The sequence below is a fragment of the Rhipicephalus sanguineus genome, chromosome 7 (assembly GCF_013339695.2).
Source record: "Rhipicephalus sanguineus isolate Rsan-2018 chromosome 7, BIME_Rsan_1.4, whole genome shotgun sequence".
NCBI lineage: Eukaryota > Metazoa > Arthropoda > Arachnida > Ixodida > Ixodidae > Rhipicephalus > Rhipicephalus sanguineus.
The window spans coordinates 78318762-78445188 of NC_051182.1; the positions used below are offsets into that span (position 1 = coordinate 78318762).

The 126427-nt window shown below is 48.1% G+C and overlaps 2 protein-coding genes across 2 annotated transcripts; both read right to left on the minus strand.

Annotated features, from left to right (window-relative positions):
• Window positions 1-17599: 17599 nt before the first annotated feature.
• LOC119399545 (glutathione hydrolase-like YwrD proenzyme) lies at window positions 17600-45239 on the minus strand. Its single transcript, XM_037666355.2, has 6 exons — window positions 43742-45239; window positions 34366-34534; window positions 31588-31750; window positions 29325-29495; window positions 24228-24322; window positions 17600-17864 (listed from the first exon to the last, which is right to left on the minus strand). The coding sequence occupies exons 1-6, from the start codon at window positions 43905-43907 to the stop codon at window positions 17612-17614; spliced, it is 1017 nt and encodes a 338-aa protein (XP_037522283.1). The 5' UTR covers window positions 43908-45239; the 3' UTR covers window positions 17600-17611.
• An 11220-nt stretch (window positions 45240-56459) lies between these two features.
• LOC119398798 (glutathione hydrolase-like YwrD proenzyme) lies at window positions 56460-95979 on the minus strand. Its single transcript, XM_037665613.1, has 4 exons — window positions 95803-95979; window positions 89731-89884; window positions 86568-86721; window positions 56460-56675 (listed from the first exon to the last, which is right to left on the minus strand). Exons 1-4 carry the CDS (start codon window positions 95912-95914, stop codon window positions 56460-56462), a joined length of 636 nt encoding a protein of 211 aa, XP_037521541.1. The 5' UTR covers window positions 95915-95979.
• Window positions 95980-126427: the final 30448 nt, after the last annotated feature.

Consider the following 126427-nt stretch of genomic DNA (forward strand, 5'->3'; position numbering starts at 1 on the left):
AGCTATTTACTACTTTCAAAAGACAAATGCGCTTGTTACGCTTGACCACAATACGCGCGTGTGTAAATGCGTGTACACACACAGATAGGAAACTATCCGTGTAGCTAATGAGCACACGTGCCACAGTCAGCGGCTGAAAGGATGTAAAGGATGTAGCGCTATAAATACGATGTCGGGTTCGGTTTATGCAGAGAATTAGTATTGACATAAAACGTCATCCGCTAAATGCTGTCGTGCGGCAACGTTTGGGTGAATGATAATGCTCGATATATTACTGAAGTCGGCCGACGAATGGTAAAATATTTACGAAGGAGAAGTACTTTGAATTTGGCCTATGAAGTTAATGATATGTGTTTTAAAGTTTCAACATTCAGATAACGTTGAACGACTGGTCAACGAACTGGCCATCTAATGTGAGTCAGTAATTCTTCTGAAAGCCACCTTTTTGGGGAGAAAAGTGATTGTGCTAGTGATCACTGTTAGTTATTTTCATAGCAGAAACTAACAAGCGAATGCAAGCTATATAGTTGGCGATACTTCGCGCCCCCATTCATGCGTTCGGCATTACCACGAAACGATACATGCACTTTTTAATTTCTGCTACCAATCCATGCAGCGGTTTTCTGCAGCTTAGGTGAAAGACATTCACGCGCCTAATGTTCTATTGCATTGCAGGTGTACCGCGTGCTTAAGAAAAAAGGCACGTGATCAAAACTACTCAAAAGCGCACACGCATGATGTTTCGCAATGGAACGCTTACGTAGGACGCTCGACGTCTGATTGATACATAAAATAAAGGAATGCGATTTCAGTAATGCTTATCTCGACCGGATCAATTATTAGGTTGAAAGCAGATGGGCGGCAAAAAGAGCCGAATATTCCCGGAAAAAAAGTGTAACTGAGCTCTAGACTGTGTGAACGACGGCAAGATGGGCCCAGTATTAGCCGCTGAAAGCCAACGGCTAAGCCAACGTCGGCGGAAGAACGCAAAAGTGGCCCAATATTCCCCGATGAAAGTCATTGGCTCAGCCGATATCAGTGGGACGGCGGCAAACCAGGCCGCATATTGCCGGTGAAAACCCAATATCGGATGACGAGCGGCAAACACGACCCAGTATAGCCGGCTAAATTCAACGGCCCAGCCAATAATGGCTTACTGCCGGCATCAATGGGCCGAGATTGGGCCTCGCAAAGCCGCCGTAATCAAATATCGGCCCGACATTGTGTCCTGCCTGCGTGCCTTATATTCTACGCGTCTTCCAAACGCAGTCGTACCAGAACGCAAATCGTACACATTCCCGTCTTGTCCAAGAGGAAGGAGTGCTTCCTCTCTTTCAGACTCTCAACCTTCGTCTACCTTCTGCATACATAGATTACGTAATCACTTTAATGCCTAAATAAAATCGTTTCTGGCTGACTGACCAACCGACCGACCGGCTGACACCGACTCACCGAGTGAATGACTGACGAACCGACCGACCAACCGACCGACCAACTGACCGACTCTCTCCCGAGCATAGTTTTGTAGCAGTTCCAGTTCAGGGAAAGCTTTTAAAGACGATAGTTTTTCTTGGGGAACTGAAACGCAGAAATTTCTGTCTGTCTGTCTGTCTGTCTGTCTGTCTGTCTGTCTGTCTGTCTGTCTGTCTGTCTGTCTGTCTGTCTGTCTGTCTGTCTGTCTGTCTGTCTGTCTGTCTGTCTGTCACCCGATTCATCCACCCGAGCAAAGTTTAACCACTTTCTGAACGCCCAGCCATCTTGAACTGGTACGGCCGTTCATACTTGTGTACATTTTCGATGAAAAAGAATATATTACGCATTACGCATATTTGAGGTGGAACATCAATGCGTAAGCATTAGGTGGTGCATTCCTTTACTAGAAAGTACATAGATACGTAATTCTAAAGACTGTTGTGTGTCTTAGGCTGCGCGGAAAATGCTAGTGTTTTCTGGGCTGCGCTGCAAATTCCATGCTATGAGCCAGATGCGGCGATTCAACATAGAGGAGGAGGACTCATGTAGTACGGCCAGCAGAAGACTATCGTCTTTCGACGACATTTGCAGCGAAGCACGCAGATACGCGGCCAATTTTTTTTAGCTATATTTTTAGGTCTCGTCTGGCTGCTTCTGTTGTTTTTGCTTTTGCCCGCTGCTCTGGCGTACAGTATTTTTGGGCATACATTTCTTGATTTACATAGAAAGAAACGAATTTACACCGCCAGGAAGGAATAACGCTGTTTCAAATGACGAAAACTTTTATTAGGTACAGAAGTGCTGTTTCAAAAATGCTGCAGTAATCGAGATAAAGGCAAAGAGCGTAATTCCAAATAAGCCGCTGATATAATCGCTGTTCTCAGGTTACCTGAGTGAGGACGCTTTTCTGTACGAAGCCAGCCACACTGCCCATGGTTCCAAGAAAATCTTGTGAGCGTAGATATGTTACCATAACGGGCATGAGCGAGTGATAGGGCTTCTTATGTGGCCCGAAACATTTTGGATGTCCGGGAACTCTGCTGAATGCTAGTTCCCTACTCTGAAAGAAATCGGACCACATCGACATATTTATTTAGAGACATATAAGCATGTGTAAATCTGTCAAAATTAACACACGTTGGAAGTTGTGTAAACTTCATTCCCAACCACGCTGAATTTTCAAACGTTATGACTGATTCATGCAGAGAATCGGTTAATAAATGCTTCGTTTTATGTAACACAACGACGACGTGATCATCAGGCACGCAGTTGTGTAAGGCTCCGCAACATTCTACCACACGGGGCACTTTACCATGCAGCTAATTGTAAGTACACGGGCCTCTAGAGCTTCGCCTTCATTGAAACGCGCCCGCCGGTGGTGGGATCGAGCTGGCACTTTTCGGGTCCTTAGCCAAGCTCCGTCAGCACTGTACCACTGTGGAAGCTTAAGTAAAAAAATGGAACAAAAAAGATTACCTCGGAACGAAAACTTGACTGGCAGCTATGACGTCTTTGGTAACTATGTGTTTGGGATATTTCAGGTATTCGTATACCATTTGTGTCTGAAACTATGCAAGTGACCAAACAAGACCTTCGCAGTATTGTTCAATATCATTGTTCCTTACAAACACACAAAATAGTTTAGCTAGGGCGCGTATGGTTGACAAAATGACCATACCATTGTTCCTTAAGTCTCCTTAAGTGCAAGATAAACAGACGATCATGCGTTGGAAGTGCCAAATTCATTGATGACTCACGTGATACTACTATTACCTGCACGGGAAATCCATGTTCTTCAACAACACCACATCCAAAATACTGCGAGATGCTCCCAGTCAATGCGCGCACGTTTCCGCTCTCGTCGGACGTCGCCAGAAATAATGTGCCAGGAGAGTCACGTGGAAGTGCAGCTTCCTGGTGCGCCGCTTCTGTTTTACAGCGAAAGCTGTTATGAGATCATTTCACCGGTCGTTTTTGGCGCCGTAGTTGTCCGCCGCCGCCGCCGGTGTCCGCAACCATGTATCGCCCGAAATAAGAAAAAAACGAACTAAGAAAAAAATTCCAGGATGGAACGAGGTTCGAACCTGTGCCCTCTGTGTGGTAGCTCAGTATTCAACCTCTGAGCCATGCCGGTGCTTGAAACTGCTTTGCAAAAAGGTTCTATACAGGCTTCATGTCGGGAAGGAACCACATTAGCATATGCAATATAGCGTGGTACAAGAGTAAAATAAGCACCAAGCGTTGCACAACGCGAATTCTGTAACCAGGCGTCACACAATACGAATTGCGCAACGAGTAGGTTGTTGAATGCTTCCAACCCATTACAAAGGGCTCTGCCATAATTCTTCATCGCCATCAGGCACGGCATCAATAAAGTGCGCATAATGCCTTACATGCGTTTAGCAGGTACCAACGCTCTCCGTAGAATGACGAAAAATGGCACAGTGCCTGCTGCCCTACTTCTCAAAAATTACAATGATTTATAGCGTAGTGGGTTCCTCGCAAGTGCACTTGTATTGGTTGCCAAGGAAGCCCATAAGCGCATGATCCATTTCCTCGGGGTCTCAGTAAAATTACAATGATTTATAGCGTCGTGGGTTCCTCGCAAGTGCACTTGTATTGGTTGCCAAGGAAGCCCATAAGCGCTTGATCCATTTCCTCGGGGTCTCAGAAAGTTCTTCACCCCCCCGTCTCTTTCCCACGTCAACGTATGTTATACAGCATGACGGGAGAGGGAAATAGCGAGTGTGCGTCACCCAATGCAAATTACGTAACTGGTGGGCCGTTTAAAGCTTCCAACCCATTACAAAGAGCTGAGCCATAATTCTTCATCGTCATTAGTCGTCGCGTGAACAAAGTTCACATAATGTCTTACAGACGTGTAGCTGGTGCCTCGCTTCTCCGCAGAATGACAAATAATGGCTTAGAAGGTACTTCCCAAATTCACAAAAATTGTGATTTATGGCGTAGTGGGTACTTTTCTAGTGTACTTGTATTGTAGCCCCAAGAGATCTTACAACGGGCTCTAGAAACGCCGCTCTTCCAGCTTTCGCTGTGACTGTGCTGCGGTTTCAGCGCAGGCCTGGCGTTTTTTCTGCAAGAAACATGTAACCTTACTGCTTCATTCATATTGCTACGATACTGGGAGAACGCATGGAAGAAGAGGAAAACGACGCAGGGGCACGAACTGTGAGCTGCTCGATCCCTGGACTCTCGCATCCATCATCTCTTGTAAATAAACGCATCACACCGTAACAGTATTGGTGGACGTGCTGGGTACAGCAGAGCAATCCCGGGTGAACGATCACGGAAGCGCTACATCTGGAGCTACGCCGAAGCCGCCGACTGGCCGGACTACCACCCCTCTCTATGGACCCGATTGCTGACGGCGACAACACGCGGTCTTCGTCTGCCGCTACGTGGCCCCAACACATGGTGCCACGAACCTTCTCTGGTAAGGTTGGAGAAGACGTCGACGAATGGCTGAAACACTACAATCGTGTGAGTAGGTACAACCATTGGGATTCGGCCTCCCGGCTGACCAACGTCGGATTGTTTCTTGAAGGAACGGCGTTGGTGTGGTTCGAAAACCACGAAGAAACAATAGCGACGTGGGAAGAGTTTCAGAAGGAAATAGCGAGCTGCTTCGGGGACCCTTCAATGAAGAAGAAGCGCGCTGAGCAAACTTTAATGCAGCGTGCTCAAGTGCCCGGCGAGACTTGCACAACTTACATTGAGGAGATTTTGAAATTGTGCAAGTCTGTAGACCCACGCATGAAAGAAGATGACAAGGTTGGGCATCTTCTCAAAGGTATTGCTGAAGATGTCTACAATTTCCTCATCGGAAAGGACACCTTGGAGTCTGTAGCGGACGTAATTCAACACTGCCGCACGTTTGAGACTCTGAAGGCTAGGCGCATCACTCCCAAGTTTGGTAGACTTGCCAACGTCACTACCGTTGCAAGTGTCGACGTCACTCCAACACCACCCTGTGATCTTGCCGCAACGATTAGACAAATTGTGCGCGAAGAACTTGGACGACGTGATGCTGTCACCACTACAAGGGCACGTGCCAGTGATGTCCCTCTGCCATACGACGCAATGTGTGCTGCCGTTGACGCCACGGTGTACGACGTGCCCCTATCAGGAGCACCGGAGCAACCAACCGACAACCTACATCGTCGCAGTGGTCTCCAGAACGCATTCATCCAACCACCTACAATGGTGTCCTCGTGGGACGATCACAGGTACACGGTGCCTCGTGGAAGGTTTGGTGACGTGCGTGAGGCCCCTGTGTGCTTCTACTGCGGTTTCCGTGGACATGTGGCTCGATTCTGCGCTCAAAGACGTCGCGCACCACAGCGCCACTACGAGGGACCACCGCCTTCTCCTCGACAAAACAGCTGGCGTGGTGGTATGCGCTCAATGCGGGACACGTACGTCGGCAACGGCTTCCAGCAAAATGCCCGCAGTGACACGCACGTCGGTCGCAATTTCAACCAGAACTTCCGCAGCGACTCGCCCTCCTCCGTACGAAGCTTGACGCCCCCTACTGCGCGCCGGCGCCGTTCCCCGTCTCCTGCTCGCCGCGTCACTTCCCCACCGCCGGGAAACTAGGTGGTGCGGCCGATGGAGGTGAGGTCGCCGAACATTTGTCACTACATCCACCTATGCCTCCCCCCGTTTCTATGACGCAAAATAAGGTCCCCGTTCTCGTTGATGGACTACCTACGATGGCTTTAATAGACACTGGAGCAGCTGTTTCGGTCATGAGTTTTAACTTTAAACTGCGGCTAGGACATAAAGTGATGTTTCGCTGGAACAGCAGTGCAACATTTCGTGCAGTGAGTGGGGAGACGCTAAGCCCTATCGGCGTGTGTGTTGTGAGTGTTACTTTGGGCGACAGGTGTTCAAGGTAGAATTTGCTGTCCTGGCTAGCTCCACACATGACATTATCTTGGGGATCGATTTTCTACGAGACTGTGGTGCCACCGTAGATTGTGGCGCCGGTGAAATTTTGCTGTCGGCATTTACTGACGATTCCAAGCGCTGCCAAGGGTCCATCACCGTCATTGAGGACGTCTTCTTGCCACCCAAATCGATGAAGAACGTACCCGTTGACACCTCTGCCTCAGACGCCGGCACGTTTGATGTTCTTGTGGAGCCGGTTCCTCTTAATTGCGCCAAGAAAAATGTGCTCGTGCCGCGTTGCGTTCTTTCCATCAGCAATGGGCGATCGGCTTTGTGGGTGTTAAATTATTCTACTGAACCTGTCATGCTGCCCAGTGGAATGCGGCTCGCCCTCTTCGAACAAAATGTGAACAGTTTGATTGCGTCTTTAAGCGACCAGAGTGTAGACCTTGTTCAGGCAACTCACTATACAGAAACCAACTTTCTAAGCATGATAAACAAGTCGCTGTCATCAGAAAAACGCCAAGCCTTGGTCAAAGTCCTTGCCAAGCATGCCACTGTTTTCGACTTTGCACAGAATGAAGAGCAAACAAGTGTACCCGATTCGCGGACTCGTCACGTGATCGACACAGGATCCGCTCACCCTATCCGGCAGAAACCGTACCGTGTGTCATCTGCAGAGCGCAAGATCATTGCTGAACAGGTAGAAGAGATGTTAAAAAAAAGGTCATCCAAGAATCATGTAGCCCTTGGGCTGCCCCTGTGATTCTTGTCCGGAAGAAAGACAGTACATGGCGATTCTGCGTGGACTACAGACGCCTCAACTCCGTTACTAAGAAGGATGTGTACCCGCTTCCCAGGATTGATGACGTCATTGATTGTTTGCATTCTGCGTCGTACTTCTCATCCGTGGATCTCAGGTCTGGATATTGGCAAATTCCCATGCATCCGAGTGACAAAGAGAAAACGGCATTCATAACCCCAGATGGTCTCTTTGAATTTAATGTAATGCCTTTTGGCCTGTGTAACGCTCCAGCCACGTTTGAGCGCTTCATGGACACTATTTTGCGTGGACTAAAGTGGGAAGTTTGTCTATGCTACCTTGACGACATTATAATTTTTGGCCGTACATTCGATGAGCACAACCGTCGTCTAGACATTGTTCTAACCTGCCTTGAGAAAGCTAAGCTCACCCTGAATTCTAAGAAGTGTCACTTTGGCAACCGTGAGACTCTGGTTCTCGGTCACCTGGTTGACAAGCATGGAGTTCGACCCGACCCTCAGAAGGTTGCTGCAGTTAGCAGCTTCAAACCACCTCAGTCTGTACGAGAGTTGCGAAGCTTTTTGGGCTTATGCTCGTACTTCCGTCGCTTCGTGCCTAAGTTCGCCGACCTCGCTTTCCCTTTGACGTGCCTACTCAATAAGGATGTGCCTTTTCGGTGGTCAGCAGAATGCGAGTCATCGTTTTCGCAACTCAAGTTTGTTCTTACCTCAGGGCCCGTGCTTCGCCACTATGACCCATCTGCTGCCACAGAAGTACATACCGACGCCAGTGGTGTAGGTCTCGGCGCCGTCTTGGTCCAACGCCATGGAGCTACTGAACACGTCGTTGCCTATGCCAGTCGTTGTTTAAGTAAACCGGAGCGCAACTACACTGTCACAGAGCAGGAATGCCTCGCGGTCGTATTCGCCGTCCACAAGTTTCGCCCGTATATCTACGGACGCCGGTTTTCCATTATCACAGACCATCATTCTTTATGTTGGCTCACTGGACTACGTGACCCATCCGGCCGTCTTGCTCGTTGGGCGTTACGACTGCAAGAACATGACTTTGAAGTTCGTTACAAGAGCGGTCGTCGTCATGCCGACGCCGATTGCCTCTCGCGGCTTCCCCTTCCGACAACCGAGTGTGACGCAGACAACTTCGATGAATATTTAGCAGTTGTCGATGCCCCATTTCCTGACCTGACCACTTTTCGCGCAGAGCAACGCAGTGACAACAGTCTCGCCCCTTTCTTTATCTCCGGAACGAACGGTCAACGCAGTTTCGTCGTACAGGACGACGTTCTTTACAAGAAGAATTATTCCGGCATAGGCGCCCGTTTACTTCTAGTTGTGCCAACAAGTCTGCGACAACGCGTCCTCCGAGCTATGCGCGACGACCCTACGTCTGGACATATGGGTTTTTCCAGGACATATCAGCGCACACAAGAACGCTTCTTCTGGCCGAAAATGCGTCAAAGTGTGACTGCATACGTTGCGAGCTGTGAGCAATGTCAACGCTACAAGCGTCCGACAACCGAGCCAGCAGGACTACTTCATCCCATAGCACCCCCTGGTTCTCCATTTGAGGTCGTTGGTGTTGACCTGCTCGGCCCTTTTCCGCGATCAACGAACGGCAACCGATGGATTATAGTGGGCGTCGACCACTTGACACGCTATGCCGAAACTGCGGCAATTCCTACAGCAACGGCCACTCAAGTTTCGCAGTTTGTGCTGTCTCACATTATATTACGCCATGGATCCCCACGTGTTATCATCAGTGATCGCGGGCGGCAATTTATTGCCGATGTAGTTGAAGACCTGCTTCGTCTCGCTAAGTCTCATTTTCGTCACACCACTCCGTATCACCCGCAGACGAACGGTTTAACCGAAAGAACCAACAGAACTCTCGTCAACATGATTTCCATGTATGTTGATTCCGGACACAAAACGTGGGATGCCGTCTTGCCCTTCATAACCTTTGCCTACAATACTGCACAGCACGAGACGACCAGATACAGTCCATTTTATCTGCTCTACGTACGCCAACCCCGCACAGCTCTTGACACTATTCTTCCGTTTTCTGAAATCGACCAACCTACTCTCGCCGAAACCCTTTGCCGTGCAGAAGAGGCCCGGCGTATCGCCCGCCTTCGTACTCTCGCTTCCCAGAAACGCTCTAAGAACCGTTACGACGGACGTCACCGACACGTATTGTACGAGAAAGGCGATTTGGTGTGGCTTTGGACGCCGCTTCGCAAGCGCGGCCTATGCCAAAAGTTCCTAGCCAACTACACTGGCCCCTTTGTTGTCATGGAACGTCTCAGCGATGTCACGTACGTGATATCGCGGCTCTTGTCTACTGGCCGCCGCTCAAGAAAGACCAACGTCGTGCATGTTGCCCGCCTCAAACGCTTTCATCGTCGCAACGAAACCTGACTCGCCCGGTGGGCATCGTCTGCAAAGGGGGAATTGCTACGATACTGGGAGAACGCATGGAAGAAGAGGAAAACGACGCAGGGGCACGAACTGTGAGCTGCTCGATCCCTGGACTCTCGCATCCATCATCTCTTGTAAATAAACGCATCTCACCGTAACAGTATTAATGCATCTCTGTGCGGCCAATGACGCAGTACAAATATTTAAAACCGCGCCAAGCAACACTGACAGCTGATGCGTAATTTGTTTCAGGGCCCTCTGGTTCACTGGGAAACTGAGGATGCATGCCTAGGCTCGTGCGCACGGTTACCGGGCCTTACAGTATATAACAGGACGAAGAGAGTTCGAAACCTCTACGAAAACAATTTTGCACAATAATTGAACACTACATCCTGCAGCGTGGGAAAGATCAGCCGCTACTCGAATCTCCAACGCACGTCGAACCGGTTTGGTGGAGGCAGCTGCACGTAAACATCTTTTCGCACCGCACGCTGTATAACTGCGCGTAACCCGCACAATACCGGCAGCAATGCTCGGATTTAAGTGTCCCGGCTGTGCTCTACTAAATTCCTAGGGCGTGTCGGCGTCTGAGCGCCAAACCGCCAATCCAGACTCAACCATACACCAGTGGGAAGCCTCGCTGTCTAGCATATACTACCGCGACCAGATCGGTCTGGTCGCGCGAGCGAGTAAGGCGGCCGCGGTTTAATTTATTAGAAGTCATTAGAGCTTTTTCGTTCTCCATCAGTTGCGAATGACTCTGCAATGGCTTTCCGGATTCTCGTATTACTAAAGAAAATGAAGTTCACAGAAATGCTTCCTGAATAAATTGAGTGTTCGACATCCTTTCATTTTTAGATGCGAAGTATCTCTTGCTCGGGGGCATGTAACGCGGCGTAGTAGTCCACACTCACACTACGCATGCGCCACTCTCCTCCTTCCCCTCTCCAACAGCTGCGCGTTACTCTCTCCACTTCTCTACCAGCACCTGCTTACGCTTCTCCTGCGTTCTCGCTTCTGCTCTCACAGCGCATACGCTGCTCTCCTCCTCTAGTCTCCTCTCCTTCAAGTGGTAGAGCGCTGCGTGCGTTCAGTCCAGCGCTTGCCTCGGTTGGCTCCTCTGAAATGAGGGCTCGACATGACGAAATTCTCTCCTGCGCAGCGCCGCGATGAGGGCCAGCGCATGCGCGTCCCCTCCCCCTCTCTCTCCTCTTCTACGCTGTCTCTCTCTCGCGCGCCTGTCGACCGCGTTCCCCGCACGCCCTGTGAGAATTAACAGCCAGGCTAGAGAGAAGACACGACGCGCGTAGCGTTCCTCTTCGCGTTCCACGACGCGAGGTCGGTAGTACGACCAACGAAAGCCAACGGAACGCGATCGTGCAAGTGCTCCGGGTTCGCATCGCGTCATGGTCCCATTAACGGGAGATGGTGTAATTTTTTTTATAATATCGCACAAGCGTCGACCGCAGGATACGCTAGTTTCTGATATAGGCAAGAAGCAGATAGTATGCGATACGACAACCAGCGTCACCCCGGCATTATGAACATTTGATCGCCCATATAAGGCTAATAGCGCTTATGTATCTGAAAGCAAATAGCGCAGCAGACGCCTCTCGCACAGGAGTGCGCTCTCCCGCATCTTGTAGAAAATCTCGTTACTTCTTGAATTTCCTGCGGTCTACAGTGTCCAGGGTTCAACTCTAGCGCTATATCATTAAAAAAATCGAAGGGCGTACGCATAAACAGTTCCACAATGAAAAGACACGTGATCTTTATGCAGCCAATCATTCCCAGAAATATTTGTGAGGCACATCACACGAGCAAGCACACTGCACTGCGGCATTTAGAGCATATACGGCCCAAGTCCTGCTGTACACCACTTCGCGCTGATGAGTGCGATTGAATAATTTGGAATAATTGCCAGGGAATAATTGCTAGCCTGAAATGGAGCATTTGCCACAAGGAAGATGACGAAACGCCGGTATGGAAGTCTATCGTGATGAAAGAAATCGTGCATTATAGCGTGAGCAGCGCACGGCAGTGGGATAAGATTGTTTGTACGCAGAAAGCAGGAACGTGTGCTCAGGAAGGCCAACAAAGGCCAACAAGCTTTGAGCGTTCCTTTTGGAGGATAAGAGTCACGTGGTGGCGCTCGCGTCGTCTCGACAGACAAGCGCGCGAACGTCTGCGCCCAACCGACCTTTCGTTTTCTCGTTTCTTTTTCGTTTCAGTCGTATCAGTGCCATAACACTTCGCTCTTAGCTACTGTCCTGTGCGACGCACTCCAATGCATGCGGCGTCTTTCGCGCAAATTCTGATGCCTCTGTAGTGTCGTTATCTAAGCTCCTGTTGCGTTGTGCTTCGTTAGAAAGTTTGAAGAATGCAAGAATGGGGATGCTTTGCGTCTCGTGGATTTCACATATTGGCGACTTGAAGAACCTCGTGGCTGCAAGTTTGACTTACATGCAGTGAGATTGATTATATGCAAATAAGGGTCTGACACCTATAGAACCACCGGCAAGGATGCTGCATCTAAGAGAAGAAACATTCTGCTAACAGAAGCTATCTTGGCATGCCTCTGTTTTTAGGGGCGAAGCTCCTTAAGGCGGCACCCGTTCGTCCCTCGTAGTCGTCGTGGTCGTAGTAGTGAGTAACAAGTCTTACGCTTTGACCTCCAAGGTGGTGCCGATGGGAGATTTCTCCTGTGCGTTGTTGAACAATAAAAAATTCGCAGCGTGCGCGTTAACTAAAAGCCGAATTCTTCTGTCTCTCATTCCCCATTAGCAGCCATTGGCATGTTCCAGTAGGAAACGTTAGTAGAAGTAGAAGTGTAAGTGTTAGCTAAAAGCCGACTTCTTCTGTCTCTCATTGCCATTAGCAGCCATTGTTTACCTCCAAGGTAGTGCCTGGTGAGATTTCTCCTGTGCGTGATTAAACAATACAAATTTTGTTCAAAACGCCGTTGATTGATGAAAATAAACCAACGAAAGACGCCAGATGTTTTGTAAAAGCAGAACGAAAGAACGCCAGATGTTTTTCTTAAAGTGTAGTAGTAGTAGTTGCATGTAGCCACCTCGCCCGATCGTCAACGGGCGAGGTGGACCGGCAACGGCGCGAGGACCCTGCCGTACGAGAGTTAAATCACACTAAAAGACATACTTTGCGGGCGATACACTCTAGTGAGCTTTCAACTTTTCGTCTTAATGTACATGATGAAGAAATTATTTCTACGAAAAACGCAAGGCACACCTTGAGCAACATGTTTGGTTTTGGGACGCTAAATGGAACCATGAGGCGATGCGAAGCCGGAGCACTTGCACGATCGCGTTCCGTTGGCTTTCGTTGGGCATGCTACCGACCTCGCGTCGTGGAACGCGCGTCCTGTCTTCCCTCTAGCCTTGCCTTTAATTCGCACAGGGCGAGCGGGGAATGCGGTCGCTCTTGGCGCTCTTTCGCTCGGGAGCGGACTTCTTCCTTGCATTTCACCGATCACAAGTGATAATGAAGGGACCACGTAAACCAACAGTACAATAAAGGTTTGATGTTTAATATATACACGATGTTTCACACTCTTTATATTATGTACTGGGCGCATTTCACGGAAGAGTTTCACGGTTTACAGATGATTCCCTCCGTAGCTTCGCCCCACTCATCATCATTCACCCCGTGGATATGCTGTGATTTTTTCTTTTCTTCAATGTGTCATTAAAATCATAATCTGATTCCTAGCACAAGATCTTTTTAAGGTGCCCTTTTATGCCATCCCATACATTATTTGTGTGTCTGTATTGTTTTCTTTTTTTCGTCTCCTTACTGCAATATATCTTTAACGTCCTGCCAAGGCAAGTTCTCTGCTTCATTCTTACTTTTGGCGTCATTTCTGCTACTGTTTCTGCTACCCTTGAGTTTACTGTTATGTCTAGGAGGTGTTGAGGACAAATAGATAATAATCTGCGCTTGCCCGGCGTGTACAGTAACAAAAATTCTGCTTACTACATAGTAAAAGCGTGACATTCAGTTCGCGCTATAATAACCTAAATTATTAGGACTGGACGAACATTAATCCACAAAATGGTCCATTCTTCTCATGAGCGTCCCAACGAGTGGTTTTGTGTTATTTTCCATTGGCACTGAATTTTCTATGGTCTTAACTTAAGTGCCTAATTGCCACAGCTATTACGGGTTACGCGCCGTGGTGGTGTAGTGGTTACGGTGCTTAACTGCTGACCCGATGGTTGCGGCGGCCGCATTTCGATGGAGCCAAACGCTAGAGGGCTGTGTGCTTATAGTTACGTTTTAGAACAGGTTGTCGAAATTTTCGGAGCCCTCCACTACGTCGTCTCTCATAATCATATCGTGGTTTTCGGACGCAAAACGCACCAATTATTACGGCTCAGCTCCACTAAATCGACCTCTTAAGGAACATAGCCATTCTCCATGAAATTCTCCTGATAATTCGCACCCTTTTTAGTATCCAATATTTATATGGGTGATATTTTGGACGGTTCGGGCACTTCTGATATTGTGCAGCGTCGCAGGAAACAGACAGAGAGACGGGTTAAAACATTTATACGCAAAACTGAAGAATATGAAAAGTCGATGAAGTGGGTGCCATCGCGACGTCCACCCAGCACACGAGGAGGGAGAACGGCCGGTAGTCCCGCGATCCCACGACTTTCGAGCAGCGGTGGCGGCGTCTACGAGATTCTTAGATCAGCACGAACTCGGACCTCATTTCCGAAGTCTTGATCTCCACCCAGACGTGGCGGTTCCACGTGACAGCACCGTCTGCACTGTGCTGGAATGCTGCTCGCCACAGCTGCGATGCGGCAGCTCAACCACCGGCGTTCCTCGCATTGGCCAGGGCACTACCAGGTAAAGCTCGGGTGCACAGCTCATGGGCTAGCGGCCCACGTCCGAGTCTGGCGCGTCGCTCGGTACCGCTCGGCACCACTCGGTGACCCTCGATTCAGCCAGCAACTCCACCCCTGGAACCTGGATCCTCGGCCACCCTGGACCTCGCCCGGCTCCGTGGTCATCCGTGCACACTCGTCTCGCCCGGCAGAACGCCTCGCTCATCCGAGCTCGTAACTGCACTTCCCTGGCCCGAACACTGCGAGCGCGTCTCTTGCCACCCTGCGACCGCACTCTTCTTTTTCGTCCCTACGTGCTCGGTGGTTCGCGCCGACGTTTTGGCGCTATTCAGACGTGACAATGTGTATATCTCTGTGTTTAGCAATACTACGAGACTTTGCCTTCGTTTATAGACCATAATCAAATGACGCGAAAACTTGACTGAGCGAACGGGTTTTATAATGTACCAAACGAATCTTGTTTGTTCATGGCAATGGGATCTTGTTAAATGTTCTCATGGAAGCTTGTTGGATCACGGCTTCGTCGCCCGATAAAGTGGACGGGAGGAGGACCGGCGCCGCATCTCAGTTAGTAGAGCATCGAACGCGTTATTGAAAGGTTAGAGGCTCGGTCCCTGCAGATTGTGTTTTCGTCCACTTTATTTCCTTCAGATTTATGCCACAATTACTACAAATAACGTCCCCTACGCTTTCCTTGGCTTGACTGTCTGTTGGTTCTGGTAAAGGTTGCGTCTAACAAAGAAAAATGAGCCCTCAAAATTCTGCTCCTTTCGTTAGGTCATGGAAAGTAGTTCAAGCCTGTGAATCGCAGAAAGGTCATTAGCAACCGTGCTCTCTCCTGAATGTCACGAGCAATCAGCGTCTATCACATGAAACCCCTGCCAAGATATTGATTCAGAAACTACGCTGCCGGGAACCTTATGAAAATAGAAATTTGACTCTAAGAACACAACTGCTAACATTGAATTGTTTAGAATTTCACTTATGAGTCACGAGATCAATACGTCAGTGTCATGTCGCAGAGTATAAAATATCGGCGAAAGTTCACTCGCTTGGACACTGTTGTGCAAGGCTTGCTCGGACAAAACTATCCTAAACCGGCTCTTATACTTCCAGGCCGAGCTTGCGAAGAGGCGGTACTAATATTTTTTTTTTCAATGTCGTGTAACGGCGATATGGTAGAAAGAAATGACCAATACTTTCCTCCTCATTACAAAAGACGCACAGAGGGGAAGTCACTAAACCTGCTATATGCAAGTAAACAACTGAGGTAGTTAACGCGGCAACTAAATTTCGTTATGGCCACTTCCATCAGTATTGACATGGATAAATGGCTGTGTCAGGAAAATAAGAGGTGCCTGCACTCCTGAGAAACAGTCGATACTGGGTCTGATCAACTTTTTTCTGAATGTTAGAGAACAAAATCTCGCCATCGCCGTGTGTGCTGTTAGCGGAAAAACACGAATGGTCGCCGCTAAAAGCGATGCCTCTGCTAGAGAATCAGCCATTTCACTTAACAACAAACCTTTCTGGCCAGGTATCCAGATCAAATAATATTTTGAATATACGCGGGAACTAGTACTTTAAAGAGCTTTAGTATAGGGGTATCACTAGATGCGGTAAGAGAGCAGCACACAGATAATGAGTCAGTTATAACTGTAACTACTGTAATTGAATCATGTGCAATTTGTTTCTGCGGTGACTGATGGCAATGAAGAATTATGGCTCAGGCCTTTGTAATGGGTTAGAAGCGCTCAACAGCCCACACGTTGCGCAATTCCCATTTTGTGACGCTTGGTTATTATTTTGCTCTTCTACCACGCTATATTACATATGTTAACGCGATTCCTTTTCCGAAATCACGCCTGTATCGGGTCTTTTTGGGCAAGAGTTTCAAGCACCGGCGTGTCTCTGTGGTAGAATACTCGACTGCCACGCAGAGGGCCCGTGTTCAAATGCCATGCGATCCTGAAGATTTTTTTTGTCATTTCATTTATTCTTGTTTCGCGCGAGAGCGGTTACGGACAGCGGCGGTGGTGGTGGCAGTGGCGGAAAACTACGGCACCAAAATCGGCTTTTCTTCTGATCTCATAAGAGCTTTCGCTGTAAAACCAGCGAAAAGCCAAGACAAAGAAGATGAAGAAGGCACACTCACTCACACACCATCGCCTGGTGTGTGAGTATGCTGCGAGTCCGGGGACGATGTGTGAGTGAGTAGGGCCTTCTTCTTTAGTCTTTTTGTCTTAAGTTCTCGCTTGTTTTACAGCGAAAGCTGTTATGAGGCCGCAACAACGGTGGCCTAGTTGTCGGCCGCCGCCGCTGTCCGTAACCGCTATTGCGCGAAATAAGACACATGAAATGAATAAAGATAACGTCCATGATCGGATGTAATTTGAACCAGGGCCCTCTGCGTGGAAGTTCAGTATTCTAACACAAAATGTTCTACCACAACGCCACATTGGTGCTGCCAACTCCTTCGCAAAAAGACGATATGAAGGCGTCATGTAGGGCAAGGTGTCGCGTTAAGATAAGTAATATAGTATGGCAGAAGAGTAGAATAAACCAGACGCCAAACAATTCGAATGGTGCAGTGAGTGGGTCGTTGAATTCTTCCACCCTTTTTTGAAACGCTCAGCCGTAATTCTTTATCGTCCTCAGCCACAGCATCAACAAAGTGCACAGGATGCCTCACCGATGTCTAGCAGGTACATCGCTTGTCTACAGAAAAACGAGGAGTGGCATAATGAGTGCTTCTCTACTTCACAAAAGTTTTGATTTATGGCGTAGTGGATGCCCTACATGTGTACTTGTATTTGATGCCCCAACAGAGTTTGGAACGGACTCCAGAAAGACCGCTGTTCGAGCTTTCGCTGGAACAGTGCTGTGGGTTGAGCGCAGGCCTGACGTTTTTTGGCGTATCTAAGCATGAAATAACCAGCCAAGCTCTTCATACTTCTTATGTACACACAAGGGCCATAGGAAGGATGCTTTCTATATCAGGATTATGGCGCAATCTCCCAGACGAGCTCCTAATTCTTCATGGTAATAGCGTGCCTTACAGTTCTGATTTGCGAACGCTTGTCTACTTGCACAGCACACACTCTTTAATGAATATTTACTCGCTGACAAACCTATTTTTACAAGGTCCTTCTTCAGTAGCCGAGGGCAGCTCCATTAATGCGAGGTTCTGTACCGCACCAGATGGAACCATTGCCACTTGAGCTCTTGCCGGCGGCCGCAGCTTCATTTTTCTTGGGGGACCAAAGGGACTCCCGAGCCAAAATGTTTGCGTGGCCTGCCTGGAGGAAGCTTCGCTTCTCAGTGTGTAGAATTATTTTGTGACCTCGCTGTTCGAGAGTAGCCTGCGCCTCCTCAGGATATCTCGGGGCCAAAGCGACAGGGGAGCTGCGGTTCAAAAGCATGGTCGGCTTTACTAGTCGCGCACGCACATTTGCCGTCGTGGTAAATTTATTTACCAAGACGGGAGACTCGTATACAAGTATTTTTTTTCAGTTTTTAATGTGATTTGTTGCTTTTTGAAAGAACGAACCACTAACAATTCTCAAGAAAAAAAATCCGGCAGGTCTTACGCATTATGAGAATCGATTTCGTGCGAAGCAGTCAGCGCGTAGAAGCTAATGCGGGATTTTTCACATTAAGCCAAGCGTTACGAAGTCTATCGATGTCGTTTGACAAATTTAGTTAGAGCGCATCTTGTGTGTTTAATAGGCATGCTGAGTACACTACCGTGTAAAGGGTAGCTCTTGGACCGACGGAACGTCGGCACTCAGGTTAGAGCGTATACGTCAGTTTCGTTGCCACGCAGTGCACGTTAAGGGGCGATGATATGCCCATAATACGCACCGATCGTAGGCGTATTCGCGCTACGCTTGACTATAGCATGAGGCAGGCCCGTAGCCAGGAATTTTTTTCGGGGGGGGCGACTTGCTGAAAACCTTGACTATTTGAGAAAAGCGCCTATTTTCATGATTTATTTTCAATAAAACACCATGTGTCATGAAAATTTCGGGGGGGGGGGGTCCTGCCCCCCCCCCTGGCTACGGGCCTGGCATGAGGAGTCACAGATATGCAATGTTTGTTGCAATGATCTCAAAGCGGATAGACGACACTGCCACCACAATCGGCATTGCCCCGACATGACGCTGGTACAGGTTATTACAGCGAAAGCTGTTATGAGATCATTTCAGAGGCCGTTTTTGGCGCCGTGGTTGTCCGCCGCCGCCGCCAGTGTCCGTAACCACTAACGGTCGAAATAAGAAAAAAAAATCGAAATAAGAAAAAAAATTCCAGGATAAAACGAAGTTCGAACCTGGGGCCTCTGCGTGGGAGCCCAGTATTCAACCTCTGAGCCACGGCGGTGCTTGAATCTGCTTTGCAAAAAGGTCCTATACAGGCTTCATATCGGGAAGGAACCAAATCAACATATGCAATATAGCCTGGTAGAAGAGTAAAAAAGTCACACTTTCGCCTCAAGGGCGAAGCAATGAATGCGATGCTATACGAAGAAACTAATGCTATACGAAGTGAGGCTCGCCAATGGATACTCTCAGTTTGAGCAGCGCTCCTGTTGCAAAGCCGCCCGAAGCAGCGAAGGAAACTAGCGTGCTTCAAGTGTCGAGCTGTGACACTTGATAGTTCGCACTCATCTTCTGTTTGTTCGTTTAGCGGCGTCCCTTGAGCTCGAGTTACTTTCGTTGCTCCGTAACGTGAGCGCGGACATCACGGGGAAAGCTTGAAACATTCCTCTTCCCCTCACCACGAGACAACCGCGCGAGCAGACAGAGGAAGGGCAAGGTTCTCCCTGCGGAAATATAAGAAGAAGCGAGCGAGTGAGCCAACGACATTTAAATGCGCCCGTCGCGCTCCTAGCGCCATCTCGCTGGTAATGAAGAAACGCTTAGAAGCGCCTGCCGTCTCTGAGTCCGTCCAGCGGTGAAGGGTGTGTATATAACGCTCGCCGTTAGCTAAGTGGAGGATCTGCGTATCGTGGCGTAGTGGTTAGCGCCACTCGCTGCGGAACAAGAGGTCCCTGGTTCGATTCCGCTCTTCGGAAGCATTTTTCTGAATTATTTTTCTTTACGGCTTTATATATGTATATATATATATATATATATATATATATATACACACACATACTTATAAATATACGGTGCATGACGGCGGCGACGGCCACGGCAAAATCCAGCCGAGACTGTCCATATAATTGCTATCGCAATAATAAGCACCCAGCGTCGCACAACGCGAATTCTGTAACCAGGCATAACACAATGCGAATTGTGCAACGAGTAGGTTGTTGAATGCTTCCAACCCATTACATGGGCTCCGCCATAATTCTTCATCGTCATCAGGCACAGCATCAACAAAGTGCGCATAATGCCTTACATGCGTTTAGCAGGTACCACGGCTCTCCGTAGGATGACGAAAAATGGCTTAGTGCCTGCTTACCTACTTCTCAAAAATTACATTGATTTATAGCGTAGTGGGTTCCTTGCAAGTGCACTTGTATTGGATGCCAAGGAAGCCCATAAGCGCATGATCCGTTTCCTCGGGATCTCAGTAAAGTTCTTAGCCCCCCCCCCCCTCTCTCCCACGTCAACGTATGTTATACAGCATGGCGGCAGAGGGAAATAGCGACCGGGCGTCACGCAATGCAAATTGCATAAGTGGTGGGCCGTTTAAAGCTTCCAACCCATTACAAAGGGCTGAACCATAATTCTTCATCGTAATCAGTCGTCGCGTCAACAAAGTGCACATAATGCCTTACAGACGTGTAGCTGGTGCCTCGCTTCTCCGCAGAATGACGAATAAAGGCTCAGTAGGTGCTTCCCAGCCTCACAAAAATTGTGATTTATGGCGTAGTGGGTACCTTGCTAGTGTACTTGTATTCGTAGCCCCAAGAGAGCTTACCTCCGGCTCTAGAAACGCCGCTGTTCCAGCTTTCGCTGTGACTGTGCTGCGGTTTCAGCGCAGGCCTGGCTTTTTTTTTCGGAACACTTTAATGCACTCGCGTGGCTCTGAGGTAGAAATTTCCCTCCCATGCAAATTGTCTGGGTTTTATTCCGCTGGAACAGTGCTTTTAAGAGAGAAGCTGTTCTTGTTCGATCCTTCCATTTCCGGGATCCTCGGTAACGTTTGTGGGCATCATAAACGGGTATGCGCCACAGACATTGGATAAATCCCACTGCCCACCACTGGTCCACTAAAATGAAACAGTTAGCCCAACAAACGGTTATGTTCGAAAGACACCCGTGCGGCCTATCGGAAAACTATCATCATCATAGACGCGCATGTGCCACAGAAATGGGCTAAACCCTAGAAATGCGCTAAACTTCCACCAAAAAGGAAGAAGGCAACCGTTAGCTCAACAAATGGCGTTACGCGTTACCAGAGTCACACCACTGTCATGTGATACTTTGGGGTTATAAAAGGTAGTGGCTGCACAACTACCTGGAATCTTAACAGAGAGTGTTTAATAAATAGCAGTGATACAACACATCGGAGCATCTTAAGCAAACGCTTCTTTGTAAACCTGTGAATAAGAGTGGCATTGTCCACACGCAATAAAACTATACCACCACCTCAAAGCTTAACAAAGAGTGTTGAATAGGGAGCAGTGCTACAATACATCTGAAAAACTTGCAAAACACAGAAATACGCTAGCCTGATGTTCAACGCCACAAGCTTCGCTGTTTAATTGGCGCTCGCGAAGCGGAGCTGGTTAAATTTTTTATCCTTGCTTCCGTCAGAATTTTTAACCCGTCGACAACGCAGCAGACCCCGGCGACGCATTTTCTGTGATACCGACTTCTTGACTCTTTGGAGTTACGATATACAAAGTCTGGGTTGGTATACATTGAAAATCACCTGTGGTGCAAAGGCACACCCCATGTGACGCAGTATGCTGGTTTTCGTTGCAGGGGACTGGTGGAAAAAATTTGATTACGTACGCAACACGCAATCGCGTTAATCATGTCATGGCCTGCGAATTGTGTTCTTCATACATTCCCGTCCTCCTAGGCCAATTTCAGTATGCACCAATTTAAGAGGACGACCACCTCAGAGCCGAGACATAGGCGTCTAGCTAGATAAATAGATTGATCGAAACGGTCAAAGTACCCTTGATTCGCTAAGTGCTTTGCATTCTAAAAAATCACTGTTTAGCCACAAGGGTGAAGCAGTGAATGCGATAGCAATAAATTGAAATATATGAATAAAGGCTAGCAGGTCACCTCCTATAGATAACGCGGCCGCTGCAGCGAGCGAAGTGACCTTTGTGCTGTCTGTGGTTTCAACGCAAAGGATCACAACACGTACAAAGCTATGAGCCATCTGTTTATCCTCTCTAGGGATAAGCGCGCGACCATAGGGGACCACTCCCTGCGGCAAGCAGCCCCCCTCCTACATCTCCACGCACCGCTATGAAAGACGCGATGACAGATGGGGGGGACGCCTTTTTACTGTTCTTCTGGTGACGCGCCATGTCGCGCGTTACTTAGCAGGTCTCGGCGACGCCGAGGCAGGCCAGAGACGCGCGCACCGGCAACTGTAAATGTTGTCTATAAAGAGTTCGTCCTCCGCATGCTGGAAGCTGTATTAGTTGGTGGTCAAACACGTACCGCCGCGGAGCGAAAGGTGTGCGGTTTGTTTCCACGCTGACCCTTTTTAGAAAACTCTTCATCAGGACGACTTGTCGTTCTGTGTTTTACATAGATCTGCGTGTTATGCAATTGTGGAACGTGGCGGCAACGGCAATAACCCGCCGAGAGTGTACTGTGTCCATATGACTCATATCGCAATAAAAGCATGGATCATGCTTACACTTCGCTTTAAGAGCGGCTAACTAAAGTGTTATCAGTCCTCGTTTGAATCACCTTCCCGTTAGCATGCCGTGCTTCACTTCTCGGTGGAAGCCTCAACCATGCTGTGACCGAAGGAATGTCTATGCGCATGAGATAAACTGTCATTTAATATCCTAGGGCGCCTACTGCAAATACATTTGCGAAGTACCGACTACGCGTCTCTAAGGGAATACGCGCACATATGATGAGACACACTTTGTTGATGTTGCGCTGATTGCGAATTATAGCTGGGTCTTTTGTGATGGATTAGCATCTTTGAACCATCGACTCGAAACGCAATTCCCATAGTGCGAGGCCTGCCGCGATTGCACACTTCTGCTACGCATCTATGCTACTGTTTACGTGACTCCTCGCCCAACATGACAACATCATAGAGTATTTTTGGAATCAACTTTATTCCCCTGCGTGGGTCAGTAGTAGAATACTTGGGTGCCGCGCAGAATGCCTGGCTTCGATCCCTAATTTTTATTGTTTGCATTCTCTGATATGGTATGAATAACTTTATTGATGTCCTGAGGATTCACTGAAATTTTTCGCTCACGGATAATTCGGCCGACGCTAAACTTTATTTCCAGTGAAACGGGTGCTTGCACAACCGGGCACAACCGGGAAAAAACCCAAGCACAAATTTTTGACAGGTTTTGTCACTATATTTATCATGAAATGTGACAGTTATGCTAACACGCTCTTTTCTGTTCAGTCTCTGTGCCAGACACTGAAGGATGACTCAGTCAATATACCTTTTAACTGTCCCAGCAGTAGTCAAAAGCTGTCTAATTTTTTTAACATGCAGCTAAAACTTATGCTTTCAGTGCCTTGGTCACTTAGTGCACCATTCTTGCTTTAGAGTCGCTTTTCTTAGGACTGACTCTCGAAATCCTCCCTTTCGCTTGATAAATGTTTCGGAAAATTGTGCTCACACCATATTAGTCAACAATGAGAGTGTGATACTGAGAGCATCAAGGAAAAAGCGTCATTCTCTTGAAAATCAGTACCTATTTCATCCTACAATTCATCTTAAGCGTAAGCACGTACTGTAATTCTGTAGTTGCTTAAGCCAGCCTGATATTATATTACTTTGACAAATGTGCCCGTTGTATACAAGGCGCTGAAGAAACACCGCGTTTCTTTTCCTTAAAAGCACTAGCTTAGCTTGTTCAAAGCGTATTGTCTCCATATTTTGTCATGCAGACCATATGGGTATATGAAGGCATTATGCAATGAAGTAGCGACACCACCCGGTTTTGTTTGTATGTATATATTTAGCGTGTACTAAGTTGCCATCAACAACATGTACTGTATGTTAGAGAAAAATATAATATCGATCTGACAGAAACGACTCATAACCCTGACCACCAAACCACCTATTTCGCCATTTGTAAAATTATTTTGAACGCATCACTTGCTACAAACTCTCATACAAGAGGAAATCAGATCTTTAGTTGAGTTCGCTCTGAATATGAGAATATTTACCTCAGATGACCATGGCTTTCATTGACGCAACACAACAAGCCTTATACAACGTAATGGGGTTTAGGTAATAATTTCTAAGAATTCTTATAAACACAGCCATGGTCACTACATGTATTCCAGTGTATTGAACTGTATTAAGTTGACAATTACGCCAAATTTTCTCTCTCGAACGCTACACACTGGGCACCACCACTTTCTGCTGCACAAGCTCTAGAGTGAATACGATTGAGCTGCCGCTACGTAATGAAACAATACTTCGTTTGTAGCATAATTTATGAAATTGTAGATGGCGGCATGCATTGCTCATTACAATAAGGAGTTTACATAAAACTCTTGTACAAAATTCATGTCAATATTTAGCGCTGAATTAACCAGAACATCAATTTACAGGCACGCCAAATGACCAAATACTTACTCTGGATTGGCAGTTAAAGCAGAACCAATTAGGAAGCGTGGTTTTGAAAGTGACTGCTGCGGGTCCAGACCGAGCTCGACGATGTTGAGGAGCAACTAAAATGTACATGAAACATTAAATAAACAAACTGACATCCATCCACACGTAAAATACATCCATATAAATTTACTTATCTAATTACACTTCGTAACCATACCACCTTCCCTCTATCCCGCGTTATCAGTCTAATTTTCAAGACCGGGTCATTTCCATTACAACTAAAAAGGCCAAAATCATTCCAGTGTCCAAGAAAGCTGACAGAACATGCATTCAAATTATCGCCCTATAGCTATTTTATCAGCTTTTAGTAAACTAATAGGGATGTGTACTGTGCAACGCATCCCTAATTACCCAATTATATGTTTGTATTTTCACTTCTCATCAGTTCGGCTTCCGACTACCTTTTTCTGCCAATCTTGCTTTGCTAACTGTTACTGATAAGATTTAAAAAAGCTGTTGATTCTGGTGAATTTCCTGGTCTATTGTTCATTCACTTAACCAAAGCATTTGACTCCCTTAATCACAGCATTTTGAAAACCAAACTTAAAGTCTATTAGTAATGTTGGACATGCACTAACAGTAATTAAAAGTTACTTTTGTGATCGACAAAGGCAGTTTATGTTCGCTCTGCAATATCAAACTTTTTGACTACTAATCTAGGTTTTCCTCAAGGATTCATTTTTGGCGGTCCTTAATACTAATAGTATCTGGGATTTAACGTCCCAAAACCAAGATATGATTATGAGAGACACCGTAGTTGAGGGCTCCGGAAATTTCGACCGCGTGGGGTTCTTTAACGTGCACCTAAATCTAAGTACACGGGCCTCAAACATTTTCGCCTCCATCCAAAATGCAGCCGCCGTGGCCGGGCGCTCCTTTACTTTTGATTTTTATAAACTACCTTGCTCAAACAGTAACTAACTCCGAGCCTTTTCGTTATGCTGATGAGACTGCCACCCTTGCCTCTGATAAATCCAGGCACTATTTGACGCTAAAATTACGGAAAGATCTGAATAGCACTTTAACCTCGGCTGTTGTAAATTCCTCAGTATTAAACCTGCGAAAATTTTCATTATATTCCTTTGAAATAACAAAGCTCTTCTATCGCAAGTCACTATCAAACTAAGTAACATGCTCATTGCTCCTGACAGTGAATGCTCTTCCTTAGGAGTGTTTCTTGACATCAACCTAAAATATTCTAACCATGTCACGCAATTAGGAAAGAACTAGCATTCGGTATTAGAATTTTAATCAGAGCACGTAACTATTTTACACTTTGACTTTACTCAAAATATATTACGCTTTCATTCACAGTCATATTACGTATTCTATCACTGCGTGGAGCAATACATACCTAACCCCTTTATCTCCAATTCAGCTCATTCAGAGACAAGCCATTAGAATAAGGACCTACAGTTCATATCGCAGTAGTGCATCATCACAACTTCACAACTTCGAAATACTTCCTATTGCTAGTTTATTTAAATATCACCTTACCATTACGCTATTCAACTCGTTCATTCATTTTGTACCATCAAGTGTTTTTGTCCTGATGCTCCATGTAATTATAATCAAACTAGATTTGCTTCAAATGGAAATTCTTTACTACCTTCTACCCGTACCAATTAGGCTCGTCACATTGCTTATTTTTTTAACTTACCTTTATGGAATTCATTACCACCACACATCAAACAATGTTCTCCGATCGATTTATTTAAAAAAAAACAATTGTATCCTTATTTACTTAAATACTTGATGTATTTTTTCCTTAAATAATATTGTTGTACCATTTTTGTTTACCTATATCTGATTTATTGTTGTTCTATCAAATCACACGTTTTCTTATTACATTGCTGTTAATGCTAATTAGGTAATTTTTTTTAACAATCCTGGGCAAGAGGTCCCCCTGTAGCCCAGTGCTTTCGAACCTCCCCCTGCACATTTATTGTGTACGATGTTCTGTTCCTGCACTAATATCTGAAATAAAACTTGAAACTTGAAACACTTTACGCGATAGAATGTCAACTGGTCTCTCTAAACAATTATTTCATGATGCGGAGGTACGTGAAGGTGGACTACTCATTTGTACTTTTTTATCTTGGAGATGTACTCTCCCCATTCTTCTGTTCCACAAAATGCGTTTTGTGCTCCCTTTGTCGGTGATGTGCACATAGGCTTGAAATATCATAACGTGGCAGTTTGCGAGCGACAGCTTCTTTTATAGCGAACATTATAGTGAAGTTATTGCGAACGAAGGTGTACTTAACCGAAATCCCATAAAAGCTCGTAGGACCTCATTTAAAAAAGGGAAGCCAACTTTCATATCCTGATGCCCATAGGCAAGAAGACCACATGTATGTGAACACAGAACATAACATACGTGTTACTCTCGATTCATGACTAAATTTCCTAGTCTACATATAATATATAAAACACAAGAGGATTAAGGCAATTATTTATTCAGCGCTTCATCAAATACAAATTTCGTATGGTTAGAATTTCTTCAAGATAACCTCAAGTGTACCACAGAGATCTTAGAGCCCCTTCTTTTCTCGGTTTGCGTAAATGGCGTTGCTTATGACATAGGCGACGACATAACCGTTAGGTTATTCGCAGATGGTTACCTAATATATCGTGAAATTAATAACCATAATAATCACGCGTCTCTTAAGCGAGCTCTTAAAGCTGTAGAAGGATGCGCTGCTAAATGGAAAATGAAAATTAATCAATCCAAGTCAGTCATGCTCTGAGTTACTAACCGAAAAAAGCATGTTATTAAATGCAACTATGAGATCAATTCCACTACTTATACCAAAGCTGACACGATCAAAGACCTAGGTTTCACAATTTGAAGAGACTTAAATGGAAACCGCACGTGGACAGGATTTGTGCAGCTGCAGAAAAATGTGATGGTTCCTTCGCCACAAACTAAAGCTAGCAACGTCATCCGTTAAGCTGCTTGCGTGTTTGACCTACGTAAGGCCTACGTTAGAATATGCCAGTGTAGTATGGGATCCTTTCCAATCAGGGTTAATATATCGCATTGGAAAAATTCAGAGAAAAGGCGCAAGGCCTATTTTATCGTGGTATTTTCGAAATGTCTGTTTCTGAAATCAGTCGGTTGTTTATATTGCCTACACTGACCCAACGTGGAATCCTTGTAGACTTAAATTTATTTTTTTGTTATCAAAAGGACATCTTACTATTTAAACTAAACCCTATCTTGTTCCCAGGCAAACTAGCAATGTCATATCTAGCAGTCAAATTGTGTTTTCACTTCAAAAATGACATCTTCATATATACGCCTATTGTTTCTTCACCGAACTATAAAAGAGTGGAGCCATTTTTTAGTGTCTCTTTGGAATTCGACGAACATTGGAAGCTTTTAAGAGGTGCGTTAAAAATTTTTCAGTGAACTGATTACATTGGCAGTGTTGTACGTAGATTGTCACCGTGTTCTACATCCTGCAGTTAATTTCTATTGCATACAATTCTACCGTCAGAATGTCTGCATGTGTGTATTTTTCTACAGCAATCTATTTTTTTTCATTTGTATTTTTCTACTGTCTTGTTTTCCTTATGCTACGTTGTACTTACATTGTTTCTGTACTAATCGCAATTAGCTGTACCCACGCTTTTACTGACATAACGGGCTACAGTACCTCGAAATCTGAAAAAAAAAGTGCCTCATAAACCTTCATGAGGGCCTGATACGATTTACGCGCATTCAATGTGGTGACATAGTTTACCAGTTCGCATTTTCAGCTGTGTTTAAGATGCTGGACAGTGTTCCTCATACATGTATTCACCTAGCTGCCGGTGTCTGCGATATGAACCACAGACAACCTATATGTGGAAAGAAATGAATAATCATTGTACCTTCAGAGGTCATATTCCCGTTTCATGTATTACCTGAGGGCACGTGTGAACAAAGGCCACCCATCCTATTCCATCATAAATTGTATGCCCAGTGACACCTTACTCCACTGTCCATTTCGATGAGCGAGGCCTTCTCTTAGCGTGTTAGAGATCTCATGGGCGAAATATGTGTTCCATTTGTGATGTCATTACAGCTGTAGAAGCGCGACCGCATGAACAGCGACGTGTCCTTCATAGAGGTAGGAAAGCCAAGCCACAGAACGCATATTCGCATGCACTTTTTCACAGCGGAGCTATTGATCTTTTTTTTGTGCCGCGTAGAGATCCCACAGCATTATCATCATCATGAACCACCCGCGCTCCCTTCGTCCTAGTCATCTTCTGATTTGCTCTGAGAACACGCGCGCCGATTGGTCCAGCCTGGGATGCAATAACTCTGGCGGGCGCAAGAACGAGCACAGATAGAGATATAGAGAATGAAAGAGATAGAAAGTGAACGAAAGAAACAGAGAGAAAGATAGAAAAGAAAGAATGAAAAAATGGAAAGACAAAGAACCACAGTGAGATAGAAAGAAAGAGACACAAAAAGATACATAGAAAAAGACTAAGAGCAAGCATAGGCACGTATTTTATATTATAGCGGGGGAAAGGTTAGTCAAGGTGAGGGGGAGGGAAAGGAGGTGCGGAGAGGGTAGAGCATGGCTTAGCCCTCTGTTGTATAGTTTAGACAGGAAATGGGAAAGAGAAAGCAAGGTGAGATGGACTGATGTAAGGGTGAGGAGGATAGATAGGGGGACGAATAAGAGTTGGTGAGAGGGTAAACCACAGCACAGCCATGTACAGTATAGCATCGCAAGTGGTGGGAAAGAGAAGTGAGGGTCAGGAGGAGTGACCGTGAGGGTTAGGAGGAGAGAAGGAAAGAGAGAGGGCAATATAGAAAGAGATAAAGAAAGAAAAACGATGACAAAGAAGGAGCACGAAGAAAGAACTCAATCTGCTTTCGCCAGGCGGTGGCACTTGGTTGCCAGCTTCGCTCTTTACTCAATTTCACGGCAGTGAAACATACAAAGAGTTTTTTGGGGACACAACAATTTCTTTAAAAACCAACGGTCAACACATGAGAAGCAAATAGGCGAGCTTATCCCGTTTTCACTCGGCTTTTCTCCTTCGCCAGCTCACCTGGGTGAGGACGCTTGTCTGTACGAAGCCACCCATACAGCCCATCGTACCTAGCCAGTCTTGCGAGTGTGCGTCGGTCACCATAACAGGCATGAGGGAATGGTAGGGTTTCTTGCGTCCCCCGAAGCAATTTGGGTGCCCCGGCACTGTGTTGAATCCCGCTCCTCTAACCTAGAAACAAGCGGACAGCAAGCGACAAATAGGTTACCAGATAGACGCGCCTGTGTATACTTGTCACAACTGCCTACTTTTATTCGCGCCAACGCTCCATTCCCACGGGGTAAGGGTGAGTGAAGTCGGAAAAGGAAGCCGAAATATATCCTCAGTAAAAGGACATTATTTATTGTCACGTGCTCAATGTTGACTGTGCGCTTCTGATATATCAGGCATTCCTGCAACTTTAATCATTGACTCCGCACAATTTTGTTTCGGCAACAATCACAATTGTACCTTAATCTTAAGATTTTTGTTTGGCACAATCTCTCATAACATCCCTAGTAGCACCAAATGTTGACATAACGTTGCTGCCACGCTGAGAAAGTTGCTTCAACGCTGTGATAACAGTGCGTGCTACTAGGGATATTGTCACTTAGCGGTGGCTATGAAGGGATGTGGACGACATTGGGCGAGAAAACAGGAAAGAACGTTAATATCATTCGGCTGATCGGGGCCCAGAAAAGAAGTCAACTTCCAGCAGGTTGTCCAAGAAGTGAATGGGCGTTCTCAACCGCTCTCACTTTTAGCCCACCTTTAGCCTGTGTACGTTCCTTTTAGTCCTCAGTCCGGGTCGCGCTGCCCATATCGCAATAAAAGTATGTTTAATATCCAACTCGCCCAGAGGGGGGGGGGGAGAATCGGAGATCTCTGTTCGTTCCGCGTTCGTTCTGGCGGTGTTCCGTCACAAAAGTGGGCGGTCCGCAGCCCTCTTCCGGCGAGAGGAAGAAGACAGGCAATCGTCATGCGGTGAGCGGCAAGCTTTCCGGAAGTAGACGCGCATCGTTTGTCCTCGGCAAGGGGACCGTATATTTCAAAACGAAGTGTTTCTCGCCTTCTAATAAATACAGTTGTTATACGAAAAGATATTGTTTTTCTTTTCAAGCTCAAACAGTTTCTGAAACAGCAATAGGTTTGAGCGCTGATATTTATTGGTGTTAGTTTTTCTAACTTGCTCGCTATGTGAAGTCGCGCACGCGAACAAAAAAGAGAAAAGTAGCGGTTGCCGCAGTTTTTCAAGATGTCCCACCGGAATGTCTGGCTTGGCTCCCGGGTGCCGAATCGTCAAAAGGAGCTCCTGCTGGCTTTTATAAAAGAGCACCCACAGATACCTACGCCGTCGTGCTCAATGGGGCCGTCGTTCACGAGTGAGGACCGGGACGACACGTGGCAGTAGTTGGTAGCGCTTTTGAACTAAGAAGTCCCTGCGCGTAAGACCACAGGCAGGCCCGTTCATTTTGTTCCCACTGTTCGTTTCGAGAACAGAAAGCGAGGCCGCACTCGCTCATGTCTTCAAACGCATGTCGCACCTCCAACCGCAAGAGAAGCACACGTCGCAAGCGCCATTTTATCAAAATCAGCTGTTGCGGCAGCCGCAACCGCCGCATCATGCCGTGCGGAGCCGTTTGTTCGCTCGAGATAACGCGTGCGAACGGTCTCGCGCTCCGTTCGTTTGTAGCAGACGACATGCTCGTTATGACGCGCTATGACGTCACGAAAAATAAAAGATCAAGCAAAAAGAAAACTGGCTACTCCCCTCAGAGACGTGGTTTTTTCCGGCTTCGGCCAATCGCGTACGCCGCCAGAATGGGTACAGAACGAACGGCGCAGAACAGAGATCTCCGATCACCCCACTCGTTATGCCACGATATGACGTCACCAAAAAAGAAAAGATCAAGCAAAAAAAAAGAAATGACGACACCCCCGGCCTTGAGTGGCATCTCCCGCTTCAGCCAATCAGCGCGCTTGTTCTTCCCCAGGAGAACGAACAAGCGGAACGAACAGATCTCCGATCGCCCCCCCAGTGCTTGCTGTTTCGATTTAGCGCACGAGCATCTCCGACAGAACGCGGCAAGCAGACAAGTCTGCACGCGCCGCGCGTTACAGGCAATGTGTTATGATTGGGGTAATATTTACGGTGGGTTGGTTCATAATAACCATGGTACTGTTTTTCCTCGCTAGCTATCAACGCTCTTGAGAACAGACTGAACAGAGGAGTGTGCATTGGAAGTGCCACTTTACTCGAAGAATCACTTATCGTATCCTTTACCTGAACGGGAAATCCGTGTTCTTCGACAACAGCACAACCGAAAAACTGCGAGAGGCTCCCAATCAATGCACACACGTTTCCAGTCTCGTCAGCTGCCGCCAGAAATGTGGTACTAGAAGAGTCACATGGGAGTGAAGCTTCTGGATACGCCACTTCTGCTCTTCTGTAAGTAATATATGATACAACTGCTTTGTTTATTTTAGGACAACTGCGTGTGCTGAGCGAGAGAGCAAATTTTTTAAACAGTGCTAAGCGACACAGGTAGCGGATAAACTGACGTTATATTTGTTAGCTCAGCAGGCTATATACAGCATATACAATACTCAAGGTGACATATAGCCTTTTCTGAAGGATCAGCCGAGCTCTAAAACTATCATAAAGTATGGATAGGTAATATCATATATTTGCATTCTTCCTAAACGTACTGGCAGAGCATCGTAGTGCCTTGTAGCACATATTACAGTAGACATGTGAACACATGAACACAATCAAACGCGTGCGATGAGTGCTAGTTACTGATGAACTATATTGATATTTCAGGTCACAGCAATATATTTCCTCGACTGAGGAAAATGATTCATATACTCGCAGGTTCGCAGTTAACATTATGCGCCGAACTTCAAAGTTCATTTCTTTATCCATCTTACATATCGCGATGCAGTACATTGTGCATATTCTCTGTTATCTTTTTATAGAAATCAAGGTCATGCCTCAAACGCTAAGCCGACTGAAGCCTCTTATTGGGAGGGTCTATTCCGAGATTTGGAAAAAGCATTGCAAAAGGAAAGAAAATCGGCACTCAGGTGTTTACGCCCCTTTACTCAAGGTCGTTTTTCGCCAGTAGTTCCTAGATAAAAAATATTTGAACAGGGAATGTAACTGGCGTCACTCTGTTTCGATCAGTGTACTTCTCTTCGTCAGACAGCAATTGCCTTTCTAGGCAGAGTGTTGGACAAAAACGTACATCGTTATCTATATCATCGAAAAATGAAAGCCTTAACCTTGAGCTAACTTCCTCGTTAAAAGGTTGCCGTGAATAAAGTATTGCGGTTTACATGTTGGGCAAAGGCTCCAGACTGCACTGCCAATCAATTGGTAATATTATTTAGTCATTTTTACATGCATATTGTTGCCTAATATTATCACCACAACCCCATTTGGTGAAGGAGGCTCCGGTACTGTCCCGGTGCATGTTGACCAGACCATGCATGGCCTAGCTCCTATGCATGTTCGGTTTTTATGCTATCACAAAATATTCCGACATTCCGAAAGGTATTAGGTACGAGCCCTTTGGACGACTTTTTCACAACGTTGCTGATCAAAGCTCTGGCAAAGAGTGGCGACGGCCGCGGCCGCGATAGAATTATGGTTTCGTTCAAGGTGCATCTGTATTGCGTCATCTTCAGTGACCTTCTGCAAATGCTAGACCTTGTCTTCTTCGCAAATGACGGCATTGACGTGGATACAGGTATGAACGAAATCATTTATGTATAATGAGCACATCTCGCCTGGATGTTGAGCGCACGGGCCTCGACGCTATTTTGCAGGGACTTTTCTGAAAGTAGGGCCACCGAAGAATTCCATACTTGCTATCTCGAAAGCGGACCAGGTTTGTAGTTCACGAAGATTGTTGACCGAAAGGTTGGCGACGTCAGAAAGATAGAAGGTGACAGTACGTAGGCTAATTTCGTCGGGCTATCCCACTTGGGCTCACTACCACACTCATAGAGAGAAAGCCAGTCTTCTGACCTCTCACATGCTCCGCCAAGGAGAGCAGGTTTCTGTTGTCAGCAAACCATCACCGATCTTCTCTGTGAATGTCCTTACTTCAGTGCTAGACGAAGAGAATGTTCAGGAGTTTTTGATGGACTGGAAAATCACTAATTGTCGGAGGAAAGGGGCTTGGGGCACTGGCTGAGACCGTCCTCAGCACAGAAGGCTTTGAGAGCGTTGTTGCGTTTCTAGCAGGCAATTGGTCTAAGAGATAGACTTCAAGTAGAGTGTCGTATACAGTATCCTACTATTTTTTTTTCGATTTGTTCTTCTTTTTATTTTTTTCTTATTTTACACCATTCTTTTCTTTATTGTGGCATCTCTGCTCTATCATATTTTACATCCCATAGCCCTTTCCCCAGCACAAGGTAGCCAGTCGGTCGTTGGACTCGCTAGCCTCCCTGTCATTCAGTGTATTTCCTCCTTATTCTCCTTCCCGCTTCCGTTCAATGGCACCGCAGATGAAGTTAGGTACGGCTGCGTCAGGCCGATTATTAGTTGCGTCGCTCGTTATCGCTGGCCCCGCCACGGTGATCTAGCGGTTATGGCGCTCGGCTGCTGACCCGGAAGTCGCGGGATCGAATCCCGGCCGCGGCGGCTGCATTTTCGATGGAGGCGAAAATGTTTGAGGCCCGTGTACTTAGATTTAGGTGCACGTTAAAGAACCCCAGGCGGTCAAAATTTCCGGAGTCCTCCACTACGGCGTCTCTCATAATCATATCGTGGTTTTGGGACGTTAAACCCCAGATACCATCATCATCATCTCGTTATCGCTGTTGAAGCAACAAGTTTGGATGCGAAGCATCAATGCGAGACAAGAGATTGACGGCACTCTCCACAAGATTCAATACGACAATCTATTATCAGACACTTATTTCTTACACAATCAATGCAGCATTGGTAGAACACGAACACTGATAGCGCTACACAGCAAGACGCAAGATCACGTCTCTTTTCTCCTCTTCGCCGGAATAATAATATCGCCAAGTTTCCGAATACTCACACCGATCGAGTTTCACCATATCAGCGCAATCTCGTGCACGTTTTTGCGACATCATCTCTTGGATCGAACCTCCTGTCGCGGGGTCAGCAATGTGTCGTAGCCCGTCACTCATAGCGTGGCGAAGTGCTTCAATGACGACATGCTCGAGTTGTCCTGGAATATGCTGCAGGCCTGCACAAAATAAAGACCCCGCAGTACAAACCAGTTATCTTTCACGGATATAGATAGATGCACTATGGAGTTTTACATTCCATGCGCCAATGTTAATGAGCAACACGTCCGCAGGAACACATCCAGTTTTCGTGCTGTGAAAGCAGTTTTGCTGCAGTTGAGCTAGTGAACGTGAGAGGTAAAGCTTTGACGTGACTGCCCTTGGTGGTCTGATGCGATCGATACGCACTACAGTATCGAAGCATATTACGTCAAATAATGCAGAATATACATCTAGCCAGACATATTCAATTAATAGAATCTAATACACGCAATAGTATTATTTTCTATAAAACATAACGGCTGCCTAAACAATCTTCCACGATATATTGGCCGATAGAGAAATGCAGATTACACAGGGACAACAGAAGCATAAACACCACTACACGGGGGCCATGTGGTGCTGTGTTTGGGTCTCCACCATCCACGCGTGGTGCGAGCTTTATGGTAGCTGTGAGGCTTCAGATAAGAGGAACAGGGTTGCATCTATTGACCGAGTCAGCAACTTGAACTAACATTTAAAAATACTTTACATGACCTGTCACTTTGCGCATTGGACCTAGCCAAAACAAGGAAGAAGGAATGTTCCATCTCAGGAACAGAAAAATATGCGCTTCCTCAAAGAAAAAACGCATGCTGTTTATACAGGTAATCCTTTGCAGCCTGATTCTGAGGCATGCCCAATGGAGCAGCATAGCGCTTTTGTGCGGCTACGTGAACACGGCGCCAACTTCACGGTGGACTCCACTTCGCGTTGATGGATGTGACAACGAACGTAGAAGAATACGGTGGAAAACCGTTCAACCATCAACAGAGCAGCTGAGGATGGTTGAACGCTTTTCAACTGCTCAATAAAGCAGTGAAGCTGCTCAACAAAGCAGTGAAGAACACAAGGCTGCGACAGAGCAAGACAAAAAACGCGACTGACAGCGAGAGTAAAAAGCACTCGAAGAAAATTGTTGGACCGACGCAGGATTGTGGGCTTAAAGTGGTCCACAAAGACAACCTAAACTGCACGTGGGCTAGATGTTCTCCGGAGCTTGTCCGCATCGGCAAGCCAGTGTGCGCGTTTGGGTCGTCGCGGACCGGGCCTACTGCCAACTTCTCTGAAGCGTCCTGTCGACCTTTAATATTTCGAATTTGGTATCGTGTGCCATGCCTGGTGTCATCGAATGTTTTAGTCATACTGCGTTAACTTTCCCTAGGGCACGAAGTTTCGAATATTGAACCAATTGCGAGCACACTTGCGGTTAAGTTTGTATTTTCCTGCCCTACACTGTTGAACTACGCCTGGTTCAGAACTCTCGTCAGGCTCAGTTATGCTTTTTCTTGTAATGCTTTCCGTTTTCTTTTGAGTTAAAAAAACGAAGAGATCGAATACGTGGGTGTTTTACCATATCGCCGCCTTCGAAATATGCCTGCCATGTCCGAGAACAAAAGGCGCGTAGAAGAATTCAATCACACAATAATTTAGGTTCTACGCTTTCATGACGGGTCACATATCACTGCGCTTACACAAGAAGGCAACTATCCTTGCCTAAGCCTCATTTCTTCAGCGCATAACATCCACCAAAATATTTCGTCCTGTCAATATTGGTCTACGCTGATTTAAAGACAGAGTTTAGTTCTGCAAGTTGATTTCCAGCATTCGTCCTGTTTATTTACATTGTATCTGCCATTAATAAAATAGATATGCCACAGGTTTCTTCAGGCAACTAGTACTTGGTACGACATTCTATTTCTAACGTCACTGACATCTTTAACACGTATAACGCCCGTGCAACCATAACAACGGGCATTCAACCCACTGCCTTGTAGCGTCGCTTGTGTGCCTTAAAAGGTGGTGCCACTAAATTCCGAGGCTATTAAAAACGTCTGATGTAGGCTTCCTTTGTGTGCAAGGACACTCAGCACGAAGTGTTGGACACAGCAAATGCTCAGAATGTATTTTCATTCTCTTCCAATGTCTGCCCAAATGTTCATTCTCGTGACCTAGACCCATCGCTAGCGCCACTGACACCGACGTCACTGTGTAGGAAGTGCAAGGAAATTTTTAGCGCCGTCAAACCACATTGAAGCGACGTGCATTAAGCGGCGAAGCTCCGCTGCCTCAGGCAAACCAAGAGAGCATTGGCTGTGAACTTACACTCACTTTTTCTCGGCATGTTGCTAAATCAACCAAACTTGCTCGCATTATGCAAATTGCTTCGCATCGTCCAGCGAACCTGCGAAGGCGGCTTTAGGAAATTTTAGCTTTTGCTTTACGTCTTTGCGTCTTTACGTCTTTACGTCTTACACGTCTTTGCTTTAGCATGCCGGGTTACCGCAGCCATAAACGCGAGACCGGATAGGCGGGGCCACCTGGCAGCTCTAAGATGAACCAGGCAAGCGCAGAATTGTTGTTGCAGAAATATAATGCATACTGCTTATCTGTTGGTGCAAATTCTTGGCAGCGGCATAGTTCCGAGTGCATTGCTTTTAGGAACATTTTTTAGCCATGGTGCATTCAGCGAATTCAGAGAAAGGCACCCATAATTGTTGTTGCACGAAGCGTCACAAGATGTCGATACCATCGTCCGGTAACTCGGTACTCCGCAAAGATCGCTGTGCATATCGGAATTCCATTACACGCCAATATTCTCTATTCGAGAATTTCAGCGAGTTTTGAATGTATCCGGACGGTTGCTCGCGTGTGTGTGCGAGAGCAGACGATGCAGCGCTGCCTGCGTCACAGCTTTGTGGGACCCCGTTCATGCTTCCTACACAGTGACGTCATGCCGGCAGCGGCGGCTGCATTTTCAGTGGAGGCGAAATTTTTTGAGGCCCGTGTTCTTAGATTTAGGTGCACGTTAAAGAACCCCAGGTGGTAGAAATTTCCGGAGCCCTTCACTACCGCGTCTCTCGTAATCATATTGTCACGTGGTCGTGACGTCGACGAAGACAGCAGTCGGCGTTTGCAGAATGAAACTGTTTATTTGGCCGAACTTGTGGCCGGAAAATGAGAACTAGAACTACAGCAATACACGCTGTACAATGATAGCGGCGAACAGGGCGTCGTCCGTCGATCAAGTGACAAGCGATCAAGCGCGTCGGCTTTTATACAGGCGCTATCGAACTTTCCAGCGATATCGCTGGTGGCGGCGTTATCTCTAGACAAAACTGCAACATTCGCGTGCGGGGCGCAATCTTAACAAACCGATCTACTACAATCGCGACGCTTCTAGAACACTACTTCGCGGACAGCGTCGAGCGTTGATAACCGTCCCTGCCGGTCAAACCCGAATACATCAAAACAAGACAAGAAGTGGGCGTGGCATTGCCCCCCTCTGAAAAAGCATCGTCCCGATGCTTATGAAAGAACACAGAAGAGAAAAAAAAAAGCAAGTGCATACACAAATAAATTACAATAACGAAGGAAAAAATAGAGTCCCCAGGCTCGCTAACGCGCAAAAAACGGCTTAAGGCGCACGACATGGACGACTTCAGGTCGCGCACGGCGCCGCTGAGAGTTCGTAATGCCGTCAGGGGCGACCTCATAGTCGAGTGCGCCGAGGCGTCGAAGTACCGTGTACGGTCCGAAGTATCGTCGAAGAAGCTTCTCACTAAGTCCTCGTCGGCGTATTGGCGTCCATACCCATACACGGTCACCGGGTTGGTATTCCATGTGGCGTCGTCGAAGGTTGTAGCGGCGGCTGTCAGTCGTCTGCTGGTTCTTTATCCGTAGGCGGGCGAGCTGTCGTGCTTCTTCGGCGCGCTGTAGGTAGGTGGTCACGTCGATGTTTTCCTCGTCGGTCACGTTTGGTAGCATGGCGTCGAGCGTCGTTGCCGGGCTCCGTCCGTAGACCAACTTGTATGGCGTCATCTGCGTCGTTTCCTGTACGGCCGTGTTGTACGCGAAGGTCACGTACGGAAGAATGGCGTCCCACGTCTTGTGTTCGACATCGACGTACATGGCCAGCATGTCGGCGATGGTCTTATTTAGACGCTCGGTGAGGCCGTTGGTCTGTGGGTGGTACGCGGTGGTGCGGCGATGGCTTGTGTGGCTGTATTCCAAGATCGCCTGAGTTAGGTCAGCCGTGAACGCCGTACCTCTATCGGTGATGAGAACCTCTGGGGCGCCGTGTCGAAGGACGATGCTCTCAACGAAGAACTTGGCTACCTCAGCGGCACTGCCTTTGGGCAAGGCTTTTGTTTCGGCGTAGCGGGTGAGGTAGTCGGTAGCCACGACGATCCATTTATTTCCGCAAGTCGACGTTGGGAACGGCCCCAGGAGGTCCATCCCGATCTGCTGGAATGGTCGCCGAGGAGGCTCGATCGGCTGAAGGAAGCCTGCTGGTCTTGTGGGCGGTGTCTTCCGTCGCTGACAGTCTCGGCACGTCCTTACGTAGCGAGTGACGTCGGCGGCAAGGCGCGGCCAGTAGTACTTTTCGTGTACTCGTGCGAGCGTTCGGGAAAGACCGAGGTGTCCAGCCGTCGGGTCGTCGTGCAGGGCATGCAAAATTTCTGGTCGCAGTCCCGAAGGTACAACGATAAGGTAGCTGGCTCGGGCCGGAGAGAAGTTCTTCTTTACGAGGACGTTGTTTTTCAAAGCAAATGATGCCAATCCTCGCCTGAATACTTTTGGGACAACGATGGTCCTGCCCTCCAGGTATTCCACTAGACCCTTCAGTTCAGGGTCGGCTCGCTGTCGTTCGGCGAAGTCTTCGGTACTTATGGCTCCCAAGAAGCTGTCATCATCCTGGTCGTCGGGCGTTGGTGGGTCGACGGGGGCACGAGACAAGCAGTCGGCGTCGGAGTGTTTCCTTCCGGACTTGTACACGACAGTAATGTCAAATTCTTGAAGTCTCAGGCTCCACCGTGCGAGGCGACCTGAAGGGTCCTTCAAGTTAGCTAGCCAACACAAGGCGTGATGGTCGCTCACAACTTTGAAGGGCCTGCCGTAGAGATAGGGGCGAAACTTTGACGTAGCCCAGATGATGGCGAGGCACTCCTTTTCTGTTGTGGAATAGTTGACCTCTGCTTTAGATAGCGACCGGCTAGCATAACTGATAACCCTTTCCAGTCCGCCCGCGCGCTGCACAAGGACGGCGCCGAGTCCTATGCTGCTTGCATCGGTGTGAATCTCCGTATCGGCGTATTCGTCGAAATGCGCAAGTATCGGAGGTGTCTGCAGGCTTCGTATCAGTTCATAAAATGCTTCGACTTGCGCTGTTTGCCACCTGAATTCGACGTCGGTCTTCGTGAGCTGCGTTAGTGGCTCGGCGATCCGTGAAAAGTCTTTGACAAAGCGTCTGTAATAGGCGCACAAGCCGAGAAATCGGCGCACGGCCTTCTTGTCGGTGGGTGGCGGGAAAGCGGCGATGGCAGCTGTTTTCTGCGGGTCTGGGAGCACTCCAGTCTTGCTGATCACGTGACCCAGAAACAAGAGCTCCTCGTACGCGAACCGGCACTTTTCTGGCTTCAGGGTGAGCCCGGAGTTCTTGATTGCTTGAAGTACGGATTGAAGTCGCTGGATGTGTTCGTCGAAGTTCGAGGAATACACAACGACGTCGTCCAAGTAAACAAGGCAAGTCTGCCACTTCAAGCCAGATAATACAGTATCCATGACTCGTTGGAAAGTCGCAGGTGCCGAGCGAATACCGAAGGGCATGACCTTGAACTCGAACAGGCCGTCCGGCGTTATAAAGGCGGTCTTTTCTCGGTCTCTCTCGTCGACTTCAATTTGCCAGTAGCCGGTCTTGAGGTCCATCGATGAAAAGTAATTCGCGTTGTGGAGTCGATCCAGGGTGTCGTCTATCCGTGGGAGAGGGTATACGTCCTTCTTTGTGATTTTGTTCAGGCGACGATAATCGACGCAGAAACGTAGGGTCCCATCCTTCTTCTTCACTAGCACCACGGGAGACGCCCACGGGCTGTTGGACGGCTGGATGATGTCGTCGCGTAGCATTTCATCGACTTGTTTCTTAACGGCCTCCCGTTCCCGCGTCGAAACCCGGTAGGGGCTCTGACGGAGTGGTCGAGCATTTTCTTCTGTTATGATGCGGTGCTTAGCAAGGGGCGTTTGTCGGACCCGCGACGACGACGAGAAACAGTCCCTGTATTCCTGCAGAAGGCGTCGAAGCTGTTGCTGTTGGCGAGCGGGAAGACTTGGGTTTACGTCGAAGGATGGCTCAGGGATCGTCGTGGTAGCTTCGTCAGAATCTGAAAAGGCAAACGCATCGCTGACGGCCAAGATTTCTTCGATGTATGCAATCGTCGTGCCCCTGCTCAGGTGTCTGTATTCCTGGCTGAAATTCGTTAGCATCACGCTTCCTTTCCCTTCATACAGCCGAGCAATGCCTCTTGCGACGCAAATGTCACGGTCTAGCAGCAAACCCTGATCGCTCTCGATGACACCTTCGATGCATTCAGCCGTTTCGGTGCCGACGGGAATTATGATGCTGGATCTAGGAGGAATGGTGACTTGATCCTCGAGCACGTTCAGGGCATGTTGACATGGGTTCGTATCCGGTGGTGTCGCTTTCTCCGACGATAGGGTTATCGACTTGGTTCTTAAGTCGATGACGGCGCCGTGGTCACTTAGGAAGTCCATTCCAAGTATCACATCCCTGGAGCAGTTTTGTAGGATTACAAAGCTCGCAGGATAAGTCCGGTTGTTGATAGTGACTCTCGCCGTGCAGACACCAATCGGCGTTATTAGATGGCCTCCAGCGGTACGGATCTCGGGGCCTTCCCAAGCAGTCCTAACTTTCTTCAACTTTGCTGCGAACGGCCCGCTGATGACGGAATAGTCGGCTCCAGTATCGACGAGAGCGGTGACGTTGTGGCCGTCGATCAGAACGTCGAGGTCGCTAGTCCGCCGTCTTGCGTTGAGGTTACGTCGTGGCGTCGGGTCACGGCTACGTCGGTTTGCACCGCTGCTTCCGCGTTGCGTCGTGAGGTCTGCTTCCGGTCGCAAAGTTTCGTCTTCGGGACGTCGACGTCGTTCGGCGTGCGGCGGGGGCTCGGAACTTCGTCGCGGTGTCGTCGTCGACGGCGGAGGATCTTCAGCATTTCGTCGTTCAGCAACCGCACCTCCATCGGTTGCTGCCCTTAGTTTTCCGGATACGGGCTAGGCGACCGGCCCCGGTTTGGGCCAGTGTACTGCCGGCGGTGCGGTGACATGTAGCGGCCGGGCGACGGTGAGCGGGAAGGTCGTCGTTCTTGCCACTGTGTGCCTGTGAGGTAGTCGTCGATGTCGCGAGGCCGTTCGCCTGGCTGCGGGCGCGGCGCGTTGACGGGGAATCCGCGTAGCCCCATCTGACGGTACTGGCAGCGGCGGTACGTGTGGCCGGCCTCCCCGCAGTGGTAGCAGAGCGGGCGGTTGTCAGGGGCACGCCAGACATCGGTCTTCCTCGGGGTGTAGCGCTGGCCGACAGGTGGGCGGTAGGGCGTCGGTGGCGGCGGCGGCGTCTGGCCGACAGGTGGACGGTAGGGCGTCGCTGGCGGCGTCTGGCGACGGTACTGCGGCGGTGTGTCGTCTTGGCGTGGGCGTGGAGGAGGAGCATGACGGCGGGCTGCAGCAGCATAGCTCATAGCTTGCGGCTGCGGCTCTGCTAGCTGAGGCGCACCGAGTGAATGCTGGATCTCCTGGCGCACGACGTCGGCGATGGACTCTACTTGAGGTTGCGACGGAGGTAGAATTTTCCGCAACTCCTCTTGCACGATTGCTCGAATCGTCTCACGCAGGTCGGCGGGTCCTAGGGCTTGAACGTCGGCGTAGCTTGTAGCCAAGAAGCTGCGGTTGTATTGCCGCGTTCGCATCTCAAGCGTTTTCTCGATCGTGGAAGCCTCAGATGCAAATTCAGCGACCGTCTTCGGCGGGTTCCTTATCAATCCAGCGAAGAGTTCCTGTTTGACACCCCGCATGAGGAACCTCACTTTCTTCTCTTCGGGCATACTTGGGTCGGCGTGTCGAAACAGGCGATTCATCTCTTCCGTGTAGATGGCAATATTTTCGTTGGGTAGCTGCACACGGGTCTCCAGCATAGCCGCGGCCCGTTCCTTGCGGACCACGCTCGTGAACGTGCTTAGGAACGTCGTCCGAAAGAGATCCCATGTTTGTAGGGCGGATTCTCGGTTCTCGAACCACGTCCTCGCGGCGTCTTCTAGGTAGAAGTATACGTGGCGCAGCTTGTCCTCGCAGTTCCAATTATTAAATGTTGAGACCCTTTCGAAGGTCTCGAGCCAAGTCTCGGGGTCTTCACCTGGCGAACCACGGAACGTCGGCGGCTCCCTGGGTGGCTGCATCACGATCGCCATAGGGGGCACTGCGTCAGTCATCGTCTCAGCGGTCGATGTGACGGTCTTCGGCTGCCTGGCGTTTTCGGGAAGGAGCCCGTACTCTGGTTGTAGTCCCTTCTGCCGGCGGCTGGTTCGAGGATCCGGTTTGTCCTTAGAGTCGTCTTCTTCGCGGCTTGGGCTTGGGTCAGCGCTCCGCGGTGGCGTCCGGATCATGAAGCAGCACCTCCACCAGATGTCACGTGGTCGTGACGTCGACGAAGACAGCAGTCGGCGTTTGCAGAATGAAACTGTTTATTTGGCCGAACTTGTGGCCGGAAAATGAGAACTAGAACTACAGCAATACACGCTGTACAATGATAGCGGCGAACAGGGCGTCGTCCGTCGATCAAGTGACAAGCGATCAAGCGCGTCGGCTTTTATACAGGCGCTATCGAACTTTCCAGCGATATCGCTGGTGGCGGCGTTATCTCTATACAAAACTGCAACATTCGCGTGCGGGGCGCAATCTTAACAAACCGATCTACTACAATCGCGACGCTTCTAGAACACTACTTCGCGGACAGCGTCGAGCGTTGATAACCGTCCCTGCCGGTCAAACCCGAATACATCAAAACAAGACAAGAAGTGGGCGTGGCAATATCGTGGTTTTGGGACGTTAAACTCCAGATATTATTTTTATTATTAGACTGTGAAATTACTGTACAACTCGACACCCAGAAACCAAAACCAAAAGTCGTTCATATAGATAAGGCGATCTGAAATTATTTAAGAAAATACGTGTATCATGGAGCGTGTATCATGCTTTCTAGACAACTAAGAAACGTTTGCAACGAGCAACCCACAAGCCACAAATCTGATGGTACCACTCCTTTAAACAAAGCGCACCTTTCATCCCAACTTCCTCTAGGACATTGAGGACCTGGAGTAGAACGGCGCCCTGTGTAGGAAGCGGCGTCGTGTGAACTGCGACATCTCGGTACGTGGTTGATATGGGCTCCATCTCGAGTGGCTCCGTGGAATTTATGTGGTCGGCAAGATCCTGGGGAGACATGATCCCACCGGCCCGATGCACGGCTTCCGCAATGCCTGCAGCCACGGAGCCCTCGTACACCACCCGTGGTCCATCCGTGCCCAGTTTCTGCGCATACTTGCAGTTTACTGTATTTTCTACCAACAACGCGAGATCAATTCACCCGGCGGTTCATTAGCATGTGATTACGGAATCGCAGTTTGATTACGAAGTCGCTCTCCTCTTGACCCATCCTAGGCTCTGACTATACGCTGTCTGGCTATACTTGTCAGACGACGTAGCCCATAGTACAGTTCTTTTTTTTTTTACTGCTGCTATAGATTATTTTCTGCAGCGGTACACGGGCGCAGTCGTGTTTGATCACATGGTCATGACTGGCTCGCTGGGCCTGGTGAAGCAAAACTACTTGGCTTGGCTTAATATGGGATAGATAAGATATTTGATGAGACCTTCAGCTAATAGAAGCCGCAGCAAGCCACGTCGAGCAGATCAACCAAGCAGTAGACGAAGATGGCTAAATCGGGGCATCATATGCCTTGTGCGGCTCTGTGGTGTTTTAACCCTGGGATTTCCAATTCCGAGAATGTTTACGTTTCCTAGTGACAACGGGTGAGCACAAGTATTTCATTCTATTATTTGAGCAGGTATTCATTTTGCATGAGCGCATGAGGAGCCCAAGCTCTCTGGAAGCCTGACGGGACTGACATAAGTTCAGTGTCGCTAGAAGAATTCGTTATGACTACAGCCGACCTGCTGATGGCGAAATACTTATAATGAAAGGCTTGAGTGCTTTGTGGTTCTGTTACACAATTTATACATCTTTTACTTTTCAGTGTAGTTCAAATGATGTGAAGCAACTACAGGCTCCTCCCACTTCGCAGAAATGCGTGTAACCAGTTTTAAACCTCGTGGGTCTTTACTTCTAATGCTGCCACGGAAATACTTGTATTGTACTCGATGTTTTGAGAAATCGTTTAACCGGAAATGTCGCTGAAGCCAACGTTTTTACAAGTGGACTTTTCTTCATCAAGGCAATGCTTCTGTCCTGACGAAGACAAGTCAACTAGTGCTGACATTGTCTCCAGAGATTCACGAATCAGCAATTTTCTTCACTTCAAGCATCCCTCTTCCCCTTAACTTCTTTCTTGTTTGGTACTCAAGTTCTCGAAGAAAAGTGTATGCGCCGTCATAACAGACGTGATTGAGTCAAGTACCGTGTGGTCAGCTCGTGACTGTTAATTTTTGGATTGTTTTGGATTTCCTTTAATCAGTTTTCGCTCATTATCTACATAATTCATTTGTGAATTAAAAGTATTTTTTGTAGATTGACCATCTCACACTAGGTATACGTGGGTGTTTTTGCGGTACTTGTGTTGATCTTGCGTTGAATTTTACTTGTGTTGACCGAGTTTTGTCTTCTTGAGAAGTCCGTCATCTTTATTTTGTCCGCTTCGCAATACACGAACAAAAAGTTTTAAAAATTGTTAACAACAATTAACGAATGGTCACGTCACCCGAGCGGCCAGCGGAACTTGAAGAGAGCACGAACACTATCCTCTTGCATGCTAAGTGGGAAAGGTGGTCTTCAGCGGCAACCGTCCTCCTCGTGGCTTCACCCCTTCTCCCTCTATTCGCTGACTTCCCGAGTGACGTCATGAAAAAACATTTTGTTTGTGATTATTGCTCGTTGGATACCCCGCAGCCGTCAGTGGTAGAAGCGGCGCTGCCGTAGCGTATCAGCACGCCACAGCACGTCCTGCGGGGCGTATAGAGAGTTTCCGCACCCTGCTGTCGTTTTCGTGAGCACCGATGCGATGAGGACTCCGAGCAGACGCCACAGCGTGGATGAAGGCATATTGAGCAGCTCTGCTTAAGGCCACGTTCAAGGGACTCAAAGACCATGGTACCAGTGACGCCATCTTCAGCTAGTGATCTGTCGTTTTCCGTAAGATGCGAGGAATGAAGTACGGCAGCAGGCAAGCGCTCGTCCTAGGTTGTTCCGCGCCTTCGTCTACGGGTGATTTACGTGAATTGTAGCCTGCACGATACCCTTACAAAGGCGTAGTTATTATAATCCCTATTGCAAAACCCAGCGCCACTGGGTACCAGCGTCCCGTGCCATGCCGGATCATGGGTCTAGCGTCGCGCTGGATACTGGGCCGCTGGAGCGGCGTTTTACTGGGAGGCGCTGGGTACTCAAGCGCAAAACGGCTCTACAGCGTTAAAACGGCGGTGGGTACATGCCCTACGTAAATATATTAGTAAAGAAAGTCATGTAGAAATCATTAGTGCAATAGAAAAGCCGTAGAAAAAAGAACTTCCACCACGAGGATTCGAACTCGCCACCTCTCAATCTCCAAGCAAGCACTCTACCACTGCGCCACGCTGAAACATGTCGACATCGTTGTAAAAGGGCTATAGTCAATGCAGTAAGACAGCGTTTCGTTTCATATTTTGATGTCGCGTATTCAGGGAAGACGCAATCTTCCTTTCCAAATCAAGCTTCCTACTTTATTAGACACAAAAAAAGCGTTGCCGGCAACGAATGAAATCCCTAAAATGGGAAGAGCGCCAAGTTTTTAAAGAATTCCCGTCTTAACTCTGAAAAATACGAAATGGATCGAGGAGCAGGGTACAGTTTGACGCCTGTTACTGTCGATTTTAATTAGCCGTTTCTCGCCCTTGCTAATGTTCAACATGTACGGAAGCTTTATGATGCCTCGTTCGATAAACACGCGCCTACATGAATTCATACGGAGTAGTTTTCTCGCGCGAGCGACGATATTACTGCGGGGCGGGCGTGCCTGTATTCTGATCGGCAGTTTTATCGATACCTACAACTATAAAACCGCTCAGCAAAAACAAACACAATTCGTTGAAAAAAGATACCAGTGTGTTAGTTCACTAACGCGTACCATTTGACAGGTATGTGTTCTGACGTATGAGTCAGAGACGTATACCGGTCAGTGCGTCCGTTGCTGAAAGCGCGTCGCATCGATGGTCATCGCTCCTTGTGCGGACAGCGTACACAAGAAAGAATGGTTAATTTAGGTTAACGGATGGCACAGACTGCACTTTACAGTAATCCTTACACGTCTGAATTGCCTGCACTTAAACCAAGAAGCGCCGGTGGCATGTAGACAGACTCGGCCGGTACGCTAGGCCTAACGCTCGCTGGGAGCCGCACTGGGTAGGACCGATCTCGGCGCAGATGAGTTGCGACGGTTGAAGTTTCTTCATTTCGGGCTCGGAACCTTTTTTCTGTTACCTAACGTATAGCTGAAGTAAGTGGAAGTGCAAGAATTGCCCGAGATGCGTTTACGGTGGGGCGATATTGAACGACGGCTGTTTTTCTAGCCTTCGGTGGGAGGGTTCGCGAAGCGAGAGCTCATTTACTTCTTGCCAACTGCACGACGGTGTAACGATTTGCTCTGTACGTTCAGACCGATGGCTCCAGACTTATAAACATTACAATATGAGGTCATTACCGCAACACATCACGGATGGAAAACTGATATGTATGTACGACATGCACAAAATGTGTATTCATTGCTGCTACGTGCTCCGCATATTCTTCTGTTTTAACATATTCTTCTCAACATTCGACAGGGAAACATTAAAAGTGACCCTGATTTCACATATCACGTATATATCATGAAAATAGTGCCCATCTCATCGTCTTTCTCTGTCAAGCTAGAACTTGTGACACGTGTTTGGGACCCTTTAGGATACACCTATCGGTAGCATCGAATCAAAAATTCTATATTCAACGATACCAAAGCATTCCACCGCGCACAATATTGAAAGCAGCGCGCGGCACTGGCAGAAACATGCAGGCTCCAGTATGTGCCAGTGCCAGCGTTACAGCGGTGAGCGCCAGCGTCACAGCGGCAAAGCCAGTGCCCCTACCAGTGCGACTCAGCTCTTTCCCAGTGCTTTCGCTGGAGTCCCAGTGAATTCGAGCGTATACCAGTGCTCCCAGTGCAATCCAGTGCCAAAAAACATACTGGTATCACTATGGGGCTACTGGAACGGCGCTGGTTTTTGCAATGGAGATGCCTGAGCATTTCACCACACAACTACGTCAGAACAGGGCGACGGGCATGTCGCTGACACGTGCAAAACAAAGGAGGCACTATTTGCCACTGAGAAGTTACAGGGTCAATTATTAGACGGGGACTGATCAACGAGTTTCCTTTATGAACTTGCATTCGACAGAAACATGTTTGCGCGCCAAAATCCAGAGACAGCAGCAAGAAAAGGTCACCATCACATGAACGAGTAGGCTGGGTCGACGAAGCGAAAGGGAACAATACAAGGAGCGCGCAGAAAATCACGGAAGCCGCGAAGAAAGACGATATGAACAAGGTGCGAGAAGCCAACGAGACCTTAAGGCAAGAAAACGCGGCGCTGCGAACAACTATTAACAACCTCTCGAGAGAGATTGCTGAGATCCGTAAGCTGCTGCTATGCAACAACGAGTCTCCACAGAGACCCACGCCAAGCTCAAGAGAGACAGAGGAAACAAGCACGAAGAACCAGGAGGCAGCCGTAGAGGAACCGGCACAGAAGAAGCGAGCCATCGAGGCCCCGCGTAAGCAAAAAGAAAACGACCGCAACGAGAACCTCGAAGCCAAATTCGAAGCGAGATTCACCAAACTCGAAGAGCTACTCACGGCGAACATCGCAGCAGTGACAGCAATGAAACAAACAGTGGATAACTACCAAGCTGAGAACATAAACAGATTCGCCTACATCGAAAGGACCCTACAGCCGATCGTGAGCCACCCGACGTTTGCGCCCATCTTCGCGCTACATCCACCCAACCAAGGAACCGCATACGCGCCAACGCAATTATGGCCGCCAACGCAGCAGCACCAACAGGCGTAACAGTGTGGCAGTGGAACTGTCGCGGCTTCGGAAGGAAGAAGGCAGTCATCCAGCAGCACATTGCACGCGCCGCGCGCAAGCCGGACGTGATACTACTACAAGAGACACTCACCGACGCACCGTCACTCCCCGGCTACAGAGTGCACAAGGGCCCACCCGACGGCAGAGGCCTGTGCACCCTGGTCAGGAAGGGACTCACGTTCGTCGAACACGAGCTCCACAACACTATCAAGATCGAGCACACACTCACCGAAATCATCCCGGGCAAGAAGAGAAAAGGAAGCATATTTCTGCTGAACGTCTACAGCAACCCATCGAAGAGAAAAGAGAGATTCAAGACACTACTGCACAGAGCCAGCACCGCGGCGGGCCGCAACACGCTGATCGCGTGCGGTGACTTCAACGCGATGAACCCAGCCTGGGGCTACAACAAGTACACAGCAAAGGGCCGCGACCTGTACCAAGACGCCACGGAACTCGAGTTCACCCTCATCACGGACCCGACGCATCCGACGAGAATCGGTAACTCCGTGTCCCGCGACACCACTCCGGACCTCACGTTCGTCAAGAACGACGTCCGGGGCGCGATCACCTGGAGAAACACGGGGGCCGACCTCGGCAGTGACCACACCATCGTGGAAATCGGCATACCAGAACACAACGACACCAGCAACAGAACACACAGATGGATAGACTGGGATGCCTTCCGACACACCAGAAACCAGAGGGAAGACGGTGACGACGAGATCGAAGACATCAACTCGTGGACGGCCGAAATCACCAAGAACGTACGCGACGCGACGAAAGAAATTAAAACGGACGCGGAGATAGACAAAGTAGACAGCCGGCTAGCGCATCTCCTCGAGGCCAAACAGTCGATACTCAATCGATGGAAGAAACAACGGCTCAACCGCAGACTCAGAAAGCAGGTGGCGGAGCTCAACCGAGCGATCGAAGATCACTGCCGCGTGCTATGCGCGCAACAGTGGAACGAGATCTGCAACGCAGCAGACGGGCAGATGCACAGCGGGAAGACGTGGAACCTGCTGCGGCATCTGCTCGACGAAACCAAGACCAAGTCACACCAAAGGGACAGACTCGCCAAGCTCATACATCGGGTGGTCTCGGTACACGGCGCCGATGAAGTCACCAGGCGTATCAACGACAAATACCTGCCAACTACACCCACCGAACAACACGCGCCGTACGGCGGCCAACCCAACGCGAACCTCGATCGCGATATTGACGTCGAGGAAGTCCGCGCGGCCCTGCACGGCCTCAACAGCCGGTCGGCGGCCGGCCCGGACCTCGTCACGAACAAGGCGCTGAAGAACCTCGACGACGGCTCCATTGAGAACCTAGCAAAGTACTTCAACAAGTGCTGGAAAGCGGGCGAGCTGCCGAAGCAGTGGAAGACAGCCAAGACCATTCTGATTCCCAAGCCGGGGAAGCCACCGGACACGGACAACCTCCGGCCCATCTCGCTCACGTCCTGCGTGGGCAAGGTGCTGGAGCACGTCCTGCTCAACAGGTGGCAAGATTACCTGGAACGAGAAGGGCTGTACCCGGCCACGGTAATCGGCTTCAGACAGCACCTGAGCACGCAGGACGCGATGCTGCAGCTCAAATACCAAATCATCGACGGCGATGGCAGCGCACGCGACAACAAGGCAATCCTGGGGCTCGACCTGCAGAGCGCCTTCGACAAGGTGAAACACTCGGCGATCCTGTCCCAAGTCTCAAATCTCAACATGGGTGAGAGATCCTACAACTACATTAAGGACTTCCTCACGGACAGGACCGCCGAGCTGCGAGCAGGCGACCTACAGACGCAAGAGAAGAAGCTCGGGAGCACTGGCACACCGCAGGGGTCGGTCATCTCGCCGATGCTGTTCAACCTGGTAATGATCGGAGTGGCAGAGAAGCTCGCGGATGTCGAACACGTCAGGCACACCATCTACGCGGACGATATCACGCTGTGGGTGACCGGTGGCAGCGACGCCCACATTGAGTGCGCGCTGCAAACCGCCGTCGACGCGATAGAAGACCGGTTGGAGGGCACCGGACTGATATGTTCGCCGAGCAAATCGGAGCTCCTAATACTCCCACCTACCAACAACGTCAGAGGCAAGACCAAAAAACGCGAATACGAAAAGATCCGAATCATAACCAAATCCGGCAACGTTATCCCCGAGGTCGGTAAAATCAGGATCCTAGGCATGGTCATCGAGAAGCACGGAAGAAACGGCGACATCATCGCCCGTCTTACAGCGAAGGCGGCCAACGCGACGCGACTCCTCAAACGAGTCACGTCCCGGAAAGCAGGCATGAGAGAGGAGAGCCTAATCAGGCTCGTACAATCCTTTATCATCAGCCACGTCACTTACGTCGCAGCCTACCACAGATGGCTGCAACACGAACGCAACAAAATCAATGCCATCATCAGAAGAGCGTACAAAACGGCGTTGGGCCTGTTTGAGTCCACGAGCACGACCCGCCTCTTACAACTCGGGATACACAACACGCTCGAAGAAATAGCCGAAGCACAACGGAGCGCTCAACTGGAGCGGCTGTCCACGACCAATGCCGGGAGGAAAATACTGGATGACCTGGGAATAGGACACTCGAACGAAGCGGAGACGAAGCTCCCCGTCCCCAAAGAGGTCCGACGCCAGACCAGAACCGACCCCATACCCAAGAACATGAATCCCGACTACAACAAGGGAAGAAGAGCGGCGAGGGCCAAGGCTCTCATCGACCTGCACGCCAACGACGAGCACGCGCGATATGTGGACGCGGCCGAATACCAACAGAACGCTTTCGCAGCGGTCGTCATCGAGGCGTCGACCGGCGCAACAAGGACGGCAGCGAGCGTGAAGAGCATTGGAGCGGAACAAGCGGAGGAGGTGGCCATCGCCCTGGCCATCATCGACCCAGACTGCCACACCGTGCTAAGTGACTCGAGACAGGCGGTGCGAAACTTCGCCAAAGGCCAAGTATGTAGATCGGCCGAACGAGTATTGCGTGCGGCCAAACTGCAAGACAGAAAAGTAAGAATTAAGTGGTTCCCGGCGCACGCGGGTGACGCGTCGGAACGCAATGCCAATCACAACGAGACGGCACACGCAGCGGCGCGAGCGCTAACTAACCGCGCCCCGGCGACAGACCGTCAGACGTGGTTCGGAGCCAAGGACCGCATGACGGACTATAACGACATCACAAAAGCCTACCGCATGGCTCGCAGGACTTTCCCACTCCCGCACCCGCGGTTGAATCGAGCGGAGGCGGTACTATTGAGACAGCTCCAGACCGGATCGCTACCGAGTCCGGGACTGATGCATCGCATGTACCCCGAGACATACCCGACCGACAAGTGCAAGGTCTGCCGGAGGGAGACGGCGGATCACACGCACATCTTGTGGGACTGCATCAAACACCCAGAGGAAGCGAGATCAAGAACGATCCCGTCGCGGCTCGAGGAAGCCGCGAAGAGCTACGACCTGGATCAACAGCTCTGGGCCGTCCAGCAGGTCCTCTGGGCGCTCGAAAGGCAGGGACCCAGCGAGCCGGCAACGGCGAGCGGAGACCCGCGCCGAGTAACGGCAACCCCGAAGACGACGTAGGCCCTCGTCGGGGCGCGCGAGCGCCCAACTGCAGGCACAAATAAAGTTTGTTCCAATCCAATCCAATCAGAAACATTGTTTATGGCAATATTAACCTGTCTCCTCATTGGCTCTGCTGCGCAAGCGCACAAGTCTCCCTTTTGTTGCGGATCCTGTGATTCGCCATATGGTTCTGTGGTGTTTCATTGTCTGTCTCTCCTGCATCCTCATTAGGCACCTTGCACCAAAAATAAGCATAGATAGTAAATGTTCAACGTATGCATGCCTTTACGTTCCTTCGCCCTATTTCTGTGGTGCTGCTCAGGATGTTTGCTGTTCATGTAGCAAGAAGAGTCCTTTTCGCGGATGCGTGTGGTATTAAAGCGACCGACAACTGATTTTTCTCGACCCATTTTTTTACGACGCGACAGAAAGCTCACCCTTCGCAGTGTTTGTAGCTGCAGTAGTTAATCCCAAAAGCACGTAGTTATTTTACAAGCAGTATTTTTCTATCTGAAAGGCTCTAAACACGGATACAGCCTTCCTCCAGCAACGCTGAGAATTGATAGCGATGCCGCCAGCCCTTTTCGCGATTTGTGAAAGCTATCGTTGTTCTGCTCTCGCAGGAGTTCCTATAACTATGCTTAACCACCTCTATTTATTGCTTTTCACCTATTTTTCAAACTAAGAAGCTGTTAGAATGAGATGATGTGGCCATATACACCTTCCCTGTATTTGTACCGCGCTGTGTGCTCATGCGTCCAAGGTTGCCTGCGCCTAAGTCATGGGTGGCTTATCCCGGCATCGTTACTCTCTCGATGCACGAGCCAAGCCAAGTCATCGAAAACGTCACTACTTCTAGGGACCGTATCACTACGCATATGCGCGGCCGCGCCGAGTAGCAGCGCGCGTCATTTCTGAGACGAGGTGTAGGTGGCAACACTATGTCGCTCCAAACTCTTAGCGGCCTGGAAACTGCGTGCACGGTTGCATGAGTCCGCTGAAAAGTTGCTCAAGACGCGCCGAAGAGCATGGGATCATCACGTCACGCGAAGGCAGCGCCACTTTAATGCATACTACTAAGGCAGGCCTATATGTACATTATTATGGAGTATTACCTTTTATTATAAAGAAACGAACAATATTTCAATACTAACAAAAAGCTCGTCGACCGCGTACATCAATCAACGGTCACGTGGCCGTCTTCATTGGATCATTCATGCTTTTGCCGTCAGAGGCGCCACAGGTCATTTTTCGCAACTTTCAATTAAGAAATAAAAATATAAATCCATCTCTCACGAAAAAAACAGGGTTGGTTTGAGTCAATGCGACGGACCATCTTTACATCAGTGTAGTCAGCTCATTTCATGTTCTGGGTAGTTGTCGGTCCCTTTAAGAGAATAACTTCCACATCACGTGGTCTTATGCTTGAAATCCCCATTACCCCATAAACGTGCAGTCTTTTTCTCACTTTCTTGCACATCTGTTCTTTGCTTGTGTTTTGTTTTGCCCGTAATAAACGCCAATTTTTTACAAATATAGTTTCGTAGTTGACGACGAATTCATCCAGGGGTGCTATGCAGGATGGCCCGAGCTTCTCGGGCACACGACTTTGCTCCGAGCTAGCATTACGGCGGTCATGACAGGAAGACAGTGCGGAGCACGCGATAGCAGCGTTGATAAAAACGGCTACAAGAACGAGAATGGCGTCACAAACGCATGTGCGATATTTGCGGCGGTTTTCAAAGGAACACCGGGTACAACGCGACAGCGCCGCCACTAAGTCAACACTTTGACAGTGCAGCGACGCCAGCGTGATTGTCGCGCTATCTTTTTGCCAACTGATCATCGCGCCTCACACGGACGTCTTTCGTGGGCGTTTGTCCTCTTTCGGAAAATTCTTTCATTCCATCTGCATCATAAAAATTTCCACTCTCGAAGGCAACAAGGGCGCACACCGCAGCACTCTGGTGCAGCCCGTTTCGCTTATCGGGAATATTACAGATAAATAAATGGACAGCTTACTGCTATACTTACATTACACGTCTGAAGGTTTTTCTGTAGTAGCGAATCGGTAGAAACAATGTCTCCACAAACATGTAAATAGTAACATTTCTCGCCGCAAATCACACCAGGAGCACTTGATTCATAGCTGTGAGTGGTACGTCGTGAGTGTGGTGAAATTGAGGGCGAGACATCGTAGCCACGTGATATAACCTTTAGTTTTTCGTGCGTGTGTGCATAGTCTGTGCGATTAAGCTCATAGATGAATCGTGCCGCTCGCTCCTCGGCAAAAGGAAACGCGGTCATAATTAGCGTTCGTGTTGATCAACAATAATTGATAATACCTTAATTACCACGGCCATAATTACTCAGGTTCAATTTGCAAGGTCCTGAGTAGTGCAGAGGTATTTAGCATAATCCTAATTAGCACGGTCCTAATTAACACGATCTTGGTGACTAAGGGCTTGATTATCTTGATTTTCATTACACGCTCCTAATTAGCGGCGTGTAAATTAGCATGATCTTAATTACCTTGTTCTTAGCTTTACACGACTTCATTAGCATGGTCTTAGTAAGATGTGGCTTAGTTAGCTCGGCCTTAGCATGATTTGGCCTAATCAGCTTCGTCATAGCACGTCCTGACTTAGCTAGGTATACCGCCCAGCCAATTAGCTAATCAGCCGGGCGCAGGTGCTCTGGGAGCGAGCAGACGAAAAAAGAAGGGAACGACGAGGGCGCGCGCCGGCCGAGCAACGCGCTAGAATGTACAGGCCGACCATGGTGATTATACACGTGGCCTCGGCGATCAGCTCTAGCCGCGGTGTTGTAAGTTCGGAACTAATCTCAGAGGCCACGGTGCTGATTATTCTAAAGGATACTTAGTGCAGACATTAAACGCTTGAAAATGAATTCAAACCCGCGCACACATAAAAAATATAGTTAGTCGAGCTATCTGCCACTTTTCTTGCATGGGTGCACTTCTGCACTCAGTGGAACGACAAACAAATGAAAGAAGGTGCCTCTAGTTTGACGACACCACCCAACCTCCTCGACCACCCTTGATATGACGCTGCCTTCCATCGTAAACAATGGAAACGGAGCGCGCGCTGAAGGATGGATTTCACCTTCTCGTACTATTAGCTCGTTCAAAAGGGGCTGTCGCCAGAGCTCGGAAAGACCCCGAGTTTCGCCAAACTCGGGCCATCCTGCATAGCACCCCTGGTCAGCAGATCGAACCCGCGACCAACACCTTCCTGGGGCGGTCGTTCTACCAACCGAGTTAACCAGAGGGCTAACGACTGGCAGCGCGAGGGTGAATGAACCAGCATCTCGAAGCAAATGAACGCTCTGTTCCGCAGAGGTGATGTTCAATATGCAGTGTCTCACACGTTTATGGTCCTATTTACTGAGGACGGGTCTATGGCAGTTAATTTAAGAGATGCAATTATGCGCCCTTACCACATCACATGTCCTGTCTTCTTTCAATCGCACAAAATATAAGGTCACATATCGTATTCTGCCTCTGCGCCAGCAGTAGGGTTGAATGACACACATTTTGTGCTGACGTTAAACAGCCGACAACGACACCAATAAACCAGGCAAACATATGCGGCCTGCACCACCCCATCATCGCTATAAAATTGCAATCATGATATGGCTCGTGCAATGTCGAATATATGGACGCGCGCACTACACCTTTCCTTGCTGATCGGTATTCACTGGCTACAACTATCGCATTTGGTAGCGCCCGATGCAAATAAGGCCTTCATGTAGGAGAACCTTGACGAATGATATCGCTCTCTCTAATCAGGTTGCATACACGTCTCAGATAGTGGTATACTTTGTGGACCATATGCGAGCAACAGTAATTGCACTGAACAGTACCGTAATACGTATATAGATAGCCGATGTGTTTGATCAGTTCGAGAGATTATTGGCTTGTCTACAACCATGCTTGGCGCTTTGGCTTATGCTCTTCGTATGTTATTCGATGCTGAGTGAGTATTTTGATCGTTATCGCTACGGCTGTCGCACTTTTCACCGTCAACTGCAGTGCTCCAGTATAACAGTGAAACACTTATGCACTTGCCTTCAAAAGTGCTGCCAGGGGCCGGTTCACCATCAAATTACCAATTGGCGGCTCATTGTTGTCTCCGCCCAAGAAGAAACGTCCACCGGGCATTCGCTGGAGAGCGTTGAGCATGTGCCGAAAGATGGCCTGCTTGACGTGGTCCATAGGGACGCCATCCTCAGCATAGCGGATTGCGGGCGCCAACAGATCTGACATGCTGAGCTGCGCAATAGATGTACAATGATAACGGAAGAGTGCCTGCCCATTAATACTGTTCATGCCACAGCCTCTCATCACTATCATTTGTGCTGTAGACATTACTGACACACACAAAAGCATGTGGCACTGCATGCTGTGGAACGTTTGATACACCCCAGCGCTTCACTTTTTGCTTATATATTATTTTTGGGACTTGAACACTTGACTTTTTTTTTAATTCCAAAAGCTAGAAGGCAATGTTCTTTCACGTTGGTGGTTTGAGAATGTTCTGAGAAATTTGAGGAAATTCATGAAACCTCTTCTGGTGTCGCGCTGTGAAGGATACCATAACAGTAGTGGAAGTCGTCCAGAAAAGCTATGCTTGTCTACGGAAGAAGCAACCTACAAACAAAAAAAAATTGGCCGCGTATCTGCGTGCTTCCTTGCAAATGTCGTCTAAAGACGATAGAAGAGGCGCTGCGTGAGATATGGATGCCATCTGGCAATACGTCAGGAAACGTGAGTGCTGTGTTGCGGGCTGGTAGTCCCGGCGCAGCAGCAGGCGAAGACCGGCTGTGACCAACGCGACCAGTGGGGACGCCAGCCAGCCCGTACACGCGGTTTGGCGCGAAGCGCTGAAGCATAAGAAACGTCCGCACTCAACGAGTACTCTCCACACACACCTGGGTAAAACAGGAATGCCAGAGCGGCGCCCCATGGCATTCGTACAGTGCAATACAGAACCGAAACCGAAACTTACAATGAGCTCGTGCAGAGGCCACGGACGAAGGCAAGTTTCAGCGCAGTCGCATTTTCAGCGCAGCTTAAGAAACTAGGGTCTTTAGAATTACGTATGTATGCACTATCTATTAAAAGTACACACCACCTAATAGTTACCTAGTGATGTTGCGCCTCAGATATGCGTGATATTTACTTTTTCATCGACAACGGTCACAAGTATGAACAGCCGCACCAGTTCATGATGGCTGGCCCTTGGGCAAGTGGTTCAACTTTGGCCTAGTGGCTGAATCGAGTGACGTGCCGACAAACAGAAAGACAGACAGACCAAAATTTCTCCGTTGAAGTATCCCAAGAAAGACTATCGTCTTTAACAGCATATCCGCGTGGTGAATGATGATGAGTGAGGCGAAGCTCCGGAGAGAATCATCGGTAAACCGTGAATGTTCTGTGTAACGCCCCATCAATCATCATATGAAGAGTGAGAAACACTGTGTGTATAGCACAAACATGAAACTTTTATTTTTCTTAATTAAATGATGCTTGGCTTGCGTTGTCCCTTCACTATCGCGGTTTCATGGTCCGTGAAGTGAAGGGACAGCAGTTCTTGTGCGGGTTGCAACTGAAAATTAGAAAATACCAGGTCTATACATGTCCCACGGATGGTCTTCTCGCCGCAGCCGTGCAGCTTGTCGAGCATCTTCGGCTTCGCGGGCTCGAACGGCGCAATCTGCTTCGCGGCGTCGACGTGCAGCATCGGCCTCGCGGGCTCTCACTTCAGGATTCTGTCTGCGAGCGCGTGCTGCCGCCGCCTTCCGTGCCCTCCGTTCCGCAGCCTTGTCTTCCATCTGGCGACTCCGAGCTAAAGAGAAAGCGTGCCAAGAGGGAGCCTCATGGCGCGTTGCTTCTGAAACGTTGTCTTCGGGTGTCGTTGAAAACACGAGACGTAGTAAAGAAGAACGCCACACAGACAAACACGCACGAGAGTGTCACTCGTCAACGCCATCTTCTTCTTCTACTGCATACCAGAACGCGCGCAGCAAATAAGAAAGAATGCCACACAGGCGAACACGCACGAGTGTCTCACTCGTCAACGTCGTCTTCTTCTTCTACTGCATACCAGAACGCGCGCTTCTCACGAACTAGAGGTGGCTACTACAAACAAACCTACAAACGGAGGATGGACAGACCCGCGACATAAGGAGCTTCGCCCCTAAAATATCAGGCAAATTATAACACATATAGGCACCCTGCAATGCAGTTTCCGAGATACGATGGTAGCGCCAGAAAACACAGCCTAGCGAGTAGACGCAGCAAAATCGAGTGTCTATCCTCCGCATCCTCTATGTTCAGAAACGCTCCTTGACTTGAACGTGACTTGCCATCGCCTGAATGCAGTGAGTTTGAAACGCGTTTGTAGCGTTTCTGCTGCCTTGGCACAGCCTGAAAAGCGCGCGTTCTAAACGCGTTTGTGCTGCATTGAAGGCGGTGGCAGCATCCCTGAGGTGATTACGAACGAACGTAGGAAGCGTTCGTTGAAAGAGGCGCCCAGAAGGGAGACACTTGAGCGCGTCGATGTGTCCAGCGAGCGTTTCATTTTCTTGGTATCCCTGGCGGCTGGTGCCCTCAACACTCAGGCGTTCGATAAGAGCTCCATCGCGCCCTCTGGACAGTGACGGGTGCCTATAGTATATGTGCTATGTTTGAAGGTTTAGAAAGGGCGCAAGCACTCAAGCAAACATTTCAGAGGTAGCCATATAATGGTGATGGCCACACTAATATGATGAAAGGTGTCAATGAGCAGCCACGAATGGAAGGATGGCACTACGATGAAGGCCGTGCGTAGGGTCGAAAAAAAGTGGCACGCAGTTATGGGCGCTGAAATAACTGTTCATCTGCCCAATAGTTCACAGTCGCGAGAGAAGCTGTGCTTGACACAAAATGAACCGTACTCCAGGCCACGGTAATTAAGAGGCTGAGCAGCTCATTGTTCCATCAGCCTGGCTTCAATGTCCAGGGCTCATAAAGATACTTTTTAGAGCAGCAATGCTACAGCCGCACAACATCCAGCGCTTTGGTAATCCTTTCGGCTCTGGTGTGCTATAAAAACGACACCAAAAATCGCTATAAATTGTGGAATAAATAACTAACACATTCATTCAAAGAAGTGTCTCAGGTATCCACATTATGCCTGTGCAAACATAGGTAGTTTTTTAAATGCGAAGCATTTCTGAGCGAACCTCAGGCGCTTTGGGCCTTTCTATCTACGTGTTACCGCAGCGGTGGCTACATGGTTGAGCGTCCGCTTCCAATGCGGGAGGTACCGGGTTCGATTCCCAGTGCCGACCGGGAACCCACCGGTTTTTCTAAAGGGGTAGAGGAGTACACCTACCTGACGCTCGGTTGTTAATGGGTACTCATCTCGAAAGGTGGCCCCATAAGGTTCTGCAAAGACCCCTGGGCGCACCTTAACCCACCACAGCTTTGGTGAAATAGTTGAGCATCCGCCTCTGCTGTGGGAGGCAGAGAATTGCTGCCGCCGGGTACCTACCGGTAAAATAGGGACACGCGCACTTCCGGCCCGGTGCTCGGCAGAACGAAGTTCAATGTCGCTTGGGAGGGCACCCACCCTGTGGGAAATTGGCGGCATGGGACCGCCAGACCTAAAAATAAGGTCACCCTCTTTTTTTTCTATCTATCTAGCCGCCTAGGTCTGGGCGCTCTCCCAGTCTTCTCCATAGGTTGCAATATACCAAAATTTGCATAGCCTAGGATGAGTGTATGACGAACACGATTCACTGGTGATGACATGAATAACGCAAAATACCTGTCGCGAATGTCATGAAACCCTTTCCCTCAGTCAGGTGTAGCACATAGCTGATAACAGTCTCAATCAGCACAGTAACCACAAACATAGACATGGACACGGAAGGAAAGTGATAATAGTATTTGTTGTGGTTTTACGTCCCAAAAGCACATGATTATGAGAAACGCCATAGTGAAGGGCTTCGGAAATTTTGACCATCTGGTATTCCTTAACCTGCGCTGACATCGCACAGGTCACGGGCCTCTGGCATTTCCCCTCCGTCGAAATGGGACCGCCGTGGCTGGGATCGAACCCGCGACCTTCGGGTCAGCAGCCGGGCACCGTAACCATTACACCACAGCGGCCGACGCAAGGAAAGTTAGGGTGCTGAAGACAGAGCGCCCCTAGAAGACGCTGGGCTACCATCCACTCGTCCACGTAGTCCACAACGTCGACCGCGTGGATTACACAAAAACCGAGGTCAAACTTCCTACAAATAACTCTGCAGACAAGACCATGTCCCCTATAATTACCGGTGACTGCAGCATTGACTTATCGAAACCCATCAACCCCTGGCTCTTAGACGGCATGAAAGACGGCTTGGATATTGACAAGGCATCACTAGACCTCGGCGCCACGTCCACGACAGAATGCATCACAGATCATTTCTTCGTAAACGCCATCCGCGGTTTCCACTAGCTCTACTATACCTCGAACGTCACTACACTTACACCGTTCGTAGCCACGATCCCGAACGGATCCGATAACAAGTCCTGTCCAGCTGCTGGTGCTCACTGATCACGTTGATGATAACCTTATTCAAGAATTGCCAACGACCCTCCCACGCATGCACACGGGTTCGTGAAACTTGCGTGCGTTCTGCGTCATAATGTATAAGGATAAGCATAACAACTGTAACGCAACTCTAACAGCTGCAGTTGTGACCGTAACGTACGCGCAGTGCGCCTGTGCGTGCCACTCTGCTGTGTACATATCTAAGGAAACTTTTCTGAATAAATCTTAGTTGCCAGTAGCGCGCGTCTTGTGCATCTGTGTTTCTTCATTGTCCTATTCGAATATACGCTATCTAGTATTGAAGAATAAAAGCACTACATATCAGTTTATTGCGTGTGGTGTTGGTAGCACCTATGTTGTTGTTGGTATCGTTAAGCAACTGTAAACAACAGGTGATATAATACATGGGCGACTCTGCACATGTGCCGTTTTTTTTCCAAAAAGAGCCATATGCAGAAACCGAAACTGTGCTAAATTTCACGGGAGCGTCAAGCGCGCCTAAGTATGTTTAACTTCTAAAACAGTTGGAAATAAAATGGGGAAATTCCTGATTGTAACGTGAACTCATAAAGGCAGTTTCTAATCAAAAATGAGCCAAATGCTGCATCTGTTTCAATCAAACTGAGCCACATTCATAAAACCAGCGCTGCGTTAACAATCGTGACCAAAACAACCAACATGATCTCATTCAATCTGTTTCATTTGTGCGCTCGTTGTTTCGCTATCGTGTTTACGTTCCACAATTTGTTTTGTTAGGGCGAGTTGGCACTTACTGAAGGACATGATGTTGCAGAGCAAGACTCAAATATAAAGAGTAAGAGGCCGAACCTACTGCTTTTTTTGCCTCTTAGTGTTTCTTTTCGAGTTTAGCGCTACTGTATCACGTCGTTCTTGACCTCCAAGACGGTATATTTGAAATAAAAGATTTGTGAAATGAAGATATTGGGCATCGATGTATTCCTTGTAGAAGAAGAAGAAGTGATCCGAAACGGCACGGCATAAGAATCTCTTGCTAAATTCCATGGGCATTAACTTTTGATTACTCATATTTGGCACTTTAATTCAATAATTAAAAACAAATAAGCGTAACAAGGAGTTACAGCATGCAGAAAATATAGGACGAATTCAGCATCTACTCGGCCGATTTCCTCCACTGGGTATGTGCCATGAGGAGAGGATAACAACAACAACAACAACAACAACATAAAACGATCTCGGAAGAAGAAGAGCTGGAGCCCTTTGAAGGCCTTAAATGGATGCCAAGAACAAGTAATCGATGCCGCCAGTACATAATAGGGCGCCTTTTGCCAAGAAGGACCAGTCGCTCTTCAAGTCTAGTCATCGCCATTACGCGCAGGCGACGAAGGACGACACCGACGGAAGCACAAGGAGGATGTTACGAGCTAATCCAAGCCCAAATGAAATGTTCCAATCTATGAGAGCCAAATGCAAAGTTTACTCCTGAATACCGGCGATAGTGGGCTATATAGATTTTAGCCGCAAGACAGATTTGACTTATGTAGGGGACAGGAACACACTGGCGAAAAATTTGTTGAAGCAGGCCCGACCATATCTGCAGTAGAAAAAAAGTGCGTTTTTCTCCGTTTCAGTTAAAGTACATTTGGCTCTTTTAGAAAAAAAACGCCACAATTATTTTTCTAGCATCATTTAGTAGCGTTTCGCTCGATGTGACAAATTGTCACACAGTCACCTCCCTGCGCATGCTTCGCATAACGTCGATTCCCACAGTACGTTGGATCTGCCAAATTTTCGTCGTCGTCCTCCTCGGAACTTTCAAAAGATGAAATGTAAATGGCGGTTTACTGATGAACTATTCTCTTGGTAGCTATCGTAAATTTACGTGCTGTTTCTAAGATGGTAAACGGCTTATTCAAAAGTGACTCTTCCCTAGCATTTACCTGTCTCCAGTAGCCATGCATAATCTTCACGTCATAAATATGTGACGTCGGAGCGCTGAATGTATTGCATACTGATCCACAGTCAGCTTCCAATTCTTTGTCATTCTCTTCGGAAAACAGGCAGGATTTCTTTGCTAACTTGCAAGGGGAATTCAATAGCGAGATTGCACGTAATGGTTCTGGATACGTTTGCTGCACTAAATAAATGGTTTGTGAGGGAGCTAGACGATAATGACAATGAAGTGCATTTCCGTCAGCTTACCTTTTCAGGCATGGGCGAAAATAATTCACGCGCAGTGATGGAGGCTTCGGCCTATCAAAAAAGAGTTCAGCGCTGAATGGCTTCGTATTGAAAATTTGTCCGCCATCGGCGACGGTCGCGCCGAATTCTCGTGGATGTGCGCTTTCCGTGTAGCGCCGGTGTATAACTGTAGCATGTCGGCCTCTTAAATTTACATTCATACGACCACGCGTACTACCACCAAACGTTTTACCATGTGCTTGCCATACCTTTTTGGAATAACGGCATGCGCCTTGAGCGAAGTGAGGTCATCGCTGTTTCACGATACCAGACGCCGAAGAAATATTAAACGGGGGATTATTCATCTCATTTTGCAGATTGCCCGTAGTTACAGTATGTTTTATTATCAAAATGTTGGAAACACTCAAAAGTGCACTTGTATTACACTTTTTTATTTAGGCTGTTAGAACGGCTAACTCTTTTGCACGTAGTATTGCTATGCGCAAGACGTGCCTATTAGTAATGATTATTCTTCAGGATTTACTGTTTTTCTAATGAAATCACGTGCACTTGAGTACATAGACTCTGGTACGCTCCCGACGGCAGCGCATTTCCTAGAGCGTGGCAGAAATGTGATATGAATAACCGATGTTTGATATCCACGCGTATTAGTGCGTCAGCAGCGAGTTCCTTGCTGCGACTACCAAAGAGCACGAACTACCGTACCATGCGGCGACAGATTAATTCATGCGATCTTTGTTCGTTTGGAAATGCTTTAGTAGACATGTAAATTTTAGCTCGAAATAGGTGCTTGATTCAGTAGCTATTTCAGTGGCCTATAACATAGTATTGACATATAAGCGATTTAAGCAGTAGTAAAAAGTTCACAATTTAGAAGGAAATAATTACCTAGTATTTTCTTATAAAAAGATACCGCTTTCTATGTACACAAAACTAACACTGTGATGCAGGAAGTGGAAGATGGAAGCTGCGATGAAAAAATCCGTAAACAGGCGGTGGGTGCTCGAGCCAACGTTTCGACAAGTGGACTTGTCTTCTTCAAGGCTGGAACTGATTTCCTTAGCTATCGTGTGTATATGCTTTGTGCCCTCTTCAAAAGAGGGGAGAAGGGGTGGGGAGGGGGGGGGGGGGTGGAGAGGCCACCGGGACGACTGGGTGAGTCATAAGGAACAAAAAAAAAGGGGGGGGGGCGGGGGGGGCGGGACGGGAGGGTTTACGTTTCACTGAATCATTGTCAATGGAAGCACGTGGCATTTTAACAATAGTAGGTTCGAAATGCCTAGAAGAAGGGATTAACTCTCATTCGTTTTCGTTGTGTATGTACCATATCGAATAGATTCCAGAGCCCCCTTAGAAACGTTAATGCCTGCTGGCTGGAGTGTATTGAACTTGTGAATAAGGTATGACTCTGTATATTTTCTGTCTCTTGGGGACCGGAAGTTTGACTGAAGTATGTAAAGTTTGAGATCTTCGAAGTTGTGACCTGCTACATTAAAATGCTGTGCCACTGCTTTGGGTAACTTTTTCGCTGTGTCCGCGCGATGCCCGTTTAATCTAACATTAACAGGTTGTCCCGTTTCGCCAATGTACCGTTTTTGACAATATGAACATTCGATCATGTAGATAACGTTTGAACTAGTGCAGGTAAAACTAGATTTTATATGATGGACGTAATCACTTCCGGTGCTTCTAACTATAACGTCATCTTGAAGGTGCTTACATGTCTTACATCTTGGACGAGAACAAGGTGTTATGTGGGCAGTAGAATGAGGGTTTACTTTTGCGTGCACTAACATGTCCTTAAAATTTTTATTGCGGCGATACACGACCTTTGGTACTCCGGGAAACGCTTTTCTAAGGCGCTCGTTGCTTGCCAGTATTGGGTAATACTTACGGAGGATATTATTTATGTTTGGTAGCGCATTTGAGTATTTGGTTATAAATGCTGGCGGCTGGTTAGGCTGTGCTACGGGGGCCCTTTGAGCTAGTGATGATTTCCTATCTAGTTGACATGCTTCGTTGAAGGCCTTGTTTAGAGCATCATGCGGGTAATTTCTTTTAACTAATGTTTCCTTTAGGTTGCTTAAGTGGTGAACGTAGTCGCTGTCATCGCTACAGATCCTTCTTATACGCCTCGCCTGTCCTACAAATATCCCTTGTTTGCAATGTCGCGGGTGATGACTAGTGTAATCTAGGTATTGCTGGCTGTCTGTTGGTTTTCTGTAAAGCGTCGTCTTTAATTTTCCTGCTTCAATAGAGACCGTCGTGTCTAGGAAGTTGATTTCACTGGATGAATGGTGCATGGTGAATTTAATACTAGAGTGAAACTTGTTACAGTGGTCAATGAATGCGTTTAGTGTACTTACGCCATGTTCCCATATGATAAGTATGTCGTCTATGTAACGGAGATAGGTGGAAGGCTTCACTGGACATGACTCCAACAGCTCCGATTCTAAGTGTCCCATAAAAATGTTGGCGTATGTTGGCGCAAAAGGGGTTCCCATACTAGTGCCGAAAGTTTGCAGGTAGTAGGACGAATCAAATTCAAAATAATTTAGCGTCAGGACTAGTTTAAGTAACGATAGGTAAACTTCAGCATTATGTGCTTGCTTGCTTTCTATGAGTGATTTTGAGACCGCTTCAATCCCTTCAGCGATAGGTATATTCGTATACAAGGAGCAGACATCTAATGTTACGAGAATGGCCTGATCCGAGAGTGTTTGTGTTTCGTTAATAGAATCTATTATTCGAAGGAAATGAGGTGTATCTTGAACAAAAGACGGTAGGTTAGATGGTATTTTAGATAAATGATGATTTAGAAATGTTGATAGCGACTCAGTAGGTGTATTATTGTTAGATACTATAGGCCGTCTTTGTCATTAATAAGCGCGTCTTTGTCATTAATAGGTATTTTAAAAGAACATTGCGGAAATCAACTTGCTTTATTCACCAACCAACTTAATAGCGTTAACCTATCTGAAGAGGAAACTGAAGAACTTGCCCAGTTTGTAGAACGTAGACAAGATAAATTGCTGATCAAGGAAAGGCGCAAAGAAAATCATGCTACGAACTCTGCCCTCAATAATTCGATGAACACGGTAGAAAGCCCCGCAATCCCAGCCCAACACCCAGAACGCCGCAGCGAAGTGGTAGACATATCACAAAGCTTAAGTCCAGTCGATATAGATCTGCTCAAGCGCGGCCTTACATTTTGTCCGACAAACAATGCAGTGAACGAGTACGAGCTCCACAAAGATATAACTGAGTTTTCAAGACGTTTGCGCATCAAGGAATTCTTTTTTGATAAGGCGGATACGGAAGACGTAAGCAATAACTGTTTGCGTCCTCCAAGCACTTGGACACCAGATGCAGAACAATGCCAAGAGTTAGATCAGTATATAAAACTAGTCTCAAGGGAAATTCTGAGCACAGCTAAACGGAGTCGAAAGCCGAAGAACTTAACTTACGCAGAACACGAGGTCTTAAAACAACTTTCAAACAGAAAGGACATTGTCATAAAACCAACGGATAAAGGAGGTAGTATAGTAATCTGGCCTATAGAAAAATATAAAAACGAAGCTATCAGACAACTCAGCAACAACACGCACTATCGAAAATTAGCCACGGACCCGACTCAAGAATATAGTAATAGCATACAACATACGATCACGGATTTTCTAGCTAGGGAATTAATCACACACTCTGAGCACCGCTTCCTGATGCCTAAAAACAAGCAAGCAGGCCGCTTCTACCTTCTTCCAAAAATCCATAAGGTATCCATAGATGAACTGCTTATCGCGCAAATCCCGGGCAGGCCTATAGTATCTAACAATAATACACCTACTGAGTCGCTATCAACATTTCTAAATCATCATTTATCTAAAATACCATCTAACCTACCGTCTTTTGTTCAAGATACACCTCATTTCCTTCGAATAACAGATTCTATTAACGAAACACAAACACTCTCGGATCAGGCCATTCTCGTAACATTAGATGTCTGCTCCTTGTATACGAATATACCTATCGCTGAAGGGATTGAAGCGGTCTCAAAATCACTCATAGAAAGCAAGCAAGCACATAATGCTGAAGTTTACCTATCGTTACTTAAACTAGTCCTGACGCTAAATTATTTTGAATTTGATTCGTCCTACTACCTGCAAACTTTCGGCACTAGTATGGGAACCCCTTTTGCGCCAACATACGCCAACATTTTTATGGGACACTTAGAATCGGAGCTGTTGGAGTCATGTCCAGTGAAGCCTTCCACCTATCTCCGTTACATAGACGACATATTTATCATATGGGAACATGGCGTAAGTACACTAAACGCATTCATTGACCACTGTAACAAGTTTCACTCTAGTATTAAATTCACCATGCACCATTCATCCAGTGAAATCAACTTCCTAGACACGACGGTCTCTATTGAAGCAGGAAAATTAAAGACGACGCTTTACAGAAAACCAACAGACAGCCAGCAATACCTAGATTACACTAGTCATCACCCGCGACATTGCAAACAAGGGATATTTGTAGGACAGGCGAGGCGTATAAGAAGGATCTGTAGCGATGACAGCGACTACGTTCACCACTTAAGCAACCTAAAGGAAACATTAGTTAAAAGAAATTACCCGCATGATGCTCTAAACAAGGCCTTCAACGAAGCATGTCAACTAGATAGGAAATCATCACTAGCTCAAAGGGCCCCCGTAGCACAGCCTAACCAGCCGCCAGCATTTATAACCAAATACTCAAATGCGCTACCAAACATAAATAATATCCTCCGTAAGTATTACCCAATACTGGCAAGCAACGAGCGCCTTAGAAAAGCGTTTCCCGGAGTACCAAAGGTCGTGTATCGCCGCAATAAAAATTTTAAGGACATGTTAGTGCACGCAAAAGTAAACCCTCATTCTACTGCCCACATAACACCTTGTTCTCGTCCAAGATGTAAGACATGTAAGCACCTTCAAGATGACGTTATAGTTAGAAGCACCGGAAGTGATTACGTCCATCATATAAAATCTAGTTTTACCTGCACTAGTTCAAACGTTATCTACATGATCGAATGTTCATATTGTCAAAAACGGTACATTGGCGAAACGGGACAACCTGTTAATGTTAGATTAAACGGGCATCGCGCGGACACAGCGAAAAAGTTACCCAAAGCAGTGGCACAGCATTTTAATGTAGCAGGTCACAACTTCGAAGATCTCAAACTTTACATACTTCAGTCAAACTTCCGGTCCCCAAGAGACAGAAAATATACAGAGTCATACCTTATTCACAAGTTCAATACACTCCAGCCAGCAGGCATTAACGTTTCTAAGGGGGCTCTGGAATCTATTCGATATGGTACATACACAACGAAAACGAATGAGAGTTAATCCCTTCTTCTAGGCATTTCGAACCTACTATTGTTAAAATGCCACGTGCTTCCATTGACAATGATTCAGTGAAACGTAAACCCTCCCGTCCCGCCCCCCCCGCCCCCCCCTTTTTTTTTTGTTCCTTATGACTCACCCAGTCGTCCCGGTGGCCTCTCCACCCCCCCCCCTCCCCACCCCTTCTCCCCTCTTTTGAAGAGGGCACAAACCATATACACACGATAGCTAAGGAAATCAGTTCCAGCCTTGAAGAAGACAAGTCCACTTGTCGAAACGTTGGCTCGAGCACCCACCGCCTGTTTACGGATTTTTTCACTGTGATGCAGGTGGCACGATATTAGCGCGATAGCGTTAAAGAGATCGTCTTGCAGAAATTTTCGCGTCGGTATCGGCGTCGTTGGTAGTGAGAGGAAAATCGACGTTGTCCATGAGAGGAAAATGGCGATGGAAGCGAATAGTACTAATCATGGGTACGACGCGGAATCCCACTCAGGCACTCTGTGCGGTAAGCAGATGTTCTACCACAAAGCCGTGCCGGTGCTTGAAACTGCTTCAGAAAAGAATAAGCTTAGACTAATGGCATGCATTCTGAGGAGACGGGTTGCTTGGCAGAATATTGCGTGGCAAAAGCATACAATAGCACCAGGCGTCATACCATGTCAATTGGGCAAAGAGCGTGTACCCTAAATGCCCACCATTACAAAGATTCCAGGCATAATCATCATGACCAACAGCATCAACAACGTGTGCAGCTGCTCAGGTGCGCGCGTTGCCTCATGGACGCGTAGTTGGTTCTTCAACAATTCGCAAGGAAGATTAATGATGCGCTGTGAGCACATCGCAACAGTACGTATTCTAGGATAGTTTAGAACAGCCAGCAATAAACGCAAAGGCGTTCCTTTTCCTTGCGGCACTGTTCAGGTGACCACCTAGAAACGAAGCAAGGCTAGCGATTGAGAAGGCGATGCGGACGGGGCTCGATTACGCAGTCGCATTCTACAATGGATGCCGAAGCTCAAGCGCCCTTAAAGTTTTTGTGGATTGCTTGGTATTTTTTCTAGTCTTGCACCGAGTTAGCTGGGAAATCTTGCATAATGTAGAAGCCAGCGTGAACAAAAACACAAGTGGCTGCTGCGAAATTTCTAATTTCAAATAACTTCGAAAATCTAGAATTTCCCCTTTCTTTCTCGCATCATCATCGCGGGCAGCCTAGTCATCGAATAACGAAGATAAAAAACCAGTAGCTAGCACCTGAAAGGCTGCGATATGCGACTGGCTTCGTTCTCGAGGCTGACAAGATATGGCTAATTGAGCTTATGGGATAGTCGACAGATGGCGTTGAAAATTTTTATTATCCCCTGTAACCTCGCTGGATCTTTGCATAATTTTTACCATACAATACCATTCAACGGTTTAGCGTCAACAATCTTCATGTGCGGCGCAGTCGCCACTTTTTGCTTGTCGTTTCTGTAATCGACGGCAGTCGCTGCATTACTTACCGACCAGCTAGCTGGTCGCTATCTAATAACAAGAACATCAGTATGCCTCTGCCTGATGACGCAAATACTATTTTGAAGCTTTGCCTTGTCCGCACGGATAGCAGAATAGCATATGGGTGTGTTGTACCTAATGGACAAAGCACCACGCAAGATAATCAATGATAACCATGCTACAGCAGCATCAGAATTTGTGAAAAAAGACGCTTGATGCATTGGCGTACGCCGCACAACTGTGAACGCGGCCAAGCGTTGTGACACCGACGAAAATAAAACTAAATATAAAACTAAAAACTAAAAGCTCTTGTGCAACCAAGCACAAGCTTACGACGGCCTATCATCACCGAACGAGCGGACTCACGGAACTTTTGATCGCACGATCACTGACATGCTCGCCATGCATGTCTCAACTGATCATCGCGACCGGGACATTGCGCTGCCCTTTGTCACTTTTGCTTACAACAGCTCGCGCCTCGACACTGCTGGATATTCTCCCTTTTACCTTTTATATGGAAGAGAACCGACCTTGCCGTTCGACGCGCTCGCACCCACCCCTGCCCACCAGTCCACCGAATATGCTCGCCACGCTATTAGCACAGCCGAAAAGGCCCGTCAGATCGCCCATCGACGCCTTTCGAACTCGCAACTCCGCCAGAAACATACATACGACAGTTGCCACCGGAATGTTCGCTTCAATCCGGGTGACCTCGTTCCCCTGTGGTCTCCGTCTCGGCATGTTGGCCTGGCCGAAAAGTTTCTGCCCAAATACTCCGGCCCCTACCGTGTGCTACGCCAGGTGACTGAGGTTACCTATGACATCACCCCCCTGGACCCTACGGCGCCCTCTACGTCTTCAAACGTCGTCCACGTCGCTCGCCTGAAGCCGTACCTTTCGCCCACCACCTGCTAACAGGCGCCGAGTCGGTTCTTTCGCCGCCGGAGGTCGATGTAGCGGGGTTGCAGCTATGACTGTGGGGAGGTGTGCGAAGAAGAGGCATACGACGTGTAGGTGTTCTGAAAATAACAACCGCCATCTTGACTGCTGGACTATTCTATACTGCAAATAAGTTATAAATATATTCGCAACAATATTTTGGCCCACTGTACCTTTGTTCTCCCTGTTATATTATTGAAGAACTTCTTTTAACGATAATTTGATCGTTAGTACAACTGCTGTCTTTGTTGTCCTGTTTGCAACCCATACATTAGCTAGGCACCTGTATAGTTTTGGCCCCTCCGTTTACTTTGATATGTCCTTTGTAACATGCTGCTGAAATACGTTCTTTGCTCATTCCTATTTTTCAACTGTCTGCGTCATTGCTACTTTTTACATATCTACACTTCATGTGAGTTTACAGTTACGTCAAGGCGATTATGAGGACGAAGGTAAAATAATCTGAGCGTGCCTAGAGTATACAGTAAAAACATTCAGCCTATGATTTAGTAAAATAGCGAAATTGAGTTCGCCTTATAATATTGCAAATTATAATTTAAAAAATCTGTCAAAACAAACGAAGCAAGTGGTCCGCAATGTCCACGCCCAAGTGAGACTGACCCTGTCGTGATTTTCCGTCAATTGCGCATTCCGTTCGGTTTGCCACCTTACCGGCGTAAGTGAGCGCACTGTTGCACAGCTCAAGGTGGATGCTCTGAGCGGTACTCTGATTATAAGCAAATGAAGCGTATGGAAAGAGTCGGCAATACACCTGCATGCTCCGTGATTGCGGTTCAACGCACTCAAACACGGAGCACTTGCAAAAACATGAACTGTACGAAATGCGTATCTGAAGAGCAGGACACGTCACCGCGTCCTGCTTTTTTGGATTTGATTGTCGGCTCTGAGTTTGGCGCTTCAGCTTTCAGTTTTCCCGCGAGCGAGGTAGGAAGTTTTGGACTTTCCCTCATGACGGCTTGAGATTTGATCTCTAATGATATTTAGTGCTTCTTTAAATTGCGCGAGCTCATGTCGAAGTAGTCTATTTTCTGCCTCCAGTGATTGAATTTGAGGATGAACCATACGCCGTGGCTTACCTCACCGCTTGTCTTTTTGCTTTCCGGACCCTTACAGGATGATCTTTCCTTGCCCTTTATCTTGACGACCCACGTGGTCCTCTTCACGGACTAGGAACGGAATCGATAGCGGGATCGAGAGTTGGACCCTTGTAGTTGTCACCTTGCTGCGATGATCGAAATCTTCTTGAGCGTGACCGTCCTCGGGAGAGGGACCGACCTCTAGCCTGTGAGTGCGCCTGGAGTACACAACCACAACTTGAAGCTGCCGTTGGCGATGTCCTAGGTCTACCACTTGTGCCGGGGCCATCGACGTCACATTTCTGCGCCATCTGTTGTGTCCGCGCTCTTTGTCGGCGTCGTTGGCGCTGGTACCGTAAAATGTATGAGATCTGGTAGTTTGCTTCAATGTACGATCCCCGGTGAGATGATGATCACCACAGAGTAGGCACTTGGATGTGCACTGTTGGCCTTCTAACCCTTCCAAGTCCATAGGTTATGGCTTGCCGCAGCCGTGGTACTTGGCCTCCTCTTCCTCGTTGCTGGCAGAGTCGACAGCTCGATGACCCACGTGTCCGGAGACATAGCAAACGTCAACTTGCCGTTCGTATAGAAAACACGGCATGAGTGCCGTACCGCATACAGCGGGATTGGGTACTAGCATGATGCCAAAGAGAATCACCACAACGTGTGTACTCTTTATTCCTTTTAGCTCGAGTGCCGTGGAATTTCTTGCAGTTTTTTTACGATAATTCTCTTCAGCGTTTCTTCATCCAGCGAAGGGTCGATATTGCAGATGACCCTTTTTCAGGTGTTTTCAGTAGCGTCGATATACGCCGAGGCCTAAAAAGACCCAAATTTAGTCTGCAATTTGTAAATTTTTACGCACGCTCTCTCCTTGAATTCGTGTGGAGTACAGAGGATGAGTATATTTTGTACCTTTTTCGGGCATACGGTGTCTTCACACGACAGTTTCTCAGTGGGGGTTGCCGCCATAGCCACGGCTTGAGCAAGGAGTACAACATCGGCTCTGGATACATCGAGTCCACCATTTGGGCGTACGATGATCTTGGTTTCATTTCATGGGAGCTTCGGAAGTCTGGAAGCTTTCGTGACTTGCTTGATCAGACTTTCGACGAGTCCATATGCCGTCCGCCAACGCATTTTTGTTGCCACGTTGGCCACCTGAAGGTGGCAGCCTCTTCATCGCGCTCCTCTCCAAGAGCCAAGGGCAGTAGTCCACCCAGCATCGATGAATTCTTCCGGGTTGACGTACAGTCATTAACCGTTTCGGGAATCGTCACACTGTAGCAGAGCACACTTGAAGTGGGTAAACTAGCGCACAGAGGTGGGGAAACACGGAAGCACTGGATTAGGCTTAGGCTTATCCGCGCCGCTTCACCGGGAAGTAAGCTTAGCCCTATAGTGTCGAAGAATAAGTCCCAGAAAACTTTGAAAAGTTTACCCGCCAATACAAATCGAATATTGGTGGATTTCTTGCAACTTGCCGCTTGAGAAAAGCGATGTGCAGGTTTCGAGGGTCCATTTCAGAAATAGACCCAAGAAAATTCACAAAAGCGGGAGCCAATGTACGTACGTCCCCAGTGGTTGCCGCCCCCTCGCGGTTCCTGCAGATGGCAGGCTAGACTTTTACAGTGAGAGCTGTTATGATATCATTTCACCGGTCGTTTTTGGCGCCGTAGTTGTCCGCCGCCGCCGCCGCCGCCGCCGGTGTCCGTAACCAGTACCGCTCGGAATAAGAAAAAAAACGAAATGAGAAAAAAATTCCAGGATGGAATGAGGTTCGAATCTGGGCCCTCTGCGTGGGAGCCCAGTATTCAACCTCTGAGCCATGCCGGTTTTTTTTTTCCTTTATTGTCTGAGCCATGCCGGTGCTTGAAACTGCTTTCCGAAAAGGTCCTACACAGGCTTCATGTCGGGAAGGAACCACATTAGCATATGCGATATATCGTGGTAGAAGAGTAAAATAAGCACCAAGCGTCACACAACGCGAATTCTGTAACCAGGCGTCACACAATGCGAATTGCGCGACGAGTAGGTTGTTGATTGCTTCCAACCAATTACAAAAGGCTCTGTCATAATTCTTCATCGTCATCAGGCACAGCACCAACAAAGTGCGCATAATGAGTTGCATGCGTTTAGCAGGTACCACGGCTTTCCATAGAATGACGATAGCACAGTGCCTGCTGCCCTAATTCTCAAAAATTACAATAATTTATAGCGTAGTGGGTTCCTCGCAAGTGCACTTGTATTGGTTTCCAAGGAAGCCCATAAGCGCATGATCCATTTCCTCGGGGTCTCAGTAAAGTTCTTCGCCCCCCCCCCTTCCCGTCTCCCTCCCACGGTAACGTATGTTATACAGCATGACGGTAGAGGGAAATAGCGACCGGGCGTCGCCCAATGCAAATTACATAACTGGTAGGCCGTTTAAAGCTTCCAACCCATTACAAAGGGCTGAGCGATAATTCTTCATTGCCATCAGTCGTCGCTTCAAGAAAGTGCACATAATGCCTTACAGACGTGTAGCTGGTGCCTCGCTTCTCTGCAGAATGACGAATAATGGCTTAGTAGGTTCTTCCCAACTTCACGAAAATTGTGATTTATGGCGTAGTGGGTACCTTTCTAGTGTACTTGTATTGTAGCCCCAAGAGAGCTTACAGCGGGCTCTAGAAACGCCGCTCTTTCTGCTTTTTCTGTGACTGCGCTGCGGTTTTAGCGCAGGCCTGGCGTTTTTTAGGGGCGTAGCTCCTCTTAGTCAAACCTTGTCACGTCTCCGTTGTCCGGCGTCAACGGCAGTATCTCTGTCCGGCGTAAACGGTAGATGGCGCTGTCTCATGGAAGTACATACAAACTGCAGTTCAGGGACAATGTTCTAGATGGCGCTGTACACAACTTGTGTCGTCATCACCATTTCTCGTCTCATTTCCTAGATTGCGTTGGTCCAATAGAATTGTGTCCAATATGGCGCTTGTGTGAATCGACACTAGATGGCGCTAGAAGTGCCGCTGCTCTCCGATTGGCTGCTGCGCGGGCTGCGCGGGGATGCGCGGGGAGCGAGCGCCTCTCTCATTCTCCTGGATCGTCGCCGTACGTGTCGGATCGTTGGCGGAGCATGGACGATGCGCAGCGGCGGGCGCTCGCTTGGCGACAGCCAGGCGGATCACGCGACGGCGCGCGCCAAGGACGCCGCTGCGAAACGGGCTCAACGAGAAGCCGATCCCGAGACCATGATTGCTTCAGCAGCTTCGCCCAAGCTCTTCATCATTCACCCGTGGATATGCTGCAATTTTTAGCTTTTTCCGGCACTTCAAGTTGCACAAGGGGTCTTTTCAGGCTCCTTTCCAGTGATAGCTGTTGGTTGCGGGCGAGAAGCTCCACGAGATGAAATGCTGGTTAGCTGCAACAACTCTGGAAAATGCTGCCTTCTGTCTTTCTAGTGGCAAGCCAGCGAGGTCGTGGTCTGGCACTCTGGGTGTGTAACTGATGTGCGCCCGGGGTGTGTCGACAGTTATTTATGTCGTAATCGGGTAATCTCTGGCAACGGCAATCGTTGCTACCATGTGAGCGCACCGAGTTAGGTCCATGCATGTGCGAATGACTTGGCTTTTAATGCAACAATATCACAGTAGCGCCATTATTAATCTCCGCAATCAGACGGAAATATTGGGACGGTGTCGAGTGCATGGAAAGCCTGGCGGGGCCATGAGTTCTGAGAAATGCATAAGTCGCGGGAAATGTGTTCAACGAGTTCGCAGCACATGCAGATGGGCTTAGGCCTTGCCCTATAATATATGTGGAGTCGAAAATATGTCATGGTTCTGATGCTGTGGTTCGTCGTCAAAAGACCTAGATGCATGGTTGGTGTTAGTGGAACTGTGTGACGCGTAGTTAGAAGCCAGAGGCATTTTTCGTGAAAAAGCGGTTCCAGAGTCAACATGCTGCCGATCGGGAAAAAAGCTAAACATGTAATAAAGCGTTTCCGGCATTCACGTCGATATAGAACAAGCGAGCCTATTTTCTGTTCTGTTCCGGTAACAGAACACGTGAAGTGTAACCTAGACGCAGCTGGTGTTTAAAATGAAGCAGCCGCATCAACAGGTGCAACGTACCTGTCTTAATGGCGGAAAAAGACACGGCCGCAAAAACAAGGAAGCCTCGGATAAAGCACCAGCACCGTTTCTACATGAAGCATGAAGCCCACTTGGTCATCACGTAAAATAATTACAAAATTATTGTAAACAAACCATTATTATAAAAAGGCCAAGGAACCTAAACAAAAAGATAAATGTCACTCAAAGGCGGGAAACAAATATTTCATTTCAGGGTAATGAACTGCAGCTGCTCTGCAAGAACACGACATGCCCAACTAGGGCAAAACGACAGCTACATGTTCCTGCCAATGGCGTCCACGACGGCAGGCAGATAATTATGTTCCGCACATCACATTCGGATGTCACTCACTAGTAGCCCCTGAACCGAAAACATGCGTCGATGGCTTCAAAAGTGATTATTGAACAAAACGGCTGTTAAGTAAGTAAAAACGTGAGACAATTTCTACCAGTTTCGCTGGAAGGGTACGGCTCATGTTGTTACAAATTTTTGCACGTATGGACAGGGATTACTGCACAATTTGTTGATACGATAATACTATGCAAGAACACAAACATGACAACATTATTGATTGCACGAAAAAGCCTAGTTATAGCATATCTAAACTTACGTGGCTCCTATCCTGCTTGAAGATAAATGATTGGAAAAAAGTTTACCATCTCCCCCTAAAGGGAAACATGTGGGGATGCGAAGGAGTGCATGGGTCGACTTAGAGTTCCCTTCATCACGGGCACCTTGCACGATGTTAACGCGTCCTTCCATGTGGAGCACACCATGAATTCAGTTTCTCTTGCTGTTACTCGTCCCGAACTCTTGCTGGAGCACGCCACGCGGGTTCATCATGCGTCTGCAGAATCTCGTTCCTCGACGCCATCAGGTGATTGGTCACAGACTGTATGGGGGAGAGGCCACAGTCTTACCCAGCCCCTTACGCAGGCCCGAACGCCCTAGCGCGTGCCAGCGCATTCTGACTAAGATACAACGCGTTGGTTCATCGCGTGTCTGCAGAATCTCGTTCGCCGACGCCATCACATGATTGCTGAGAGAGTGTACGGGGGAGAGGCCAGAGCGTCTTACCCAGCCCCTTACAAAGGCCCGAACGTGCTAGCGCATGCCAGCATACGTTGTTTTGTCTGCGTTACGCCAAGCTAGGACAGCATACGGCAGCCCGGGCCCCTAAAGTGCTCTGCACGTATCATCATCAAGGCGGTCGAAGAACAAGACGAAGAAGACTTCTCCTTGGCGCGAGTGCGCGCTCTGCACGTATCATCGTCAAGGCGGTCGAAGAACAAGACGAAGAAGACTTCTCCTTCGCGCGAGCGCGTGCTCAAATATGTTACAGATGGCCATGGTAGGTTTTAGAAAGTGGACGGTCGCCAATCGAACCACGGACAAAGCCCAGCGCAAAAGCTGATTCGCATCTAATAACTCCCCCCGACGCAGAGGAGATTCTCACCTAAATCAGCTGGTGATGAGAGCTCGTTACAGATCCCGCTGTACAATTTATCTTGACGTCCAACTTCTATTCAAGTACACCGCTGAGGTCAAACTTGGGTGAGCACCCTCAACTCGAGTCTGCACAGGTAAACTGAATACCCACCACTGTTGCCACGTACAGCCAGCCTGTCCCGAATGCATCGACCTGTGTTTTCTATGTGCGTTTTGAGGCATGAGAAATCGAGGGATTGAACAATAGTGGATGCACAGCTTCTGAGAGTTTTGGCAGCGGTGCTGTTTATGCCATCCGTCGGTTGTAATCGGCAAACAGAAACATGTCATCATCTTGAAGCGGCACGCGCTGTTTGTCTTCATCTTCATCTCCTGCTTCGCTCCCAGAACACGTGCGCCGGTGTGGGATATAACTGTGGTAGGTGAGCCGACGGGTACAGAGATAGAGAAAGAAAAAGAGAGAAGAAGAAAAAGATACGAAGCGAAAGAGAATGTTCTTGGCGAAAAAAGTTGCTTGAAAAGGCCTGATTGTAGCCCGCATAGCCGCGATCGTAACCACTGGGCTATCCACGCACGCTTGCGGAGCACGACATAGCGTTGTATGGCATAGTATACCGAGAGGGTGGGAAGGAATGTTAGGGTGACGTAAAGGGAAATTAAAAGTTGTGAGAGTGAAGCACAGCGTTGACAGGAAGAAATGCAGAGTGAGAATCAAAGAAAGCGACTGAAATATATACACAGAAAGACAAAGTAAGAAATACGGTAAGTGACAGAAATTGAAATAAACAGAGACAAAGAACACACAGCAAAAATGTAGAGAAGATGCTAAAAGAAGGTTCCGCTGAAGTCCCTTATTGGGCACATTCAGAAGACGGTGGGCATTTCATGGTTCCTCGATAAATTTGCAGCCGTCGTGCTCGTTCATAAACTGCAGTCACAGGTCCCGGAGTAGAATGTTTTGCTCCTGAAGCAAGCGCAAGTCATTTATTTGTGTCAAAAGGACCTGCAGTAGTACCTTCACAACCAGCGCGTCCTCTATTTTTTCAGTGCCTGGGCGAACGCTCTCCTCGGGAAGTCGAGCGCTCGCTCCACCTCCGCTCGCCGCTTCCGCGAGGCGGCGCGAGTAGACTACGGGAAGCTGGCTCTGAACGGCTGCGCCTATTACTAAGCTCACGAATTCGTGTTTGAATCGAGGTTTAATTTCACTCGTGCTTCTCCCTGGCTTTCACAGGTACACGGGGGATGGAAAGAAATGCGAACATAGCGGCGCGCTGTTTTCGTCACGCTGTGACTGTGGTGGCAATAAAAGGATGCTAGATAGTATATGGTCTTTGATTGTATCACGGAATCATCGATGACTGTCTTTTTGTCAATCATCCAGGCTACAACCGCTTAAAAATAAATGCGAAACAGCGAAGAATGTAGATACCGCATTTTCGCGTTTCTTTCTAATGCCACTGTGCATATTCCGCAGACAGTCCACCAGGCCGTACTGCCGGTGCGATACTTGCATTGGACTTTTGTGGTAGTATTCACGTTTTAATAACGCAAAAGTGTTTTATGGGGGGTGCACCACGGCTCGACTGATGTATTTCCGTCGCGGATATGACGTTTTGAAATATACTTTAACAGGTCACAAAGAAAGCAACTAGAAGAAAAATTACACCATCTCCCGCTAAAGGGGGCCATGAGGCGATGCGAAGGCGGAGCACTTGCACGATCGCGTTCCGTTGGCGTTCGTTGGGCATGGTACCGACCTCGCGTCGCCGAACGAGAAGATCGGGACGCTACGCGCGTCGTATCTTCCATCTAGCCTGGCCGTTAATTCTCACAGGGAGAGCGGGGAACGCGGTCGACAGGCGGGCGAGAGGGGGGCAGCGTAGGAGAGGAGAAAGAAGGGGAGGGGACGCGCATGCGCTCGAGCTCATTGCGGCGTCGCGCAGGAGAGAATTTCGGCATGTCTAGCCCGCGTTTCAGAGGAACAGTGGAAAGGGGGAGGGGAGAGGGTGAGTGGAGAGGGGAATGAAAGAGGGTGAGTGGAGAGGGGAGAGGGGTAGTGGACAGGGGGAATGGTGAGGGGGAGTGGAGAGGAGGTGTGTGGAGAGGGTATGCTCATGCGCAGTAAGGGTGGTCATGCCGCACACCACCACCACCGGATTGTTAAGATACTTCGCATCTAAAAAGTTCGCTTGCCGGAAGTCGAACCTTCAACCCCTCCGCTCTGCAGCCCGCGGCGCGAAACCACTCGGCCACAGAGCGTACGTTCTTTAGCTTACTATTGCCGAGCTATTTATATACACCATTTACCACTGGCCGTAGTCAGAGCTCGGTGGCTTGAGCGTGTTCTTGTTATCACTAGGGAGATTGCGCGACCGGCGCTGAGGGCGCGCTTTAGTTTAAAGACTGTCTCCCCACGCCGCGCGATGAGAGCGCGCCTTTAGAGCTGGTGTCTCCCGTGCGCGCGCGGTTATCTGGTGATGGGGGTGGTTTATGCCTTGTTCCTCTACCGCAACTTTTGGTTGGCGCTACTGAGAGCATGAAGGTCACTTCTCTCGCTGCAGCGGCTGCGTTTCCGAAAAGAGCGCGCTGCTCATTCACAAAGGAGTCATAATTCGGACACTTCCTAGTTCGCGCTCGTCCTGTGCATGTTCTCTTTGGGCATCCTTTCTGCTTCAGAACGCGCTGCAAGTTTCGAGCTGCTTGCCGTTCTTCGCATGGCACAACAATTTGTTGCTATAGAATTCATTCCTTCGCCCTTGTGGCGAAACAATGCACAATAAATGATCAACTACCCCTCTGAAGACGCTTTTCACTTTCGCGTTATACCGATTCGTATGAAAGGGAGATCAGCCATGGTTTTTTTTTCTATTTCAAGCTATTAAAAATGCGTCATTTGCATGCCTCGGTATGTCATATTTTGTATGTCACTCTGCAAACCAAACGGACAGAAATCACGATAGTCCTTTTTATTATTTCGCTTTATTGATAAAGAAAAAAACTCACAGGGTCCCTTATGCATTCACCTAAGACGACTGAATGGCAAAAACCATCTTCTTCTTCTTCCCAGCATATGTAGTGAACATCTTCTGCTTCCCTCCGAGATATATCTGCACCTAATGTGGTTTTCATACTGCCTCAAAGATCGGAGGCACTGCGAGCTTTCTGCATGAGGTGCAGAAAGCTTGCAGTGCCTGGCTATGCACTACCTCCGTGATCGGCGCATTTTGACCATGTGAAGATGCAATGTATCGACGTCACAAAATTTTATGATCTGTGACGTCATATGATGACGGCATCACGTAATGATGATTTCTTGCATCACTCGTGCTGACATCACCGACACTGGGCACCGCTGGATGACGCCAACGGTAAATTTCTGCGTTTGATGAGGCATCTAAGGCTTTCGCCTTAATACACTGTTCAGGCTGTCCTTCCATGAAATTCCAGTTGCCACTGGTGTTCTGAAGAGGTGGCTTGCAGTATTTATAATTAATTATAAGTATATATAAGTATATATAATTTCTCTACTAATACCTCTTCAAACTGCACTAGAATATTTAGCCGTCATTTAGGACACGAAGATTTTATAGAAGAAGCGGCGGCTTACGAAATATACAGTAGCGTCGGTATTTGCAGACCACCCTTCACCTTTGTATCCCAAGGTAACATCTTAAGCATGGCAAGTGTCGCTAAAGGTGAATATGCTGCGTCCCAACAGTAAACGAATGAATGTACTAGTAGCAATGCTGCACCGCGGTCGCCCCCCTGTGCAACGCTGACATTAGGTCCCGTAGCTGAAGAATCGGAGGCCATGAACACCACATGCGCTACCGGCGAAACAACCAACAATCATCATGTAAAGTGTCACAATAATGCTTGCACAAGGCTGGGCATGCTGCTCCATGCGACAAAAGCGTCCAGGTAGACAGCCATTCGGCCTCTAGATTGCTTGCTACCGAAAAGGCCCAAATGGAAGAGAAAAGAAAGAGATGAGGAGCCAGATACTGGGGCTACAACAATCCGTCGATAATTACAAAGAAGAGCTCAAGCAACTAACAGGCCGCATTTTTTACGCATATCACATCGGCTCAAGTTAAGAGTAGGCACTACGATTTTAGACTTGAACAACAGTGTCTGTTCACGCACATCGGCCAGCGTTGCAGGAAGCGCGTGGAATATGCAGCTGAATTTCGTTTGTTTTTCCTACCACCAAGATTTAACTGGTTTAAGCTGTGAAATGGTGGTTTCCTCATTTTCTAGCACCAGCTGTTGCTTTCTCTCGGTGGCAACAAATGTAATTCTGGAAAGCTTTACGAAGGGAACAGGTGATCACGTATATCCCCAGAAGCAGTGTAGTGGTATTTCATGCTGTTTAGCGTATCAGCTATAGGCTTGCGTACAATGTTGTACACCAGTAGGCGGTACTGTGCGTCAGGGAACTTGAAGCGCCCAAGCTTTCAATATTAACTGCTGGAAAATGCTGCTTTCAAAAATCGGCTTTCAGACAATCAAAAACTTACTCTCAGTCAAGCGATCATAACGGTCACAAAACCATCATCCGCGCATCACTGCCATGCGCTTTCTGATATTTCGCCTAGCAAACGACGCGCGAGCGCCTCAATCCAGTAGCCGCGAACTACAAACGCCATTGAAATGGGCTGGTTGCCCAGAACGACAAGGGCTTCATAATTTCCGTTTACATGTTTTCATTAAACTTCACACATCGCGAATACAGCCGAAAACTGATCCATACAGCAGTTTCCAATGCAGTCAAGGCATTCGTTTCTGCGAGCGACGGCAGGTCTACTCCAGTGGCGGCGCCTGGCGGCTAAAAACCGCACAAAGGCCGACGGCCGGTTCCCATTGCGCTCCTCTCTTTCGCCCAGGCACAGAAAGTTAGAGGAGGCGCTTTCACGGCAGTTAATTACAGTGTAAACCGTCATATTGCCCAACACAGCTCAGTGAAGATTGCATTTCACAAGTTTAGAGAAGCCATTGGCGCAAATACATTACTAATTAAATAAATAAGCCCCCGCCCCCAATGTCATCATCGTTCCACAGGTATCTTCAAAATGAGGAATGTGCGGTATGCATTTAATTAAGTTGTCTAGGACAATTCTTCAGAGTCTTCTAAAGTTCATTTAGATATTCAGGTCGCCTTAACCACGCCTACAGCTAGGACTACAACTTAACTACAGCAGGTATTCTTCATTTAGTAAAAAGCCGCAAAAGCAACAATTTTTGTTGTGGGTCTCCCTCGGGTTGTATTACGTAAGGTGGCCGATTGATACATAAAGGCTAGGGCACAAAAGGGTCAACTACAGACAAAATATTGTGCTGCAGGAAACGCGATTTTGGCGCAAAGCATGAACAACGATTTCAGGTCACTTTTTCTGTTATATTCATTCGCGCTCATTCAAAGGATCTGAATCCTTTTAAAACCAACCCTGACTCGTCTGATCGAAAAGATTATTCCCATGTTATTGATTACCTGCAAAAGCAGCTCTCCTTCGTTTACCAAATATCTTCAGCGGCTTAACATCAAATATAATACGACGTGCAGCAAGGCAACACGGTTTGGTCTCGCGAATACACATGGTAAATAAAGAACGTGCTACAAGGAATATAACGCATTTCTTAAATCATTCTACCATGAATGTTTTCTAATGACTGATCATCCATGTTAATAAGTAATACTCGTCGTTTGTGGTTTGCGGTGAACTTGGGAAAGCGCGCTAAAAGATTGTAGCCGGGATGCCGTACCCAATTTAGATGAAACTCGACATCTTAAGGGCGTGTATGTAACAGTTTTGACAAATGAAAATTTTAACTCATGACGTACATGAACGGTATTTGTGGGGATGACCATGCACGAGCTGCCCCTCAGGCAGCCTAGTGCTTGATCTTTTCCTGCCAATCTTTAAACGTCATCTAGTCCCAACTGACTAAGTTTCAATAATATACATTTAAAAATACATGGCGTAGAATTTGTTCCCTGTTGACCTCCCTATTTTCGCAGTCGTTATTAGGCCCTCAAATTCATAATGACCGGCGCACAGCCAGAATATTACCCATATCTTAATCGGGCGGTAGTGCCTCTACGGTTTGTTATCATCCGATATCCTTAACCAACAATATCTGTAAATTGCTGGAGCATGTTATACTAGGGGTGTGCGAATAGTGGATTTTATAACCGCATCGAATAGGAGTAGAACAGTGATAACACCGAATCGAATACTAATCGAATGCTGTTCGAATAGTTTTCGATAAGCAAGGCGACCATTTTCAAGGCAGCCCTAAAATGGTAATCGAAACAGCCCAGGAATACAGCAAATTTTTTTTTGAGACAAATAATAATTGCTTAGGTTTAACGTCCCGAAACCACTATATGATTATGAGGGACGTCCTAGTGAAGGGCTCCGGAAATTTTGACCACCTCGGGTTCTTTAACGTGCACCTAAATCTAGGTACACAGACCTCAAGCATTTTCGCCCGAATCGAAAAGGCGGCCCCCGCGGCTGGGACCCGATCCCGCGACCTTTCTGTCAGCAGTCGAACGCCATAGCCACTAGGCCACCATGACTTTTTTTTCTTTATTACCTGCTTTGGTACATAACACATAAATGAAACACTACTGGTAATAAAATCACCCGATGTACAACGTACGTGACTGGTGACTGTGTAGTCAACCAGCATGGTGCGGGTATCGTCAAGTTAAAACTCGGGCAAGGTCACCAGCAGCTCTAGTCTTGAGAGCCACTCGGGTGGCTCCGGTTCCGCTTTATGTATTTCTAGGAACCAATGAATGCTTTCGCTGAAATGCTCTCGTGCAGGCCGCGCATCCTTATCAAAGTGGTAGCCTGCCATTCGCGATCTCCACAAGGCGTGGAGGCCCAGGAGCATAATTGCATCGAAAGGAATGCCATCTTCATTTTCTACGCTCAAAAACCGAATGCCATACGGATCCAGAGGAAATTCTTTTTTGACAGATCGCTGCAGATCATCCCAAAAGTAAACTCCTATGGGTCACCATGACAGGTTTATTTGAAACAAATAGTTGCTACGTTTATTAAAAGAACGTTGCTATTACTTCTAACCGACAAAAATTATACCAATATTTAAAAAGAGAACAGCTCGTGTACGGCAGGGACTAGAGCATTAGCGATATTTTGTAACTGCAGGTTGAAATACATGATTCGCTGTGGTATTCAAGATGGCAATTTGGACAACAGCTTTTAAATACACTATACAAAACTTATACACTACACAAAAAACTGCATTTAAAGGGTCCTGAGAATTAAATATTAAAGAATTTTCATGAGCCAATGTCACCATGAATGTCATAATGAAGGTAGTAGACTGAAGACTCTCGTTTCTGCGACACTTCGCAAGCTAAAGTCTTAAGCGAAAACGCCTTCGTCCTGTAATCAATGTAGTGCCGAGAGTCCGGTAAAAGCTAGGGCTGTATACAGCTAGGTGATTCGATGTTTAAAACAAGAAACGTTACCCCAATCTGTTGCAACGTTTCGTTCCTCCGAGGTTCGTTCATCCGTGTTTATTATTCGAAAAGTATTCGGTATTCCTAAGATGCACTACTCGATTCCAGTCCCGAATCGAACAGAACGCTATTCGAATCGTCATTCGAAAACATTCGAATATTCCCACACCCCTATATTATACCCATTCAAGTCGTCAACTTATCAGCTATATTGAAGACCACCGCAAAGGCCACCGCTAGGGCCACTCATGAGGTATCCAACTTGCGTGGCTTACTGAAGGGACACACCCACCGTTAGATGCTGTGTTTAATGTACATGTAATATGCTTAAATATTTTATAGGCGTGCAATCTCTTCTACCCCGATAAAATTTTCACAGTTAACATTCGGCCTAACATAATTGCACAAATCACCATTTTTCTCTAGTGAAGAATTCAGTTGGCATCTGTTAACAGTGCTCCCAGACTTGTGAGCCATAAATGAAAACTTGCCTCAATACATATTAAAACTTGTATACGCCACATTAGACAATCCGCAACATTAATATGTGTGTAATATTTTGGGTGCTGAAAAAAACTGATCTGATCAGTAACACAAAACCTTGCTGCGCAGACATTTTTTCTGATCATTGCATTTTCACCAGCACATCCTGGTTATCAAAATAAAACGGTGTTAAACAACTTCGTAAGAACTTTTATCACTATACTTCACTTCATGATGAATTTTGTCAGTCACCAGCCGTTATCATTTCCCGTCGTGTCCATTCATATAGTCAAACACATAAACTACCAATCTTACCACTATGCACTTTCGTTTTTCAAGCGCACAATAACTGATTGGAAACTCATACCATCAGCCACTGCCACAGAATGTGACCTAATCAAGTTCTTCTCACAATTTTCTACCTGGTCTTAACATTACTAATACGTTTCATAGACTGTATTGTCTTCTTCAGATGATCTCTACGGCGATTTTATTTTATGGTAAACGAATGGTATGGTAAAAGAATGGCATGATGTGTGCAGCTAATACGTTTTAATGCTTTCACTCTGATCTTTCTTCCTAAAGATATTTTCTTCATTACGTATGCATTAGTTTCTATTACTTTGCCCTCTCTTTTGCTTTATGTGCTAGTACGATGCATAATGTCCAATGCCTGTGCGTTCCTCTTGCAATATTCCCGTTATGAGTGCCTTTGGGCGCATTTTCAGTAAACAAATAATACATTATAAGAGAAAGTGGCGTGGTCGCAGCGCTTTCATCTATTTACTCGGAGTTTTAAGTGCTTCTGCATCTCTTTTAACTATGCAGTCCTTATATCGGCGGACACGGCTGCGTGTTTACCAGCCATCATTGAAGAAATATATAAAGGCTGACGGCTTAGGTGGGTATAGATTGGCGAAGCTTCTGCTTGAGACGCACCTTGCCTGAGCCGAAACGACTGGCGATGTAGAACCAGGCCTTCACTGCGCCAGGAACCGTCGCCTGCAAGCCGTACATGTACCTTTCGCGTGTCCAGTCTTGGGGGCTCCTCGACTGCACCATCTCCAACGTCAACGCGGCTGGGCTGCGGCCACTGCAATAGTTTTGTGTTGTGCTCAATTCGCAATCTCATGGGCACAAATTCATGCTTATTAACTCAAGCTTTAAAGGGGACTTTGATGCAGCTAAACTTTTAGGCAGTAAACCAGCCAGCCACGCTGACTCACCCATGAGGATTTCAGCCCGAACCTATTTTCTGTTTCAAGCAACAGACACCGCAGAAACCAACTACTATAGCCCATGAAGCGCTGTCGCCAAGAGTAGCCTAGATTCTACTAAGCATGCAGCGATGAGAAATGATGTCTTGCTTTTAAGTGGTACCCCTTCAGAGGCCCGGCTTGTCCTCCATCCGCTGTGTCATGTCTCGTGGTCCCGCAGTGCTCAATATAGGCGTAAAACAAGGTTAACAATGTTGAAAGCCAGTGCAAAATAAACTAAAAAGGTCTCATATAATATAAGCTACAGCAGAAACCACAAATAAACGACAATTATTTACATAAAATCGCGAAAAACGCTTCTGAAGCATTCGGTTGATCTTGGCGCCACGCACGAGAGGGCGCCACCGCCTCGGCAAGCGCACGATTGCCAAGGGTAACACTGAGTTGCCCATGCAGGCCCGTAGCCAGGGGTGAGAGGGAGCCTAGGGGCCCATCCCCCCTTCCACCGCAATTTTGGTGAAGTAGGTGTTTTTACTAAAAATAAATAATAAAAATAGTCGCGGCTTTCAGCAAGTGGGCCTCACCTCCCTCCCGAAAAAAAAATTCCTGGCTACGGGCCTGTGCCCATGCTACGCACTTCTTCAGGTTTCACCGTAGCGGAGATCCATTAAGCGCTGAAATTAGAACTACACCAAGACATACACAAGAACCAAATTTTCGCTACAAAGATTAAACGCAGAATGTTTTTCTTTCGGCAGCGGTGATTATCCCACACGTGTGGGTTGGCGCTTGAACACCTGCGCCTGTAGAGCTGTTTGCGCACTTCCGGTAGAACCTCACTTGTGTCCCGCAAAAGATGGCGACCTTTAATTACATCAAGAACGTTTTTTATAAAACAAACATTTGCTGAAAACACAGTAAAATCAAAAGAATAAAACGCACGAAGCCGCACCAGAATGGGTCTCTGAATAAATCACGATGTTACTGAGCAGGCTGTCGCGGACTCGATTCCTAGGAGCAGCAGGCTAGCAGGACCAATTACGCTTATGTAGCATGGTTGAACTTTACGCTAAACAAGTTAAGGGGAATATAATAAGGAGGTACCCTTAGCGTGGCGACGTTCATAAGAAAATATGCACGATCAATACTTTCAGATGGACCAGTTATGATTTTAAAAATTGACATGTCCACCGCATTTGAAGGAATTTGAGAAGGAGCAAATATGCCTTGAATACCGTGTTTGAAAGACAAATCACCCACTCTCACCTGCAACACGTTCTATCAATTTGTTTTACCCAGGTATCTGCAATGCTCTCAGCCGAAAGTGGCAGTATTTGAAGTACATAAATAAAAAAGGTTTCACTTAAAGGTTTTCTGTGTTGACCCACTTTGGTATTGGGGGCGAGGAGTTATGGAGTCACCCTCTATCGGACAAGCCTCTGTTGCCTTCTAGGTAGGATAACGCCGACGCGCTTCTCCGATGTTTTGCTGTAGGCGCTCAACGAGAGCACCATTCGGAAGCGTTTCTGGACATTTCTTTATATAGTTTCGATACGAGGGAAGTTCTTAGAGTCAAAATAATTATCTGTGAGAAAAAGAGAGCACAACAATGTCTACAGGCGCTATCTGTCTACAAAATATGTGCAGTGATCGAACGTTGCGCGTGGTTGCCGCGATGGGGATCCACAAACAAGCTTCTTGCGTGAAATACAGGCAATCCCTGAGGGTAAACTGTGTCACACACTCTTACAATGGTCTCTCTGGGGCATGCGCCAGAATAAAGGCTCCATTGAGCGATAGCGCGGCCGCAGCATCTATCAGCAGTCATTACTGTGTACACAAATTATCGTTCTTGTGTGCATCTTGTCAAAGCTTTCCGAAAATAGTTTCTTAAAAATATGGAAATTAGCGCGAACGGTGGCTTATGCACGCCGTCAGCAAGATTCGTTTTTTTTTTTTGAACGAGCGTTATTGGCCACCTTCCAGTTCGCAAAATACAGCGTGCTTCACGATGGCAGCTGGCAACAAAAGAATGTTTCACACTCGCCGTCCTGGCTACTAGCGACGCTGACTAACGTTCTCACACTTAAAATGCACATATATACCCCATCAAGTGAACGGGAGGATTACCACCGCTGTAACGCATTGGTAGAGCATCAGACGCGTTATTCGAAGGTTGCAGGTTCGGTCCATGTCAGCGGCAAGTTATGTTTCTGTCCACTTTATTGTCTTCACATTTACATCGTTTTACTACAAAATAACTTCCTCTATGCTTTCATTGGGTTCCTTGTCCGTTAGTTCTTATTAATTTTATGTCTACCAAACAAAAAGAAGCCCTTAAAATTGCGCTTCCTTCGTTCATTCACAGCAAGGGTCTTGTTCTGGCAGACGGAATGCCTTAAGATAGTATGCAAGAAATCATTGGTGAGCTGTCAGCTCGTGAAGAGATCAGGTGCTTCATGACGGCAGCTGGAAACAAAAGAATGTTCCACACTCGCCGTCATGGCTGCGAGCGGCGCTGGCTAGCACTTTTAGGGCTACACAAACATAAACACCCAACAAAGTGGTAGGCAAATCGATCGCCGCCGTAGCTCCATTGGCAGAGCATTGGACGCTTAAACTAAGTCTTTAGGTTCGGTCTATACCTGCGGCTAGTTCATCTTGTATTCACTTTATTCTTTACTATTTCTATCATAATTACTACACTGCAATTAAAACATACAAGTAACGTACCTTCAAGAGCTTCATTATCTGTTGGTTTCATTACGTTACCGACGGATCGACGTACGTAACGTTTTCGATGCGAATGAGCCGTAAATTGGTGCTGAATTTAAAATTACGGGTAAGTAAAAGCAAGGCAGAGCCTTCCAGCACCTACAACATACCATCCATCGACGCAGCGCACCTTCTTCGTACAGGCGTCATAGTGAAGCGCGAAGCAGTCGCCTCCAACGCCGATGGAATATGGCTGCAGAACCTGCGCGCAGGCTGCCATGGTGAGAGCAGCGTCGGCCGCGTTGCCTCCACGGCGTAGCACGTCTGGAAGATTAATGAACATTATGAAAATCAATGGGAAATTGTTGCAAGCCTACGACTGGCGCACTACAGAGGTGTCCCGTTTGAGGACGAGCTTAGAAACGACATTTTCGCCTCTTTACAACAGGCTATATGCGGGAATGTGCGTCTGATATATTTCCAATTTCTGAGCTACGAAAACGAGCTACGAACATAGTGGCTAGAGGTTGGACAAAGCAGAGTATTGCAGAAGTGCCAACTCTAATTCCCGATATGTGTTTTTCCTACGCTTCAATCAAGTATACCATGTGCGTGCGGCTTGAGAATGTGAGAATCTCTCCAATATAGCATTATATTGATAACATTCCGGACAGTCAGAAAAAGTTCGTGACACCTGCTGCACAGAGGAACAGTCTTCGTAAAAAAGCTCTACATAAACCAAACCTCTTTCCCACACTCTACACATGTCACGGATTCACGTGCAAGTATAAGACAACGTGACATTATTGGAGGGCGTAAATATAATTATCAAGTGCAGCGGCCAGCTCACACGCGAGACGTGATATGTGTATGTGCAAACGTAGTATTGCACATACAGGAACTTTCTTAAAATCTGGTACAGGCATTACAGCAAGCCCCGCCACGGTGGTCTAGTGGTTATGGCGCTCGACTGCTGACCCGAAGGTCGCGGGATCGAATCCAAGCCGCGGCGGCTGCATTTTCGATGGAGGCGAAAATGTTTGAGGCCCGTGTACTTAGATTTAGGTGCACGTTAAAGAACCCCAGGTGGTCGAAATTTCCGGAGCCCTCCACTACGGCGTCTCTCATAATCAAATCATGGTTTTGGGACGTTAAACCCCAGATATTATTATTAGGCATTACAGCAAAGTTACCAATGCAACGATGCCGTACCGCGCCTGTGTTAGATAAATTGTGACACCACTTGAATCTCCATCTGCACTTGTCCCTCCATAACTGGGTTTCACAGCTCCGAACTGTAATGCATATTTCTTGAAGGTCGCGGGATCGAATCCCGGCCGCGGCGGCTGCATTTTCGATGGAGGCGAAAATGTTTGAGGCCCGTGTACTTAGATTTAGGTGCACGTTAAAGAACCCCAGGTGGTCGAAATTTCCAGAGCCCTCCACTACGGCGTCTCTCATAATCATATCGTGGTTTTGGGACGTTAAACCCCAGATATTATTAGTAATGCATATTTCTTCTGGCAAATTCGCTGTTGTCTTGCAGACCTGCCGATGCATCTGTGGCTATTAAACGCTCATGCGATCACAACTTCCACATTTACAAATGTTACCTAGCACCATTCTGTCTTTTTAGATGCGAAGTATCTCTTGCTCGGGGTATGTCACGAGGCGTGGTAATCCGCACGCGGCGTAGTGGTCCGCACTCACACTACGCATGCTGAACTCTCCTCCTTCCCTCTCTCCAACAGCTCCGCGTTACTCTCTCCACTTCTCTACCAGCACCTGCTTGCGCTTCTCCTGCGTTCTTGCTTCTGCTCTTACGGCGTATGCGCTACTGTCTTCCTCTAGTCTCCTCTCCTTGAAGTGGTAGAGTGCTGCGCGCGTTCAGTCCAGCGCTTGCCTCGGTTGGCTCCTCTGAAATGCGGGCTCGACATGCCGAAATTCTCTCCTGCGCAGCGCCGCGATGAGGGCCAGCGCATGCGAGTCCCCTCCCCGTCTCTCTCCTCTCCTACGCTGTCTCTCTCTCGCACACATGTCGAGCGCGTTCCCCGCACGCCCTGTGAGAATTAACGGCCAGGCTAGAGGGAAGACACGACGCGCGTAGTGTTCCTCTTCGCGTTCCACGACGTGAGGTCGGTAGCATGCCCAGCGAACGCCAACGGAACGCGATCGTGCAAGTGCTCCGGCTTCGCATCGCCTTATGGTTCCCTTTAGCGGGAGATGGTGTAATTTTTTAACACGAACGTTTTTTATGCCGGGGTCCACCAAGACTTCAGTGTCGTATTTCCGTGACGGAAATGACGTCGAAAAAATTTACACGATCAGATATCATTAAAAAAAGTTTGATAAATGGGCGTCGAACCCACGACCGCTCGGTCATCAACAACAGATGCCCGGCGCGCTATCTACTGCGCCACGGTCACAGACTCTAGCAGGTTTACAAACGCGCCTTTTATACCCAGCACTCTCCCGGTCGGCGGGGTGGTGTTGCCCTCTGGGAGCGGTAAATTCGTCACTACTGCGGCCTCAGCGATTAGCACGTGCAACGCGTTACACGTCCGTCCCATTCGGTACGTTTTAAAGAGAAGTTCAATTTTTTCAATGCCTTAACACACCGCGAGGTGGCGACCTTAGTCCAAGCGTCGTAAAAGCATCGGCCTCGCTCATAGCATCACGCTAATCAAACCAAAAATAGCTTTGCGACGAGCGCCTGCCTCAACTGGCTGTACCACCGCGTTCCCCGCTCACGCGCTGACCCCGAGAAAAATCGCGGCTGGGCTACCGCGGGCGGCAAACGTGCTTTGCGTTCCCCTCTAGTCCGGACGTGGTGTTAAATTCACATTTTAGCATGCCGCGAGATGGCGACCAAGCTCTGCGTCCAATATGCAACGTTCTTCTGGCTATCACACTTCCTTCTCTGAAGACGCTTTCACGGCTAACTACTACAGCTACCACAAGGGTTTGTTTAATCATTTAACATGGACGTTAGTCGTCGGGATGGAGATGTACCACCAATCATCAAAGTGGGTGCATCCACGTAAAACGGTGCTATAGATGCCAGACATCAATATACATTGTCCAAACTCTCTTATTCAGTGTATACAGTAAACATTCAGTTACTTCTGCAAGGGCACGCTTTGCTTTCGTGTTATTCCGATTCCTATGACGGAGGGATCAACCACTTTTTCTATTTTGGACCTAAATAAAGTTATTCTATTCCATACCATTGATTTGCTTTGATCCCCCTGTGTAAAAGGAAGAATATGTACCCTCCCCCTCCTAACACAATATTTTCACGTGAAACCCATGGAGCAGCTGTATAAATAAACAAATAAATAAATAAATAAATATTGAACTACCAATTCAGAAACGCAATTTCACCACCTGCGCGACGAGTCTAATGGTTGCGGATTTAGGTGGAAGCTTTGTTCCTTCACTATGTTTCACTATGCTGCACTGTCGACACTGACAAATGTTAGCAACTTGTTGGTACGAGGTTTTGTGCAGGGTTAATACAACGACTTGCGATTAGGTGCCTGAAATATAAGGCTGTGAACCAACGTCGAACCCAGATATAAACTTAAATTCCAGAGAAAAATGCATTACGAAGCTCAGAGAAATAAATGCAAGACACACAAACAGCGATCACTCCCCCATTATTCATGGAACAAAATTTTTTATTAGGAACTAACACCATCGTTGCCTCAGAAACTTTAGTTTCCCCAGGAACTTTAATCGAAAGATGCCACTTTGCTTTGCCGTTTATGGCTAAAAGTGGCTTTCGCGAAGTCGTTCTCTTTTCGTATCGAAATCTCTGACAACCCTTTTCGTAACACTGTGGTAGCGAGGAGACATTACAGCCCATCTTCTGTGACAGCCTTTTCAACAATGTGCAGAGACAATCACTCGCGTCCGCTCTAGCTCGCACAGACCACAGACTGTTGACGGCAGAAAACATTTTGCAATATTGTGTTAAAAGTCATCGCGTTGGAAAGCGACGAAGGCAGTGCTGAAATTCGTGAAGACGTCAGACTTGCACCGGCGCTGATAGACCAATGGCGATATCGTGACTGTGAGGTGTGTGACTTCGTGTCTGCCTGCTCCGCCCTCTCTCTGTCTCTCTGCCTCTTCATTTAAAGTTCCCCCATCTCTTCCCCAAGCCCCGCCACTGTGGTCTAATGGTTATGGCACTCGGCTGCGGACCCGAAGGTCGCGGGATTGAATCTCGGCTGCGGCGGCTTCGATGGAGGCGAAAATGTTTGAGGCACGTGTACTTAAATTTAGGTGCACGTTAATGAACCCCATGTGGTCGAAATTTCCGGTGCCCTCCACTACGGCGTCTCCCTTAATCATATCGTGGTTTTGGGACATTAAACCCCAGCTATTACTATTATTATACATCCCTTCCCCATGTATAGGGTAGCATACTGTTTTTTTCTAGACTGGTTAACATCCCTGTCTTTCATTTTTGTCCTGTTCGTTCCTTCCTACACTAATGCTACCTAATAAAGCGCTCTACTCATCACTATTTTAAGACATTCCACTGCTATCCCGCACGTGAAAAACTTTTAAACGCGCACAAGACATGGTTTCTTACTCTTCGTTACCGCTTAAATCTGAAACTAGTCATGTTCTATGAAACAGTGTACATCTGTATACACAGCCTCTCAAACCTAACTCCAGTTCCTTTTCTCCAAGCTACGCAATGATTTCTGACTACGTGTTCGCTATCCGCGTTTTCTTAACAACACTGCATTGCATTTTTTGCTTTGCGGGATAACAATGTAGGAATATTCTGCCTACACCGGGATGTATTTGGCAATTACCTCTTCTCTGTCTCAGTGACGCGTTGCTTTGTATTTTACCTGCCGAGTGCACACAAGCTGGAAAACACCAGCTGATACCCATTCTTTAGTTGTTTCTTGTCATAAGAATTTTTAACTTGATCTAAGTTCTCACTACTTATCTTAGATACAACAAACCGCTTAGTACTTTAAGAGACGGGCTGTTATTGGCGGGACCTTGCAGACTAATGAATCTTTTTCTGCACAATGTAAACTGTATCTATAGCAATATTTAAACTTCTACTCTGAAAGCTGGTACAAGTCTCACAATTATTCCATTAATGTTATCGCTGCCTTAGAGATCCGCGCAAAGGCAAAACTATCTAAGCTAGCTTTCTAAAAAAAGCATGTTTTGCGTGACTCTCTAAAGACATTGCAGTCTTCGTAATAATACAATAAAGAAGGAGGCGTTATTTCATACGCCTGCTTTTCCATTCGCGTCCAACAAACGCGTCCAACAAACGCCCTTTATATGGCTGTCATGTATCGATACTCCGCAATTCCACAGGAAAAGAACGTTGAATATTATATTTAGCCCAACATTTAGAAAGTAACAGAGGGCGGTGTACGAACCGAGCTTGTACTATTCTTCGCCTTCGGGTGTTTACTATTCTGTTGGCCTTGTCTAACAGAAAAAAAGGCAGTTCAGTCAATATATCGCACGCCATCTTTGTTCAAGGCTTTTCTCCGAGCTCCTTTATATATCTCGAGCCCAGGTACGTCTGGCATTATTAAGAAACGTTACGCTTGAATTTGCTGCTACCACTTAGAATGTTGTGTTACAGAATATAAGGGTAATGATTTATTGACAGCCTCATCAAAGTGTCTGCTTTCTCAGAAAATCGGGGTTGCTTACAAAGAAAATTCATGAAAAAAATAACTTGATGAGAAGCTTACGATTGCTATATTATTAAAATTGATCTGCTCTAGAATTTTCTTTTCAAATAAATGTCAGGAACAATGAAGAAAGATGCGCTGAATACTAATAACACTCCACCTGAACAACCATGAACGTTCGCTGGTTAAGTACCGCACCTACGCTTTAAATGTTTGTCGCAAAACATTGAAAAATGTTATCCGTCATCAAGGAACCATTGCTGCGAATATCAGGTTTCTGTGTAACTTAATATCTACAGCAATGGTTCTTTGATGACGGATAACATTTCGTAATGTTTTGCGACAAACACTGAAAGCGTCAGTGCGGTGTTTAACCAGCGAATGTTCATGATTCTTCAGGTGCAGTGTTACCATGCGACGCTGAATACACTAATTTAGGTTGTTCTTTGTGCTGTCGTTAACATTTTGCAAACAAAAGCGTGGCCTAGTTCGCAAATGTTCGAAGTGTTGTCTTGTTTGTCACGAATTTTACAGGTGATAGGACCTCTGGACACTTACCTAAACCAGCCACGCTCGCCAGCATCTCATCGCTCACTACAGCGGCCTTTGGCGCAATCACAGGATAGCGAGAAAACATGCGTCTAATATACATATAGCTCAGGTAGGCCATTCTTGAGCACGCAATGAAAACGAGAGACCAGGAACGACAGCACACTCGATTTGAAGAGCTATGATACACTCGCCAGCCGTTATTCGGCTGCTAGATACGTTCGCGGCGCAGCTGGGCGGATATCACGAGGCGACGTGGCGCCTGCACAGCCAATTGACACGCAGTGTTCTCTATATAAACAATTCACACGCCCTGAGGCATTTTTCAGGATGTAGTCACGTGCGAGGGTTTGACTCATTCGCCCAGCTGTAGGTGAGCCTCACATTTTGAACTGAAGTTTTCTGCAGAACATACTCGTAAATTTCTACATTTTCTGTTCTTTCCACGACACTCTGACAAAAGTCCATGCAATGTTAACTCACATGGGTGACGGTGCAGCAATCAGTCTCTGCGGATGCGAAGTGAGCATGGAGACTTTGTACCCCATTACCGCAGTTTCTTCTGCGTGCAAATAGAATCGATGTTCATTCTTTTCTGGCTACAAGCACGACCTTTCAGTGTCTGTGCGGATCTTGCCGCAACATCGCCTCCGACCATAATCAACGCAAAAGGCATTGAAAGCTTTTTTACGATTTTTGAAAACAAGTGGCTCTTACAAGCGCCATGTCCCGCGTGGTGCTGTACGAGCGCGTACGCGTGCTCGTGGTGCCTTTCATGTGTATAGTCGTGAGAAATATGGGTTGGAACACAAAAATTATCTTTGAGAGGTCACAGTGGCCAAACAATGTTGTTAAGCGCAAAGGTGTTCATGACACTGAATACTCAAGCAGATTCCATCTCTGGAAATTCAATACGTCACATTCGTGTGAGTACATTGCAATTAATCGTTGAACAAACAGGAATTCGGCGTACCAGTACATACTGCTCACAATAGTACATCTCATGTGCCCTTTCTCTTGTCTCTCTCTCTGTATAGAGAAGCCAATCCGACATCCGACACTTTTTCTTGATTACATTCATATCGAGTCTCGTTATTCTGCTCCGCACTCTACAAAAAATACAATCTTAAAGGGGTCCCGAAGCATTCCTTGGGCTTGCTGAAAAAACACATCCTGTGTAAACTTGATACGGCAATGAACTGCTCAGCCAAATATTGCAGTCGTGCGCACCGCGTAAAGGATGCAAACGGAGCACGAAGTTGCTGTTTTCTCAGGCGCCCTCTTTTCAAAGAGGGGCCGCTTCTCACTCTCGTCGGTGGGCGGGGCGCCTGTCAGTGGACGTCACGTATCTGTTTCTCCGCGTTGCAAAAGAAATAGCATCCTCGCTGGCCGATAGCCGACACAAATCGAGAGTGTCGATCATGTCAGCAAGGGTGCGATGGAATCTTTCGGTCAGGCCGCCGGTTTGAGGATCGTAGCTTGGCGCTGTCTTGTGGATAGTGCCAGAAGCACGTAGGACTTCAATTAACAAATGTGATAGGAATGCCCTTTCACGGTCACTCAGGAGTGCTCGAGGAAAACCATGACGCAGAATTATGGCGTGGACGATGAAGTCAGCAACTTCCGAAGCTGAACCAGTAATCACTGAAGTTGTATCAGCGTAGCGCGTCAGGTGAACCACAGCGGTCACTACCCATCGATTTTAAGCGCCAGTACGGGAAGAGGCTTATGAAGGTCAGCACGTACGACCTCTAATGGTGTTGCGGGGCATGGAATTGGCTGTAATTGGCGGGCAGGAGAAGTAGTCGGAAGTTTGCGACGCTGGCAAGAACAGCTGGAATCTACGTACGTCGCTACGCTCGTAAAAGGCCAGGCCATTAAAAACGGTTCGAATGTGGTCGTGGGTTTTGTGAAAGCCGACATGGCCAGCTGTCAAATCTTCGTAAAACGCGTTAAGGACATGATGTCGAAGAGAGCGTGCTAGAACGGGCGCCCAGCGTTCACCGTCTGGGTGGTAAATGTGACGGTGCAGCATTCATTCATTGATTCATTTTATTGCTTCAAAGGGCCCGGTTTGGATATTGCATGAGGGAGAGGGTGATAGAAAGGCTAACAATATAATGGTAGTTATGATGGGATGGTTTCGATGAGCCGTTTGAATCCTTGGGTGTCGATGATAGTGGCGACTTAGGTGGGCAGGTCATTCCAGTCTTGGGCTGTACGCAGGAAAAATGATTGGTGAAAGGTCACAGTATTGGCTTGTGGTGGGTATACTGCATTACAGTGACTGTTGCGGGAAATGCGGTGGGCCCTTCTGATATATGGGTCCTTTAAAGGCAAAGAGTGGAAAAATTTATGATAAAAGTTAAGACGTGCGATGTTGCGGCGCTTAGCCAAATCGCATACGTTAGTCTATTTTAGTGCCGAGATGCTTGAGGTGTATGAATAGTTATTATAAATCCCGCCGCGCGGTTCTGGACAGAGTCGAGGGCGTAAGTGAGGATATTATGGTGAGATCAAAAAACGCATTCACATACTCTGGCTTTGGCCGGACAAAGGTTTCGAAGGCAACATTTAATAGAAGGAGGAGCAAGTGAAAGGTCACGCCGTATATAACCTAGAGTATGATTTGCAGAATTGATTATGTAGTTAATAGGACAGTTCCAAGTTAGGTCACGGGAGATGTACACACCAAGATAGTTAAGTGAACCAACTGTAGCATTCTCGTTGTTGTGGATGCTGTAGTTATAAACAACGTGATTTTGACGGCGGTAAATAGACATTAACACAGTTTTAGATACATTCAAGGACACGAGCCAAGTGTTACACCGGTTGTCTATGCGAGTGAGGTCACATTGCAACGTGGAATGATCAGAGGGGTTAGCGATTGCGTGGTAAACAACAGAATCATTTGCGAATATACGGATGTGAGAGGAAAGATTACAAGGGAGGTCATTAATGTATATCAAGAAGAGGAGCAGGCCTAGTACGGTACCTTGCGGTACACCTGAAAGAACGGGTGTTAGAGATGAAGGGCGTGCATTGGCATAAACAAATTGCTGAGGGTTGGCGAAAAATCCTTGTACCCAGTTTAAAACACACGGTGAATGTTAAGACTGGATAATTTTAAAAACGACGACCATGAAGGACCTTGTCGAATGCCTTTTCGAAATCTAAGAATACTGTATCAGTCGGAATGTTACGGTCAAGGTTTATGTGTACATCATGCAGAAAAAAAGCAAGTTGAGTGTCACAGGAGTAATCTTTGCGAAAACCATGCTGACTTGGGTGAAAGAAATTTACTGGTGTTAAGAAGTCAGCAGTATGGGAGTATAGAATACGCTCCATTAATTTACAAGAGACGCTTGTTACAGAAATCGGACGGTAGTTACTGGGCGATGCTCGGTTTCCTTTCTTGAAGACTGGAATGACCTTGTCCACCTGCCAGCCATGTGGAACTGAACCGCTGTCGAGTGATTCCTGAAATATGAGTGATAAAACAGGCTACACACATGTTTAGTATTTTTAGCACTTTAGAGTTGATGCCGTCTACTGCCGTGGATGGCGAGTTATTCATGATTCAATGACTTTGACAATGCCGCATGAATCATATGTGATGTTTTGCACCAGCGCATATGCGGAAAATGGTAGATCGCGTAAACTGTCAGGTGTCTCATTAGTAAAAACAGAACTAAATACGGTGTTAAGAGAATCAGCAACTACATGCTTAAGAATAGAAAGTCCAAAGCTATTAGTGAGTGAAATCTCATTACATTGAGAGGGAATAATTGTTTTCCAAAATGTATTCGGGTTATTTTGCAGCATAGCTGGTAGGGTGTTAGAAAAAAACTTGTGCTTGATTTCGACGGTTAGGTTATAATATTCTATCTCCACTGCGTAATAGTTCTGCCATGTCGAAGCATAGTTAGCTCGTTTGGCAGCTCGAAATAGACGTTTTTTTGTTATTATTTAGTGTTTGAGGGATACATTGAGCCATGAAGAATTTATTTTTTCTGTTATTGTAATGGTCGTAATATAAATACCTATAGGACGATGCATCTCGGCTTTGAAAACCAACCAATTCGATTCGAGAGAATTTAGCGGAAAGTTAGCGGAAAAAGTGTCAAAGTATTCTGGCAATTCTCGGTTTGTGCTAACATAGTCTCCTTTATCATAAATGGTAAGTGTTTTTCGGTGTTTTTGTTTCTTTAGTAAGTTGCAACGAAACGAGGTGCACACTGTTGGGTGATCACTCAAGCCGCGCAAAAGGGTGATAGGCGTGATGTTATCAGGATGCGTTGTGAACACAAGCAAAACGTTGGACGAATGATCAGTGATGCGTGTGGGATCAGTGACGAGCTGCGTTAAGCCGAATGTTATGCATGTGTTTAGGAAATCCCTTGCCGTGCTGCTGTTAGATAATGAACAAGCGGGATCAGATCAGGCAATGGTGGGAAAATTAAAATTGCCGAACAAGAGGACAGGACTATTGGTGTACTTGTATATCAATGTGCTGAGACCTTCATGAAGTAAAGGCGGGAATGAACTGTCGGAACTAGGGGGCCGATAGCAGACACTAACGAGGATGTGTCGGTGTGTTGCTGTGCATCGAAGCCAAACCATTTCCAATAGTGAAGGAGCGTTTACAATTGAACAATGCAGATTCCAGTTAGTGGCGATTAATACACCGCCACCGCGCGAGTAATTCGGCTCTATCTTTCCGGAACATGTCAAAGTGTGAAACAAAGGGGAGAATCTCTAAATTACCGATGGATGTGTTAAGCCATGCTTCTGTTAATAGTAAGACATCGTAGTAAAGTAAGACATCGCATGAAGATGAGCCTATTAAGCTTCACTGTGCATCTCGTTTGGGGATTACACTAAGAGTGTTAGCCAGTAAAAATGAGAGGGGCTGATTCCAGGAAGAAGGTTTATAGATGATGGCTACTGGCGTTCTTCAACGACCCTATTAGAAATGTGGTCGTAATAGTAGGTTTTTTCATTCGTCATTAGCTTTTCATGACGTAACCTGCATCGCAAGTTTCGGACCCTTCCAAACTCGATGAGGCGTTTATGGGCAAGGCGCGTGCTGGGGGAGAGGTCTTGCGCGACGGCATAGCCTGGATCTTTGTATTTCAATCCCGAAAATAAGATGCGCTCTTTATTCTTAAAGTGAGCGAATTTCACGATTATAGGCCTGTATTTCCCAGTTTGGTAAGACCCGATGCGATCTGCACTCCCGATATCATGTGGTTCTACATGTATGTCTAAGCTTTGTTTACAATATTCGATGGCAATTTTTTCGGAATCAGGCCAATTTTTTTAACTTTATCTTCTATGCCATAGAAAACAAGGTTACTTCTCTGGATCTATTTTCAGCCTCATTGATCCTGGTAGAGAGTGTATTTATTTGTGCCGCATTTTCGGTACATGTCTCATTCACTCTACCTTATTCAGCCTGCATGTCGTCGGTACTAGCGCAAGCTGTCACGCTTTTGTCGATCAGTGCTTTAATTTCACTGAAAGTTTTATCATGATCAGCGAATTCCTTTTGGATGGACTTTAGTTGCGCTCACATCACCATCTGCCCGGATTGCAGTTCATTCAAAACTATCAGAATTTCTTTGTCGGGGCCGGGATTAGATTCAACATCGCCAGCTAGCAAGACAAGCCTTAGTAACATATGAGAACAATCACTCACAATGGAACAAAAACAACGTGGGCCCGGCAGCACCAAACGTGCTCGGTGATAGTGTTGGTTTTGACTAGGCAGTTCATACCTGCACCAGGAATAAGCGAGGAACTCTAGCACGGGTCATCGTTAACGTGATGCCGGATACACTGAAAGGCGTGTTGCTCCGAGCTTGCTTTTTAAGCAAATCCCACGCATGCGTGGAATGCGCAGGGGTGGTTCCGGTGTTCAAGTGGCTAAATGAAAGCTACGATGCTTGTTGATATGGTCGTCAGCGGCGCACGAAGTGCGCAGAGCGGGACGCTCTGAAGAGAGGTTGATTTGAGGACCAGAATATTTCCACCGCATGATGCTCGGGTAGCAGATGCGTCGCGTCCGGCCATGGCCTCACAGCAGATGCTGGGAACGGGATACCGAGGCCAGAAGCCTCCAATAGCTGCAAACTCCAGAGTACGAGGAACTGCACCAGGAAGAAGCGGGGAACGTAGCACGGGTCATCGTTAGCGTGCTACCAGACCCACTTTCTCCATTCTCCAGCTTAAACTTCGAAAGTGCGAATCCGCGCGTTAGGTGGACGGGAAGCTGCCGACAGGTGGTCTGTAACACGCCGGCAGTACGGATCAGCCAGCTAGCGAGGGCTGAATGATTGATCATCGTCGGCTGGTATCTGGTAACTAGAACAGACGTCTGAACGGGTGTTGTCGAAAACGGTTGCGGAGCGTCGAGTGGAGAGGTAGGCAGTGGGCAACGGGTAGAAGCGTCGGCCTCTTCATGTTTTTTCCCAAACTCGTAAATAATGATGTCAAATTCCTACTCTTGGAGATGTAGAATCAACCGCCCAAGCGATGGGACAGGTTCTTTCGTGTAGAAAGCCAGCATAAGGCGTCGCGGTCCGTAACGACTGTGAAATAACGGCCGTGCAGACAAGGACGAAACTTCTCAACTGACCAAACCACAGCCAGTCACTCCTGCTCAGTGATCGTATAGTTCTTTTCGGAAGGGGTCAGTACGCGACTACCGTTTGCAACGAATCTCTCGCGAGGAGTCGTCGTGTTGCAGAAGAACAGCACCTATACCGCGGCCGCTAGCGTCTGTGTGCAGGAGAGTCGGTGCGGTCTCATCAAAATGGCACAGTGCAGGGTCTGACGTAAGGGCTCCCTTCGGTAGGTCAAATGCCGATTGACATTCTTCGAACCACAAAAATGGTGCATCGGAGGCAAGTACTTTGTACAGTGGCGCAACCATAGAAGCGAGGTTCCGTAAAAAACGACGAAAATAAGATGCCAGACCAAGGAAACTTCGTAAATCCTTAGGACGTTCGGGGCGAGGGAAGTGAAGGACCGCAGCAATCTTGTTAGGGTCAGGGCGAATTCCATCCTTGCTTACGACATGACCGAGAACCTTATTGGATTTGCTGGCGAAACGACATTTCTTGGTGTTGAGTTGTAGACCAACGCCGTCGAGGCACGTTAGCACATTATCGAAGCGTTGCAGGTGCTGAGGAAATGATGAGGAAAAGATGACAATATCATCAAGGTAGCAGAGACAAATCTTCCATTTCAGGCCACGCAGCACGGTGCCAATCATGCGCTTCAGACTCGCGGGTGCGGTGCAGAGCCCGACAGGCACGACGTTGAATTCGTAGAGTACATCGGGAGTTGCAGACGCTGTTTTTTATCTTTATCGTGTTCGTACATGAAAATTTGCGAATATCCTGAAAGCAAATCCAGGCTTCAAAGTATTCTGTGCTTTGTAGGGAAACAAGGGCGTCGTCAATGCTTGGCGGGAAGTACACGTCCTGGCAAGTGATCTTGTTAAGTGTCCTGCATTCAATGCAAAAGCGCACGGAACCATCCGTTTTTAAGAACAATACAACCGGAGACGACCAGGGACTAGCTGATGACCGGATTACCTTTCATTGGAGCATGTCAGCGACGTTTTCTTCCATGCCCCGCCACGGTGGCCTAGTGGTTATGGCGCTCGACTGCTGACCGAAAGCTTGCGGGATTGAATCCGGGCCGCGGCGCCTGCATTTGCGATGGAGGCGAAAATGTTTCAGGCCCGTGTACTTAGATTTAGGTGCACGTTAATGAATCCCAGGAGACTGAAATTTCCGGAGCCCTCCACTACGGCGTCCCTCATAACAATATCGCTGCTTTGGGACGCCACGGTGGTCTAGTGGTTATGGTGCTCAACTGCTAGCGTGGAGGTCGCGGGATTGAATCCCGGCCACTTCAGCTACATTTTCGGTGGAGGTGAAAGTCCTAGAGACCCGTCTACTTAGATTTAGGTGCATATTAAAGAACCCCAACTGATCAAAATTTCCGGAGTCCCTCGCTATGGCGTCCCTCATGATGATATCGCTATTTCAGGGGCATAAAACCCCAACAGTAAGTATTAACTTCCGATGCGACAAACTTTGCCAAGAGCTAGCTATACTCCGGTGCTGTTTGATGACGTAAAATATTAGGTGTCGGAACTTACGCTCCTGACAGCACATTACCCGTCAAAATTCGTGCTACTCCATCAGAGAACCTATATGAATCTGAGGTGAGCGCTTTGACTTTTCAGGAAACGTCCGCGATATTTCAGCTCATGATAGGCGATATACTCTACTCAGGCTGAGACAAAATACACGTTTGTTTTGTTGAGACGACGCGACAATTTTTCTTGCACATTTTCCTACTTAGGTTCATTGTCAGCAGCCGGTTCATGATAACCACTCAATTTGGCCTTCTAGCGAACTTCGAGAAATGTCACCTAAAATCGCACAACCTCAGCATTCGCCCGTGTGAGGCGTGGAAGGTCGTCATTCTCCCAGCTTCTGCGAATTTCATTGTACACAATTTCCAAGTGCGCGGAACACACACCACAGCCGCAGCGAAATTTAGAGCAACGGCCTCTCTTGAGCCCCTTGCAAATTATCTTGGGGTGAATACTGTAAGTACACATGCAATGTTACCACTACGCAACAAATCACCATAATTTTTCTAATTGGGGTGTACCCACTAGTAATTATTTATCATTCTGAGAAGAAGCGAGGTACCCACTGCCAGTCCGCCAGGTTGCACCTTGTTGATGCTGTGGCTTATGGCGATGAATAATCATTGCTGAGCCCTCTGTAATGGATGGAAAGCGTTACACCACCCACTCGTTGCGAAATTCGCATTGTGTGACGCCCGGTGTTATTTTGCTTTTCTACCACAGTATATTACATCAGTTAACGTGATCCCTTGCCCTACATGACGCTTCTATAGGGTCACAATGCCGTACATACTGCACAGAGCCAGGGATAAGCTTCCATTTCTTTCCCACCGACCCGGAACGTCGTCGGGTTTGCCTCGATAGGCTACGTCACAGCAAGACGCCTTCTAAGTTCGCGATGGTGTGCAGCAAGCACATCGACGAGGCTGCATTCAAGCGTTCACATACGAGAAAATATGGTAAGTATTGAGCGGGGAATCTCTAAATTACCGATGGATGTGTTAAGCCATGCTTCTGTTAATAGTAAGACATCGTAGTAAAGTAAGACATCGCATGAAGATGAGCCTATTAAGCTGCACTGTGCATCTCGTTTGGGGATTGGGGAGGCAGATCTCCACTGCGGGGTCTGCCTTAGCCCGAGTCGTGTTGGCTCGTTAAAGTCCAAGAAATTAACAAGCAATACATATAATTTTATGAACACATATTGTCACGTGGTCGTGACATGACAAAGAAAGCAGTCGGCGTGCTCAAGACGAAATGTTTTATTTGGGCGAACTTGTGGCCGGGGAACAAAAAGTCAAAGTACAAGCAATAGATGCTGTAGACTGATAGCGGCAAAGAGTGCGTCGGCCGTCGATAATCTGATCAGTGGCAAGGCACGTCGGAATTTATACATGCGGCAGCGAACATTCCAGCGTTATGCTAGAGGCCGCGTTAATTCGAGAAAACTTAGGCGTTCGCGTTTGCGCGCTTTAGCTTAACAGATGATCTTAAAATAACCTGGACTGTTTCCAGACATTCCGGCGCGGCTGGAGCAGCGTAGTCGCTACACGTGCAATGGGTCGGTACATAAAACAGAAAAAAAAGCAGCGCGTGTGGCATTGTCCCGATGCTTTAACGGAAGAGATGGAAGTGCAATAATAAAGCAAGAACGTAAAAAAATTGGGGGACGCTTGAGCTTCGCCTTTAAGAGTTGAACGCGATAGCCATATCCGGCCCCATCCTCATTATGCTCTATTTCGCTTGTCAATATGATCAATCACCCGGTCTCACACACGCACACACACACCACACACACACACACACACACACACACACACACACTCCACATACCTATAGTAAAGGTAAAGGTTCCCGGCCTTTTCAACAGCATTTTAACGCGATGGCGTTAAAGAGCTCGTATCGCAGAAATTCCGCCGTCGGCGTCGGCACCGTTGGTTGTGAGCGAAAAATCATCATCTTGTCCGTGACCGGAAAATCGGAAAAGCTGTAAATAAAATAAATAATAAAAATATTGGGTCCGGGTGAGAATCGAACCCAGGCCGTCGGCGTGGCAATCGGGTGTTCTACCACACAGCCACGCGCCTCTGCTTGGAACTGCACTGAAAGTAACTTTCATGCTTCCCAAAAATACGCGTCCTGTATACAGGTGTCACTGTACGAGATTCAATATCGCAGTAATACTGCGTGGTACAAGCGTACATTGCCATCGGGAGTCACACCATGTCATTATCATAACGACTTTGTGGTTTAAAGACAGCCACCCATTACAGAAGACGCATTACTGCGCGTTTTCCTTTAAGACCACGTAGTGGGTGCATCGCAACTTCGAAAAAGTTTCTCGCGCATAATTGCCCCTGGTTTAAAGCGCGCTACCCATTACATAAGGCACACACCGTAGTGCGCGCATTCTGTTAAACACTCGTAGTGTTCGAAGTGCGCACTAGGGGCAGGATATTGCTATCGCGTTCAACTCTTAAAGGCGAAGCTTAAGTGTCCCCCAATTTTTTATGACAACAACGTACCAACTACGTGTGTGTAGGAGAATGCGCCCACTAATGTGTATGCCTTTAAACTAGCAGCAATTACGTGCGTAATACTTTTGCGAAGTTGCGATGCACCCACTACGTGTTCATAAGGAAATGCGCGCAGTAATGTGTGTGCCTTATGTATTGGGTGGCCGGCTTTAGACCACCAACTCGCTATGCAGTTCACATGGTGTGACGCCCGGTGGCAATATACGCTTGTACCCTGTTTTACTGCGATATTACGTCGTACATCGCGTACTGTGACACATATACACAGGACGCGTGTGTTTGTGAAGCATTAAAGTTACATTCAGTGTAGTTCCAAGCAATGGAGTGGCTCTGTGGTAGAACAGCTGCTTACCACGCAGACGGCCTGGGTTCGATTCTCACTCGAACCTAAAAATTTTATTGCGATAGCAACTATATGGACACTCTCGGCTGATTTTTGCCGTCGGCGTCTGCCGATGCCGTCATGGTCCTGGACATGTATATGTACGTATATATTCGAACCAGCAACCCCCCGCTCCCCAGCGCGCTGCGTTAGACAACTCAGCCACAGGCCATGTATGCGCCGGCGAAACAACGGCGAGCTATTTATATACACCATGTACCGCTGGTGGTAAGCAAATCTCGGAGGAGCGTGAGCGTGTTCTCTATAACGCAACGCTCCTAATTTTCTTTCAGCTTGAAAACTGCCCTTGAGTCGCGCACGACAAAGTGGCCCTTTTCTGTACACACTCGGATGTGGAAAGAAAAAAAAGACAAAGAACACCGGGCACACCTTGCATCCAATGCCCCCTGTGGTAGGAGACGCAGAGGGTCACTCCATGCGCCGCAGTTTAAAACAAGAAGAAATAACTAAGAGTGTCTAAATTCTAAATTTCCCCACTTATATTACCCGCTGGTTTTAAGGCCAATCCCCCGTAGCTGGAACCAAGCCAAGAATTAAGGGTCAAGCAAGCAAGCAAGCGTCTGATTCTCCATTGCCGACACCTGCAGCGTGTTGCTGAAGCACATAGGCACACCTCTGGGACGTCAGCGCTCTGCCCAAAAAGAGCTCGCGTCTCGCGTTCAGACATGCACCGAATCTTACCTTACGTACATTCAGGACGTGCTTGCTTTGTGCCGCAGGGTGGATTCGCAGATGTCGGAAGCCGATAAGGTTGCCCATGTCATCAAGGGTGTAGCAGATGATGCCTTTCACCTGCTTGTATTCAAGAACTCATCTACCGTACAAGACATCATTTCTGAATGCCGGCGCTTTGAGGAAGCCAAGAGCCGCCGTGTTCTCCGCGAGTTTACACGCCTACCTAACACGGCTGCTACATCCACCTGCGAAGACCCCCGCCTGCCTTCTACGGAAAGTTCCAGTGATATCCGCATTGTCCGCCGAGAAATCGAAGCCGCTGCTCCGCTCACGCCACCAACCCTCAACTCCGACAACCATCACGCCACCGTCTCCCTTATCCAGTCCGTCGTGCGTCAGGAACTGGCCAACGTCGGCCTGAACAACATCTGCTCAATTCATCGACCTGAATATGCTCCACCAACTCCAACTGTTGATGTCACACCGAACCGACGTTTTTCCGCTCCACCACGTTATCGTAACCCGGCGGAATGGCGCAGACCAGACGACCGGCCAATATGCTTCAACTGCGCTCGTGTAGGCCATATTTCTCGTCACTGCCACTCATGGTCTAACTCGACACCATATCCTTACTTTCCGTCCCATCGCCTCCCTCCCGGTAATCCACGCTCATCGCTGCAAACACAGCCGCTCACGCCTGACACTTCTTTGCCCACTCGACTCAGCCGCTCACTTTCGCCGCAACGCCGTTTTTCCCGCTCGCCCCCATCTCGTCGATCGCCGTACCCAAGCTCCTTCCGGCGCTCACCTCCGGAAAAATGACGGGAGCAGCTCCTAGAGGTGATGCTGCAATCACGACCCGATGCCAAAATCCTCTACTGACCCTGCCCGCACATCGGAACCTTATCAGTGTAGACGTGGACGGTGTACCAGTTACGGCCCTTTTTGACACTGGTGCGCACGTGTCTGTTATGAACGCTGACCTCAGAACACGCCTAAAAAAAGTCGTTACTCCTGCCCCAAGCCATGTGGCCCGAACTGCCGATGGTGGAACAGCTGCCGTGATTGGTGTGTGTTCAGCTCGTGTGACCGTCGCCGGACACCACACATTGGTTATGTTTTACGTCCTAGAACATTGCCCTCACGACCTAATTTTGGGACTTGATTTCTTGTCGGAACACTCGGCCTTGATAGACTGTTCTGCCGGTGTTGTGCAACTCGCTCTACCTACTGCTGTTGACCCTCCCGGTCGCCCTCCAAGCCGGCTCTGTTCCGCAGACCACCTTCGCCTTCCTCAACGGACAGTTACTTACGTCGGCGTCTTACATGTACCACCTGTACCCGACGGTGACTATATAGTGTCTCCAAATCTTCAAGTCCTGCGTTCGCAAAACGTTGCGTTTCCGCACACTCTCGTTTCTATAACGGACAACGCCTCCTGTCTACCGCTAGTGAATTTTTGTCTATGTCCACAAGTTCTCCCTCGTGGCATTTCACTTGCGGAAATCATGCCGGCGGCCGACTGCCACATTTCAACTCTAAGTTATGACCGAGATTCGTGTGCAGAGAAACCTTCCCCTACTACTCCATACTGCTCCCCTACTGCTCTCCTTGCGTCCTTTTGGGACATCTTCCACCTTGGCGACCGCCCTCTCGGACAAACGTCAGTTGTTAAACATCGGATTGACACAGGCGATGCGAGACCAATTCATCGGCGACCCTACCACGTCTCCCATACTGAGCGACAAATCATCCAAAAAGAAGTCGACAAAATGCTTTCTCAGAATATCATCGAGCCTTCCAGCAGTCCATGGGCGTCCCCTGTTGTAGTTGTTAAGAAGGACAACAGTTGGCAATTTTGCGTTGATTATCGGCATTTGAACAAGATCACAAAGAAGGACGTCTATTCTCTGCCACGCATTGACGACGCCCTGGATTGCCTTCACGGTGCACAATATTTTTCTCCAATCGTCCTTCGCTCCGGGTACTGGCAAATTGCCGTTGACGAGATGGACCGTGAGAAGACGGCCTTAATACTCCCGACGGCCTTTACCAGTTTAAAGTGATGCCGTTCGGTTTGTGCAATGCGCCCGCCACGTTTGAACTTATGATGGATGCCCTATTGCGTGGTTTCAAGTTGTCCATCTGCCTCTGCTACCTGGATGACGTAATCGTTTTTTCTCCATCCTTTGTGACGCACCTTGAAAGGCTATCGAAGATCTTCCGTAAGGCGGGCCTGCAGCTAAATTCGGCCAAGTGCCACTTCGGCCGTCGTGAAATTTCTGTGCTCGGGCATCTCGTTGATTCCTTCGGTGTTCGCCCTGACCAAGATAAAGTACGGGCTGTGAAAGATTTTCCTGTGCCAACTTGTTCCAAAGACGTTCGCAGTTTCTTCGGCCTCTGTTCTTACTTCCGTCGTTTTGTCAAAAACTTTGCCGACGTCGCGCGCCCTCTCACTCAGCTCCTCAAGAAAGACGCTGCCTTCGTCTGGGGTCCTGAGCAAGCGGATGCGTTCTCCAATCTGGTACAACTGCTTACCTCTCCACCTATTCTCGCCCACTTTGACGTATCAGCTCCAACAGAAGTCCGTACCGTTGCAAGCGGTCATGGCATCGGTGCAGTCCTGGCCCAGACACAACAAGGTCGGGAACGCGTTGTTGCCTATGCCAGCCGCCTTCTTTCTGCTGCTGAGCGCAAGTACTCCATTACTGAACGCGAATGTCTGGCGCTCGTTTGGGCAGTCGGAAAATTTCGCCCCTATTTGTACGGCCGGCCATTCACAGTAATCACTGATCACCATGCTTTGTGTTGGCTTTCGTCCCTGAAAGACCCTTCAGGCCGCCTTGGTCGTTGGGCTCTGCGCCTCCAAGAATTCGACTACTCAGTTGTCTACAAAACCGGCCGCTTGCACCAAGATGCCGACTGTTTGTCCCGATATCCTGTTGACCCCCCAGACAGTTCTACGGGCAACCTTTCTACCAACGTTTTCTCTCTGTCCGCTTTTCACGACATTGGTATCGAGCAACGGCGGGACACCTTCTTGTACGATATCATCCAAAGGCTAACATCCGCGACGCCCGACCCTTCCCTTCGAATGTTTGAACTTCATGATGGTGTATTGTACCGTTGCAACATGCGTCCTGACGGCCCCGACAGACTACTCGTCGTCCCTCCTCACCTGCGTCAGACTGTTCTCGCCCAGCTTCACGATATGCCGACAGCCGGTCACCTCGGCGTTTCACGGACTTATGACAGAGTTCGCCGGCGCTTCTTCTGGCCTGGACTGCACCGCGACGTCTCCCGTTATATTGCTGCCTGTGATCTTTGTCAAAGACGGAAAACACCTACTACCCATCCTGCCGGACGCCTTCAGCCGCTCGACATACCATCAGAGCCATTCTACCGTGTGGGTGTTGATCTCTTTGGCCCTATTCCTACGTCCACTGCGGGCAATAGGTGGATTGCAGCAGCAACTGATTATGCAACCCGGTACGCGATCACACGGGCTTTTCCAACTAGCTGTGCAACTGACGTTGCCGACTTTCTCCTCGAGGACGTCATCCTACACCACGGCGCCCCTCGGCAGCTCCTCACCGACCGAAACAGCTACTTCCTTTCGAAAGTGGTTGATGACCTCCTACGCTCCTGCGCCACCAAACACAAGCTTTCAACTGCTTATCATCCGCAAACCAACGGCCTAACCGAGCGCCTCAATCGAACTCTTACTGACATGCTATCCATGTATGTCTCCGCTGATCATCGCGACTGGGACACTACGTTACCGTTTGTCACATTTGCCTATAATTCTTCTCGGCACGATACCGCTGGGTTCCCTCCATTGTTCCTTTTGTTCGGCCGCGACCCTACGCTACCTTTCGACACACTCCTGCCGTCCAAACTGAGTTATACGTCGGAGTACGCTCGGGAGGCAATAACGAAGGCCCAAGAGGCGCGCGAAGTTGCTCGACGCCGACTAGCGGACTCGCAGGAAAACCAGAGGCGTGTATATGACGTCCACCATCGTGACGTCCACTACGCGCCCGGCAATCTGGTTCTGCTTTTGTCCCCCACGCGCCGCCTGGGACTTTCCGAGAAGTTACTCCCACGCTATTCAGGCCCTTACCGCATCTTACGCCAGGTGACCGACGTCACCTACGAAATCGCCCCTAGTGACCTCACCGTCGTTCACCCTCGCACTGACGTAGTTCATGTTACGCGGCTCAAGCCCTATCACTCGACTGCCTCCTGATGAGCACCGGGTCGATGCTTCAGCCGCCGGGAAATGATGTAACGGGCTGAAAAGGACAACGAAGGAGACAAGAAAGAGGACGACGTTGACAGACCCTGCAAGCTGGGCGCCATCTTGCCAGCCGCTGAGTTTATTCCTTGTATATATATATATTGTAAATATATTCTCTCCGTAACAATATGTGTGACAGTCCTGCGCCTTTACTTAGAGCGTCCTTCGTTGCGCTTCAGCGGCACGCTGCAAGTATCGAGGTGCTTCTGGTTCTTTGTGTGACATTTCAATTCCTTGCTACTGCATTCACTGCTTGGCCCTTGCGGCGAAACTCACTTTTTTTAGGGGTGAAGCTACTTAGGGTGTGGGTCGTTCCCTCCTCTTTAGTAGTATGTATGTAGCCAGCTCTAGTTTAATGAATTGCTCACGAGATGGCGTTTTATGTATTTCTTAGAACTCTAGTTTAATGAATTGCTCACTAGATGGCGTTTCATGTATTTCTTAGAGTTGCTGTTTAAAGATGACAGATGGCGTTGTATAATGCGAATGGCGCATGTCATTGGATGCCTGCGATCGTAAAAGGCGCTCGCTCTTGGCGGGCTTTCTCTTTCGCTCGGAGTCGCCGGATGGAGGCAGACAAGGCGCTCGCTCTTGGCGCGCTTTCTCTTTCGCTCGGAGTCGCCGGATGGAGGCAGACAAGGCGCTCGCTCTTGGCGCGCTTTCTCTTTCGCTCGGAGTCGCCGGATGGAGGCAGACAAGGCGCTCGCTCTTGGCGCGCTTTCTCTTTCGCTCGGAGTCGCCGGATGGAGGCAGACAAGGTGCTCGCTCTTGGCGCGCTTTCTCTTTCGCTCGGAGTCGCCGGATGGAGGCAGACAAGGCGCTCGCTCTTGGCGAGCTTTCTCTTTCGCTCGGAGTCGCCGGATGGAGGCAGACAAGGCGCTCGCTCTTGGCGCGCTTTCTCTTTCGCTTGGAGTCGCCGGATGGAGGCAGACAAGGCGCTCGCTCTTGGCGCGCTTTCTCTTTCGCTCGGAGTCGCCGGATGGAGGCAGACAAGGCGCTCGCTCTTGGCGCGCTTTCTCTTTCGCTCGGAGTCGCCGGATGAAGGCAGACAAGGCGCTCGCTATTGGTGCGCTTTCTCTTTCGCTCGAAAGCGGACACTTTCCCTGCATTTCACCGATCACAAAGCGGTGATAATGAAGGGACCACGTAAGCAAACCGTACTTTATATATACACGGTGTTTCACACACTTTATATGATGTACTGGGCGAATTTCACGGAAGAGTTTCACGGTTTACCTATGATTCCCTCCGGAGCTTCGCCCCACTCATCATCGCTCACCCCGTGGATATGCTGTGATTTTTTTTTATTATTTATTTTATTTGCATGTTTCTCGATTTTTCGGTCACGGACAAGATGATGATTTTTCAATCACAACCAACGACGCCGACACCAGAATTTCTGCGGAGCGAGCTCTTTAACGCTATCGCGTTAATAAGTAATCGTTATTCATCATTCTTTCGCTGCCCTGTCCCCCCTCCCCAGTGTAGCAGGCCACAGCAAACTATAGCTCAGGCCGACCCCTCTGTCTTTCTGTAAATAAATTCTCTCTCTCTGGTACGAGCAAGAAAGTAAAATAATAAAGCAAAAGGTACAGTCCTCAGCTTCGCTAGCGCGCATAAGACGACTTAAGGCGGATGACATGGACGACTTCAGGTCGCGCAAGGCGCCATTGAGAGTTCTTAACGCCGTCTGGGATAACTTCGTAGTCTAGGCCACCGAGACGTCGAAGCACCTTGTATGGCACGCAGTATCGCCGAAGAAGCTTCTCCTAAATCCCCGTCGTCGTATCGGCGTACAGACCCAGACACGGTCACCCGGCTGGTATTCCTTGTGGAGTCGTCGAAGTGGCGGGTCTCGACCCTCTCCTGGTTCTTGATGCGCAAGCGGGCGAGCTGTCAAGCTTCTTCGGCGCGTTGCAAATAAACGGCAACGTCTACATTGTCTTCGACGGTGGCAATTGACAGCATTGCATCGAGCATCACTGCTGGGCTCCTTCCGTAGACCAACTTTTGCGGCGTCGTCTGCGTCGTTTCTTGCCCGACCATGTTGTATGCGAAGGTCACGTACGGAAGGATGGCATCCCAGGACTTGTATTCGACGTCGACGTACATCGCCAGCATGTCGGCGACGGTCTTATTTACGCGGTCGGTGAAGACATTGGTCTGTGGGTGGTAGGTGGTGGTCTGGCGGCACTTTCTCTGGCTGTATCTCAGAATTGCCTGAGTTAGGTCTGCAGTAAAGGTGGTACCTCTGTCCGTGATGAGGACCTCTGGGGCGCCATGACGTAGGTCGACGTTCTCAACGAAGAACTTGGCTACCTCGGCGGCACTGCCTTTGGGCAGGTCCCTTGTCTCGACGTAGCGTGTGAGGTAGTCAGTAGCTACGATGACCCAGTTATTTCCGGAAGTCGACGTCGGTAACGGCCCCAGTAAGACCATCCCGATTTGCTGGAACGGCCGTCGGGCGGCTCGATTGGCTGCAGAAGGCCGGCTGGCCTATTGGGCGGTGTCGTCTGTCTCTGACAATCTCGGCAACTCTTTACGTAGTGGATAAGGTCGGCAGTGAGGCTAGGCCAGTGGTACTTTTCCTGTATCCTCTCGAGCGTGTGGGAAAATCTTAGGTGTCCAGCCGTCAGGTCGTTATGCCAAGCTTCCAGAACCTATGGACGTAATGCTGAAGGCACTACGAGGAGCTACTTGGCCAGAAGTGGCGAAGAAGTTCTTTAGGAGAACGCCGTTACGCAAAAAGAACGACGCCAGTCCTCGCTTAAACACCTTTGGAACAACAGTGGCCTTGCCCTCGAGGTATTCCACGATCCCTTGAGCTCCGGGTTGGCTCGCTTTTGTTCGGCGAAGTCACCAGCACTTAAGGTTCCCAAGAAGTTGTCGCCGTCCTCGTCGTCCTGCGGCGGCGAGTCAACGGGGGCACGGGATAGGCAGTCGGCGTCACAGTCGTTTCGTCCGGACTTGTAAACGACGGCAATGCTGAATTCGTGAAGTCACAGACTCCACCGTGCGAGGTGTCCTGATGGGTCTTTCAAGTTAGCTAGCCAACACAAGGCGTGGTGTAAGCCTGATGTAGGCTAGGTGACGGCAAGGAACTTCTTTTCTGTTGTGGAACAGTTCGCTTCCACCTTTGATAGCCACCGGCTAGCATTCAATTGAATTCAATTCAATGTTCATTCTCTTCATCAATGAAGAGGGCGGTGACAACTAAACTTGCAAGTCTGACGAGTGCCCCCGCCCCCACATACACTTCAGACAGCGTTTCGCAATCTTTATAAGACGTCACAGTATAATACTAGGCATAGCAGTACTCAACCATAAACAAAAACAATGTTTTAAACTGAATGAAGGCAATGCGCGCCTTCATAATACTTACATATGTTGACGAGTTTATCTCAGAAATCTCCAAATTCCGACATAATGCTCTGTATATGAACTAAAACGATATACACATAGTAATCACACACAGTACTATGTCACATCGAACAAGCCCTGAATATAAAACAGAATATATAATAGTGTGCAGCAATATTTTTTATCTGAAAAATCAATGGAAAGGGAAATGTTGCCCATTTGCAATTTACAAGGATTTAATTTTCTTTTTAATTACGAACGAGGAGCATTCGTAATTAACTTGACGTCCTGTTTTGTTTAAAAGACAAATAATTTGGCATGAAATGGTTGGTTTGCCGTAGTTTGTTCTCGTTTGTGGCGTGTTGAGCTGCGCGAGTCGGAGGGAGTACATAACAGAACGACTCTGGTTCATCACATGGTACAGCGCTTGCTCGTATATATACTGAAATATTTTTATAATAAATCTGATCTGCACGAATCATCAAAAATTTCACGAACAGCGACGCAGTTTCAAGCTTAATAACGACATTGTGTAATTTATATAAAGTCATATAACTTTTTTTCGCAATCACACGAGTCGTAAATAGTTAGATTTGGTAGTAGTACCCCATACTAATGCATAACTCATAACCCCATCTAGACCATCAGTCCTCTGTATTAAGACGGCTACGAGCCCTACGCTGCTTGCGTCAGTCTGGATTTCCGTGCTGTCGTGTTCGTCGAAGTGCGCAAGTATCGGTGGTGTCTGCAGGCGTCGTTTCATTTCTTGAAATGCTTCGACATTTGCCGTTTCACACTAGAATTCCACGTCGCTTTTCATGTGACCAGTAAGCGGCTCGGCGATCCGTGAAAATCCCTTGATGAAACGTCTGTAATAGGCGCACGCGGCCAGCGATGGGCGTGCGGCCTTCTTGTCGTTTGGCGGGCAGGCAGCGATGGCAGCCGTTTTCCTTGAGTCGGGGAGAACTCCAGACTTGCTAATTACGTGGCCCAAGAACAAGAGCTTCTCGTACGCGAAGCAGCACTTTTCTGGCGTCAGGATCAGCCCGGAGGTTTTGATTGCTTGAAGTACAGCTTGAAGTCACCGGAGGTGCTCGTCGAAGGTTGAGGCAAGCACAACGACGTCGTCCAAGTAAACGAGGCATATACTGCCAGTACTCTATCCATAACACGATGGAACGTCGCATGCGCCGAGCAAAGACCGAAGGGCATGACCTTGAACTCGAAGAGGCCGTCTGGTGTTATAAAGGCAGTCTTCTCTCAATCGTCGACTTCGATGTGCCAGTAGCCGGTCTTGCAATCCATTAACGAAAAGCACTTCACGCTGCTAAGTCGATCCAGCTTGTCCTCATACCTGGGAGAGGATACACGTCTTCGTGATTTTGTTCAGGCGGCGATAATCGACGCAGAAACGCAGGAGTGCATCCGTCCACTGTGCATCTAGAACCTTTCAGCAAAGCAGCTTTCACCTTTGTATAATTCCCTGCATCAAATGACGTCAGCCTACCGTCACGGTGAGCGCTTCCCCACTCAAACAATGCTCGAAGCAGTCAACCATTGATGCTCCGGCCAATTCTGGCTTTTACCAACCATCTCATACCTGTGCAGGTACGCATCAACGTCATCCTTTCTTTCATCAAACGCCACAAGGTGCTTGAATCCGATAGAAACAAAGTGGAGTATTACACGAAGAACAAGAAGCAGCGCGATACTTGCAGCGCTCCGCTGAAGCACAAATAAGGACACCCGAAAAGAATGCAGAGGCATGCCAGGACCAGCGTGAACTAACAACTGTCGCAGTTGTTACGTCTTTGTGTTTGAGCAACGCGCTGCAAGTGTCGACAATATAGATTTAGAGAATTGGGGCCCCAAAAAGCTTGGGGACCAAGGCGGCTCGCAAGCGCAGAACCCAAGTCACTCTTCGGCTCTTGTTCTCGCGTTGGCCCAAGACGTCTTGGGTCACCGCAAGACTATGCAGATGCCGCGCGGGCCACGACGCTGCATAGCCCGCGTCTCGCGTGATTTTATTTTCTCCACGTGTGGCGTCCCGTGCGTATGCGTCAACGCTGCTTGCGTTTGACCCAGTTCTGAAGCTCTGATGATCCTCGGAACGCAAGAGCAGCCTACCCAACGCAGCTTGGTGACCCGGTGTCTTGGGTCCCCAATTCTCAAAGTGTCTAATGGAGAATCAGATGTTCTTAGACATTTCTTTTTCTTTTAAACGGCGCCGCGAGGAGTGACCCCTGCGTTTCCTGCCACACGGCGGTGTCTGATGAAAGGTGTGTCTCGTGTACACAGTGTTCTTTGTATTATTGCGATAGCAATTATATGGACACTCTCAGCTGATTTTTGCCGTCACCGTCATGCCCCGGATATGTATATGCATGTATATACATAAAAAGGGAACAATTAAAAATAAAGCAGAAGAAAAAATTCCGAAGCACCAGACCGCAGATTCGAACCATCGACCCCTCGTTCCACAGCCTGCTGCATTAGACAACTCAACCATGCCCCATGCATGCGCCGGCGAAATAACGGCGAGCTTTTAAAGACGATAGTCTTTCTTGGGATACTTAGATAAATTTTGGTCTGTCTTTCTGTCTGTCTTTCTGTTTGTCGGCATGTCACTCGATTCAGTCGCTCGGCCAAAGTTGAACCACTTGCCCAAGGGCCAGGCATCTTGAACGGCTGACAAGGTTCATATTTGTGTAGATTGTCGATCAAAAAGTAAACATTACGCATATCTGAGGCACAACATCACTAGGTGGTGTGTTCCTTTAATAGAAAGTACATACATACGTAATTTTAAAGACCCTAGTTTCTTAAGCTGCGCTGAAAATGCGACTGCGCGTTAAACTTGACTTCCTTCGTGCCCTCTGCACGAGCTTATTGTTGTGTTTCGGTTTCGGTTCTGTATTGCACTGTACAAATACCATGGGGCGCCGCTCTGGCATTCCTGTTTTAGCCAGGCGACGTGTAAATAAAAGATTGTGTGGAGAGTACTCGTTGAGTGCGGACGTTTCTTCTGCTTCAGCGCTTCGCGCCAAACCGCGTGTTCGGGCTGGCTGGCGTCCCCGCCGGTCGTGTTGGTCACCTCCGGTCTTCTCCTGCTGCTGCGCCGGGACTACCAGTCCGCAACACAGCACTAATGTTCTCGACGTATTGCCAGATGGCGTCCATATCTCACGCAGCGCCTCTTCTATCGTCTTTAGACGACATTTGCAGCGAAGCAAGCAGATACGCGGCCACTTTTTATATATACACCATTTACGGCTGGTGGTAAGCTAATCTCGTAGGAGCTTGAGCATGTTTTCTATTACGCAGTGCTCCTAATTTTCTTTCAGTTTCAAAACTACCCTTAAGACGCCCGTGACAAAGTGGCCCTTTTCTGTACCCACTCGTGATGTGGAAGGAAAAGAAAACAAACACCGGGCACACCTAAGGTCCCTACATAAAACAAGTTTGTTTTATCTAGGGACCTTAGGCACACCTTACACCAGACGCCCCCGTGTGGTAGGAGACGCAGGGTGTCACTCCAAGCGCCGCAGTTAAAAAAAAAGAAATATCTATGAGCGTCTGATTCTCTATTGTCGACACTTGCAGACACAACACTCCTAATTTTTTTTCAATACGAAAACTGGCGTTGAAACTGGCACGAGAAATTGGCCCCATGGGAGCGTCAACCATATGGAAGCGTCTGGAGGCGTACCGCATTGGAGCGTCGGGAGGCGTGCCCGGTGTTCTTGGTTTTCTTTTCCTTCCACATAACGAGTTGGTACGGAAAAGGGCCACTTTGTCGTGCGCGTCTCAAGGGCAGTTTTCAAATTGAAAGAAAATTAGGAGCGTTGCGTGATAGAAAACACGCTCAAGCTCCTCCGAGATTTGCTTACGACCAGCGGTAAATGGTGTATATAAAAAGCTCGCCGTTATTTCGCCGGCGCATGCATGGGGCATGGTTGGAAACATCGACGAGATTCTCCTGTAAGAATGTTCGAAGCAGCGGATGATCGCAGTCCCGATCATCCGCTGCTTCGAACATTCTTTACCAAGTTTAGTGGTATCTGCTAATTGTGCCTCGCCTCCCTATTGCAAGGATTCATGCGTGAATTGTGTGAAATTGTGTGAATCAGTGCGGTGTTCTACAATACGATTCTCTAATGACTATTTATTCTCTAGTTCACGAGAATATCTATATAATGCCATATTAGATATGTTGTTTCCTGTACCTTTGTACCGCTCACTATATGTTGGATTGCCTGGACACGACGTGCTTGTGCGTGTGAAGAAAATGCCTACTTCACCAATATCCAAGACATTCTTCTACAAAGTGCATACACAGACGTTGCCTGTGAAGACCTGGTTAAGCAGCAAAGGCATCTTTGTATCTTCAGTTAATTGTCGCCTCTGTGAAGTTCCGGAAACTATAGAACATTGCTTTATCAGTTGTAAAGATACCATACTCTTTTGGGACGTTCTACAAGGGGCTTTTAAAAAACAACTCGATTTTATTTCGCATAGCATACGTTATCTCGTGCCACCCAAAAGCCATTCTATGCCTGTTGACATGCTAATACTAATGGGTATGCACAGTTTTTGGAAAACTCGCATGTTAGACAGGCATGCGGAACCCATGGTATCATCACGGTCGCATTTCATTCAAATGGCTCCTCAGCTAAAAGACTTTTATCGCCAATTAGAGTTTCAGCCGGACTGGTATGCACTCTTCATGAAATGTATAGCTTTAATATCCTTTTAGGACTTCTGTGTAACGCTTGTACGCTGGTAGAGGCCGCCTTGAGTATTTTGTTTCCTATGTATGCCAACTACGCACATTTTTAATAAATACCATAAAAGAAAGAAAAAAAAGAAGCACGGGGCATGGTTGAGTGTCTAATACAGCAGGCTGGGGAGTAAGGGGTTGATGGTTCGAATCCCTGGTCGCGTGCTTCGGAATTTCTTTCTTTTGCTTTATTTTTAGTGCCTTTTCTATATATATATATATATATATATATATATATATATATATATATATATATATATATATAATGTCACGTGGTTTATTCACGTACAGACGTGAAGGAACGATGAGGAACGTCGAGGAACGTCGAGGGTCCAAAATCCAAGCAAGCGCAAGCTCGGGTCGCGTGGCTACCACTCACGATGTGGCTTGCTTTCTTGGCTGCTTCGTCGCCGTCTCGTACTCTTCACTACATTGGCCCCTGGTGAATAGCGGAGACATCCTGGCGACCTAAGGCGTTGTCAGTATAGCGGGGTCGTAATAGGGCTTCAGGCGGCTGACATGGACGATTTCCCGACCACGACGACGTAAATCGTGGGATGCTGTCAGAGGCTCAACCTCATAATTGACAGGAGACGTGCGAGAAAGAATGCGGTAGGGCCCCTGATATCGGGCACGTAATTTCGAGGAAAGGCCAGGACTGCTCGATGGGATCCAGAGCCAAACGAGGTCACCAGTTGTGAAAGTAGAGAGAGGTCGGTCGGTGTCGTACCGTAGCTTTTGGTGGCCTTGGTCCTCGGTGGTCAGCGAACGGGCTAATTGTCTGCAATCTTCGGCGTATCTGGCAACGTCAGAAATCGCAGTATATTCAGACGAGTCCGGCGTATAGGGAAGCATAGTGTCCAGCGTGCAGGACGGGTTGCGTCCGTATAAAAGAAAGAAAGGTGAGAAACCGGTGGTCGCGTGCGTTGCGGTGTTGTACGCGTACGTGACGAACGGCAGGACGGTGTCCCATTTGGTCTGGTCTGATGCCGTGTACATTGTCAACATATCACCGAGTGTGCGATTAAATCTTTCCGTGAGGCCATTCGTCTGCGGATGATATGCGGTGGTCATTCGATGAACGATGTTGCACTGGACGAGCAAGGCCTGAATAGCGTCAGACAGGAAAACATGCCCTCTGTCGCTCAAAAGTTCACGGGGAGCACCGTGGCGAAGGACAAAGTTGCGTAAGATAAAAAACGCAACCTCTCTTGCGGTAGCCGTTGGAAGTGCTGCAGTCTCTGCGTAACGGGTGAGGTGGTCCACGCCAACAATGATCCACCGATTCCCAGAGGAAGTCGGGGGAAGCGGGCCATATAAGTCGATGCCGACGCGGTCGAACAGACGTCCCGGACAAGGTAGAGGCTGAAGTGGACCGGCTGGGCGTTGAGGTGGAGCTTTACGCTGCTGACAAGCAGTACAAGCACGTACGTACTTGCGCACGAACGTGTACATGCCGCGCCAGTAGTATCGCTGACGCAAGCGGTTGTAAGTCTTCAGAGCGCCAGCGTGAGCGCTTTGCAGGTCGTTGTGAAAAGCAGTGCAGACTTCTGTGCGCATGTGGCGCGGGATCACTAGCAACCACCTCCGACCGTCAGGTGCGTAATTACGCCGATAGAGGAGGCCGTCGCGGAGTGCGAAATGCGTGGCTTGACGACGGAGAGTTCTTGACGCTGGATGAACCAATGAACCAGTCAGAAAGTCGACGAGTTCGGAGATCCACGCATCCTTGCGTTGCTCCGACGGCATGTCTGCGAAGTCAAGGGGCGTCAAGACAGCTGACGTGTCTGACGACGAAGCTGTGTCAGACGGTAACGGTGAGCGGGATAGCGCATCAGCGTCCGAGTGCTTGCGGCCGGATCTGTACACAACACGAATGTCGTATTCCTGCAGCCGAAGCGCCCAACGACCGAGGCGGCCTGAAGGATCTTTCAGAGATGAGAGCCAACAGAGCGCGTGATGGTCCGTGACTACTTCGAAGGGGCGGCCATAAAGGTACGGACGGAACTTGGTCAAAGCCCAGATTATGGCGAGGCACTCTTTTTCAGTGACTGAGTAGTTGCACTCCGCTTTCTTCAGGGTTCGACTCGCGTAAGCAACAACGTACTCGTCGTATCCTGGTTTTCGTTGAGCCAGTACAGCACCAAGACCGACACCGCTGGCGTCAGTATGGACCTCCGTAGGCACATTAGGGTCAAAGTGACGGAGTATCGGAGGTGACGTTAATAAGCGCCGTAGCGTCATGAAAGCTTCATCGCACTCTGGTGACCAAGCCGACAGGCCGTTAGAGGCTGTCAGTAGGTTGGTAAGAGGTGCGATGATAGAAGCGAAGTCGCGCACAAATCGACGAAAATATGAGCACAGCCCAATAAAGCTTCGGAGCGTCTTGATGGAATTGGGCTTGGGGTACTCGGCCACGGCACGAAGTTTAGCGGGATCCGGAAGAACGCCTTCCTTGCAGACGACGTGACCTAGTATGGTGAGTTGGCGCGCAGCAAAATGGCACTTCTTGATGTTAAGTTGAAGGCCAGCAGAGGCGAGGCACGTGAGTATAGCGCGAAGACGAACTAGATGAGTCGGAAAATCGCGGGAAAATACAACAATGTCGTCAAGGTAGCACAGGCAGGTATTCCACTTGTGGCCACGAAGGATGTTATCCATCATTCGTTCGAAGGTAGCTGGGGCGTTGCAGAGTCCGAAGGGCATCACCTTGAACTCATAAAGCCCATCGGGAGTAACGAACGCAGTCTTCGGGCGGTCAGGGTCAGCGAGTGGAACTTGCCAATAGCCCGATCGTAAATCCAAGGACGAGAAATATTCTGCTCCTTGCAAGCAATCGAGGGCATCGTCGATGCGTGGCAACGGGTATACATCCTTCCGAGTTATCTTATTCAGGCGGCGGTAGTCGATGCAGAATCTGATAGAGCCATCCTTTTTGCGCACAAGCACGACAGGGGACGACCAGGGGCTCTCAGATGGCTGAATGACTCCGCGCGTGAGCATATCATCGACTTGTTCATTGATAACACGGCGCTCTTCCGCCGAAACGCGATATGGTCGTTGGCGTAAAGGGGCATGACCACCGGTGTCGATGTGGTGCGTGACGCTCGTTGTGCGACCCAGAGATGGCTGACCGCAGTCGAAGGATGAGCGGAACTCTTCTAAAAGGGCCAATAGTTCGCGTCGATGGTCCAATGATAGATCCGGGGACACAGAAGGGTGAAAAATGTCTGACTTCGGAGGTGCCGCAACAGGGGCTGTCATGGCATTCAGCTGGTGGTGAAGTGGGGCTTCAGCGAACTCCAGAAAGCGAAGCAGGTCAACGGCATGTATGCTTCCCAAACATTCCCCGCGAAGTAGACGAACGGGCGAGGTGCGCAAGTTGGCAGTCGGCATGATGGTAGCGCCGGATTCGACGGTGAGTACGGCAAACGGCAGTCGTAGGGCGTGGCGGCGGAGAAACAGCTCCGACGGGGCGAACAGGACAGCGCCGTCAGGAGCGGCCGGACAAGTCAAGGCGACAAGGGTGGACGTGTTTGGGCCTACGTCAGCGTCGGCAGCAATGACAAGTTTACATGCGTCAGATATGGTAGGCCCCGAAACAGAAGATTGCAGCGGCGTAAGGGCGACTTCTGCTCGGGCGCAATCTATGATGGCGCGATGACGTGAAAGGAAGTCCCAGCCGAGGATAACGTCGTGAGAGCAGGACGGCAGAACGAAAAACTCAATGACGTAAAGTTCGCCTTGAATATTAACGCGCGCGGTGCAAACGGCTGAAGGTGCTATGAACTGCGAGTTCGCAGTGCGGAGCATGAGTCCTGAGAGCGACGTGGTCACTTTTTTTAACTGGCGGCAGAGGCTCTCGCAGATTACGGAAACGGCGGCCCCGGTATCAATTAGCGCTTGGGCCGTGGTCCCTTCAACATTGACGTCGATAACGTTTTGCGGCGAAAAAGACGGAGGCCTTGGGCAGTTCGCTTCGCATGCAGTTCTTGCCTCCGGAACTGCAGCGATCAGTTTCCCTCTTGCGCAGCAGGTCGGCGACGCATAGGTGACAGGGAGCGTCGTCGAGGGGACGGTGACCGGTGGGTCTCGTTGGGTCGTTGATCACGGGCATACTCCGGTGGCGACCGGGACGACGACGCGACCGGCCTGCCGTCGGCGTCGAAGTGAGGAGGGGCGTAGTTTGGGGGCGACCTGGACGACGACGCAACTGGCATGCCCACGGCGTCGAATGTTGGAGGAACCAGGCGACAATGGCGAGCGACGTGGCCGGCGAGGCCACAGGAGAAACAGATGGGCCGATTGTCCGGGGTTCGCCACGCGTCGGAGCGGCGGAAAGACGGAGCCGAGGGGTTTGGGATGGGCGGCGACGAAGCATACGCGGATGTTGGCAAGACACGGGGCGGCGTAAGTGGCCGAGGTGGAGCGTAAGGCATAGATTGGTGATACGCGGTGGTCGCCAAGGCATGGGACGGCATCAGTGGTCGAGGTGGAGCAGAGGGCATAGGCTGTTGAGGGGGCCGAGCAGCAACGGCGGCGTAGGTAAGCGGCGCAGTGACGGGCGGTTGTTGGAACATGGGTGGGAGAGCCTCAGCAACTTGCGTCCGAATGGCTTGTTGAATGCCCGGAGCCAGAGGATGCGCCGGCTCGTGAGTGAGCGGCAGTAAGGACAGCTGGCGTGCGACTTCTTCACGGATGAAGTCTTTGATCGTGGGCTGGAGAGTCGGCTGAGTGGCCGGAGGGACAGCTAGCTGCAAGCTGGAGAGCGTGTCGGGGGTCGGGAGGGCCTGACGGGCGATCGCGCGCTGCCTGCGCAATTCGTCGAAACTCTGACAGAGGGAAACTAGCGCAGCGACTGTGGTGGGATTCCGCGCGAGCAGCAGCTGGAAGGCGCCGTCCTCGATGCCCTTCAAGATGTGGTTGATTTTGGCCTCCTCAGGCATAGCGGGGTCGACGCGGGTGCACAAATGGAAGACATCCTCGATGTAACCCGTGTAGGTCTCACCCGGTTGTTGTGCACGCTGACGCAAGCGCTGCTCGGCGAGAAGCTTGCGAGCCGCAGGCCGTCCAAAGACGTCCTTGATAGCAGTCTTGAAAGCTGACCAAGATGGAAGCTAGGCCTCGTGGTTGTGATACCACAGTTGGGCTATGTCGGCAAGGTAGAATTGCACATACCCAAGCTTCATTGGATCGTCCCATCTGTTGCTGGCGCCGACTTTGTCATACCTCGACAGCCACTCGTCCACGTCCGATTCATCGGAGCCCGAGAAGATGGGGGGGTCCCGCTGAGGATACACGGCGCCACAAGTGACGTGGACAGCCGAAGGGCCAGGCTGGGAAGGAGTCTCGGTGGCCATGTTGGTATCACGAAGGGGGGGAAGCTTACGGGAGCGAAGATCCAGGGTCGTAGGGGAAACCCACGTACCTCCACCAAATGTCACGTGGTTTATTCACGTACAGACGTGAAGGAACGATGAGGAACGTCGAGGAACGTCGAGGGTCCAAAATCCAAGCAAGCGCAAGCTCGGGTCGCGTGGCTACCACTCACGATGTGGCTTGCTTTTTTGGCTGCTTCGTCGTCGTCTCGTACTCTTCACTACAATATATATATATATATATATATATATATATATATATATATATATATATATATATATATATATATATATTATATATATATATATATATATATATATATTATATATATATATATATATATATATATATATATATATATATATATATATATATATATATATATATATATATATATATATATATATATATATATATATATACATATACATATCCGGGGCATAACGGCAACGGCGACGGCAAAAAATCAGCCGAGAGTGCCCGTATAGTTGCTATCGCAATAGAAAAAGAGCTGGAAAACTTTTCAAGGCATTCAATAGATGAGAACAAGAAAACGCGGCCGGCAGTCCGGAATAGTGCGCCTTTTACCAGCAAGGGCCACTCGCCCTTGAAGTCTAGTCATCTCCATTACGCCCACGCGACGAAGAACGGCACCGACGGAAGCACTGGGAGGGTGTTATTTTATCGCAGCATATTGCAATACGGTACGCCCGAATTGTTTTACAGTTTTTTTACGAGCTAATTGAAGCCCAAATGAAATGCTCCAATATGTAAGAGCCAAACACAAATTTTACTCCTCAATGCCGACTATATTGGCAATATAGATTTTAGCCGCAATACAGATTTGAGGTACATAGATGAGAGGAAGACACTGGCGAAAGATTGTTGGAGCAGGCCCGACCATATTGTCAGTAGCAAAAACAGTGCGTTTCTCTCAGTTCCAGTTAACGTGCACATGGCACTTTTGAAAAAAAGAAACTCCACATATATAGACCCAGGATAGTTCTAAGCCGCATGTGCAAGA

Coding starts and splice junctions, on each gene's coding strand:
- LOC119399545 (XM_037666355.2), bottom strand. CDS start 43,907: ATGTCTCCCCAGGATCTTGCCGACCACATAAATTCCACGGAGCCACTC. Junction 31,751..34,365: donor GATATGGTGAAACTCGATCG/GTGTGAGTATTC, acceptor TATTACTTACAG/AAGAGCAGAAGTGGCGTATC. Junction 29,496..31,587: donor AACACGGATTTCCCGTTCAG/GTAAAGGATACG, acceptor GCTTGTTTCTAG/GTTAGAGGAGCGGGATTCAA.
- LOC119398798 (XM_037665613.1), bottom strand. CDS start 95,914: ATGGCCTACCTGAGCTATATGTATATTAGACGCATGTTTTCTCGCTAT. Junction 89,885..95,802: donor GGCGAGCGTGGCTGGTTTAG/GTAAGTGTCCAG, acceptor TTAATCTTCCAG/ACGTGCTACGCCGTGGAGGC. Junction 56,676..86,567: donor GTCGTTTCGGCTCAGGCAAG/GTGCGTCTCAAG, acceptor TCTATTGCGCAG/CTCAGCATGTCAGATCTGTT.